The sequence below is a fragment of the Medicago truncatula genome, chromosome 2 (genome assembly GCF_003473485.1).
Source record: "Medicago truncatula cultivar Jemalong A17 chromosome 2, MtrunA17r5.0-ANR, whole genome shotgun sequence".
Taxonomy (NCBI): Eukaryota; Viridiplantae; Streptophyta; class Magnoliopsida; order Fabales; family Fabaceae; genus Medicago; species Medicago truncatula.
In genome coordinates, this window is record NC_053043.1 from 18,935,609 (window position 1) to 19,072,092 (window position 136,484).

At 33.7% G+C, this 136,484-nt stretch overlaps 6 protein-coding genes across 12 annotated transcripts; 1 reads left to right on the forward strand and 5 right to left on the reverse strand.

The window, feature by feature from the left end:
- Window positions 1-5,844: 5,844 nt before the first annotated feature.
- On the reverse strand, window positions 5,845-14,157 carry LOC25486537 (auxin response factor 19). Of its 4 annotated transcripts, XM_013608127.3 has the most exons (14): window positions 13,836-14,157; window positions 13,318-13,746; window positions 12,256-12,368; window positions 12,084-12,179; window positions 11,270-11,326; window positions 10,995-11,150; window positions 10,824-10,908; window positions 10,645-10,735; window positions 10,401-10,565; window positions 10,110-10,305; window positions 9,558-9,696; window positions 7,437-9,265; window positions 6,875-7,065; window positions 6,280-6,463 (listed from the first exon to the last, which is right to left on the reverse strand). In XM_013608127.3, exons 2-14 carry the CDS (start codon window positions 13,358-13,360, stop codon window positions 6,280-6,282), a joined length of 3,345 nt encoding a protein of 1,114 aa, XP_013463581.1. In that variant the 5' UTR covers window positions 13,361-13,746; window positions 13,836-14,157. The 4 variants fall into 4 exon arrangements, with proteins under 4 accessions (XP_039686437.1, XP_024633269.1, XP_024633270.1 ...); XM_039830503.1 differs by lacking the exon at window positions 13,836-14,157 and having other exon boundaries at window positions 5,845-6,463; window positions 13,318-13,360; XM_024777501.2 differs by lacking the exons at window positions 13,318-13,746; window positions 13,836-14,157 and having other exon boundaries at window positions 5,845-6,463; window positions 12,084-12,172.
- A 38,488-nt stretch (window positions 14,158-52,645) lies between these two features.
- LOC25486540 (DEAD-box ATP-dependent RNA helicase 17) lies at window positions 52,646-61,062 on the reverse strand. 2 transcript variants are annotated; one of them, XM_013608129.3, is made up of 10 exons: window positions 60,833-61,062; window positions 60,669-60,741; window positions 60,474-60,583; window positions 59,355-59,498; window positions 58,282-58,390; window positions 57,814-58,163; window positions 57,643-57,716; window positions 56,427-56,731; window positions 55,024-55,270; window positions 52,646-53,401 (listed from the first exon to the last, which is right to left on the reverse strand). In XM_013608129.3, exons 1-10 carry the CDS (start codon window positions 60,999-61,001, stop codon window positions 53,150-53,152), a joined length of 1,833 nt encoding a protein of 610 aa, XP_013463583.1. In that variant the 5' UTR covers window positions 61,002-61,062; the 3' UTR covers window positions 52,646-53,149. The 2 variants fall into 2 exon arrangements, with proteins under 2 accessions (XP_013463583.1, XP_024633332.1); XM_024777564.2 differs by lacking the exons at window positions 60,669-60,741; window positions 60,833-61,062 and having other exon boundaries at window positions 59,355-59,460.
- A 1,334-nt stretch (window positions 61,063-62,396) lies between these two features.
- LOC25486541 (uncharacterized) lies at window positions 62,397-66,643 on the forward strand. Of its 3 annotated transcripts, none has more exons than XR_005644103.1 (7): window positions 62,397-62,872; window positions 63,640-63,733; window positions 64,189-64,309; window positions 64,452-64,646; window positions 64,735-64,827; window positions 65,154-65,211; window positions 66,247-66,643. XR_005644103.1 is itself a non-coding variant. In XM_024776545.2 (7 exons), the coding sequence occupies exons 1-6, from the start codon at window positions 62,582-62,584 to the stop codon at window positions 65,208-65,210; spliced, it is 750 nt and encodes a 249-aa protein (XP_024632313.1). In that variant the 5' UTR covers window positions 62,401-62,581; the 3' UTR covers window position 65,211; window positions 66,247-66,643. The 3 variants fall into 3 exon arrangements, 1 of the variants encoding a protein (XP_024632313.1); XM_024776545.2 differs by having other exon boundaries at window positions 62,401-62,872; window positions 64,189-64,319; window positions 64,452-64,535; XR_005644102.1 differs by having other exon boundaries at window positions 62,406-62,872; window positions 63,635-63,733; window positions 64,452-64,535.
- Window positions 66,644-66,929: 286 nt separating this feature from the next.
- On the reverse strand, window positions 66,930-74,537 carry LOC25486542 (C-type lectin receptor-like tyrosine-protein kinase At1g52310). The gene is made up of 5 exons (XM_013608132.3): window positions 74,324-74,537; window positions 74,178-74,232; window positions 69,208-69,639; window positions 68,501-69,062; window positions 66,930-67,850 (listed from the first exon to the last, which is right to left on the reverse strand). Exons 1-5 carry the CDS (start codon window positions 74,402-74,404, stop codon window positions 67,325-67,327), a joined length of 1,656 nt encoding a protein of 551 aa, XP_013463586.2. The 5' UTR covers window positions 74,405-74,537; the 3' UTR covers window positions 66,930-67,324.
- A 4,687-nt stretch (window positions 74,538-79,224) lies between these two features.
- On the reverse strand, window positions 79,225-80,484 carry LOC120578310 (F-box/kelch-repeat protein At3g23880). The gene has a single exon (XM_039830981.1). It carries the CDS (start codon window positions 80,482-80,484, stop codon window positions 79,225-79,227), a length of 1,260 nt encoding a protein of 419 aa, XP_039686915.1.
- Window positions 80,485-84,144: 3,660 nt separating this feature from the next.
- On the reverse strand, window positions 84,145-85,230 carry LOC120578311 (F-box/kelch-repeat protein At3g23880). Its single transcript, XM_039830983.1, has one exon. It carries the CDS (start codon window positions 85,228-85,230, stop codon window positions 84,145-84,147), a length of 1,086 nt encoding a protein of 361 aa, XP_039686917.1.
- Window positions 85,231-136,484: the final 51,254 nt, after the last annotated feature.

A 136,484-nucleotide genomic window follows, 5' to 3' on the forward strand; every position in this document is an offset into this window, starting at 1 on the left:
AAAAAATTAGAATTTTTCGACTAGAGACGATTTTATTATGAATTTTTATTCTTCGTGGTTATGAATTTCTTAAACAATTCATAATTAATTCGTATATTGTTTAAAAACTTCTAAATTTCACGGTGAATGTTCTTATGATGTTCTAACTATGCCTACAAAATTAGAGAACGGAATTTGACCCGTGAGTATACACTTACTCGGAACAAAATTGCAATTTCGCACGTTTTCGTTGAAAAATTAAAATAAATCGAAACGTCTTTGAAATGCTGCGAAATTTTGCAGATCTTTTATATGTGTTTCTATAGATGTCTCTGCAGACAATCAACTTAAAATTCGATTTCTAGGTTGGGTTTTCGTTGTTTTATTTTTTGAGTTTTTGGCACTTTAAAATTTCATAATTAATCCTTAGTTGAAAAATTCTACTTTTTATGCGTAAAGTCATATTTTTAACGTCCTAAACATGTCTAAAAAAATCATAAAAAAATTTAACTTCTAAGTAGATTTTTTAGACTTCAACTATATTACTGAGTTAATAATAATAATAATAATAATAATAATAATAATAATAATAATAATAATAATAATAAGAATCTCAAATTACAGGGTTAGAATATGTGCTTTTTATTTTACAATGTCATTTTTCAGACTTTACATATATTACATGGTCAATTTCAATAATTAACCCTTTCAATTATTTAAATGTCTTTCTTCTTGTATTTTTTTTTTTTTTTGCAAAAAATTCATTCATAATCATTGTTCTCTAAAAATATATTTTCAATAAAATTAATCATAGCATGTTAAAAAAGAAATATATCTATATAGTACTACCCACTAAGTAAAAATAATAATTGTTAGTTGTTCCAAATAGTATTTGGTAGTTTCGAGGTATCGACGTGGTTGCAATGCCAAAGCTATATGTTGGTCTATATGACAAACAAGAAGGTGCGCTATAGGGGTGAATAACATTTTTCGATTTTCAAAAGGTTTCGTGAAAGCGTGGATTTGTAAACTTATGAATTATTAGATTTATGTGAAACGATGGTAACAAATTTAAGACAATTACCAATAACTAAGATTCAAAGCTCAATTGAGAGGTATTAAATCTTATTAAGCACATCAAATATCAATATTCAAGCATAAAAATTGCAAAACTAAACAAACTCAAACTAAACCTATTAGCAATAAATCACATAAACAACTAATGAACACAAGGTATATGAATCAATGGTTTGAGACTTAATTGAACCTTGATTGTGATAAAATTGAATTTGAAAGAATCTCAACTGAAGTAATTGAGATTAGGCTAAGTGTAATAAAAGTAATCACAATCAAATCATAAGGTTACAAACATAGAAATCATATACAATTAAGAATATGAAAATCTAAAAGGATGGGGAATAGAAGAACACCGAGATTAATAGTGGTTCCCCCTTTTGTCCTCGTTTTGGGGTACCTCCACTCTTCTTGATAGAAATCGTTCCTATCAAGGACTTCCACTATTCTTGAAAAATGTTTACAAACTGTTATGATTATAGAAGATTCCTTCGATAACCCTAATCTTCAATCCTAAGCAACTACAACACCACCAATCTTCAAGAACTCTTGAAATTGGAAATTCTCTAAGTTTTTGAAATTCAAGCTCCCTACAATCTTTGGAATTCCTTCACCTTAAATTCTTCTTTGCTATGTCTGAAGCTTGGATCCCCTTCAACTTGAAAAGTTAGAAAGACCCCCCCATAATTTCCCTTGGAGGTCCCTGTTTTCCTTTAGACCCTTGATCCTCAATCAAGTTCCTTGAAAGAAACCAATGTACAATTCCTATAGCACTCTAGCAATCTATGACTCAAAATCCACAATGAATCTTAGAAAAAATGTTAAATCTGAACAACAAGTGGAGAGAGAGAGAGAGGGCTTTGGAGACTCTAGAAAGTTATTTGCATCTGATTCAGTGAGTTGGAAGGTGTATAGGTATAGCTACATATAGGCAGGAGTGATAAGTGCAATATTTGTGCCAAAAACAACGACTTGATTCGAATCACGTTAAGTATGATTCGATTCAGACATGTGAAAAAGGATAAATCAAGAGCTATGAAGATTGATACGATTCAAGCAATATTTTAATCGAATTAAGTGGTTTCCAGATGAAGATTGATACGATTCAAAAGAAAAATGACATGAAAATGATTTGATTCAAATGATTCTAGATGAAGTTTGATATAAATCAAAGAAAAATGATATATTCATTTAGGCAAAACACAAGACTAGATAACTCAAATGATATGATTCAAGCGTTTGTGATTCGATTCAACAGTGATATGAATCATACCAACAATGATATGATTCATATTGACATGATCTCCAAAAACCAAATTCAAAGAGTTCAAATGATATGATTCAAACTATTGTGAATCAAATCAAAGACATAGAAAAAATTGGTTTGCCAAAAAAAAAAAAAAAACTTGACACACAAGACACATATGACACAATGTAAATCAAGGATTGTTAGTTGCTTTAACATATTCTAATCATAAACCAATATGACGATCCTAATAAAACTTCATCAAAACACAACAAACCTAATGCTAAGGGAAACTTCACTATCATGTGATGCTTTTACACTCTATCATTTGTTTTAAAAAAAATAAACAATGTTAATTTTTTTTTTTCAAAAATGTCAACTACATGTTCGAATTGTGTTATCCATCTAAATTTATTCTCGAATTTGATGTAAAAATTGTGTCTTTTTTTAAATAAAAAATTGCATATATGAAAAGTAAAAGAAACATCACAGTGTAGACTTGTCATTTCAACGCAAGTGAACAAAGAAAAAAAAGGAACAAAGTGATATGCTTTTCAGAAAGTAACATGTAAAAAAACGTAACACTAGATTCAATGAGAGCTACAGTTCAGAAAAATCCTGTAAAACCTTTATTTATTTATTTTTGACAAGTCCATTTCATTGCATTTTTTTTAGAAACTCATTTTACACGTTTTTTCTTCTTTAATGGAAAATCACTTTTAAAGATGAGAAATTAACGGTGCTTTTGTTTTAACTTCAAAAAATATTGATTTTCTGTACCAATATAAAAATAAAAATTGATTTTGGGTTAAAAAAAAAAATCTAGAAATTTCTTTTAGAGCTTTTTAAAAAAATCTGAAGTTATTTCTATTTATTTACTATCACAAAAATTATTTTTTTAAGATTTGAAGTACTTGCACTTGATTTCTTTGTTCTCACACTTGAGTTCTTTGTTGTTAGAAAAAAAAAAAAAGATTTTGGAAAAGCTACTAGGAATGTCTTTTCATTTTGAGTCTAGGGCATTTGTTTGGGATTTTTTTCACCAAAATATACTTTGTTTATTTTTGTAGTGTTTGTTTCAGATTTTTCAAAAATCCATTTTATTAAAAAAATCATTTTTAGCCTCAAAATGAAAAGCTATTCCTAATAGCTTTTTTAAAATCTATTTTTTTTTAAATCAAGAAACTCAAGTGTAAGAGCTTCAAATCTTAAAAAAAATAATTTTTATGATAGTAGACAAACATAAATAGCTTTAGATTTTTTAAAAAACTTTAAAAATTTAGATTATTTTAACCAAAATATTTTTTTTAAGTTGAAACGAACGCATCCTAAAAATGATTTTTTAAACAAAACGGTTTTTTTTAATTGAAACAAACACTACAAAAATAAAAAGTCATTTTTTGGTTAAAAAATAGATTTTTTTCGAAAAAAAAAAAAAAAAAAAAACTCAACAAACGAGCCCTAATGATTTTGAATAGAAGTGATTTTGCATTCAAGAGTTTATTCTACTTTGAAGCTAAAGTTTAAAGTTTTTGCCAGTAAAATGTTTTTCAACAAAATTATTGTTCAATTCATGTTTACGTGATTATGTCCAAAAAAAAATCTTTTGTGATTCAACTCATTTAAAATCAACTTTTATACAAAATTCAAATACACTAAATTATGTGTTCTTTAGCCAAGTATTATAAGTGGTGGTCCACAATTTGGTGTTAATTTTTTGGGCGCTACTTTTTTTATCTTTATGTCTATTTCAAATGGTATGTTTAATTCCGCTTCACAAAATCGCGACAACCCTTAAAACCTCGTCCCAATGTTATATTTGTCATGAATTTCAGAAGTCAGTATTCCTAATTTCTGCTAAACGTGTAAATGAAGTGCATTTGGTTGTGGTTCCAAACATAGCATAAAACATATAGGTTTTTTTAGTGGTAATGGAAAAAACAACAACTTTTTTTTGAAGGAGGAAAAAACAACAACTTAGTTTTAATTGTTTTAATGAATACATTATTAAAAAAGAAATTGTTTTAATTAATTAATAGAGATCAATAGATGGACCTATGTACAATAATGAGCCGTAGTTGGACGGTTGGGCTATCATAAAATAAAGAAGCACATGCTAGTAAGATGTTGAGAAATTGTTGTAATTATTGACCTAAAAATAGAGTTATATACTCAAAAAATTCCAAAAACTTCTTTCATGAGATTGGAACTTGGAACCATGTGTGGAACCATGTAAAAGAAGCACTTGCCAGCAAACCAAGAGAATTTTGCCACAAAGAGTTCAATAGAATTGTTATATTGTCAACTTAAAATACTCCCTCCGTCCTAATTTATAAGCAAAAAAATACAATTTCACACTTATTAAGAAAGCTAAAATATTGTAATTTGAGGTATAATTTTTTGTGTTATTCTTGGAATAAGTTTCATGGAAAGATGTAAAAACAATTATCATTGGTTAATTATTATGGAGAAAATAAAAAGGAGAACAAATTGAATGCAATTTGCATTTAATTTTACTTTAGAAAGATGATTTTTTTTTAAAAAAAACATAATAATAGAATAAAAGTTGATCTTTTTTGCTTATATTTTGGGACAAAGAAAATGTGATTTTTTTGCTTATAATATGGGACGGAGGAAGTATTTGTTTAACATATAACAATTTATGCAACTCAATTGGTGACCTATCGACTCAAAATCTCATCTGAGTCGATGATCAACTCTTTTTTTTTTTAAGGACTGACTCATAAAGGACCGACTCTTTTTTTTTTTTTTTTTTTTAATAAATGACTGACTCATAATTGATAATATTGATTCGAATTTAGATAATTTACGTAAATTATGCAATTCAATGGGTGGCCTACCAACTCAGAATCTCGTATAAGTCGATGATTGGCTCATATTCAATAATATTGATTCGAATTTAGATAATTTAGGTAAATTGAGTAAATTTGAAATCATTATTTGAATGTCATTGAAGTAGATCAAAATTAACATTTTAATGCTTTTAGTTGACATAGTTAATTTTGACTTATCTCATTGACATGTAATTACTCTCAAGCATGGATACTCCAAACATGGAGAAGTACCGGTACCCGGTACGCGTATGGTACTTGTAAAATAGTATCAAACCGTACCTATTTTTACTTAGTTGTTTCGTTGTAGTTGGTGCAGCAAAAACGTCCGGGCGGTGAAAAATTAACCAAAATTATTTTACTTTTCATTGTATTTTAATTCTCTCCCTTGCTTTTGATGAAAATAGTAGAGGTGATGCACAAAAAAAGTAAAACTCTCAAGCAACATGATGATAGAAGTGTAGTAATTCACTGGAAAAAACTTTTTTTGATGTTTTATATCAACGTACCCGTACATTAACATTTTAAAATTTGCCGTATTACGTACCACTACCCGAACCTATGCATCATAGCATGTAAAATAATTTAAGATATAGGTAAAGATTTCCAGAAATGATCTTATATCAAACTGTTGTTTCATCCAATTATCACTCAATTGCATAACTTTCTCATCTAAATATACGAACCACAAAATTTACAATGGTGTAAATAATATATATTCTTTTAGACTGATTGTTAATCATACATCTTAATAAATTATACACCAGCTGACTCATGCAGCTGAAACTTTCCAAAAAGAGGGAAAAAAAATGAGTAAAGGAAATCCTAATCAAGCACTAGCTGCTACAAGAAAGCATGTTCTAAAGTAGGAAGTAACATTTTGTAGTAAAGGAATCTGTTCTTGGAACATCTAAAGATCTAAGCTTTTTTCTCACCATTAAAAGCAGTGTGCGGACGCGAACCCGGATGCAGTTATGTATGAACTATGAACTGCATCTTTTGCAATGAATATTTCTAACTTCTATAGAAAGAAGCAAGAAGAAGAAATTTTCAAGGGTTAAGTTAGATTTAACCATCTCCCTAAATGTGTACAAGTTGAATGCCGAAGAATGTGAATACTCGATGCGCTTATCGATTAAATGAAGCTGCAGAGTTATCATCATACTGTGCTCTCCATGCATTGCCACTTTCTGATCCACTACAAGCTTGATTGGTGATTGGAATATTATAACCTAAGTCCCCTTCCAAGCTCATTTGTTGTACCTCAGCAGATGATAGTATCTTTATGCTTTGGACACAGTTTACAAATTCTCTGCAAGAAATTATGAGTTCATAAGATTAATATAAAGATAAAATAGAATGGCCGAAGCCAGTTTACTTTCTAAAAATATTCAGTTTTATTTTCTAAAATTTTCTGTTTTAAGTTAAATTGCTAACAAGGAGGTAGAAGACTCGTGTAGCGAACAATTGTGATAGAGATTAAGTGGAAGGTAAGTTAGGAAGAATGCATTTTCAGAAACAACGAACGGTGTTTTGTCATTTTCAAAATTTCTGAAAATGCAAGATCTGTTCCCAAAAATTGTAGGAGAAAATGATGATGAGAATAGTGGGTCTATATTATTTTATATTTATTAGTTGAAGTGAAAATAAAAACAGGAATCATGAAAAGTAAACGGCCTGTAGGGTGCAGTGATATGAACAAGAAATTGGATTAACTACTTACTCCCAAGGGTCGTCACCGACAAGAAGAATGTCGTTTTCGTGATCCACATACACTAGTTTCCAGTCAACCCTTACAGGATCTTCTAGCTGTCCTTCGATACCAAACATACGAGCCAAATCATTCCGGAGTTCTTCATACCCTTTGTAACGGGTGACATCAATACATCTTCCGACTGAGCCACATTTTTGAACCTTCAAAATATGTAAAGAAGCATTAGGCATTTGAATAAGAACTTAACCATGTAAATATACTATGATGACATGAGAATTTATCTACATGGATTGACTTGAGTTTATCTACTGACATTAGAACTTGTGAGACTATTCGGGAGAACTTATTTAATGTGCATAAACTATTTTCAGCTTATTTCCATAAAGCTCTCCAGAATAGATCATGAAAACAGCTTATAACTTCTAAAAAAAGAATTTGTTATTATCTTTGTTTATAGAAATAGCTTATGCATAAGCCCTTATATGCTTAAGGTAAACACCTAATCAAGTTGTTTATACAAACGTGACCTAAACTCATAGATCCATAAATTTATCAATGAGTAATGACAAACCTTAGTATATGTTCGCATTCGTTGATTTTGGTTAGACCATAGCCCATTATTCAAAACTCCGGTATCGGCAATAGGAATTTCATTTGAGCATCCTGGCTTGAAAGACATGTTTGGTACACCAAACGACTGTGAACTAATATCAGCAGTGGACAGCTCGGTTTCAATGTCTCTAGGAGCACCGCCATAATTAGATAACAAGTTTTGAAGATCTTTTTGAGAATCATACCCTCTTGAGAGCAAAGGATCAGGTGTTAATCCATCAAGGTTAGAAGCAAATGGTATATTACTTCTTGGTTGTTGCGAGTGTACATCACCATCCATGTAGAAGTTAGAAAGTGGGAAGTTCTGGTGGATGTTACCAGGATCAATACCATACGATGTTCCGGAAGAAGCTTCCATATGATCATTGATTGCACCTTTGTGCTTTTGCTTGTCGGGTCCTTTAACGCCGTGTAATTCATGTTTGCTCTGCATATCAGACTTACTTTGAAGCTCCTGCATCAGATTATTCGTGGTTTCAACCATTGAAGGCCCGCCAAATGTGTCTGGTTGATTTCTTTTCAGAGGGTTTGGAGGTGATGTCTGACAGTTATTAGTAGACGGCGAAGTTGAGCATGATGGGGCATCTCCATCTGTAAAAGCAGAAGGGGCTCTAGTGTTCGTTGGTGATTTTTGTGTATTCTGGAGATGGTTCACAGGGAGCTGCTGCGGATGCATGAGAGGTGAAGAAGAGTAATTGTTGTTGAGAAGCTTCTCCATTGAGAATGCATTGTTTCCGAGCTGTTGGGGCTGATGCTGGGACATAGGCTGCTGAGGCATTTGCTGGCTTTGTTGTGGCAGAAGCTGAGACTGCAAAAGTTGGGAAGATGTGGAAAGTGGTTGTTGCTGCTGTTGTTGTTGTTGCTGCTGTTGCAACTTCTGTAACAACTGCAACTGTTGCTGTTGGTCTGAGATGTTTTGCGGCACAGTTTGAGACATTTGTGGTTGTTGTGGTCCCCTTTGCAACATGCTTTGTTGCAATAACTGTAACGAAGATTGCTGCAACTGATTCTGTTGCTGCTGCCGCTGTAAGAGACCAGCTTGTTGTTGGTCTATTTGTTGCTGGAATTGCGAGTCTTGTGGTAAGGATGTCATCATCAATCCATTCTTGCCAGCTGATTGTAAATTTTGTTGGGATTGCATACTTCCTGAGAGTAACTGTTGCTGAAGCTGAGAGTAGGTTACTGGTTGCTGTACACACTGATTTGGAATCTGGTTAGAACCAATTGTGCCGTTATTCATAGTCGTATTTTGACACGGCTGTTGGTGTTGTTGCTGCTGTTGAGGCTGCTGCGGACTCTGTTGAGTTAGTTGAGGCTGTTGTTGCTGTGGCTGCGGCAGATTTTGTGATCCAGCCAGCTGCTGCTGCCTCTGCTGCTGCTGCTGCAGCTGGTTTAACGGCATTGGCAACAATGACTGCATCTTCTGCTGCTGTTGCTGTTGCTGAGACCACGAGGCCGGGGGCTGTTGCAATTGATTGACTTGGTTCGGTAAATTAGGTTTATTAAATTGAAGACTTGGAGCAGAGAGCGCAGCAGGGGATTGAAAGTTCAGTATCTTGGATGGGTCATCGGTGTTAAGGTTACCATGCATTGCATTTGACGAAAGCATGGATGGAGGTAAAAGCCCAGATTGAGCAGCGGAAAACTGATTATTATTCTGCTGCATACTCATCCATTGTACTAAACTCAAACCAGGGAAGACTGAACTTGAGGTATCCTTCATGCCGAGTTCATCTCCAAGCCATGGCATAGCTCTCTTGAATGCATTTTCAATTTCAGACTCATCTTCTGCAAAATCAATAGCAAAGATCGTTTGTTACTACCACTCAATCCACAACATCATCCAAGGGATATGAGGAGAGGCAAATAACAAGAATTTTCTAAATGCTACCCTTAAAAGAATGCAATTAGATATGAGATATAATTTCAATATATAGAAGCAAATTGTTGTCATTTCATAATGAGGAAATGGCTTATGAAGAATTATCTATATAAAGAAGGCAGACAATTGATAATCAATGGAAATCAATAAAAAATTCTGAGCAAAAATATGAACAAATTAAGGAGGAACTCTTGCTACCTGGCATTCCTGGTTGCTTCGGGAACTTTGGCCTAAAAAACGGAGGTGGACAAATGTAGAAAGGAGTCACAACTGGTTCAATGTCCCAAATTGAAACTCTACTTGGGCGCTCACCAGCTGTTGATTCGTCCCATCCAACCTATCAAAATTAAAAACATTACTTCCTCAAGAAGCTAGTAGATATGTATAGCATTAACTACAGTTACGCACATAGTACTGAGTGTACCTAGAATATGTCAGACACATACAAGGACACCGAATACAACACTGGCATGTAGACATCAATATTAATAAAATTTGAAAAATTCAACTGATTGAATGTTCAATCAGGTGTCGGACAAGTGTCAGACGCTCAGACACAGCTACAAGCTGAAGTGTCAGTCATATGTAACATGTCAATTACATTACAAGATAAGAACAACAACGCATGTTAGAAGTTTGTTAGTTTTATAGAACAAATTGCATATGTTAAGAACATAATTTTTTTTGCTTCATGCTTAGGTATACAAATAATGTACCTAGTTTTTGATGAAACTAACAACATAATAATACCTGAAGATTGCGCCATTGTGAATTTTTCCAGCGGACAGGATCCAAGTCACTGATCCCAGTGATTGTGCCCATATATCTGCGTACTCCTGAATCCTCTGTCTCAAACATCATTCTGAATCTCATTCCAAGGGAAACATGAGTGTACAGAGCTTTATTATACTTGGCCAATGGAATCACAAATTCACAGGGGCTAGTCCTGTTAAAATGACATATGTCGGTCTGTAAGAGGCTGTTACAAAAATTTATGTATTGCATTCCATGTTCTCATAGGAAATAGATGCCAAATAGTACCTTGGATTATAAAATATAGTAAATGGACTGTTATTCGAAGCAGCATGAGCCGCAGCAGCAAGAATCCCGATATGCATGCTGTCACTTGATATTACCGATGAAGATAGTGCTGGTTGCTGTCTACTGGATCTCTTTATACCTAAGAGAAGTTGCTGCTTTTCATCTCTAAAAATAACAACAACAAAATTACATCAACAACATGGAATTCATTTCCGATGATGCGTCGAGAAAAAACATTCCTTACCTGATAAAAAGAACAGAATCTCCAGCAAAGAGCCTTTTTGTGCTAACAAAGACGCTCCAACCAGTAGTCAATAGATGCCTCTTTGGTTGTCCTGTGACCAATGTTGATGCAATTTTATAAAACAAACGACGATATATTCGAGAACTAAGGAAAATTAAAATAGGTAAAAGTTGCAATACCGCGATAAATATGTCTAAATGTCCATGTAGTGTCATGCAAATCTTTGGCAACTATTTCCTGAGCTGGCGGTTGCATTGAGAAGTCCTATCAAAGACACTTCTGGTAAGCATAAAAATATCACATGAAACTTCAAATTCTTGCCATAGTAAATGAAAATGTTGCATACACACCAGAGGTGGGAATATTTTCTCAGCAGCTCTACGAGGCACTGAAAATCCACCGTGAGTGCTAGTGTCACTAGCAGTTAGAGTTTTGCAAAAGAATTCTGAGGGTTGTTGGTTTTGTTTGAGACCCATGTCTGAAGCCAGCATTGCTTCCTTGTCATACTGTAGGAGAAAGTACATCAAACAATCTTTAATAAGATATAAATTATTGGTTCGGGGAACATCAAATGAACGGTGTGAAATACATATCGACATGTTATTAGACTGAACGGCTGACCTACTTTATTTACAGGTTGAAGCGTCATCTGTGCATAGACCTCGTCGGTTTCAGGGTCAGCCTGATCCAAAATTAAATAAGAATATGAATATATGTACAATGTAAGTAGTAATCGCTTAATAAAAACAAAAGGATCATCATATCAAATGCTTGAGAAAATACTGCTCATATACTGATATTGTCTCTGCTAGGCCCCGTTCAGATAAATAACTTAATTAAGTGCATATTCATAAGCTATTTCTACAAGAAGATAAAATAAAGCCAAGCTATTTTAATATATTCTATAAGCTGGTTTTATAAGATGTCTTGGAGAGCTTATGGAAATAAGATGAAAACAACTTATTGACACAATCTCACAAGTGCTAATGCACTTAGATAAGCTAAAATAAATCAATTCAAATAAATCTCTCATCATTCAGGTTTATTGGTGAGGTGGCAACTATGAAGCACGGACACTCCTCGGATTAGGTGTGTCCCGGTGTCGGACATGTGTCGTGTCTGACACCGACACTTGTAATTACACTTAATTATGTAATTTTTTCAAATTATTAGTTGTGTCAGCGTGTCAGTGTCCATGTCGTGTCCGTATACGTGCTTCATAGGGTGGCAATCAATAGACACCAACAAGAAAAAATGAGTAAACAAACAAAAATCTAGCAAAGTATTCATATAGATGAAAAACACATATTTCATCCTACGACTAGCCAAGATCGAAAAAACTTCATAGAAGGAATAATATATGTTATGAAGCTTTAGAAATCTATTTAAAAAAATCATTTTTGCAGAACAGCCATGTCCCATGAGAAAAGTGGACCTACATGCAGGGCAACATTGTGAAGCATGCAGATCAACTTGGATGGAAGGTTAGGGTAACTTGGTATGATGTCTGCTTCCTTTTGCATAGATGCTGCAACCTAAAAGTTATTGTGGTTAGAAAATAAACACTTTCAGAAACCAAAACGAAGAAATACTATAGCATTGGAAACATACTTGTTCACTATGTCCTTGAGGAAAGTAAACAACAAGGCTTCCAACAGGCGGTATAGAAACCAATGGCCCGGCACAAGCATGCCATAACTCTGAATTGATGGCCTTCCTTTCACCTGGTACAGAAATCAAGTTAAATTGTAGAGAAAGATAAAAATATTAAACTGTAAAACTCGACTTTTTATAAGATTGGTGTTGTCAAACAGTGGTTATAGCATAACAGAATTTGAAAAAATCGTTGTTGTTCCGAAATACGCTATTACAAAGTGTTGTTAAACAACAGATATTGTGGCGTTGTAGCACCATGCCGTGGCGGAATTTGAACAAACCACTATTTTATGCAATCGAAAATTCACAACATTGGTTAAAATCTCGTATAGTACACAACATGTTTTAAGAGCTCAATGCAACAAAATTTACTATGACATAAAAACTTGTAAGATGATAGTTTTAGCTTGTAGGTTGTTTAGGATAGGACTATAAAGTAAACAAGGGAAGAAGTTTCTTCAAGCTTTCTGTTGAAAACACATTTAAAATTGTCAAAAAGTACATTTTAATGCCAGAAACAAAGGAATTGATCTTGCATATTGTTCTCATCATTCTTCTGACCTTGATTATAAATAGAAAAATTAAGTTAATCATTATGTGACACAAAGGTGAGAAGGTAATTAAATTAAGGTAAAAAATCTCTTGCATAAAACAATGTAAAAGTATAAAATGTCTTTCTTCTTGCATTTGATTTCCATAAATCTGTTACATATTTACACAAAGTACATTTGGAATTGACCTTCAAAACTACAACTTTTCTGAAACCATAAAAGAGTAAAAAGTGACAAAAAGAAGAGGGAAAAATTGCCCTTTATCATAATATATATAAGAACAACCACTTACTCATATTTATTGGATCTACAGTATTAATAAAATCAATTCAACAAGACAAAAGCATAAACATTTTCCTTGAAATCAATCATTCTCAGAATCACCAAAGCTTTTGTTAAGATTAATGAAACAGGAAAACACCATCTAGAACAAATGAAACTTCAAGTAAACCTTAAGAAAACACACCTTCACCAGAATTAGCCAAGTAACCATTAGAAGGAGCCTTCATTATAACCTCAAAAAAGGTTCAAAAATTGGTCTTTTTCTTAGCAACAAGATTTCACCTTGTTCCTCAAGTATTCCACAATATCAAAATCTTAAACTTCAACACATCCTCCAAAAATAGCAGCAGCAACAACACTTCCTCAAAAAATAACCCCTTTTGATTCTTACCACAAAGTCATCCAATAACATAACAACATAACCAAAAAGTTTCACTTTTTCCCCCAAAAAATGCCACTAATCAATTATTTTTTTGCTCCAAATTTCAACAACTAAAAAAAACCAGCTCAAGTTTCATCTCTGAATCTTCAATCTTCAAAACCTCAAAAAAGCTAAAAACCACAACTTTGCAACTAAAATAAGTGAAACCAAGGGTGCCCAACAAGCTAAAATCTGTAAAAACACAAACATTTCAACAAATAAGTCAAAAAAACAATGAAAAAAAACACAACCCAACATAAAAACAAGACAAAAGGAATCACCTTTAAGACAGAATATGAATGAACTTAAAAAAAAAAGCAGAAGCAGAAAATGGGGAAGTAGAAAAAAGCAGGTTTGAGAGGAATAAGGTAGGAGGGTGATGTCTGACTTGTCGCCGGGAAATCAGAAGAAAAGGAAGACAACTTTTGATTATTTTTATGTTTTTATTTCCTTTGCTTTATGTGAGAAGCCGACATTGAAATATGAGCTGAAGCAATCAATCAAAGAAACAAGACAAGCATGGTTTAAAACAACTCATTAAAGATGTAGAATGCTACTACTTTTATTATATAGTTTTGAAAATTATTAGTATTGTTTATAAAAGTTAAACAAGATTAACATGGCTTGATTATGTTTGTATCATTTTGTTTAAGATGGTTATATTCTTTTTCTCTTGTGATTTGAATTTTGGGACCCAATACCCACTCAATTTTTACTTGGTGGTGCTTTTCTTATGTTAATAATCACGCATGATCATGTTCAAGTCCTTTTTTTTTAATCCTTTAAAAAAAGTTCTTTTATTTAATAGAAAAAAATTGGTGAGTTTGGAATTTGGAGCTCATCGCAGTTTGGACAGGCTTCAAAGTTCAAAGAACATTTATAGAAGTACTTACATATTACTCATCAAAGAGGTTCTGACATTGATAACGACAGTTGAATTTAAGATTTAACATGAGTCAACTCCTTACCAAATGAGTATATGTTCACTAGTATCATATTCAAGATTATTGAATAAAATATTTATTTTACTCACGTAATAATGGAACTCTTTTAAAGTGACTAATTTACTTTTACTTTAAAAAGTAAAGTATATTCTAATGAATATTATTCGTTGTTGATCCTTACTATGATAATCTATTTATAGATAATCGATTCCAAGACCTAAAACAAAAAAGGATTGTATTGGACAGTTGACAATCAACTTAAAGTTTAGTCAGATTTTTATCCCTTATATCAAGTGTGGGTAAATTGTTAGGTCGTTGTTCGAAAACAACAAATTGTATAACTTGAATACAATGTCAAATGAGCAACAATTGTAACATTGCCACAGAGATGATTTTTTATATGATAAATGTTTATTTCATAAATCATAATGAAGTTCTTTTATTGAAATTCACCTATTTAAGTATATACACTAATTTCATAAACTTTAAAATAGAACTAACAAACATTATTTTTTTAGAAGTACTAACACATATAATTTCAAAATTAAGCATTTATTGTTATGAAATTAATTAAAAGTATAACAATATATTGAATTTTGGCATGATAGGTGGTTGGGAGATGTGCCGTTACGCACACGGTTTAGTCGCCTTTTTGATTTAACAAATAATAAATTGTGTACGGTGGCTGAAATGTTTTCTCTAAGGTGGGAAGAAGGGGGGGAGGCTTGGAGTTGGAGGAGGAGGTTGTGGGCGTGGGAGGAGGAGTTGGTGGAGGAGTGTAGGCATCTTCTTAATGATTTTGTTTTGTAGTCTGACATTTCTGACAGGTGGCAGTGGAACCTAGACATCCAAGGGGGTTACACTGTGAGTGGCGTTTATCAAATTCTGACTACTCCAAACGACCCTCCAGCGGGTGGAATGAATGATCTTGTCTGGCATAAGCTAGTTCCTTTGAAGGTATCCATTTTTGCGTGGCGGTTGCTGCGGGACAGGTTGCCAACCAGGACAAATCTTGTCAGAAAAGGTATGCTCAATGCCGAATTAGATGGGTGTGTAGCAGGTTGCGGTCACGACGAATCAGCGTCGCATATATTTCTTCTTTGTGATAGCTTCGACCCTTTGTGGAGGCAAATCCGGTCGTGGATTGGTGTTTCTAGTGTTGACTCTATTGATATATTTGACCATTTCCTTCAATTCATTCATTGTACAGGACACTCGAGGAAACGCAGATCCTTTCTTCAGCTGCTGTGGTTACTTTGTGTCTAGGTAGTTTGAAATGAACTCATCAATAGAATATTTAATAATATCCAAACTACCATTGATCAATTATTAGAAAAGATTAAATTCCATTCTTTATGGTAGCTGCAGACTAATAATGCCTTGTTTGTGCATGGTACTCAGATGTGATGGTCGGACCCTATGTTATGTCTAGGTATCGACTGACCGTACTTTTGTAAATATTGTTTGACTGTTCTTGTTTACGAGTGGCCCTTCAGTACATCTTGTACTGAAACGGTTTCACTGTCTGTGTTAATATATTCCATTTTGATGTCTTAAAAAAAATATTGAATATTACATAAAAATAGGGTGAAAGGGATAAAGAGAGAATAAGAAAGTATATTTTATAGTTCATAAGTGAATCTTTATATTGCAATATATGTACTATTTATATGACACGAACAAGTAAATGAATAATTACATTACAATTCACTTACTAACGAGAGTTACAAGTCTATGGAAGGTTAATAAATGAACATCCACTAATTGATATATTCATAACGGTTCCTATTGGATGTTCATCAATGATATGTCTCATTAACTGTTATGAATATATTAATTAGTGGATGTCCATTCATTAACCTTCCACATGCTTGTAACTCCCACTAGTAAGTGGATTGTAATGTGATTATTCATTTACTTATTTGTGTTTAATAATAGAATTTATATTATAATGTAAAGACATGCTTCTGAAATAATACATTATACTATCTTATTCTCTTTTTATCTTTTTCACTCTATTATTATGTAATATTTAATATATTGTTATACTTTTGATTAATTTCATATATATGATGATTAGGGAGGATTGGTCTATGCGGATAAACATATGTACTAGAATTGCCTTTACTGATGTCCTAATGTAGGGTGGGGAGTGAAATATAGAGAAACAAGTAAACAACTTCGTGTGTGTTGTGTGTTTGCTTGCTGGTTGCAACTATGCTCTTAATTTGTTGACAAAGACCGTTGGTCTAAATAAATGGATAAACCTATTTTGGTAAAAATGTTCATAGATAGCTACATCAATTGATAAGCTAGTTTTGGTAAAGTTTATTTCTTTCTTCAATTATTTAATTTTTGTGGCGTGGCCATCAACACCATGTTTGAACATTGAAATGAAATGAAATGAATGTGGAGATTATTACTTGGGTCATGCAATTATTTTATTAGTATTTTATTATTTTCTTTTTTTGACTTTCGCACCGGTTTTCGATCCATCAATGATGAGCGATTAATCTGGCTCGTACGTAAAGGCATGCGCACTGCCCAAGCGTTGTTTCCCCTGAAAATTGAATCAGATATTCCTCAAGTACGTCCTTGAAATGAACTCCTTACCACTGAAACCTAAACAACTTGGTTAGTATTTTATTAACTTTATAATGATGTATTTGCCATGTTTTGGGGATTCTTTGGTGAGGCTAGGACCCACAAGACCAGAAAAGCCATTTATGAAACATTATATCAATTATTTCTCTTGTTACTAATAATGCTTCTAAATTCTTTGTTCAAAATAATAATAATGCTTCTAAATTTTGATCATAATCATTCCTTCAAAAGAATTCTGATCATAATTATAGTATATTTTAAAGAGAAATGATATTTGAACAATCATTTTTTACTTTTGTGATAATTTTCTCTCTCACACTCACTTTATGTTTTTACTTTCTCTCTCTATTACTTTGATTTTTGTACCAATACATCATTTTTTTTGCAAAATTTTGATTGTCATAAAAATTGTCATCTAAATGGATGTTCAAATAACATAACTCTATTTTAAAACATGTTATATATATTGATAAATAATCTTTGTAAAAAAAAATTGATGACTTTTATTAGAGTTTTCTCCATCAACCATATCTTTTCATCTAGAAGATCAAAACTCAAAACTTTACTTAACTGATTCTAATCTAGTTCTACTTGAACTAACTAAATATTTCTAATCATGAACATGTAATATAGTATTAATTATCTATTTTTAATGATAATAATAGCTAATATGTGGAATTTAAAAAATTTATAATTAATTTAATAAAGCGAGTTTAAAAGAAGATTTTAAACTGACTTTTTCTCTTTCAATTATAAATTACATTGACCCTATTATAATTACAATTTTATCTTTTGTTTAATATTATTTAAATCTTTAACAAAAAAAAAAATCAGTTAAATTTAATGATATTAAGAATAATTCACTTCAGCAGTAACAATATAATTTTAAATTTTATTTGATCGTGATATACTCAAAAAAAAATTATAATCAGATACAATAAAATAAAAAATTGAGCATGTTACAACCTGTTTTGACACTAGTGTGTGTATATATAATATGTGAAATATGTTTTAATCATGTATATGAAAGCTAGAATATCCAATATACTTTTAGGCTTACTCTATTATATAGCTTTCCCTTTATATATTTATAATAACTCTTTTTTAAATAATATATAATAACTCATATTATAATATCATTCCTCCTCAAAATTAAGTAACAAATTGTTTCTTATCTTAACCAAAAGAACAACAGGTTCCACCTTTCATCATGTTATTATTAATAATTAGTATTTGATTCTTGAGATATAAAAAATTATCAAAAAGAAAAAGAAAGGAGAGTTTTTAAATACACGCTAGGACAGCCACTAGCCGCAAAAGCAGGAAATCTCACATGTCAAAGGTTTGGTTCTTCCCAAATATATCATTATACCGTAACTATGCTAAAACCTAATAAATATATGGTTCAACCCAAAAGAATTATACTATATTGCCTACTATTCCGATGGAACTCCGGTTCACAGTAGCGACGGTGGACCGACAAAGAAGGCTCCCTCCCTGCGGGCACTAGTGTCTAGTTTGATCTTATTTTTGGACTCGAAAGTAAGGAATGTACATGCAAACACTCTTACGCTCAAGTTAGTATATGTTTGAGGTGATGTTTAGGTTTAAAATGAAGAAACCATTTAGAGGCGGCGATGTAAGGCTTATGTATATCATAAAAGATGTATAATTTGGTTAGGGCCTGATCCATGGATTGAGTTTCATAGTAGGAGGATTAAAGCATTAAGATCCAAAATTGTACGTTTAACAGATGTCTTTGTGGACAAATGTAGATGGGTCATGATTTGTTCTCGATCGTATGGTTCTGACTTGGTCTTCTAGGGTGCCTTTAAGATAAGTTTATACAATGGTCCGCATATGAGCTAGTGACTCAGGGTGAACCAGTGCGTTGATGGATTGGACCTAGACCCAGTCTGAAAGAATTTCTCCTAATTGTTAGCTAGTGAATTAAGATGATGGCTTATTTTCGGTCCTAGTGGTTGGACCGAAAGTGTGTTGTACCTTTACAGCCTACAGAGTCATCTTCAGTGTTTTTGTGTAGTTAAGGGAGTCAAATGACGAATTGTTGTAGTATCAAGTCTCTAAAAGTAAAGCATGTTGTGCATTTGGCATGTGGGTCCAGTGCCCTTCATAGCAAGGAAATGGACTATCCTCGGCTTTCGGGGGGGAGGGGGGTCAAGTGATAAAAATTCGATTTTATTGTAGTAGGTCGATGATTTTGAGAGGGGCCACAAATATTCTTGATAAAGTTTCTTCTGATCCAAGGCGTTGACTTCTGGTTGACCTTTCTTCAGATCTTCTACCATAGTTTCTCAGCTTCTCTTGTGCTTTTGATGTTGTTATAGATGTTTAAAACTTGTTAAATTTTAATATATGGTTCTGTACACTTGAACATATATTATCATATCCAATTGTTCTTCAATACTTTGTTATCATAAAAACTCTAGAGAAATTGTACAAACCAATTTTGTTCCAACATTCTCCCCCTTTTTTATGATGACAAACACAAGTATTTGAAACAATTGTTATTGATTTAATTAACAAATTGACTTCCATGTCAGAGATTTGTAAGCTTCCCCTAAGTCTGATAGTCCATAAGGCGAGGTTTGTAAGCTCTTCCTAAATTTTATCCAGGTTAATTAAATTTATTTTGATCAAATAAAATTGCATTAGAGCATACTGGACTTAAAGACATATCAGAGCCTTTAATATCTTGTTACAGCTTATAAAGGTTGATGACAATTCAGAGTTTGATATAAATTTAACTTAGCACAAAAACTTAGATTAAAGGCAAGTAAATTCTAAGTTCCTTAGCTTTTTTAAATTGCATATTAGACTCAAAGGTCAAATACTTATCTTTCTCTACTCCCCCTTTTGTCATCAACAAAACAACTAAAAAACTTTAAGCAAGTAAACACATAATAGATTATGCAATCAAAATAAACAGATATATTATATGCATAAAAATAAAAGTACAATACAAGCTCTCAAAAGACAAGTGCATAAAAGAAACAAAGGGAGTTAAAAAAATCCCAAGGGTTAGAGCCCAACATCTGGATAATGGTCTTCAGACTTGCAGTCATTTCATCTTGCTTAGCTTCCATTTTAGCTTAACTTTGGACCATATAATTCATCTTTACTTGCATGTCTTCATGGTTGGCCGTAAGTTTGTCCATTTTGGATTCCAGAGCCTCTTGTTTAGCTTTCTGTTAAGCTAACTCAACCTTTAAAACTGCTAAAGTAGGGTGTTCATAATATTCCCTCTTAATGAAGAGTTCCCCATGCTTCAATTCAAACTTCTTGGCCAGAGGGGATAGTGAAAAGAACTTTGGTAAATCATCTATCAGAGGCTATCTTGAATGTTCCAGATGTCTGAAGACATTTTCCTAAGATCTACACGATCCATTAACTTTCTAACTTCTTCAAGCCATTTGAATAGATTCCTCTTCATATATCCAGAGGATAGTTGCTTCATAGCCTTTCACTGATATTCTAAGGTGATCCAATTTTTCATCAAACCCTTCAGAACCGACAGTTGTCAAGCTCTTAGAAAATAGTTCTCTAACCCTATCACAAATAATTTTAAACACATCTTCTAGTTCAGGATGATGAGGAGGATGTATAGGAAACATGGTTGGTTTGGAGAGGGATTTCCTATTAAGTGAGGGTAGCGGTGCAGGGATATAGAGTCTTTATGAATTATACTCATAATCAGAGTCAGACTCTACGTTTTCGACTAAGACAATGTCTGAGGTTTGTTGGTCAGATGGGATGATGGTTTGGGTGTTGTTTTTAGAGGTGGTTGGTTGAGGGGCTTCCACTGAAGTCTGAGGAGTTTCAGATGCAGGTTCAGCTGGTGTTTGGTTTTATGCGGGGAGTCTCAGGTTGAGTAGTCCGAGTAGCTGTCATTGCAGTGTTAGGTGCAATTTCAGCTACTTGGTTTTGGTTAAGGGTTTATGAGGGGATAAGAGAGGGTTGAGTTTCTAATGTAGTCAGAGTTTTAGCATTTACTGCTTGTTCTGATTCAGGAGAATGACTAGGAGATTTTTGTGTAATGGTAAACATAAATAGATCAGTGGGGTGAGCGATGACGTAGCGGTCAAAAGTTTCTTCTTCAGATGAGTTGAATAACTCAGCTGAATATCCTTCTAGAAAATGTTCCCTGAGTGGCTTCAGCATCAGACTTTGTGTTCTTCTCCATTACATCTTCATCTTTTTTAGTCACCTTTCCTAGTGCTTCTACTTCCTTTTCCACAACAACCAACAAATCTTTGGAGATAGACACAAAAGCTTCAACCTTTTCTTGTACAACAGGAGTTGTCACCTTTGTCTTCTTCAAAATCTTGTATCTATAGGCTAGCACCTTGTTGTCATCAGACTCAACTTACAACCTAACTTGGTGAGTTGCAGCTGTATGATCGTCTTGGTCTTCCGAGGAGCCTTACTTTTTGACTCCAGAGGGTGCATGGTAGCTTGAGTATCTCCCCTCCTTGTATTGGTCTCCTTGATCATTGTTCCTTCAGTGATCTCTTGCAATTCTTTCTGAACCTCTGCCTTCTTTTTCTTCTTCTTAGGAGGTTCATAGATTTTAACTTTGGATTTTGTAGGGGCATTGTTAGCAGCTAGTCTCTTTATTTTCTTGACAACATCATCCTCTAATGCATTAGGTATGTCAACTGGATTGAATTCTGCTCCAAGGCTCTTTCTCTTGTCAACAAATATGTCAACTCTTTAATGACGCGACATGTGGCTTTCAGCACGCGACGCGAGTTAGGCAGAGATTGATATTTCTACTTTTATTTATTTCTTGTCCCATTTTTCAACACCTAAACGTTAGTAACAACCATACCCCAAGAGTTAGTATGATAATACTTGTAATAAGCATAATACATTATGGAGTTTCCTGGTTTAAGTTATTTTAACATGTTTAAAGGTCTTTTTTCCATTTTTCTCTTCATGACTTTTGAACGAATTCTTTACAAAAGTATACTAAAATACAATAAAACCTGCTACTTTAACTCTAAAAAGACACTAAAAATCTTGTATGATTTCCTGTTATCAGCGATACTTGCATCCTTCTACGCATCGTGTCAATGGCAATAGCCGTCAATCTTGATTTTCATTGTGATTGCATGACGCGTTGCTCATAGCACACATCACACTTCTTCCATTAGCCGACACCTCTGCAATTCTTTATCCTTTGTCCCATTTTGCCTCACCAAAATGTTCGTAGTGACTATACCCCAAGAAATCACTTTGATAATCTTATAGAATGTATAGTATGACTACAAAGTTGTCTTGTTTGAGTGAATTGACATGTTTCTTGATCAATGTTCTTCAAATTTCACTCCCATGTGCATTTATCTGTTTATTTACAAATATTCAACTTAAACAAATGTTAATTGATAAAAAAAGACTCTAAAACGACTCCTTAATGATGCTAAGATCACTATATGACTGACTATCACACCGTCAATCAACTTTATGATTATTATCACAAAGTACTTAACTCCACATATAAGGTTCATTGTGATTTTCGGTCGAAGTGTGTTACACACCACCATCAGTATGAGAAAGACTTGTGACTTACATAACACTTAATGTAATATTCTTATAGCGAGTCAATCCAATATAAATATTACTCTTAATATTTATACATATTTGAAGACTTGATAACTCTTTATTCATGATCCGTGAGATGGGATCATTAGTCTACCGACATAATAGTCTATACAATTTAATGTTATCCTACTTCACAATAAAGTTGGACTACATATACTTTAAGAATAGTGTTTTATATGTTAACGCGGTTCATGATTAAGTCACACTTAACGTTTCATTACTCGAACTATCTATTATATGGACTTTATTAATCTTACAAAAAATATAATAAAGAATGCCTCGTATTATTTATTAATAAAAGTCATGATAGAAAACATAAGTTTAACTTAAAATTATTGGTTTTTATGGCTTACACCAACACCCAAAGACTTCAAGTTCTCCGCATCCAAACAATAAAACAATTCGAAAGCAGAAAATTAAAAGAGAAAAAAAAGGAAAAATAATTTTCTAAACCAAACAAAATTAAGAAGAAGAAAAAAACCTCAATTTTCAAGAAGTCCTCGCAAGTGCATGGTTTTATCTCCGTAATAAAATATCAATCCTACAAAAACTTGTGATCCTCAAGGTTAACCATTGCTCCTAAGTATGTAAACAAAAAGTGTTTTGGGTTTTTATAAGAATAATGATTTAGAAATGCTTGAAAAATATTTTACAAATATGCAATGATAGAAATGTCTTGAAATCATTGAAGTTGATGACTACAGTGAACTACCCAACTTCTATTCTTTTATGTTGCCTTCGGAATACAACCATAAGATGAGATTTCTCTTGTATATCAACATTCTATTTCTAACAATAAAGAAGTGCCTCGCCAACACGACATTCTATTCTCATCGGTTCCTTGTTGGTGTGACCCATTAAACCCGAATATCCATTAACATGCTAAAAGTTTTTAGGTCATTCTCATGCTTCGAATCCTTTGTCTAACCTTATAAGTCAAACAACTACCTTCGCCTTATGGCCCCTTGGTTGTTGCCTTAGATTTTAGTGAATTATGGTGTCTAACATCTTTCGTCCGTCTGTTAGAAACTTTAACTTTCATTACCTCGTTGGTAACATTGACTAATGATTGTTTGATCTTGTTTTACTTTATAAATCTCTCTTGACTCGCTAAGTTCTAACAATCATATTATAATCCGTTTCAAAAAGTAATAAGGTTGGATCCATCACTTTTACTCTATCCGTATCAAAATAATAGTCGTTTAAAATTTGTGCACGATCTTTAAGGAAATAATTAATTGTGTTGATTTCAATGATAATTAATTGTATCATTTACCAAAATACTCTTATTAGTTGTAGTTAGTAGAGTAATTAATTTGGATGAAATTCAATAAATAAGGATACATTAGTGAAAAAATAGTAACTATTACATTGATATTATAAACTAACAATATTTTGAGACAAAAAATATTAAAGAAACTATTATTTTAAGTCGGATGAGTACAAATTTTTACCGATTGCTTTTTTTAAGGAAGTTTTTAATGATCGTTGTCATTTCATATATTTATAAAAGGAGAATGTTAACTGATTGCTTTCTTCTCTCTGACCTATATTCACACTTCGATCCCAGCTGCCATGTTCGACTGGCAGGCTAAGATGTCTGTTCCGGCAGCACCCCCAAAGGCTGGGAGGGTTGTAACACCGCCCCCACTAGTTGCTTCTTTTGTGATTTCGTTTGCACAGGGTTTGACAGCTTAGACCAAAGTTGTTTCCAACAACAATTTACCTCAACCTTTGATTCGAGGTGAAAGAGTTAGCAGCAAGATTACACAGGATATCTATGAAAAAGGAATGGCTATTTGTAAGACAAATTTGCGAGGTAGGCTTGTTCTAAACAAAGGTGATAAGCCTTATGCGACTAAAGAAATTCAGTCGAAACTCCAAAAACTTTGGAAGACAACAGGAGCATGGAGTATGATGTCTTTAGGAAGAGGGTACTATTAATTTTTCTTTGCAACATAGATGGATATGAGTATGGTCTAGGCTACGGGCACGGTAAACTTGAAGCCGGGTGTCATTCGACTGTTTGAGTGGTCCAAAGATTTTAATATGCATACTCAGCACAACACAAATGCTCAAGTGTGGGTTCGATTTCTTGAATTGCCTCAGGAGTATTGGATGGAGCGGACACTCCGAGAGATTGCCAGTGCAATTGGTACACCTCTTTTGATTGACAATGCGACATCCAAGCACTTGTTCGGTCACTATGCACGTATTCAGGTTGATATGCATTTCTCTCGCAAGCTCTTTCATGAAATTGTTCGAAAGGGAAAGGTATTCCTTTCCAGTCGAAGTTGTAACGCCCACTTTCGTTTAATTATTTATTTAATCGAGTCTAGGCGATTATATTATATTTTTATAATATATGTGTGAGTTTTGTTGATTTAAGATGATTTAAGTTGTTTTGGATGTGTTTTGATGATTTGTTAAGATTATGAGACTTATTTTATTGTTAAATAAAATAAGATTTGATAAGAAAATAAAAATATGAAAAATATTTAGTTGAGGGCTGTTTTGAGATTTTAGATAGTTTTGGGGGAGAAAGTGAGATAAGATAAGATAAGATATTAGGAAGAAGTATATAAGAGATAGACCTAACTTTTAGAAAACAATTGCACGTACGATCAAAGTTTGGAAAAAGGGAGAAAAAGCCAAGAGAAGAGAGAACCACCTTAGAGTGCTGCGATTTTCTTCAAACAAGGTAAGGGTGATACTATTAATTAAGTATTGATAATTGATATAGTGCTGATGAATAATTGACAAAGTTAGGATTGATTTAGAGAAGTTTTGAAATTAGGTCAAATCCCTAAAATTGATGATCAAACGGTAAAACTGAGTTAAATTGATGTAGAAACCGTCTTATAACCTTAAAATATGTTTAGGATGAATTCTGGATGTGAAATTAGGCTTAGAGCCGAGAGATTGGACGATTTTAGGTGAAAACTGCACTACTGCTCGTAGCGACATTCATCGCTCGCCTCCCGAGCAATGATCATCGCCACGGCGAGTGATGAACTTCATCGCTCACCACGCGAGCCAAAGCCCCTCGCCTCGCGAGTTACTTATTGTAGCTCGCCACAGCGAGCGACCTTACTCGCCATAGCGAGCTTGACCAGAGAGCATGTCATTTTCTGAGATTTTGACTTTTGAGTTGAACCTTAGATGCCTTTAAGTACCTTTAGGTGCCTACTATTGATTAGAGAATGATTTAGAACAAGATTGAACCTAGAACAACCTTAGTTGGAATTCTGGCTTGTACTCGCCATGGCGAGCAGATGCTCTCGCCTCGTGAGCACTTCCAGAACTGAGTGCTTTTGAGGATTGTGAGACCTGAGCTGTTTGGATTGGTTAGGAAAGGAACTTTAGGTGCTAGTGAGACCTATTAGAGATAATGACTGAGAACTGTGAAGCTTTTATGATTTGTTAAGTGATTATGAAATGAAATATGAAGTGATTGCCTTTACTTGAATTATTGTTAATTGATCAAGAATTGTTGAGAATGATTTGTTATTAAGCTTGATGTGATTTGATTATGCTGCAAATGTTGTTTAACTAAGTTGCATGTTATGAATAAACTGATGATGAACTCCAAATTATTGGATGTATAAGTGATAAGTTGATTAAGATGTTTTGTTGTTAGAGTCCATGCATTAGCATTCATTGAGCTTTGTCCTCACCATGTTAGGAGCTTTGTCCTCCGCACGTTTAGGAGCTTTGTCTTCCGCACGATGAAAGTATATTAATACTTATGATGACGATTGGTACCACATGCATATAAGTGTCTAAGTTGCATTGTCGCATTGTCGAGTTTTAAAGATGTTTATGTTGTTGATGATGAATAAAGTTGTGATTATGTGATACATGTTTATCAAAGATGCAATGTTGATTAAGACTGATTATGATGTTAATTATGATTTGTATTATATTGATTAATAATATTGTGTTAAGAAATCTCACCCCTTCTGCTTGAAAATGTTGCTCTTCGTATAAGTAACTTGCAGGTGATCGTGCTTAAGTGTGCAGTTTGCTGTTGTGAGTGGCCTTCCTCACTGAGTCGTCTAGGTCGCTCTGATACGTAACGGGATGGGGTTATATGTCATGCATGCTTCATTCTTTTACGTGAACTATTACGATATGATATGTTATTGTTTAACTGTTGAGATATTTTGATGGAGCCTACGTGCCAAAAACGTTTTATGGATTATGAAATAATTTATGCTGCATTGTTAAGTAATTTGTTGAAAGTTAAATTGTTATTTAACTGATTTTGGATTATGTTATAATGTGATATCCCGTTATTGCTGTTTACTCTGATAAATATTTAGAAATTTTCATATTGGAAAAACGGGGTGTTACAGAAGTGGCCTATGAATGGTTACCGGATTTCTGTTCTCACTGTCAGAATATAGGTCATGATGTCACTGCTTGCAGACGGATTTATCCTAGGAAGGAAACTACGACACCTAAGGAGCAAATTGCGCAGTGGAAGAAGCAAGTCCTTACTAAGAAGGTTACTTGGGTACCAATAAAAGTAAATCCATCTGGAATTGGTTCCTTTGTAGCTTTTGGCTCCTCAAAAGAAAATGATTCAGAACCGATAAATGTAGATGAGGAAACGGAAGCAGTCCCACAACAACTTGAAGCCGCATCTTTGGAGGGTACCTTGGAGATAGATGCAGCGCCCCAATCCCAAGGGGACGATATTATTGACCACACCGATGACATCCCGGTTGTAACACCGACAATTATGCAACTCCTATTTCTCATAGCTCTGCTATTACTAATAATACTTTTAGCATACAACTTGAGAATGTATCTGATGAGATAGCTAGAAATGATTTGGAGGAGAACCAAGAGCATATTTTATCCCCAGTCAAGGAAAAAACATTAGATATCAGTAGTATTGTGGCGCCAGATGGTGCTCCTGTAGACCCGGTGCTGCAGAAAGACTTAGATTTTATGCAAACCAGGCTAGCAAAGGTTGTTGTTAATGAGGTGCCATTTAAAGAGGTAGTTTCAAAGTCTCTAGAAAAAAAATAAAAATTTGCAAAAGGCTTCATACAAAACCCGCTCTCAAGGTCCTCTTCCTCCGTTTAAATGAATATTAGTTTTTGGATATCCGGGGGATTGGTAATATTGACTCCAGGCTTGATACTATGTTGCCTTCTTCTTTGTTGACAGATTTTGCTAGGGACAGGAATGAGATGCCTAATTATAGATTTCCTTAGCTATTTCGGTCCCTTGTTTTTCCTATATATATTTATTTTCTTTTTGAGGGTTTTGACCTAGTCCCCCCTTATTGTAAATTTTTTCCCTTTCTTTAATAATATTACATATTGGAAAGGCGGTAGAGGATGTAGGCTTCTGTTGGGTGCCAACCTAGTTGTGATGCTTCAGATTCTCTCGGATGCCTAACCTTTCTCTTGGTCTTATTGAAAAAAACCAATGCAAAATATTGATTAAGCATTCAAAACAAGTAAATTTTCATGAAAATATCGTGTAATTATTACTTTATCAAAGATAACATATCATATTTTTAAGACAAACTTTTTATTTATAGTTTTCTTAATCATTGTCATGAGTACACTCGTTAGCAACCTTTATAAAAACTTTTCTCATAAAAAATAAAATAAAAATAAAGTCTAGGTAAATTGGAATGGAAGCACATGTGAGAAATGGTGTGAAAGTGGTAGCAGCTTTTGTCGGGTGAAACACATTCATCGCCGACCAGTATGTGGGGCTCTGCTTCTTTCTGCCTTTGCCTTGTGTATGCAATGCACACGTTACCTATTTCATTTCTCTTTCATTTTTGTGTTTGGTTATTGTGCATGGCCTCTGCTCTTCTGAACACACCAGTAATAAACGTAAGTAAGTACTCTTTTTCTTCTTATTTGTACGATCTATATTAGCATTTGCCAAATACACAAGATTCTATCTTAATTATAGTAATTTACAATTCGTTTGTTCTGTTTAATTATTAAGTATTAATTTCTAAGTCTTGCAATGAATACCAATGTATAACGAGTAGTCGCAATAGTCTTTTAATATATCGAAATTTTAAAATAGATTATGATTGTGTACACTGTTAGTCAAAATAATCATTGGCATTTCATCAATGTTTACGGTAACTCCTTTTTTATAAGACATAAGTAAGTATTTATAGGGATGAATGTGATATTAAATAAGTATATTGAGAGACTGAGATGACAACATTAACATAACATTTTAAAGTGAAAGACTATTTTGATTAGCGGAGTGCACAAGAATTATTTTGAAATTTTGATACAATAAAAAACTATGAAGTCTGAATACTTCAAAATGGAGGCGTACATGTATCGGATATCGATACTCCACGGATACTCGCGGGCAAACACTCACAAAGTATCAAAATTAATTATTTTAATTTAAAATATATATATTTTATCGGATACTTATAAGATACTTGGCAAAATTACACAGATACTTGTGAGATACTTCATATATGTATCCTGGAAAAATTTAAAGAGTAAAAAAGTGAATATGTGATGTGTAAATTCAATGAAGATGTATATGATTCAATTTATGATATGAATGAATATAATTGTTTTTCGATTAACCAATTAATAATTATGTTTTTGGTAGATGAAAGTAACGAGAGAGAAGAGATTCAATCAATCAGCATTAAACAAACTTTGTTTTAAATTCTTTTATTGATGCATTTGTTTTTTTTTTTTTGAAAAAAATAATAAAAATCAATGCTTATTTTGATCAAATATTTTACATGCAAGGCATGAAAACAAGGCGTTATAAGTCTCCCACATCTTGCACCGGTAGAAATATTTTTTTATATAAAGATTCTATACATTATAATTTCAATTCAACTTCCTCATCAAGTCGATCTAGGGTTTTAATATCATTTGTTGGAGAGATTAGGTGAGCAACACGAGAAATATTGGGTCAAAAGATCAACATCACTACCACATCTTCATTCAAAATATTACGACTCTTCGGAATAAATCATCTCTCTTATTTATCCAACTTTTTGTCAAATCACAATCAATGTGAGACTTGTATTTACTCATACTTAAACTCAACAACTATTAATAACAAAAATAAGGGTTAATATGTCTTAACCCTTCTGTAATTTGGGCGAGTTTCGGTTTATCCCCTGTAAAAAAAAATTTTAGATTACAACCCTATAATATTAAGATTCTCCACAAAACACCGCTGACGTGGCACACCATTGTGTAATTATTTTAATTTTATTTTTTTAAAAACCTGACACGTGTGTAATGGATGCTGACTGTATAATTAATTTTATTTTTTTAAAGGGTCCACGTGGCATTTGTGATTTAAAAAAAAAAAAAGATAAAAAACGAAAAAAATTAAATAAATTCTGGAAAAATTAATAAAAATGAAAAAAATTCTGAAAAATAAAAAATTAATTAAAATAAAATATATGATTAAAAAATTCTGGAAAAATTAATAAAAATGAAAGTTCTAGAAAATTTAAAAAATAATAAAAATATCTGGAAAAAGTTAAAAATATGAAAAAAAATTCATATATTTCAAAAAATTCAGGAACTTAATATATTTCGAAATTTATGAATATAAGGAACTTAAGGGCTTAAAATATTTGGTAATTTATGAATATAATAAGAAAATATATTTTAAATTTTTTAAAAAAAAATTTCAGATTTTTGATTCGAAATTAAAAAGTTTTTTTTTATGCAAAAAATAAAAATATTGGAAAATATTTCAATAATTAAAAAAACATAACATTAGATCATGAAGAATAGAATTAAGGGCTTGTTATTCAATAGTATAACATGACTTATATACCGGTGTCAATCAATATCCATTGTATCTTGTTATTCATCTAGATTATATTTTCGAATAAAATAAAATTCTAGAAATAAATTTTCAAAATCAAAATAATTATATAATATTTTATTTTCAATTTTTTTATATTTAATTCAGTATTTTTTTATATTTTTTGAAATTTTTGATACATATACATTTTAAATATTTTAATTAATTTTTTTAATAATTTTTCATTTTTATTAATTTTTACATAATTTATTTAATTTTTTATGATTTTTTTTATAAAAAAAAAATACAAATGCCACATGTACACTTTAAAAAAATAAAAAAATAAAAAAAAAAATTATACAATCAGCATGCCACATAATCAGATATGCACAGTCAACATGCCACATCAGCTCGCCACATCAGCTCGCCACGTCAGCAATTCTGCACAATCACATAGGTCAGGGGTTAAAATCAAAGAATCTTATTTTACAAGATTGGAATCTAAACGTTTTTTTTATAGGGAGTAAACCGAAATTCGCCCAAATTATTGGGGGTAAAGAAAAAAAGGAGTTAATTGAAAATTTACAAGTATACAAGACATGACACAACTAAACGCATAACCATATGGTCTTGCAACAAGATCTACAAATGGCAGTGACTTAGCTATTCTATTCTCCAATTTGAGGAACAAAATTTTGCTTATTCATCCCTCTAAATCAAAAAGGAAAAGGTTGTCTGCCGTTACTAGAATCACGCCCAAAGATATGCTTCATCAACACATTAATTAATTGTGACACAAATTAGAAATTTAATCAAAGCTTAGCCATTTCATCAAATTAAAACCTTTTAAAATTTATGAATGTAAGTAAGCAGAACAATTTAATCCCCCCCTATCATTTCCATTGCCTCTGCCACTAGACACGCCAATGGAACCATGTAATGTTAGGAATATATGCACATGGATGTACCCATAATACCCACATATAAAAAAAAAATCTAATTAAAGTATTTTTAGTTTGATATAGTTAATTGATTTTTAACAAGTACTAGTAAAATGTCACAAAATGTTAATTAACAAGGGTGCATTTTATGATTAATTAAGCTGGATAATCATGGGATGATTCCCCCACTAAACAAGTTTTGTCTTTTTGGTCATTTGCAAAACCTATGAAAATTATACACATAAGATGTTAGTATTTCTTTAGACAAAGACATAAAATGCATATCTACTTGATTGATATATTCACTAGCACCATTGAACATGTGTCTTTTGATGTCCCTACAGTGCTGAATTCAGCATCTAAAGAGAGAGATAAAGAACCAATTAGGGCACAAATCCTTACGAGTTTTTTCGTATTGTTTCTAAATTAGATGCTTAGGAGACAAATACAGTGATTCTTGGAGGTTTCCACGGGCACCAGGCTGGAATATTAGTCAGAAAAAACTTATACTTACTTGCAAGAATGAAACTCAATTAATGGCTGCAAAGTACGTATTAATTTTTGCTAAACATTGCGTGTCGAGATTCTAAAAATTAAAGTCCTAGTAGTAGTATTCAAATAAACCTCAACCATAACATTTTGAGTTTGACGGCATAGAATTAGAGGTTTATCAGGGTGTCAATTTAATTGAGATGTCGGTGTTATCTTTTGATGTCTGTCATTTCTTCTGGTTTATAAAAAACACCTCAACTAAGGGGCAAACTTAAGCTAAACAACCGAAAAATAATTTTTATTTTCAATTTTTTTAAACTTTCATACATATAATTTTTTTACATAAATATAAGTTGTTTTTATAAATTATAATATGAACATATTAAAATAATATAAAAATAACTAGTTCTTAATTTTTTTCCTCAGAAATAAACTAGTTCATTATTTCAATAAAAACAAATAAATGTTCGTTAATATGTCATAAACTACTTTTATTCATATTTTTTTGGCAAAACTATTAGTTGCAATTAGTAGCAAAACTATTTTTTATTCATGTTCATTCCAATTAGTTGCACTAGTATTAATGTCAAATATACGAACTTGTTATTGACCAAAAATAAAAGGGAAAACAGTTAGTAAGTGCCACTTTTTCGAAGTTTATTTCATAAATTTATTCTTATTATTTTTTAGGGGAAAGTTATTCTTATTTTCCTAATTCAAGTTACCGTAAATATAACATATATATTTTTTTTTTCTGTATATGATTTATTAATGAATTTTTTTGTAATGAATCTTGTAATTAAAAATTGACGAGAAAGAGAAAAATTTGTAAAAGGTTCATTAATTTTTTATAAGATGGAAAAGGTACACTAATAAAAGAGTTTTTTTTTTAGGGAACACTAATAAAAGAGTTAAAGGTCACATTAAGAAATCAAATAATATTTTTTTAATATAAATGGGAGAATCAATGAGCATTGAAATGAAGATATTAATTTTGTTTAATGCTTCTTTTCGTTACTACATGACATGTGCATCATATAGACGGAGAAAAGCAGTCCCCGTGAGCTTAGCTCGTAGGGATATTGCATAATATGTAGGGGCAGGGGTTCGAACCCCCGACACTCCACTTCTCCACATTTAAAATGTGTGAGCTCTAGCCACTAGGCTACTTGACAAAAAAAAGCTTAGAGAATCAAATTAAAGAAAGGGTGTGTTGGAAGTATGAAGATGGAGACACTAAGGTCACAATCCAGGTGATTCAATTCAAATATATCTTCAAGAAAGAATCCAAGTGCTTTGTTATATATTAACCACTTGGGAAAGAATATATAGCCAAAATGTTTTCTCATAGTGGACCCAATTTTTACAAGCACCATCAAAATGTGGGGTTTAATCAATCAACTTCTGTTCCCTTCCTACAACAACATTAAGATAAAGACTAGATTTGTATGTGATAAGTCTTAGGCAGGCAAGTAATTCTATGTGAATGTACTAGTGTGTGTGACAATGTGAGAGCAAGAAAGTTTTGCAATGTGACACCATATACGAGTATATCATAAAGCAAAGGCAGCCAATTAGATATAAGCAACAACCACATTATACTAGAAAATATCCATGTTGGTCGATATGACGATAGTAATATGAATTTAGATAGAGGGTGAATAGATTCTCTACAAAAATTTACGTGCGAAAACAATTTTGAAGAAACTTTGCAATGATTTGACTATTTGAATGGTAATGTGGATGTTAGGATGATCAACCTCAGTGACGTCCAAGTCATTATTTGCATGAGAGAGGGAAAAGTATGAAAAAGTGTAGTTTTAAGATTATGTGATTGTGTACTGGCGTGACAGAGGTGCCACACTTATATAGACGTTTTGGGCGATGGATGACCTTCAGACCATAATATCGTAGGTGATGTTGCTGTGTGACCTCGTTCAATGTTGTGATGAACCTAAATTGCTTAGTATGGGAGCCTATGGGAGACGTGGTTCTCGTTTGCTGGTCTTGAGTTAAAGGTTTTTATGATGTAAAGAGCTTGTGATAGATTTGAAAATTATTGGACGGCCTCTTTGTTGTGAAGATGTTGTCCTACTGGTCTTGTGTGACAAAGAAGGTTGGCGGATTTTGCCTGAGTAGCTGTTGAAGAGTTCTAAGTAAGGGTAGATGCAATTTTGATTAATGTCAGGTTGAAATTATCCTTTATGCCAGAATTCCGTGCCGCATGTCCCATGATTTCGTTGATTCAAGGGATGCATCTCATGGTGCTTTAATGTGGCTACCTTTTCGAGAATTGTTCCCTCCCATTGGACCGGTCCTTTCAAATTTTGGCAGTTATGGGACATTGATTTCCACTCTTCTTCAATTGTATATATAGTCCGAAGATTTAGGTTTTCAAGAGTTTTCAGATTCTATTTTCTTTATTAGGCTTTGTTTCATTCCACCTTTTCCCTCTTATCATTGCATAGTGCGTTTCTTCCACCATTTACTCATCTTTTTCAGTGAAGGGTTTTTCTGATTCCCTTAATATTGTTGGCTCTTCACACGCTAAAGCCCTTGATTCGATTGGGTCACGCGGTGAGCCAGGTGACAATGTTGAGATGACCCCTTTCCAAAGGGTGGTTCACCACGCTGCCATTGCGTCGCTTTTCTTCAGCAAGGTGCTTCTTCTAACAATGGTTCTTTTGTGCCCCCCTTTCATTTCCCAGTTTTAGGGAAAACTCTACCTTTCAAGAAGTAGGGAGGGGTTTAAAATCTCATTTCGGTCAGAATGTTGACTCTCACAAAGTTGTATGTTAGATCACCTTTTCTGGATCTCAAGGCAACACTGGGTTTTGTCGGCCTATAACTAATGTTCTTTGGTAGAAGAGTGGATCCGGTTTACCCCTTTTGTTTACAACACTCCGATTGAACAAAAGCCGACCTTTAGGCAAATGGGTACTTGGGAGGAAGATTGGGAGGTCAGGGTCCCTAGTAGAGATAAATGTATGTGTAGCCTCTACGAGGCATGATGTCTCCTAATGTACGAGGCCTTTTTCAGGGAACTAAAAGTGGGTATTTCCCTTTAGCCCGTTTAAAGCTACACTTTTGAAAGAATTGCAAGTTGCCCCGTCTCAATTACACCCTTCTAGCAGGCCATGGTGAAAGCCTTCCAATTTTGGTGTGAATATAAAAACAGTGTTGTGACTTTGCAATTATTTTCGCATTTGTTCCACATTTTTTGATGGTTTGTCTCATCTGAGAGAAAGGTCGTGGATTGATCAAGTTTCTCCAAGGTCGGAAGTTCTTCAAGCTTTATGTAGAGCTTGTGGACTTCTCTTTGGATAGGTATTTCCTAGTCTTTCCAATGAGTAACCCTGCCCATAAAAGTCTTTGTAACCTTTCTGAGCCTGGTGACGATGCTCTGGAAGCTTTAGTAGCATAAGTGATTAGATGGCCGCTGTGGGAGGAGGCTCATCTTCTACTGGTCTTCGGGTGTTGAGGATTTTTTATGAAGAATTGTTTCCCAAGTTCTGGGTGAAAAAGCATACTGGTTTTGAAAGCGAGACCTTTGTTTTAAAAGATATCGAATTGAGTGATGAGGAGTTGAGGGTGGGGAGTGCTCTTTGTGAGATTGTGGACGACTTCAAGCTCGATATGATCCGTAATCCTAAGGACCTTATCCAGTGCATTTTCCTCCTCGATATGTTGATACGAAGCTGCTTTTGGCCTTAGGAAAAACCAAAAAAGACTGATGGTCTATCTTTAGTGAGTCATTCATTCCCTCTTTTTTAGAATCCTTCTTTCCTTTTAAGATGATTTGAGGATATTGAATAAAGTGTGCACTCAATCGATTGTTATATGGAGGAACCAACTCCCGCTTTCGTTATCCAGGAGCCTGTTGTTGTTAATGACAGAGTATTAAGAAGGTCTTTTGGGAACATTGTTTTTAGGGATGCTGGTAGGGAAACTCGAGTTAGTCGTCCTCGTGTTGTGGTTCATTGTGTCGGTATAGAAGATTCATTTTCCATGTCCCTTGTCTATAGAAGCGACTTACATTTGGGACAAGATGAAGGTCATATTCCTTCACCCGGTCTACCTATGCCGGAACCCGGAAGTTGTATTTTTGTTCACTTTTCCTCATGTGCTTACTCCTAGCACCGTCGTGTTTTATGACAATTTATCTAGTCTTCTACAGAAGAAGATCAACATCGCTTTCCCAATCTTCATGTAGAGGAACGTCAATAGATTTTGGATTCTTCCTTGACTCATTTGCATAGTGTTACTGCCATTATCTCGACGACTTTTATATATGATCCTTGAGTGCATGCTGAAAGGAAACTCTTACGAGAGAAACTATAGAGTTTGAATGAGACTCGATGGGCTTTGAGGTTATCCATAGAGAAAACAAAGGCGGATACAACAACCTTGGTTGAAGCTAAAGTCAGGATGTTCCTATCAATTTCTTCAGCCTATAATGCGTCCGATGTGTTGAAGACCCGTGGTCGAGAAATTTAAGAGCAAGTGGCTTTACTTAAGAAGGATGTTTCGGATTTTTGAGCTCCTTGAGAATTGTTCGAGAGGATGTTGAGTTTGCATTCAATTATACGAGAGCGCAGTACCCAAATCAAGGCTCGAGAAGGTGAGCCGCTTGTTACCAAGTCGGTGTTGAAGGAAGCCAAATACCAGGTACCTCAACTTGAGAAGCTTTATAAATGGGTTGTCTTGGACGCCAACATTTCTATTTCTATTTCCTTTGAAGACGTGTTGGTTCAAGTTGAGTATTTTCATCCTCCTCTGAAGATTTTGTGGAGTTTCGTCCATCCTAGTTAAAAGATTCACAGTGGAAATCTTGGCCATATTAAAGATCTTCCTGATGAGTAGCTTAGTTTTTCTCTCTACTACCATTTATCGACCTTGTAAATATTTTTTTCTTTTGGAATTTAGTGAATGCTGATGACTTTGAGCAAGGTGTTTTCCTTGTGCCTTGGTCGTTTATAACATGCATATATGTTTAACCATAATTCATACTATTTTATTTTGAAATAGTCGTACCTTTTTAGGGCGTTATGGAAGTCCTAAAGGTGCAAGTTTGGGGAATTCTCTAGGAGGCCCCCTTGGCAGTTTGTCGCTCCCATATGGTTGACGTTGGTCATCCTTTGGACATCATTAGGAAGCATGAACGACCAAGGTTTAGCTTTCATCCCCCCTTGGGTTTAGACCCAAGATGGGGTAGACGTTTACCAGCGTGAATCCTCCACATCGGGGTGGCTAGCCGCACTAGGGGGTCAGCCGTTATCGTTTCATAACCATTATAGCCTAGTCGTTTGATACGGGATCGACTTAGGGGGTTTGATTCTTTGACCACTCCACTGTAGCCTAGCCATTTTAGGAACAAGATCGACTTAGGAGCCATTTTCGTTTTCTTTTTCCCTGTTTTTTATTAATATTTTATGGAGTGAGTGGCAGGAGGATAGGGGTTCTTGGTGATCTCAATTGAGTTGAGATGTCTAAGTCTCTCCTTGATGTTAACCTGCTCTTAGCTTATCATAAAAAAATAGGTTTGAAAATGTTTTTGATCTTAAAAAACAAATGAATTTTAACTTTGATCCCTATAAATTTTCTTTCATTTTTATCGGTCTAAATTATGAATACCAGGGACCAAATAAGGTTATCTATCAAGCTACATTTTCCAGCGTATATTCCTCTTCCAATATCTCAACAATTGGATCAAGACATATTTTCCTATAAACTTGGATCAAGACATATTTTCCTATAAACTTGGATCAAGAATCACATTTTTTAATGTCAACAACTGAAAATAAATAAGATTTGAAACAAGACATATATATATATATATATATATATATATATATATATATATATATATATATATATATATATATATATATATGGATCCGTTAATTCCAAGAGTAAGTATAAAAAGTTATTCCAAATCCTAATGATTAATTTTAATGTTAATTAATGATTCTGACTTAATCATCACTAATCCCTAGCATAAGGTTTTATTACTCCTTCCTCAATTCTTTTTTTTATTACTCCTTCTTCCTAAACAACCCACCTGAATACACTAGTGAAAACAATCCAAATAATGACTATTGCAATTTTGAAGTTTTGCTGTTAAATTAAATAAAAAGGTAAATCACCAGCCATTTTATTTAATATTAGAAGATTAAAGGGAAAAGATCTTATTCAACCGTGAACTTTTGCAATCATCGAAACTTTATATATATATATATATATATATATATATATATATATATATATTGATACTTTCATAAGTTTTGAAAATTTTATCATATCGACTTTATTATATTAGGATATAAAAAATTATTTTGGTAGATATAAGCACAAAACATCCGCAACGAGTGTGATGCAAACATTTTACTTTTTTTTTACATGCAAAATAAACAAATATTTACATAAACACTACATTAATGTGGGTATATTTTCCTTTGGGTATTTTGAAAATATTCACGAGTTTTCAAAATTTTATCATATCGACTTTGTGATATCAGGAAATTTGTTTATGCATATATAACCACATAAAATTCACAATTAGCGTGTTGCAAATGTTAAACAGTTTTTGGCCTATAAAATAACAAATATGTAACTGAAATACTATATTAATTTTGATATTATGAAAATACTCATGAGCTTTCAAAATTTTATCATATCAACTTTCTTATACATGGACATAAAATTTGTTTAAGAAAATATAAGCACATACAAATTAGCTTATATAAAAAATAATATATTTTATAAACCAAAAATATTTACTTGGACTACCAAAGTAACCTAGAAATTGTAAAGATGAACAACATTAATGCTCAAACACATTAGCTTGCCTTCAAAATGACTAATTTCATTCTTTGAATGGGTTCAAGTTTCACTTATTGTTAACATCTAAAATTATTCTAAGTTGTTGTTAGCTGAAAACGACCTACATTTGAGTTAAGGATGAATCCGTGTATAGATAGTCGGCTAAATAAGAGGTCAAAGAAAGAGATGAGCTAGCCGAATCTGTCTCAGCTCCGAAGACTCCCAAAAGGGTCGTGGTCATAAGAGCTCTCGTGTCCTTATTTTGTTTTATTTTTTTTTTATAAGTAATTTGGCCTTATTGCAAACATGGATAACAAATGCAACTAGAACCTAGGAAGCACAATTAGAGAAAGCATGATATGTTAATGAGGTACTAGTAAAGGCCACGAAAGACGGTGGCGGAGCCCCTCATGGGATGTGGTGGGTCATGTCCCACCCGAGAAAATTAAAAAATATAGGTCTATTTTGTGATATTTTAAACAACTTTGTGGCGGTTTTAGTTTTGGGCGCTTCCACAACCCTATAAAGTAAGTGCGAGATTTTTGTCACGCTTATACATGGTCGATTAGTGGAGGTTTACAAACCTTCAAATTTTTGGGCGTTTCAAACCTCCCTTATAGTATCCTATCAACTAAAAAAATTCCCCAATTAATAGTTGTACTATAGAAAAACAGTTAATAATTTATACAACTTAAATTGTGTCTATATATTTTAGTTTATTTTAGTGGTCCACCTGAATTTTTCTTCTTCTTCTTTTGGCTCCTCCATTGACGAGAGATGAGGAGTAATGGCAAACGTGGAATGCCACGTACATAAAACAACGATCAATTTTCATGCGCTACAAACGAATTTAGCCAAATGACAGCAATCATATATTTGAACCTTGATAAATATTAGGCTAAAGTGTACTTTTCCACCCCTAACTTTCAAAAACTTGCAATTTTGGCCTCCTAAATACAAAAACTACAATTTTGATCCCTAAGATTAGCTCATTTACATCTTTGGTCTTTTTTTAATTTATTTAATTTAAAAATTGATTTTTTGGTTTTTAATTTTTTTTAATTAATTAATTACACACGTGGCCTGCCACATAGGCGTTGAATAAGTCAAAATTGATCAAAAAGACCAAAGATGCAAAATGGGCTAAATCTTAGGGGATAAAAATTGTAGTTTTTGTACTTAGAAGGCCAAAATTGCCAAATTTTTGAAAGTTAGAGGTGAAAAATGTAACGCCCTCCTTGAATTATTTGATTATTTAATTATTTTTATTGAGTTAGGATATATTTATATAATTTATGTGATTTTAAATAATATTGGTTGATTATGTGGTGTGTATTATTTTATTATATAGTTTATTTTAATATTAGTTAGAATAATGTGAGAATTAATATTATTTTGGAGGTTGGGGAGTTAATTAGGAATTAATAGAATTAAGGGGAGTTTAATGAAATAAAGGAGGAGTTATATTTTGGGAGTTAGGAAAAGAAAAGGTTAGAAGCAGTTTTACGTGAAACAAGTTTTGGGAGAGAAAACCAAGCCAAGGGGAGAACAAGAGCAAGAGGGGATCGATTTTGCTGTAGCTTTGTTTGTGCAATTGAATTCAGGTAAGGGTGAGACTATCTCTCAATGATAATGGTTATATAATTCTGATTTTGATTTAGCATAGTTCTAGTTGAAATTGGGAATTGGGGGTTAGGTTTTTGGAGTATGATTCTTGGATTGAAAAGTGTAGAAATCATGACAATTATGTTAAGAATCGATGTTCAGATTGTAGAATAAACATAGGTTAAGTTTCCTATCAAATTTGGGGTTTGGGTGGATGAAAAATTGGGTTTTTGGCTGAAAACTGGTCTGTTCCCGTAGGGTTGTTCGTCGCAACTCGCCACAGCGAGTAAACTTACTCGCCGCGCGAGCTGCACAGAGACAGCATCACCTGTTTTGCGTTCTTGCATCTTTTTCACATGTTTCTGTTTTGAATTGGTCTTTGGTGTAAACATGAAAGTTGTAGATAATTTTGTTAGCTTTCCAATGGCTTTAGTTTGACTCGAAAATGATTTTTGGTTTATGAGATATGATGAAAATACTCCAAGGAGGTCTTAGTGAACTTTTATGAATTTCAGCACAACTTTGTCAGAATTTGAAATGAAAACTGGTATTGATTGATACAGAATTGGTCTTAGGTGTAAGCACGAAAGTTGTAGGTATGGATGTTAGCTTTCTAATGACGTTGGTGTGACTTCAAAAGGATTTATAGAACTTGAGCTATGGTCAAATTACTGCACGTAGGTCACAGTGAAGAATTGTTTATGATTGATGAATTAATATATGTATGTATATATTTGTGAATACGATATTGTCAATGATTGATGAAGGGTTATATGTATATATGATGTTTTAAGATGTTAATTACCATTTGATGTTGTTATATCTTGAGATTGTTTGTGTACTGCCATGCTGCTGTTTATTATTGATTAAGATGCATCTGTTGGTTAATGTTGTGGGAAATGTTGGTTAATATTTGATTAAAGTTAGGTTTTGTTGATTAATGGGTTCTGAGTGTAGGAATCGTTGAATTGGGGTTAGAAATGGGTTCTGAGTGCATAAAAACTTTCATTGCATATCTGTAAACTAATTTGGGGAGTGAATTGAAGGAAAATGGAATTTTTTGGAAAAACCTGCATTCTGCCCGTACAGAAGTTCATCGCTCGCCTCGCGAGTAGCCTATGCTCGCCATATCTGTAAACTAATTTGGGGAGTGAATTGAAGGAAAATGGGATTTTTTGGAAAAACCTGCATTCTGCCCGTACAGAAGTTCATCGCTCGCCTCGCGAGTAGCCTATGCTCGCCATAGCGAGTGAACAACTTCATGGCTCGCCTCGCGAGTGATACAACTCGCCATGGCGAGTAGCCTTGTGAAAATCTGGATTTTTAAAATGTTGTTACAAGCCGTATTTTGGGTAGTTTCATGTGCCTAGATGATTTTTAAGAGGACTGGAGCAAGTTTTAGGTTTAAAAAGATAACTAGGGAACTTAGAATGGTTGATTTAGTGAGAAAAATATCATTTTCCCCGAGAGCACCATATTTCTGTTCGCCTCGAGTTCGCCTCGAACTCGCCATGGCGAGTACCTGATTTCCGGAGCTCGCCATAGCAAGCAGATGTGCTCGCGAGGCGAGCTGCCCAGAATTTTGTTGGTTTGACTTCTGTTGTTGATGGTTGATTTATCTTGTTGATTAAGCATGGCTTGTATGTTGATGTATTTCTCTGGATGTTCTAATTTGGTTGTGATTGACGAATGGATGCTGGCTGGATGTATGCTTTTATTTAATTAAGTTTTACATGAATATTGTAAATTGGAGTGGTGAGTCATATATACATATATGCTTAGGTGGGATTGTATGTAGATATACTCAAGTGGGTCAGTTGCATGAGCATAACAGTGGGAGAGCTTCGGCTCTGGAACGCCTTGTCGTTCAAAGTGGTGGAGCACTAGTTGCTCAAAGTGGTGTTAGTGGTGAGGACTTATGTCCTGATGAGAATGCTTTAACCATTCGACAGCGGTGTGGGTCACGGCCCTGATTTTGGTACCACATGCATAGTTGCATTTGTTGAGGAGTCTTAGTGGAGTTGTCATGTCTTGCATGAGTCTTAGCGGTGGTGTCGAGTTGTTGCATGAGTCGTTGTTGTTGGTTGTAATTATCATTTGGTTGATGTTGTTAATGATGATATACTTATATATTGATGAATTATTATTATGACAGGGTGATAGATTTAATTGATGAGTTAGATATTTATTATTGACGATATTGTTGATTATGAAATATATACATATATTGGATAATTGCAGTTATCGTCGTTGTTAGTTGAATTAGTAAGTGTTACTAAAGTTAAAGAAGTAAGAACATTATTGTTGAATATATGTAGTTGTTTATATTGTTATGATGTGATGATTATGTCGTGTCGTTTATATTATTATGAGAAGATGTTTATGATATTGATTACGATGTTATGATGACTGTTTATGGTGTTGAATATGAGATTGTTATGAATGTTGTGATGATGATTATGAGATGTTATCTATGAGTTGTTAAATGTACTTGATGATGGTTATGTTAAGTTGATAAGTTGTCTTTTATTCATGAATTGCTAATGGAATGTTTAATGAATAATTATTATTATGAAATGATGATGTTACGTATAGTTGCTAAGTTGTCCTCTATTCATGAGTTGTTAATAAGGTGCTAGGTGGAGAATGTAATATGAATTAATGATGTTGTTATGTTGTATATGAACTATGAATATGATGTTGTTACGTTGTTTAGGTCATTGATTATGAAGTTGTCATGTTATATACGAATTATGAGTATGATGTTATATGATTATGATTAAGATGTTAATTATGAAGTTAAATGATGCTGTTATGATGTTGTTTATGATATCGAGTTATGACTGTAGATATGATGAGTATATGATATGGTTTAGGAGTCGTTAAAAGAATTACTATTACTAATTGATGAAGTTTAAGTTGTTAGATGCATTTGATGAATTATATATTATTATTATTGATTGTGAATCTCACCCCTTCTGCTTGAAAATGTTGCCCTTCGTATGGGTAACTTGCAGGTAATAAAGATTAGTAGGAGTGGTGGCTCGAGTGTCTTAGGGCTCTGATACGTAACGGGATGAGAAATTGTTGCTATGTTTATCATTCCTTTATGTGTCAATTTTGGAACATGTTGTTGAAGCTTTTATTGTCGTTGAATTAATTCCGCTGCGAAGTTTTAATTATTACGTTGTTGAGATTTGAAGGAAAATTATTTAATTATTCAATTTGTATTTTTTTAAGAAAAGAAGTGTAACATTCCGTTTAAGGTGTTTTACTCTGATTAATTATGAAATTTTTATGTTGGGAAAAATGGGGTGTTACAAAAAAGTGCACTTTAACCTTAAATACTATTTGTACATTTCATTTTAGACACTTCAATCAATCAGCTTATTTTACTCGCATTTTATCTATGTTTTCTTGATTTCATTATTTTCTAAAAAATTCTTATATTTACTTTGGAGTTGTTGTCATTGTAATTGTTTGAAGTAAATGAGAATTCTTGTGAGTTATTAGCTGAATTATCGGCCAACTTTACTTTCAAGTTGAACATCATGTTTCCATTAACTCATTTTGATTATAATTTTTTTTTTCAAAATACATATTTTCAATTAAATTGAATGACAACCCGCCTTTAATTATAAAGCCAATAGATTATTTTCATGAGTTGATAGGGACAATGCATAATATATATAAAGTTCAGAGTTTAAACCGCGACAAAAATAAAAAGAGCCAATACATTAATATTTGAGCCCAATTCATTCGTAATTATTACCTATAATGCAAAGGCCACCAATTAACAAAAACCAGAAACTCTATTAAAAAAATAAAAAAAACCTACCAGAAGAACATGCTCATTGCTCAATGGAGCCAGACAATACAATGCCAATTTCGACAAACCAATATAAAAATGAAGACATAAAATATAAAACTACACCCAAATTGTATATACATGCAAGTTCCCAATTTGGTACAACGAACTTGGAGTACAAAATCATCCATGGAGCCCTCACAAGCAAGCAAGAAGCAAAATTCAAGGCACAAATAACTGTTTAGCGGGGAACCTTCCCTACAAAGTGTCCCTAGTTTATAAATTTATATAATATTCTTTTTTTCTTCTTTCGCATCGGTTTCTGACACATCAAAAATGAGCAACTAATACAAATCATACGTAGAAGCATGTACATTGGCCAGGTGTTGTTCTCATTGGATATCGAATCTGGTATTCCTCAGGTACGTCCGTGGAAGGAGCTTCTCCTTGCGGAGTCCAAGCAACTTGGTTAGATTATATAATATTTTTTGGTAATGTAAATTTTATATAAATTTAATGAAGCCTTAGATGGCCGTAATGTATCTTCTATTTATGTCTTGTTTATTAGATACACTCCACGCATCCCTTGTTCAATTATTAATTTTCAGCAGCTAGCACATGCAAAATAAAACAATAAAAGGTTAAAAATAAATTGTTAAACAATTATTTCTCTTTTTCTAAGGAAAAAAGACAGAGAAGTTAGGCTTGCAAAAATGGATTAGTTGATTTGTCAACACCGACAAAGTACGGAAGAAGAATAATGTAGATTGTAGCCACCTTGCTTTTTCTTAGCTCTGCTCTAGAATTAATAAACTATTGTCTTGCACTCTTGCCATTATTGACTTGCATGAGGTAGTGATGATTGTTTTTTTTATTTTTTATTTTTTTTAAAGATGGTTGTGATGATTGTTGAGTTTTTATTCTGATTATTTTTTGGAGAATGTTAAATCAGTGTTGACCCAATGATAAGGCTATGTTTAAGATTGAGTTAAGACCCATTTTCTTAAGGGATTGAGTCACTATAAGTCGTTAGTTATTATACGGATCATTACATGGACTTGCCCTGATTCCATTGGACCAAGACCGACAAGCTAATATGGACTGTTCATAGTGGATTCAAGGCTAGCTTATCTGGATATAAGGGTTGAATGACTCAAAAAGACAAAACCTCACTAAAAAGGATAACTCATGACCTCTTTCAAGGTGCCCACTTTTAAATCATAAAAACCTCACATATTTGGCGCATTCTTACTTGATTATTAGAGTGTTTTCATCTACACCACTCCGTCCTACGAAGAAGAAATATATTGATCAAATTCCGACAACCAAGACTAGTCTCCTCCATTACAAGGCCAAAAAATATGGCCCTTAAAGATCATTTGGTGACTTCACTAGGGATCGAACCTAGAAAAGAAACCTTCGCAAAATGAGGTTCAATGGTCAACACTCAATTTCGGTATGTAGCCATCACCACTTACGTTTAGCCTCGTACACGAGATGGATCTAGTTCGTTTTCTCCTCCTAGCCCGAATCAGAACAATTCTTGCGATGGAACCATGATAGATCATCCTCCAACACGCCTGATCCAAGTTGTCGCAGCTCACAACTTGGTGATCCATATACAAAGATATATAATCACAATTCACAACCCAAGGTGAGCACATTACACGTGTGGAAAATGCATAGATCCAAGTTCCCTACCGAGAAGGTCAGTGGGTGAATGCTAACGTCAGGCGCGATGCAGTCCTCCAACTTGAAGAAACAATGTTTATGCCCCATTTAGATTCAGAAACAAGTCCCAATGCCACCATCATAATGGAGGTTACAGTTCAAAACCATAACCCATACGTTCTACGGTATAATCTCAAGGAAGAAGAGGTCGTGGAGAATTTCATTCAGCGTTTAGAAGTCACGGGGTCATAGCTACGATTCTATATCCCCTTCATGGTATCATAACCATAGATCCTGGTCCTTTGAGTGTAGCTAGTATGAAAACGAGATGCCATACCAAAACACTTTCACGATTAGAATAAATGATTATCTCATGCCTATATCGCACCAAAAGTTGTTACAATTGCAGTCATACGATGACATTGTCGACCTGGAAGACCACGCAGAGACGGTGGAAATATTGTTGTCATTTTGCAATGCATGAAGAACAATCAAGTGAAAACTGTTCATATTGACCATATGTGAAAGCACAATGGCATGGTTCAAAGGTTTGCATTCTAGAACAATTGAGTCATAGGCCGAGCTATACAAGTGCTTCACAGGCCATTTTACTACTTCAAGGAGAGAAACCAAGTCAATGGGTAGTTTTCGAGCTATACGGTAGAAGATGGAGAAACGTTGAGGGCCTATATAACAACCTTAACATCTTTAAGTATTGCGACTGTCCCCACAAACCAACACGTGTCTTTACAGTGTGTTTTGTCCTCACTCGCACGATTTTCAAGAAACTTTTCAGAAGATCACCCATCCCAAAATTGCTCAAAATCAAGCACGCTAAGTTGTTGAGTTTTTATGGAATGGGTCCCGCCACTTAGCCAGAAGGGTAAAACTAACATAACCACTATGGGGGTCTATAAATAGAGTGTTCCTCATCGGAATAAGGTGTACCCCCTTATTCCAAGGAATATTCTCAAAACACATTAAAACCTCACTTACTCGAGTGTTCAAGTATCTTAGCAGGTGCGCCTTAAGTATTGTGAATAGGGACTGACTGATATTTCATTTCTTCGACGAGAACAATTTTCACGATTCTTTTATAAATATGAATAATATTAAATTCTATTTCATATTAAATTTATTTTTGGTCTTGAGCACATCTCTAGTTCCAAGAGAAACACAAAGGTCAAGTATATGAAGGAAAGGTCACCATTCAAAAATATAAAATAAAATGGGTTTGAAACTGTCCACAAGGGCTCTCCTCTCCAACAGGGGCTATGTAATATAATGGGTCTACAGTTTTCATTTTGTTTTCATTGATGTTTGACAAAAAAATAAAAAATAGTTTCCCATTCCCATGCATGGAGTTTTGCTATAGCCTATGCATTATTACGCTCAATGTTTGGATATACACAACAATGGTGGGTCATGCAATTGGGATTTATACTGCTTCTATAACTAGTAGAGAAGTGTACTTTAGATTAATTTATACAGTTTAAAATTAAGCCATAAGATATCAGCCAAGTCACAAGAGCTTCTCTCTATAATTTACTTTAACGAATATAATTTTCCCTTGGCCAGTTAAAAAAATGTTCTCTAAAAGCATACTTTTAGATGTGTTCAGGGTTTGGTTTTATAGACAAAAACTGAACCAAATCGTTAAGAGGAGTGATATTTGAACAATTAATTTAGTTGACAACTTGTGTGACAACCATAATTTATAAAGAAAAAGTAGGTATTTGCACGGAAACCAAAGCAATAGAGAGATAAAGTAAAAAAATTATGTGAATATGAGAGAGAAAGTTGTCACAAAAATTATTACCAAATAGATGTTCAAATATCATTTCTCAATCGTTAAACATCATTCCTGTTCCACGTTTCATTAAGTTTGAACCAAACTATCAAGCATGCATTGCGAATTGAACTGAACTATTATAACGCTGAAATGATTGGTTCTATAGTTTTGAACATAACCATAACTAATGTTTAAGAAAAATATTTTTCTGACCCGAATCAAGGTTTTTCAATTTAAATTACCATTGTTTTTTGAAGAAGATTTAAATTACCATTGTTATTGCTATTATTATCATCTTATAATTAATAGCGTTAAAGAAAAGTACAAAAAAGCAAACCAAATCTAACAGCACGACTAAAACCAAATATTAAACTGAATCATTCAACTAAATCGAATGACTTTTATAAATTATGAACTGAAACTAAAACGAAATGGTTGAGTTCAGTTCATGAATTTTTCACAATTCAGTTTATTTTGATACGATTCGACCAGAGAACATTATCACGAAAATATTTTCAAAATTACTAGAATCTCTTCGTTTAGGTTAAAAAAAGTAAAAAAATACTTCTTTTTTTCCATTATAAAGTATTTAGTTAAAATTGGATTACGTTATAGAATTTACTCTGAGAAGTTCGTGAGGGATGGTGATTGAGCTATAGGTAGGCCCTTTAGATTGTTTAATCTCTGAAACAAGTCAATCGAAAGTTACGATTCGATAAAAAAAATGATTTGGTCAAAAAAAATTGTGCGACCGGTGTCACGATCCAATAAATCTTAGGGGCTGTAAAGCAATTACATAGAGAAATTGCATTTGGACTCAGAGGGTATGTTAAAGTTCAAATCTTGAAAGCTTGGCTAAATTTGGACACAAAATATAGAAGAAAGAAAGAAAGAAGAATTATGCTCTTCTACCAACATGTTTTGCTCATTCCCAACTGAAATTCAAAATTATCCCTGCGTGAGTTAACTTACGCTAGTGTTAAATCTGTGTGACTTAACTCACGCTGTGTGCTGTTTTAAAGGCAGACATAACCTCATTTCATCATTTCCCATCTAAAATCTCTAAAATTTCTCTCAAATCACCCAAATCCAAAACTCCTTCAAGTTCAATAAGAAAACACTCCAATCACAAGTAAGTTTTCATAATCAAACACCATTAACTTTTTTATGTTTATATGTTAGCTTTTTCCTCTTAAATTAGATTTTTTTTAGTTTTAGGGTTTTGTTTAAATTTTGACTTTCTTTGCAAGAAATGATACAATGTTACATGTAAATGACTTATATTGCTTAATTGTTTATATGTTTGTATGTTTATGTTGTAGTTATGAGTTTTAAGGTTTATGTATAATTTGCACTCCAAGTGTTCGATGAAATGTTTGAATGAGTTTTTCATTGATTATTTAATTTTAAATGATGTAGATTTGAAACAATGACCGATTTGTTCAAGGTTTGCATACGTCAACGGTGAAAATCCTCAGATGTTCAAGGTTCGGTAAATTAATGTCACGTTAAAAGGTCTTAAGGATCAACTAGATGAAATCAACCAAGGACTCAACCCCGGAGACACAAGGAGGGGGGAATACATTTGGTATGAACGTCCAACGTTGGACGACAGGAGAATAACGTTCAGTCGACTAGAATTAACGAACGACGACGACGTGAGGAGCATGTTCTTGATTTTTTGGCTGCACCTGTGGATCAATATGTTTGTCACGTTGCTGAGATCGCCTGAAGATATTCTCAACAATTTGATTCCGACAGAAGATTATCATTAGGTAGCATCATTATTATGTACTGTTTGTATTTTGTTGAAATTTAAGTTTAATTCTTGTTAGTTTGCTGAAGATGTTGGTATTGAAGTGTCTTATACTGAATGTAGTGATTTGCAAGCCTCTTTAAAAAGTCAAAATATTAAGAGAACACAACATGTATTCTGCAGAATCTGCTATATAGGTTTTCACATCGAATTCCTTCATATATGATGAGTGTCACGGATGGGAATGCACCTATAGGAGGTTTTTTTGAGCTTGATCGTGCTCCTCTGTCAATTGAAACTTGTCAGTTGGCAAGGCCGTAAGATTAAGTTCAAAGCAACCTCTTGGAATGCATTCTTTTTTGTGATGACAGGAATGCACCTTTAAGAGGTTCCATTGAGCTTAATCATGCTCCTATGTCAATTGAAACATGTCAGTTGGCAGGGCAGTAAGATTAAGTTCAACGCGGAATGCATTTCTTTCTGTGATGACTCATCGTATATGAGGTAATTCGATGTGAGAATTTATATAGTTGATTTTGTAGAATACATGTGCTGTGTTCTCTTCATTCTTTTGACTTTTCAATGGGGCTGCAAATCACTACGCTAAGTATAAGACACTTCAATACCAACATTTTGAGCAAACTTTCAATAACTTAATTTAAACCCAACATCATGATGATACCACATATATTTAAGGAGAATGTAATGTAATGTAGATGAAATTAAAACTAAATAAAATTGTGTATTTTTTTAATTGATTTTGTGTAATTGTGTCACTTTATTCGAATTTATTTATTCAATACCCAATTTTTATTCGAATTCACGCTGGTTTTAATTAGTTTTTATTCACTTTATTCGAATGTATTTATTCAATACACAATTTTTATTCGAATTCACGCTATGTTTAATATGTCTTTATTCGAATTTATTTATTCAATACACAATTTTTATTCGAATTCACGCTGGATTTAATTAGTCTTTATTCGAATTTATTTATTTAATACGCAACTTTTATTCGAATTCACTTTATTCGAATTTATTTATTCAATACACAATTATAAAATAAATGCAAATATAAACAAAAATAAAGAAACAAAAATAATAGACATAAAATCTCATTTTATTAATATAATTGATACATTTACAATAATGTATGTTTCTTGTCTAGGGAAGGGGGATTTGGGTAAAATTAAATCTGGGGTAAAAAGAAAACCACAAGAAAACCAACCTTCTTGGGGTAAAAAGAAATTAACCTAAAAAGAAACCCTATTGGGGTAAGGTATTTTTCTTGTCTTATGTGAAAAAAACCTTCGATGTCAACCTTCTTTGCAATGTGTTGCCATCTCTATTGACCGTTCATACAACCCTGCTCATACAACCCCTGCAATTTTCAAAGATGTCTCTTTCTATGAAAGACCAAGGATGAAAAAACATTGTTGTTGTAGAAGGAAGAGGAGGAGGAGAGAATGTGGGATGATGGTGTGAGAAATGATGAATGTTGGAAGGGTATTTATAGGGGGATTGTAAAACATGAGTTTTAACTACACTTAATGTAGTCAAAAAACATATAAAATCTTGTAAAAACGTGTAAAATCAATTAAAAAAGCTTGACCACCGTCCAAAAAACATGCTATTTGTTCATGAACTACCGGCCAACCTGCTTGAGTTAACTCACGCAGAGGCATTATAATCACTTCAGTTGGAAATGAACATTTTTGGTTGGGTAAAGAGCAGAATTTTTTTTTGTTTTTTTAAGCTAAAGAGCAGAATTCAAGAAAGAAAGAGAGAAAGAAAACTTGGCTAAATATAGAGCCATTATGTTTGGCAAGAAATTGGTAGGGATTAGATGAAGACAGTTAGATGAATGGAGGTCATCGAAGCTTTGAAGATAGTTTTCGTATCGAACATACAAATGGTTCAGTGAAAGCTTCATTGTGCTAGTGGAATCTAGAAAAGAAATTTCTTTAATGGATTTTATTCAATTAAAATTTGGACATGTTACACCAACATTTGAGCAAATTGTTAAAAGAAAGAGCTTGGCACTAATTGGGTAGTTTTGGTTAAATGGGAGATAAATGAGAACCGTTGAAAGATTGTTACAGTTTTAAACCTAGACTAATCAATGGTTAATCACTTAATTGCTTACGGTTTTAACCCTAGATTAAAGTTAAACGAATTACCATTATATATTGAATCTACTGAAGAGGCTAAACTCTCACAAAGTCGCGAACCAATGTTTGAATGATAACTGAAAAAGATACAAATGTGTTCAACACGGATTACCGTATGGAGAAACATGAAAAACTAATTTTTATTTATTTTTTACTTGAGAATAATAAAAAAAATTGCAAATCTGGGGTTGTATATTATATCCTTAATTTCATTTGCAAGTTCCCTACTTCTATTTTTTGCACAACCATGCAAGAAAACATGTTTGGTGCCATTCCTTTTTTTTATAGTGGCCAGAGTTTAAACCCTAGATCTTGCATATTTTATGCATTATCCCAACCAACTGAGCTAAACTTACGAGGACTGATGTCATCCCTTTATTCCTACGAAAGAAGAGCAAGAACTAAAAATGTAGGTAGGGCTGCGAATCTAAGGAACCAGCTAACCATATTGCATTCAAAATTAAATTTATGAATAAAATTGAGCTCTAGATTGCTGACATTGTATTATATCTGTTGCTCCACCGAATTTATTGTTTCTCCACTGCACATGATAGTGGGGACTGGGGGCCAACATTTTATGTTACCCTTATTCATGGCATGTCAAATAGGTGGTGGGGTTTTTTCCTATACAATTATTAATATTTCAAACAAGTGTATATATGTTTTTTTAGAGGATTCAAACAAGTACACTCATTGATCTGAATCCTAATCAAATGATACTTTGCATAACTAAAAGAGACAAACTAAATCAATTATTAAGGCTACTTTGGTGTGCATGATAGGATACAGACAAAATATGATAAAGAATCGGATATTGATATGATACGATAGTGACAAGACAAACACTTATCACATCCCATGTTTGGATAATACATGATAAGAAAGAAGATAACACTATTTTTAATCCTATCATGTGTTTGGTGTACACTTGATATTAACATATTATCTTTACTGTTGGTGCACCAAACATCAAATTTAATTAGGATATGATAGTTTTATCATATCTTATCTCTTTAACATGCGCACCAAACGGACCTTAACGTATTTTAAGACAAAGCAACAACAATGGTATTTTTAAGATGAAAATAACTAGATCCAAAATCCTAACATGTTTGTAGAGAACTGTTTCGCCCTATCTGATCTTTAGCCACTCATGTTTGATGGTTATATTAATACTTGGCAAAACAAAACAAAATTCCAAGTAACATGAGGTATCCAAATCCTACAAAACCGTATACCAAAACCAGAACTAAATAAAATTAGAATCAAATACATCCGCATGCCATTCTTGTGTTAAGATAAGTTGTCAACACGACGAGGCACACTTTCAGAAATCCGTTTTTTTTAAGAATCTCTTCCATTGAAACCACCATGTTTTTAAGGACTCCTGAAGAAACAAACATGCTGTATGTTAGTGTCATTCTTGTCTATCGATGAATTTGAAGGCCTTTGGTGCTATGCTATTACTCGATCTGGGTGATTAAAGAGACAACTTTGTTGACACAATGACGTAGATTCTGGTAGTCACAATTTGACACCTTTTGATTCATAAAACTTACATTCAGGGTTGGCATTATGTCACACGTCGTGCAACTTTTCTCTTATTTGACGACCCATTTTTCTTCTCGAATCTTTTCCTCTTCTTAGTTTGGTTTTGGAAAGTCTTTCCAACTAAGGAGGGTATTTGTTTCAATCCAAAGCTTTTTGCTACGTGCCCTAAGTGAAGTTTCTTAACCATAAATATTCTTTTCAGCTCCCCACGATGCGCTGTGTATGCTCGGACCCAAGAGCAAAATGCTCTCTTGGCAAGTTCTTCCATTTTGGGCTGAAAATGACAAGGCAATAATTGGTTAGTGAATACAAAGAAGAAACAAAAAGCCATTATAGGATCAGATTATTTACCAATTTGGATAAACAGCTTAATTATGAGCGTATTAGCAGCATAGACACCTATCATCTAAATTCTTATTAATAAGCTAACTCTATAACAAAAGATGAAATAAGGTTCACTATTTCTACATACGCTATAAGTTGTTTTTCGTAAGCTATTTTTGAGAGCTTGTGGAAATAAGACGAAACAGCTAATGAACATATAAGCAGTTTCCTAAACAGTTTCACAAGAACTCATAACAGTAGACGAGCTCAAATAATCCAATCCAAACAGTATGAAAAACATTAATGTTTAGTGAAAAATCATAAGGAATAAACAAGCCACCAAAACTGTAGATAGAAGAATTGAAAACATTGATCTGCAGATCAGAATGATCATATCCTTCAATTTGAGTGTATCCTTGATTGATATATATATATATATATATGAGGCAAGATCCATTTGACACCAGGTGTAAGTCATTTGAATTACACCAAAATATGTGGCCCTTTTCCTCTTTTACAATTTGTTGGAGTTTAAGTGTCATATGCTACATTATATCTCTTGGATCGGCAGCATCCACTATTCAGAATCTCAACCATTTATGGGAGGATTAACTTATCATCAAGCTTTTTCATATACTAGATGACGCCATAGTAATTATTATGCATTGATTGTGAGCCTTGTTTTTGTAAGCACATAAATCAACCAAATTTGGTGGATGAATAAAAAAGAAATCAAGAGACTTTCAATTAAAAGAATTGATAAATTCAAATAACAGGAATTAGAATATAAAATTGAAGTTTTAGATTAAGAACGTGAATTCAAACAACTATGGAACTGTAAATGGTATCAAAAGTGAAATTGAAAATTGAGAAATTGTTTTGGATTTCCTAGAATTGAATTAAGATAATGAATTAATAGATAAACAGATATGGAATTATGAGATTTATCAGAAACTAAGAGCATGTGCCGTGTACTGAACTATTGAAGATTGAGAGATGTGAAGGTAGGAGCTTCCCGTTGAGTGAGATCTTTCGCCAGTGACAATACCGATCTTGTGACATCCGGTGCACAGAAAGAAAATGTTTGTATTTGTTTGTTTAATAGGAAACGTATGATTTAATAACTTTAATGGTTGAGATTTGGTGCAAGTCAAATGACTTACACCTGGTGTCAACGGATCTTGCCTCTCTCTCTCTCTCTCTCTCTCTCTCTATATATATATATATATATATATATATATATATATATATATATATTATATTTAGAATAAGGAATACCCCTCTCCCTTTCTTCACTAACTTTCCATTTCCCTCCACTCAAGAACTTCCAAACACAGAAGAAATGGGCAAATTAGGCATTTTTATTTTGATCTAACACTCGTTTGTAAATCAAATGCTTTAGCCGATGCAATAAACCAGCATGAAATGTTTCATAGTTTTCAAAAGTTATAAACTCCACACAATTGCAATGACAATTCCAAATTTTACATGTTGTCCAACTAAAAGGGGATGAAAAAAGTAGTATACAATTTCACATATGTAGAATTCAATAAGATTAGCAATGAGAATCACCTTGGATGAGATACAGGATTCAAGTGCCTTCTGGAGACACATGATCCATGGATGCATGTCTATGAAAACAGATTTCTTTGTGTTGTTCTTCTGCGCAGACAGTGGGAAACTATCCAACACTTTGAGGAGAGGATACTCTGCTAGCGAGACACCATGTTTCTCCAAGTCTTGTAAATACTCTATTTCAGATGGTTGCAGAAATAACAACGACTCTCCTCTTTCACCAAGTCGAGCAGTTCTTCCAACTCTGCACCAAAATTTAATGATAAATCATAGATAGTCTTCAAATCATATTAGAAGATTATTAATTTTTTTAAACAGGGATATCTGAGGACTCTTTTGAATCTACTAGATGAGATATCTAGTGAAACAAGCCTCACTTACTCCTGTTTGTTAAAATCACACTGAGAAGAGTAAAACCTTTACACTTCTAGAAATATAACATGTTTGGATAAACAGCTTAATCAAGCACTTATAGCATTAGTTTTTATCATATAAGTGCTCATGTATAAGTTATTTCTATAAAAAAAATATAAAATAAAATCAAACTGTTTTCATATACACTAAGTTTTCTTGGTGAACTTATGGAAATAATCTGAAAACAGCTAATGGAAATGTCATAAGCTGTTTCTATAAGCTCTCCCAAACAGCCTTACAAGTTCTTATGTCAATAGATACGCTCGAATAAGTCGATCCAAACAGGCCATAACTCTTTGACTTTTATCATGGAACTATTAGACAACAAAGTACGCTAAATATTGCTTTAAAGCAATAGAAGTGGGAATTACATTTATAATTTCATTTTTTTAAAAGGATTCTTTCTAGGCTCTTTCTCATAGTAAACTAAAAATTAACACCACTAATGAGCATCATTTAAATATTCAAAAAAGAAATTAAATTTGTAATACAAAAGGAATGGAAGATAAGATAAGTATCCAAAGGAGAAGATTAGGCACTATGAAGTGGAAGAAAATAGAATGACATGAAGTCAACCAACGATGCTAATGTTTAACATTTACTTTTTAGCCATTACTTGATACAATTTACTTTATATTAGCACCACATGTTGATATTCTAGCCAATATAAATTATAAACTAGAGTAATTAATTTGTAAAAGTCTAACTTCTATTAAATTATTGACTTGGATGTGTAATCTAGAGTTTAAATCATGTACAAATATTTCAACATGTGAAAATGAATACTTGAAAGGAATACTTTAATATTATATGTGAATTTTCTAGTCCTATTTAATTTACGGTAAATGATTTTTTTTTTTTTTTTTAAGATTATATAAACCGGTCATAGCATGTGTATTTGGATTACAATATGAAGAACAGAAAACATCAATAATTAATTGGAACATACACCCCAACCAAAGAAAAACAAAAGATGAATTAGGTACCTGTGCACATATTCAGTAGCTTCTCCGGGAGAATCGTATTGTATTATGCATCTAACATTTGGAAAATCTAAGCCTCTGGCAGAAACATCAGTAGACAAAAGAAGGGCAGATTTCTCAGTTTTGAAGGCCTGAAAACTGGTTGTCCTGTCCTCTTGTTCCATATTACCATGTAGCCGAAGAGTTTTACATCCAAGAAACATTGGTCTGTTCCCTTCTTCGGTTTGCGGAAACGCTGAGAAAAGGAATTCGGTTAACAATGAATAGTGAAAGTCCACCGCATCACATGTTGAAAAGAATAGCACAATCTGTGAAGTCAATAGATGAATGATGTGATTTATAAAGCATACTATTTTGAAATAAATGTGATTAATGGAAAATGTCAGTTCATGGAAAGAAGCTAAAAATCTGCCATAAAAATATAGTGGATTGCATTGAACCTACGACAGAAGCATGATGGCTATAATAATAAAATAAAGTAAAAACTACAATTAATTTAAAATTTCAAACATTTCCATCATTTTTTTTTTTTGGTCAAATTAGTTCTTTATCTTTAAAAATGTTCACACCCTTGAACCAACTTTCACAATTTCACTTTTAGTTCACTTTTGTTACAAATTTGTGTACATGATCATTGAATTGAATGATACATTATAGAGAATGTTTCACCACTCAGCACCACAGTTCGACTTTCATTGACAATAACAAGATCACAATTTTCAATAAAGTTAATTTTGATGAATTTTTTTGGGGGATTGATGGATTAGATACTGTAACAGTCATTACATCGTAATTTAGATGTATCTTGATGAATTGAAGATGTAATTTACCTTTTTAAACAGTTTCTTTTAGCAAGCCTTACCTTTCTGAACAGTTAAGTACAAATTTTGGTAACATACATAGATGAAAAAAGAATTTCGGTGCAACATTGTTCATGTTTTTAAACATTAAGGGCTAACTTAACTTGAAACGAATAAAAGATAAAGCACATGTTTGAAACTTCAAATTATTATTTTAAAGGATCTCAGGAGTAGTTTTGCCTAAAATAAGAATAATAAGCATGATTCTTGTCATAGCTCTGACAAAATCAAACCTGAAATATATCATGATTTGTGCTATTTTCTTCATATACCAATTGACACGCAATAATTTAAGCATTGAAATAATTGAAGAATGTACAGAGTGCAAAATCTACTGATTTCAAGCACCAAAGTCTTACCTTCTGTGAAGGTTCCCTTTCAAAAAGATGCTTTAAAATAGAAAGAAGTATAGCAAGCCGTGATCCACAAGGCACTGCATAATAAACCAATTAGGTATGCATGATCTTAAAACATTATACGAAATTAGAAATCTTGTCGAAGAAATTTATACTTATCAGTTTATCACATACCCTTCATGTATCTCTGAATCAACTGTTCGGGCACTTTATAAGCTCCAACTGCTGGTATTTTACTGGAATACGTGCCTTCATTGTCTTCATCACAATCTGAATTATCAAATCTAATTTTTGACGTTGGTTCCAGTACTTTATCATCAATACCAATCATCACTGGATCCTCTAAGCTAATTTTGGCAAGGTGGTTTACTTTCTCATTTAAAGTCGCAGATAAAAGCAGGTTTTGTCTTTGAAATTTAGTGGGTCTTGGAACTCCATTCCCTTGGTCATCGTGCCCTGTCTTCATTGAACCTAAAAGATTTAGTATTTCTTGTATCTCTTTACCAAATCCTAATTCCAAAATACTGCAAAAAGAAAAGAAAGAAAATGTAAGGCAAAGAAAATAATGCACCGAGAAAATGTATCACAGTTACAATGCATAGATAATGTAATTTCTATTGCAGCAATAGGTCAAAACCATACCGATCAGCTTCGTCAAAAATTATCCAGCGCAAATTTGTGTACACAAATGATGATGTGTTCTTCAAGTGATCTAAAAGGCGCCCGGGAGTTGCAATAAGAATTGATATACCTAAATAGGAATCACAGAGGTTAAAGACTCATCAATGTTTGTAGGATAATTTATACAATGTTGGTCGACATGACATTTCCTTACTGTGACAGATAAATTTTCTTTTAAACATACAAATAGATGTAAATGTTTAATCGGAGATCCTACATACAACTGGTAAGCGTACTAAAAATCATAAACCGTAGAATCATAACAAGGATTATAAGATCCTAAAAAGACATATATATGCATACATTCAGAAATAGCCTTTAAATTAAAGCATTAAAAATCATAAACCGTAGAATCATAACAAGGATTGTAAGATCCTAAATAAATTTAAAATCCATAAAATTGCAAATTAACAGCTTAAGTCAAAGTTTAAACAACTTGACAACTCTAAAAACAGAAGAAGAAGTTTATGGCAACTGACGAGACATAAACCAAACAGCTCCCACAGCCATATGATGAAATTCCACATTCACCACAACCAAACTCCTAGAGAACCAACACCCAGCAACAGACACAATCAATGTCGGTTTGTGAAAAGCAGAGACAGAAACCACTTGTGCAATGAACTAAAATAACCACAAAGACGATAAAACCAAAGAGTTTACAGTTCCAGAAGCAGGATTCAGTATAGTCACACAATCCAGACCAACTCAAAAAGTGTCCGCAGATGTCCCACACAATTTTACTAGATTATGTTACGGCACAACACAAGGATAACTGACAAACTCAAACCATAAAATGTTCTAGTACAGCATTGGGATCCCTGATGCACCCAAAAATCATAAAAATGAACCAACTTACAAGATCACAATTTTAACTACCTTGAAGAATACCATAAAACTAATTTTTCCTATTATAAGTTCATGTCTGGTTTTCCACGACAGTCCTGATTTAAGTTTTGAACAACTAATAAAGAACAGTTTCCAAAGATGAAGTCAAAACTAGAGTATTGATGATGAATAAAGATGATTTCTACCTTTGCGCAGCCTGGCTTTCTCCTTTGATCTACTTTCACCACCCATGATGTATCCTGGAACAATCCAATGAAACCGGTGCAATAACTTCTGAAGAATTTCATGAACCTGCAAACATAACTCGCGCGTTGGTACAAGAACCAACGCTATCACCAATAAATTAATTAAATCTGGGAAAATAATAAATATTTTTAGACACTATAAACAGTGAAACTGACAGGTTTAAAAGATGACACTTTATAATAATATGTTTTTTATGTTAATTATATTCAATGTTAGGGTACAAAATAATAATGTGTTGTCACTTTTCCCTTGACAGTTTAAGCTTTCAAATTTTTTTATACTTACATCTATCATAGCCGGCATTACTTGAATTTAATCAAATATAAAGCAAGTTTAACGTCTATAAGATCTCAGCTCAGCGGTAAGCTTGACCTTGTAACTCAACGGATGATATTCAAATCCCCTATTGCAAAATGGTCTGGCGTGCCTCTTTGATTAATAATAACTTCTCCCTACCCCAATTTCATTCAAAGAAGCATGTTCAACGTTATCCATACTTCAACAACAAAGAGATTTCCCATGAGGGGACTGAGTTACTGTGTTCATACAGCTTATACTTTTGCTTATACTTGGGTTTTTGTGAGAAATAGTCATTGACATTCAAACTTCTTACATCCTTTTTTTCTAAACTAGTAGCATCAAGTGAAAAGAAAAATACAGCCTAACATGATATTCAATAAAGTAAATTAAGTATATAAAAATGAATAAATTTTATTTTATTATTTGTAATTTAAAGAACTGTTTTCATTATCTTATCATCAGTAATAATCACTATATCGAAAGTAGCCTAAACAATTATCGGTCACAAACTATGAAGCAGAGACACTACTTGGGTTAGGTGTGTCCGGGTGTCGGACATGCGTCGGTGTCCGACACAAACAAGACACCGACACATATGATTACACTGAATTATGTGATTTTCTCAATTTATTAGCGGCGTCGCGTGTCCGTGTCGTGTCTGGTGTTCGTGCGTACAAACAATAGAAGTGAATAAAAGCAATGACACAATGGTACTTAAGTATAAAATAATAGTATTGAAAAGAACAATAACAACACACCAAATGTTCCATCGGAGCGCTGAATTCTCTTATCATAACTCTGCAAGTGATGAATTATTGGAGCCAGGTATGCAATAGTCTTCCCCGTGCCAGTAGCAGCATTAACCAGTCTAAATTTTCTCATTAAAGAACCCAATTCAAAAACAAAAATCAACAACAACTACAACAATGAAAAGTTTATAAGAGAAAGGATACGCATGACGACCAGAGAGAACAACAGGAATAGCTTGAGCTTGAACTAACGTTGGACCTTCAAAACCCATTCTTTCTGTTCAAAAAGATACAAAATTTGGATAATTTAAGCTTGCTAATAATTTAGAACACGAAATAAAGAGATAAGAAGGAAAAAGAAAAGTTACCACGAAGTTGGTCACATAAGGTTTGGTGAAGACCAAGGCTAGAGAAGGAACAAGAAGCAAAAACATTGCTGGTGTTGTTGTTGTTATTGTCTCCTTTGTTGGTAGTTTTTTCTTTCTGTTTGTCTTTGTTTTTCACCACTTGGGTTTTGGTTTTAATCGTCGTCCCCATTCTACTCTTTGATCAAGGAAAACCACCCACTGCGGCTGCGTGTTTCTCAGTCATTATAAGAGAAGAAGGTTGTGGTCAAAACGACCCACCGGTTCACCTCACTGCTTCCCGGTCTGCCCGGTCCAGGTTTTGTTAATTCAAGTTCTAACCTTTTTATCGGACCGACCGGGTTTTTTCAGTTAAATTAGATTTATGCATTGAGTTTTTTTGTTTTTGTTTGAGAATCGTAGTAATTAAAATGGACAATATATTATTTATATAGGGGTGTTCGTGGGTGAGTTTGGGTTGAGTTTGGCCAAATCCAAAATCAAACCAAAGATGGTACTTCAGTTTGGGTGAGGTAAAATAACCACCCGTTATACTATTTGGTGGATTTGGACAAACCCATTAATTTTTCGGTTGGGTTGGATTGAGTAATGGGTTACTCAACTTATTTTTCTATTTTTTTTTAATATTAAATGACTAAATGACAAGTCCTCATTATTTTGTTTTAAAATAGTACTCAACTTTTAAATTTTCTAAAAAAAATGTTTAACTTATTTTACTATAATTTTATGCATCATAAAATATGAAATAATAAACTTCATCATAAAATACTTGCAACAAACTAAAGTTGTATGACATAAAATTGCATCAGTATCAAAATAATCAAAAAGTGCAACATATTAATTAGTAACTCTAGTATGTTTTGATTTTTAATATATACGGTACAATGTGTATTTTTGGAAATATAACTTTCTTCTGGCCTATGAAAATAAAGATAAAAAATATTAACATTATTAGGTAAGTGGGTTTTTTGGGTTTGAGTCTGGTTTTACCCGAGACCCATTTACTTTTATGGATTTTTCATTTTTAAAAACCATACCCACCCAATTACCCAACCCAACCCATTTTTTTGGGTTTTTTAGGTGGATTTGATCGGGTTTTTTGGATTGACCCAACCCATGAACACCCCTATATTTATATATGCCAGGGTTTAAATTTGACTCTGAACTTCTACTTATTTATCTTAAAAAGTAATTTATAGCTGTTACTTGACAAAAAATAATAATCAAAACTTTTCTTTTTTGAGTAAACCATAATTAAATTTTTAAAAACTTCACTTTTTAGAATTACATTTATATTCTATTTCAACATAGAAAAATGGTAACAACAATATTCAACCGAATGAGTCTAAAGATAAACTAAAATTAGTTGGCTCAAGAAAAGAAGAACTAAGCAGTTAAACGACATTTCGAGAAGTGCAAGTGTTAGAAATATCATAAAAAGTGAGAGCTTAAAGCTCTTTATAAAAGGAATCTCAGTAACATGTAAATCAAAGGAGTCTAAAGATAAACATAAATTAGTTGGCCGATATATTTCCTTCACCGTCATGTATGGTTGATTTGAACCTGCCAATTCATTCTTTTTTTAGAGGAATTATCATACAAAAGATATGCGGTGTATTTAAGTAAAGATAGAGTGTGAAAAGAAATTCAGAAGCCCAACATAACACAGCCGATGGAGTTATTTTCATCTTTGACTTTTCATTTGTTTATAGTTGAAATTCATTTGAATGGTAGCTACTAGCAAATTATTTTATGAAAACAACAATGGATGAAGTAGTGGAAATAGATACCTTAGAGAAGAATTTATTGGAAGAAAATGAAGGAAACGAAGAAGAAGTGTTATATGCAGCATCTTTTCAAGAAATGGAGAAGAATTTCATTAAGTACCAAACAGTACAATGGATACTTTACTCACTGTTATTGATATTAGCTTGGGGAATTGGGTTACTAATGTTGCTTTATGTACCAGTTAGAAGGTTTATACTTAGAAAAGATATTCGTTCTAGAAGTCTTTACCTTACTTCAAATGCTATTGTTTATAAGGTAATATTTTCTTTACTTTCCTACTATCTGTTTCAATTTATATTTTTTAGTTTTTTACTGTTGGGAATACTATTGGTATGAATTTGAGGATCTGTTAGTATAAGTTATACGAATTTTTGTTGTTGGAATTGGAAACTTGTTGTGATTATGATTAAATACATTAATATGTATAATAGGATTTGTTTTGTCTTCTGGGCGGTCTATTGAAGAGGATCGGTTTTGTCATCCAGAAAGGATTAGCGGTGCAGCTTGTTGCCCGTTTGTCTTCCATTTCTTGATAAATTGTATATAAAAAAATTAAGCTCATAAAAAAAATATATGTATAATAAACTATGAATTTGTTATTGGAGCTGGGAGTTTGAACTTTTGGTTGAATGAGTTGAGAAGTTAAAAGATACTAATATACTAACATTTGGTGTTCGTGATAGAACCAACCGCTATATTATTACTGAAAATTGGGAAAAATCTCCTTTGATTACAAACAATGGCAGCATTTCGAGGGTCTGCCTACCAAGTGGCATTAAAACTTTTACGGGAGTTTTGTTGCTCATGTGATTCTATCTGGTTAGAGTGATTAGTCTTTGTATTTGCGCGCAAAATACCTGGTCCATACCCAAAAAGTAACCGCCTTTTATGATACGTCGTTCACTTTAGACATGATTTTGGGTGGTTTTAGCGTTGTACTGATTTTGACAACTTATGAATGTATTATATTTGCATGTATGGATCTCTTGACATGTAATAAGGTTGTGTTTTATCTAGCTTAGGTCACAAGGCCTGTACCATTTCCTTGTTTGGGAGTGCTGCATAAAGAGAAGCATGTTTTATTGCATTCTGTGGCTGATGTCGTGGTTGAACAAGGTGCACTATTTGCTGTTTTATTGCTAGTTTCATGCTATAAGATTTGGTAGATTTTATGCCTTACTTTTAGTCTCCCAGCCTCGTGTAATTATTTTTATGGCAATGTGATTTTAATTCCTAGTATATGATCAATTATATCTGTTCATACACTACGTTTGGGGATTTAATTTCTAGCATTGTTTAAACTGCGACTGTGGTTGCGGTTACGTTGTGAACATTTATATTGCTGCAAGAGGTAGGAAAATGAAATCCTTGCGGTCTAAATTGTGGTTTCAATGGCATCGCGGAAAAATCAATATCCTTTCCATTGTGGCTGCAATCGGGGTTGCAAACCCCAATTTAAGACCATGATTTGTAGTATCTTATTAATTGTACCTGTTCATAGGGTACTTGCACAGTTGAACCGGTTTTGTGGTTTAATTTCTAGTATCTGATTATTAACAATCTGCTCATAGGGTACTTGCAATCCCTTTTCGGTGTATATTCTCTTAGAATTGAAAATGTTGGAGTTAGAAGGCCACCCAGTGACAATGTTAAAATCTTGGGAATTGCAAATCCTAATGCTTTTTCAAGAAGGTATTTAATTGTGCCTGATCAAATTGTGATTTTCTTTCTGTATTTCTTCTTTCACTTTTGAATTCATGATATATGTTTTTTTTTTTGAGGGAATTGATGATATATGTTAAACTTCTTTTTTCTTTTCCTGGTTTCTTTTTAGGCTGTTATGATGCAACTATCAAACATGAGAAATGAGATTGTTTCAAGACAGGTGTCTACATTAGAAGACGGTTCGCATTTGATGGTAAATCATTCGCCAATCCGAGAAGTATTCAATTTTCGCTCTATATTTTGGTCTCTTTTGCTTCTAAGTGGCCGATAATTAAAGTCGTTTACATATCCCCAGAAACCTCAAGTTAAGGGTGTTATTTTTAACAGCTATTGTTCATGTTGGTTACTTATAATCTTTATCTTCTCACTTACATTATTTTCTGTCATTGTAGATGTCTCCATCCAAGTCATTGAGATACGATTCTACTCATTCTGAGGATCTGCTACTCTTGCAGAAGCTGGAGGAAGTTGGAAGCTCTGTCAAGGTAGAAAATAAATGCTGCATATCGGTTACATTTTATTCACTGTTATTACTTTGTTTTCTGTAGAGAACATTGAAAACATCTTTTTATAGTTTTCTCTACTATTTGATATACAATTTTAAAAATAGAAAAGAAAAGTTAATTAAAAATGAAAACAAGATATAAAAGCCCAAAACGTTTTATGAAACTAAACAACCAGCAAAGATTCTGAAGACAGAATTGAATAAAAAGAACGACGTTCTAGGAGTAAAGGAAAAAGGGCTAGTTCTATATTTCTGTAATTGGATATATTCATTTGGCTAAGCATCACGCTTTGATGTTTATTGCAGAGAATACAGACTTTATTTGAAGCGCAACAATCTCCAACAACGGAAACTATAGATTGAGGTTAGTGAATTTGACATAAAAAAGAAAATTCTTGTGACCTCATTTTTCTGCAGTGTTTTTAAGTCCATTTTTTTTAATCAAGTTGTAGTTTGCTTATTTATTACTACCTCCGACCTTAAATATAGGTCCTTGTTGACTAAAGAATAGACATGAAGTTGTTAGTAGCAGTGTTATAGTATACATTGGAAATAAAAACTCAACAATTAGCTGTGACTGACCACCACTCAAAAACAAACAAAATTAGCTGTGATTGACCAGTGAGAGAGTGAAAAATGACTGAAGGAGTGAGACGGGGAGAAAGGAAAAGCTTAAATGTTGTTTCAAATCTTTTGATGTTTTTTAATTGCAAAAAATTTAAAATACTTCAAGCAAAAAGCATTTACCTTCAACTTTTGAGGGACTTTTAAAAACACTTGAAGTCATTATGAGGTGCCATGCTAATAGCAGTCCTGACATCTGCAATGGTCCCTACACTAAACTGCTCCGCTAGTGCATGTCATATAGCTGCCAAGGGCCGCTTCGCTACACTGTTATTGCACGCTATTGACAACACTAGTTATTAGTATTAATTTATCTTTTCTATCATAATAGTTACTGGTTATGAAAAAAAGGTTAAAATAATCAGAAATAATTTGGTAAAGAAATAATTTATGTCGTTGGAAATTTGAATGTGGTTCTTTAAAAAGGGACAGCAAATTTTTGTAAGAGGGTCGTATATGTAGAGATAGAGGTAGTATTTATTTGCGTTTACTCATGAATGAAACAATTTGTTAACACCATTTTATAATGGTTTCACTCTTGCATTTTTCATGCTCTTGGCATTTGATATTCTCTGGGATCCATGAGGCTTGTTTACTTGTGTATAAGAGAATATCAAAGCGACTCATGTAGCTAAAAGAAACCTGATAACTTAGATGTGAGATTAATTTTCATGCTAAAAGAAGATTTTTATTTTTTTCCTGATCATAGTGTGCTCCTGTTGCCTGTATTTTTTTTATAAGTATTATAATCTGTGTTTTTCAACACATGATGCAGAGAGTGGTGGAATATGGTCATTACAGCCATTATATCTATGTTAGATGAACTCTGAGGATCCAACAGATATTAGTGCTACTATTACTTTATTGGCAGCAGCCCTGGAATGCAAGTTGATAACCTCATGCAATAAACCTAGCTATTCATTGTTAGTTTGTAACATAGCGTTCAAGTACACCTTACATTTTTTATTGTTTTAAGAAAAAAATTGATTTTATGGATGCAGTATTGAGGCATTTGTTGGGGGATACAAGTGTAATCATCATCCCTAAAAAAATATAGGTGTAAATCATTGTTGTTTTCTGGAGGTCCTTAGCCATCATATAATCATGTAGTACGATTTGGTGACTTGTCTTGAGACCAATTTGGTATTGTCTAGTCGGATTTTATCGATTTAGGTTCTGTGTCTAAAAAACTAAATTTGTCTAATGTTAGGGTTTCGATGGGAGACGCACAACCCAGCCTCACCTGTCCTTGGTACACCCCAAGCACAAAGAATGGTATGCATAGATGTTAGCAGCCTATGAGGTTTATGAAGAAATTGATTCTTTGAAGTTTGAATTGTTACTTTTTCAAATCCATTTCGGCCAATAACCTTCAATTGCATACAAAGAAAAAACATTACCTCTTGTTCCCCTTTTCCTTATGTCCTTTTTATAATTTTGCCAAGAATGACAAAAGGGTCACACACAATTCTAGTAAAAATTCCACCTCAGCACAATTACAATACATGTATGTTCATCAGAATTTTCCCAATCTAATCCTAGCTATTGCCACTTAATAATTAAGCAAATCTAATTTCAACCCTAATGAAGGGCATGTTAAAGTATATGTTTATCTATTACATTAAGAACAAACTTTGTCAACTATGAAGTTAGGGATACAAAAACTTGAATTCTAGACCAAGGTTCTAAATTAAACTCTACGGACCACAAAGTCGAGATTTGAAGACATGTACGAACTACAATTGCAGCATTATCAGCCAAACTTGTCTACAATCTTTTAATCTCGAGGATTGTGAGATAACCACAACGGCGACTGCAATTTTAAAACTTCAGTCATGACAACTAAATTAGCTTTATTTTGAAGGTGGCTGGGTAAACTGTTGCAGCTGATGAACAACGTGTGACATTCTAGGGCGCATAGAAGGGACATGCTGCGTGCATGAATAGACAAGGTCAACCACCTTCTGGATAGTACTAGTCTCTGGTATGATACTAGTAGATGAAGAAGATATATAAGGATCCAAGAGTTCAGGGTAGCGATGAGCTTGAACAAGAGGTGTAGCCCATTCAAATATACTCTGCCAACCCACAGAATCAACTGCTTGTGCTGGTCTACGTCCACTAACTATTTCAAGTAGTAGGACACCAAAACTATAAACGTCACTCTTTGTTGTAAGCTCGTTTCTGTACACAAACTCTGGAGCAAGATATCCATAAGTTCCCCCTGCCATCACAGTCCTCTCATGCATCGCTTCATATGGCACAAATTTGGACAAGCCAACACCCATAAGGTGCGCTCCAAACTCCTCGTCCAGCAGCACATTACTAGCTCGAATATCTCGATGAACAACTTGTGGCTTAACTTTGTCATGCAGAAACCTGTTGAAATGGGAGAAAAAATAAATAAATTGTGATTAATATATCCACCGAGTTTAAAATGCTATGGACTATATAATCATTTTTTCTTGTTAGTAAATTAGACTCGTAAAGGTTGACCAAAAAAAAAAAAAACCAGACTCGTAAAGATTTCAATAAATTATAAGAAATACTTTTGTTTGAAGGGATGAAAACTATAATCCATAACTAAGTGAAACCCAACAAACATATGTGGTGCCCTGGAAATGGGTATCAAGTTTCTTCATGATAATCTTGAAAACATACAAGGCAGTGCTAGATTTGTATAAGAGATGTGCTATCAACATATTTATTACATAATACGGTGCTAGATTTCATAAGAATGCTTCTATTAATGGAGTGAAAACATGTATAATTATGAGAGAATATTTCTAAATGGACATGTAGAAAGGGCCAAGTCTATGGCACACAAGTGGAACGAGTCTTGCATCATGCACAAGCTTGTTTCCACCATTAAATCAGAAAGTCTTAGCATTGGATCAAATGTGATATGATGCGATTTATCAATCCAATGGAAAAAAACAAACTTGCTCATGGTGCAAGACTTATTTACTCGTGCACATTAGACAAAGCCTGTAGAAAGTTATCAAAGAATAAGTATATTTTGAACTTACGCTATTCCTTGAGCAAGCGTCGTTGCAATTTTCATCCTCATAGCCCAATCTAAGCTGCGACCTCCCCTTGGTATGTGATGTAGCCATTTATCCAAGGGCCCATTAGCTACAAACTCATAAACAATGTAGCGGTCACCATGGTCATAGCAGCATCCCATCACAACCACCAGATTTGGATGTCGAAGCCTTGCAACCCTACCAATTTCAGAATAGAACTCCTTTTTCCTCTTAAAGCTTGCCCTTTTTAATCTCTTAACAGCAACTTTTGAGCCATCTGGTTGGACCCCACTGTACGTACCACCAGTCTTGGCATCTCCAACAAGACGGTTTCCTTCACTGAAATTTTTCGTGATTGACCTGAGTTCCTCTTTTGTAAAGATTTTCCATGATGGAAGTGTAGCGGCAGGATCAGTTAGTTTTCTAGATCGTCTTCTCTTCTTGCCCTGTTTATATACAAGAAGCCAGACAACTACTGCTAATGTTGTCAAGAGTATCAATCCACTTACCACTGCAAGGATGATAAGGTATTCCCTATGGCAGTGCATATGATTACATTTTGTATCTGAAAAAATGGCACACCCAAGAATAAAAATGAAAAAGACAAACCTTTTGGAAGAATGAATTAAATAAATAATTGATAAATATACATACTGAATTTATAATGAATGTAAAATGAGAATCCGCGGGTAATATAAACAAGAGCATACCTAAGTCAAGTATACATAGAGAGGCATGAGGATTATCACATCTCTCGCTTAAGAGAGATTTTGAATTATTAGACATTACTGCACATAAATACTCTGTAATGTTCCTAAGACAGGATTGTCCAGTTCCAGTACAATTAAGTGGAACATTAGCCAAAGGAAATAAGGACTTATTCCATTGTGAATCATCAGACCATGTCCACTGAAAACCCGATATAGTGTTGTTGAGTCTTCTTCCACCAATCCAGCAACTATTTATGGATTCACCACATAGACTTTGAGCAAAATGTAACTCCTGAAGTGATGCCAATGATGCTAAATGCCCACCATATTTATTACAACATGTCTCTGAGTCATTCCATGATTGAGGCCTCCCAACATGGAGAAAGCACTTGGTCTTATTAGGGTCCATAACCCAACCATTTGGGCATGGTGCTGCACAAGAAGTGGAAAAAATGTATATATATAATATATGGATACTAAAACATGAATATGCAGATAAAGATAATCAAAATGTGATAGAAACTTCTAAACAGAATAGAGACACAGGGTTTATTTGCCCGTATAGTTTTATTTATAACAAAGGAAAAGATACACAAAAGATTCGAATCCCCTCCACCAGAGCATTCTCCAGTTTACACTAACTTAAACAAATGAATTCCTACCTACAAAAGGAGGGGTTTGATCCTATTTATAATAAGATCAGATTGCAACAGAAATATCAAAACACACACTAACCTTCAACCAAAGTTTTGCAACTCGAGAGTTTACCTCAACTCGTTTTACCTAGGTAAACTCGACTCGTAAACTCGAATCGTAAACTCGTACGAGTTTACTTAAAATTGAAATTTTATACAATTTATTATATGCATACATATGTAAACTAATATAATACTGTAAAAAGATCAATAGTGAAAAATATAGACTTACTTATAAATGCAAAGTATACCAAACCACCATAAAAAAGTGGTATGCTTAACTTAGTATCAAAATAGAAAAATTAACACACAAAAACATAGGTTTCATAAGTCTCTAAAGTCTACCCATCCCAAAAAGAAAGTTTCACAAGTTTCTAAACTTGAGAATAAAACTATCCAAAAAACAAACTAGGTAATTTCTTCGAAAGGTCAATCTTCTAAAGTTCCATAACATCATTCTCATCTATATCTTCATCTTCGGAAACCTAATGTTTCATTCGCTCCCCTGTTCTTGAAAACTTAAAGAAAATGATATGAAATGTTTCACTTCAGTAAGCTGAAACCGTGTTGTAATGCTAGTAAGCTTAAACGTGTTGTAAAGCTAGAAAGTAAATATGTTTCATTTGGGCTTGAAAAAAATGGGCCAAAAACAATGGGCCATTTTTGAAGAAAAAAAAATACTGGAGTAAACTCGCAAAAACGGTAAACTCGCCCGATTTCACACGAGTTTACTGAGTGTTAACTCGGTCAAACTCGTCAAACTTTCCGATTTTACTAGAAATCGAGTTTACCTCCGAGTTAACACGTTTTTAGCACCTAAACACGTAAACTCGGTAAACTCGCCGAGTTGACACGCGATTTGTGGAACATTGCCTTCAACTAACTAACAAACAACCAGTTACACAACTAGAAGTTAAGTAACCATTTTCCCCTTTTTTCTATAATAAAATTGAAGTATTTTATCCTTGGGATCAGAATTATTGTGGAACCTAACAAAATGTGACTTCAAGCACCTTAAGATAAAGTGCATTATAATTAAGATAGAATACATGTAACTATAGAAATATTAAAAAACAAAGAAGCATTTGTATTATGAGGTTGTTAGACACTTCATTTGGATGTGAGCATGAGCATACATCTGGTCTGAAAAGTGGAAACAAATTCATCAGAAGAACGAGCCTGGCGGCAGAAATAATTAGATGAGTCTCTAGTGATTTGTTTATTATTTGGCTTCCTAATTTTATTTGGTTGGTCACTGCGTAGTCAACTGCGGATAGCAGAGCATAATGCAGCGGCAGTCCCCCCAACACGTTTTGGCAATATAGCGGGCAGCAAATGACCGCTGCGTTGAAGTATAGAGAAACAATTCTAGAAATTTATGCCATAGAAGGGACATACCTCAAAAATAGAAGAATAAAAAAAAGATAGAGAAATGCTAAGGACACACTCTCAAACACACTCTTTTAACACTCTCCAATGACATGAGGCCACATCACCTCCATTTTTTATTCTTTTACCTGTTAACCTGTTCTACAGGTTGAGAAATAACAACGCTTTTTATTTTATTTTTTCTTTAACTTAGACTCTGACTTCATCTTCTCCGAGACTCCCTTGCTCTCTACAGAGGAAAAATCTACAATTCTTACAAAGGTGGATCTGCCATGGGTATTCTGTTCATGATTTTTATAAGCATCGGATTCATACAAACAATTTTTTTACTTTGGATCGAAAACCTGATACGAGGGAGAGAGATTGTGGTTTGTATTGAACCTATAAACAAAGGTACCCAAATCTGGCCTGTTTAATGGGAACCCTGTTATGAAGTTTAATTAGAAAGATTCAGGCTTTGATGTTTGAATTGAAGAAAGATTGTGGGGATTGAAATTTGATGAAAAAAGATTGTGGAAATTGAAGTTTGAAACATGAATTTTATCCAAAGTGAAAAAATTGTTTGTATGGATCATGTTTTCTATGGTGATGTTTTTAGGTTCCATTGTTTAATCCTGAACTTGAAGAGTCTGTTCTGGATGGGAGGTTGAAGCGCAGGAAGATGAAAATCTTTAATTACTATTTATTAGTTAAATCCAAATAATAATAAATATAATGAAGGATGGTGGAAACCGGTTGCAAGTCATGGTGTTAAAAAACTGGATGACATGGCAAATTGTGAGTGGAGTGTGTTAGAGGGTGTGACCCTAGCATTCCTCAAAAAGATATAGTCATAACTAATAATCAAAGTTCATTGTTGCCGATATTAAAAATTAATAGTAGTATAAAGCAGTTAAATTTTAGCCTCCAATGCTGAAAATAACTCATCTAAGCATTTAAAATAAATAACAATTATTCCCTAAATGGAATCACTAATCTCCAAGCTCTTCTTCATTATCATGTTCACTCACTTCACTACTAGACCGCATTTGTTCCCCATCCTCCTCCTCTTCTGCCTATATGTTTGTGTCTATAGTAGTAGCTTGGTTCCTCGTTCTTTTTTGCTGCCAAGAACCAGGAGGGGAGACAAAGCCGTTCAGGGTTTAGGAAGTGAAATGAAGCCATTTCGGAGGAGAAGAAATGAGAAGACAGGTGAGCCCTATTTCGTTGTCAATCAAAAGTTTAGGGGTCTGTGAAATGACCAAAACTCCAGAAAAAAAGAGGAAACTGTTGAAATTTGGGGCCTATCTCATTCTTACAAAACAGGCTTGTAAGGTGAAGAGTGCCTCCTCTTTATAAACTCTTTTCAAGAGTCTTATCTATCCGATGTGGGACTAAATCCACCCCCTCAAAGCCAACACAATGAAGGTGTTGGAGGCTGCAATGAAGGCTAACCAAAGATCGCAATTTAGGCGACTAGGGGCGGACCACAATTAAGGCGGAATCCAACAAAAACAGATATAAGTTTAAAACATTTTCAGATTTTTACATGAGTTTCACTGTATAGGCCACTGTTACCACTATCTGGCTGTCCGTGGAGGTGCTACAGAGGCTACCCAAAACCACATGAAATGCCGTTTTGCATAGTGCCTAGAGTCTGCTATGCCACTACATCCGCTATTGATTACATAGGGTAGTCAATAAAAGATTACTTATAAATCTTGTTACTTATTCAGTTAGTAACTACTAATTTCATGTGGGACAAGATTGTATGTGGCCAAGTATATACCAGCTAACAACTATACAAGTTTCCTCCAGTATAATCTCAGATATAGATTAGTTTTCATCTTCCATCACATTTCTATGAATACTATCCCTCCATTTCAAAAGATCAATCAACTATTATTTAAGGTAATTGCATATAGACTAAGAGAGCTTTTAATTACAATTTTTTTTTTTTGTTGCTTTCGCACCGGTTTCCGACCCACCAAAGGTGGGCGACTAATCTGGCTCGTGCGTAGAGACACGCGCACTGGTCAAGCGTTGTTCCCCGTGGGAATCGAACCCGGTATTCCCCGAGTACGTCCTTGGAAGGAGCTCCTTGCCACTGGAGCCCAAGCAACTTGGTTGCTTTTAATTACATTTTATTAAAGCACTCAAAACAGTATCACCAAATAACATTTATTAGAAATACTCCCTAATTGCAGCATCAGTTGTATTTATCCTCAATGTAACCAGTACCCACAATTGCAATTAAAACATTGTTTCAAAATGTCTGTCACATTAGAAAATCATTAAAGCACTATATTTATTCCACCCAAGTCCATCCCTCACCTCTTGGTACCTCCATAAGTAGAATAAGAAAAAATATGTGCAAATAGTCATTTTCGTCCCTGAATGTGTAATGATTAGCCACGATAGTCTTTCAATGTACCGAAATTCTAAAATAGTACTGATTGTGTGCTGTGTTGGTCAAAATAGTCCCTGATTCTAAAATAATCCCTCAATGCTGACAGTAACTATTTTCTTATACGGACTGATACGAAAGTAAGTATATCGAGGGACTGATATGACAGTGTTAACAGAGCATTTTAACATTAAAGACCATTTTGATTAACATAGTGCACAATCAGAAACTATTTTAGAATTTCGATACATTGAATGACTATTGTGACTACTCGTTACACACATTCAAGGACGAAAAAGACCATTTGCCCAAATAATATTAATAGAGATAAAGGATTATTAGCATCAATTGTAGTTAAACTCTAACACCGACATTTTGGATTGAAGACATGTCTGAGTGTCCAACACACACAGTGACACCGACACTTGTAATTACACACAATCACTTCTATTTTCTCAAATTGACCAGATTTGAAGTTATGAGTAAGAAATAATACATACCTTTAGTATCTCTATTGAATGAACCATCAAAGTAACCACAAGTCTCATTAAGTGTCTACAACCAAAAACAAAAAATAAAAACAATTATTTAATTAAATTTCCAAACAAACATGTCCTAAGAAAAAGAATATAGAAAAGTGACTCACCGCATTGGAAGTGATTCCAGGAACAGCGAACAAAGGTAAGAGAAGGAGAAAGAATTGCAAAAGCATGGGATTGATTTCCATAGCGAAAAGCTTAAAATATCGCGTGACGAGAAGGTGCGAGAAAAAAGAGACAGTGAGAATTTAATTGCTTCTTCATTTCTCAACTTATACGGTGGTGTGTTGCTGCAACTGAATTTATTGTTCAAATTGTACAACTCTAATATTGTCAACAAAAAAAAAAAAAGGAAAATTGTACAAGTCTTCCAACTATAGTCAACATGTGGAAATGTAATACTAACTCTCTTCCCATTTTATTGTCACATTTTGACTTTTTACACAAACGTCACTAATATATTAAATTATTTTTTATACAATAACTTATGTTTTGTCCATAATATCCTTAATTATTTAATATCATATTTTATATATTTCTCTCTCTGCAATAAATTACTAAGGGTTTTATAACATTTAATGTTACATTGAACTTTGAAAGTGACAGTTAATTAGAAACAAAAATTTTCTATAAAAGTGACGGTTATAAACGGAGGGAGTAAAAAAAAAGTGCAAATTTCAACCATTTGTGTTGTCTCTTGCTAGTTGTTAACAAGTGCCCTTAAGACATTAGTTAATTTTTTACAAGTTGACTTAACTACTTTTTATCATTTTCCAACACAAAATTTCTATTTTTTTTCCCTTATTCAATGATCCAATGACACTCTTTAACATTTCCCTTCTAATAGTAAAAATTAGGCTAAAGTGCACTTTTCCCCCCTTAACTTTCAAAAACGTGCAATTTTGGCCCCTTAAGTACAAAAACTACAATTTTGGTTCCCTAAGAATTAGCCCCTTTACATCTTTGGTCCTTTTGGCCAATTTTAACTTAGTCAAAGCTGAGTGGCATGCCACGCGTGTACTAACTAATTAAAAAAAAAGAAAAAAAAATCCACTTGTGTATTTATTGCTAAAATAAAAAAAAAATTAGGCTTAATTACTCTTTTGGTCCCTTAACTTATTTTTTTGTTTCGTTTTGGTCCCTTAACTATTAAAAGTTTTGTTTTGGTCCCTTAACTTACTTTTTGGTTTCGTTTTGGTCCCTTAACTTACTTTTTGGTTTCGTTTTGGTCCCTTAACTTATTTTTTGGTTTCGTTTTGGTCCCTTAACTCTTCCTCCGTCAACCACTTTGGTCCTTTATGTTAGGATGAATGTATTAGAGTTAAGGACCAAAACGAAATCAAAAAATAAGTTAAGTGACCAAAACGAAACCAAAAAATAAGTTAAGGGACCAAAACGAAACTTTTAATAGTTAAGGGATCAAAACAAAACCAAAAAATAAGTTAAGGGACCAAAACGAAACTTTTAATAATTAAGGGATCAAAACGAAACCAAAAAATAAGTTAAGGGACCAAAAGAGTAATTAAGCCTTAAAAAAATTAAGAAAAAGGAAAAAGAAATTGGAAGGAGCACGTGAAAAATTCCAATTGACATCGCATAACATAACAACAAAGCACAAAAATTTCAATTGATTTTTTTTCCCTTCTGCATCATCATTTTGTTGAAGTAGAAACAAGATCATCCTTATCTCCTCTTTTTCTCTCTTCTTATTTCTCCTCTCTCGCCCATACAGATTTGATTCAAAATATGGATTGAAGAAATTTTATGCGTGAACCTTCATCAAGAACTGAATCTTCATCAAACTCCATCATTTCGAATCTGAATTAGATCCGAATCTGGATATGCCATAGCTCTCTCGGACCCAGCGCTCCAAGAATCCTTGTATGCAGTAGCGATTTTCGGAATCCTCCTTTGAGATTTTCGGATTTTATTACTTTGTCAACAACAATATTTTGATTCTTACAGGGGCCGAGTGGCGTTGGGGCGTTTTTGACAGTTTCTTTGGAAGGACCTCTATGCTGCTAGTTTAAACTGTTGGGGCGTTTCTGATTTTTGCAGCAGCTGTGTTGCGCTTGTTTTGAGTAGCAGCTGTTGTCAGGGAGTTTTTTTCCCTGTCATATAGCGCCTGTATTTTGGTGTTTTAGTTTGGAATAGATTGCCTTGTCTAATTTCTTGTCTTTTGCACTACAATTTGATTCTTGTTTTTATAATATCATTATCAATGATGAATGTATGAAGAAGAAGATGAAGATATGAAGAAAATGGTGAGGTTTAAAAAAATCTGGGTTTTTTAATTTTTTTTAAAAATCTTCTTTTTAATTTTCTTTCATTTATTTAATTTAAAAATTAAATTTTTAGTTTTTTAATTTTTTTTAATTAATTAATTACACACGTGGTCTGCCACGTAGGCGTTGAATAAGTCAAAATTGATCAAAAAGACCAAAGATGCAAATGAGCTAAATCTTAGGGGCTAAAATTGTAGTTTTTGTACTTAGGGGGCTAAAATTGCAAGTTTTTGAAAGTTAGAAGGGGAAAAGTGCACTTTAGCCTAAAAACTAATTACTCGTAGAATCGTAATGAACAACAAAGTTTCTTTTAAAAAGATTTAACATTGTTGTATTTGATAAGAAAATGTAATATTTTATCATTCACATACAAAGTAGCTTTTTCTAAAATTAGGTTTGTTTTTCTTTAAAAAAGACATTACATTGTGTTTTCTCTTTCGTTTGTTTTGATTTTTATGTTAATATTTATATTTCTTTTATATATTTTGGTTGTAATTATCTTAAAAAAATGGTTGTTCAAATAACATATCTCTTTTAAAATTATTCTTATAGATTTACAGGACATGCACCTTCTCCTACTTATACTTATTGTGGGTTTCTTTGATATATTACCTTTGTGAAGGCTTGTACTAACTATACTTGGTGTACTTTCTTAAGAGTAAATAAGTTTTTTTCTTCCATTGAAACAATTTCATTCTCTTGTTAAAACTCAATTTCTGCAAATAAATTTTTGAACGTAAACATAGGCAAATTGTTGACATGGTTCTAAAGCTTTGTTGGTTCTTTCGTCTAAAAATTTAGGACCATAAATCTACATACTCTTTAAATCTTCACTTTTTTTTTTTTTTGGAACAAAATCTACACTTTCTTAGTTTTCTTCTTTGCAGAAATATTCGGTTGATCACAACCTAGAAGCAAAAGTATTTTTTTTTGGTTACAAGCAAAAGTATTTGAACACATATACATGAATGACAAAATTTAAAAGATAAATAATTTAACTACATCATTTAATATCAATTCTCTTTTAAATTTTATCATTCATGTGTATGTCCAAATAAATGCATATGCAAGAGTTGCTCTCCTCCTCATATAATGTTATGGCTTAAATATGTCTTTAGTCCCTGCACTTTCATCAGATTTTGGCATTGGTCCCTACACTTTATTTTGTTTGGAATTGGTCCCTACACTTTGTAAAAATATTGGTATTGGTCCCTCTGTTAACTTTCTGTTAAAAAAAAAACACAAAACTATTGGTATTGGTCCCTGCACTTTGTAAAATTATTGGTATTGGTCCCTGCACTTTGTAAAACTATTGGTATTGGTGCCACGTGGCATGAGATGATTAGGCCACGTGGCACTCCGTTAGTTTTGTGTTTTTTTTTAACAGAAAGTTAACAGAGGGACCAATACCAATATTTTTACAAAGTGCAGGAACCAATGCCAAACAAAAAAAAGTGCAGGGACCAATATCAAAATCTGATAAAAGTGCAGAGACCAATGACACATTTAAACCTAATGCTATTTATAAATCCATTTCCGACTAATTTTTCCAACAGAATCTTTGATTGTGCATGTTTCCCTTCTCTAGGGTCATACACTAAACACAGTTCAATATGTCTACTTAGGTTCTTCCCAACAAAAAGAAGAAATTGTCTTTGTGCTGATGGAAGATTGTACATCTCTGCAGTGATGTAGGATCCAGTTAAATCTTAACCTATAAAAAATAATTAATGCTTAAAAATATAAATGTTGAAAACTTAAAATTAAGAAAGATAATACATTTAATGGTATAGATTCAACACTATAGAAAATCGGAGAAAAACACACAGGAGAGAATCCATCCATTCCCTCTCAAAAGATGTTATTTGTAATGAAATTTGTTTTTCCAATATTAAATTGTTTTTTGAAGTGCAAAAACACAAGAAAGTGGACGTTTAGTTTGTGTTAGATTAAAATAAAAAAAAAATAAAAAATTCAAAACACAGTTTTAAAACCTTTCTGTTTGAGAAATGCATTGAAATAATGTTAGCTAATACCGATTAGTTGGTGTAAACAATAGTAAATAAAACTAGCAAAAAAAATTCTTGCATACATATTTAGCAAGATTATATACTTGTCTGTGTTAAGCTAAAAAAATGTGTGATTGAATCACTTAGCAAAGAGTTGGAGACTTCCACTGGTGCTTACAAAAGTATAAGAAGAGTTGCAAAAACAACACAAATATTGTGGTAAATTTCTAAAAACACTTTCAAAGTACAAAAAAAAGGATCAAGAGGGTTGTAAACGTCTTATACAAAATGAGTACTAAAACTGAAGAAAATGTAGCTCCAATAAGACTCTTTTCCCATTTCTTCCTTCCTGCTATCATGCATCGACCATCAATAACGCCAGATGTGCTTGAAGTTTAGGTTGTGGTCCTACGATTCAAGAAAGACCTATCTTGAACATGAGTGAGACAAATTAAAATTCAAAATGTAGAACAAAAACACAGATAAAATCAATAGATAATTCTCAAAAGTGCAAGTTAAAGATATTTTTGTAACCAAACCGTTGACATGTTTCTTGCTTTAACATTTCACTTTACTACTTTTTAAGACTTTTTTCCTCCAATATTGAGAACAACTTAATAATTTAGTTTTTGTTACAAAGGTCATTGAGTTCAGAGATCTTAAAACACTTCAAAATCAATTAGAACAATTAAATCATCGAAGAAAAACTTACTTTCAAGAGGTTGAAACCAAGCTTTCAACATAATCATTGGTATTAAACCATGATATTTGTTTGCTAGTTGCAATTTGTTCAACTTTATTATCTCTCCAATTATAAAGAATTGCATGTCGGCGGTGATAGCCATGAATGAGGCCTCGTTGATTGCTTGCCATTACCAGTGTGTTGCTACTCTCAGAAACACATAATGGTAACAAGAACAATTGAGCATAATATGCAAGGCTATCACCAATGCCATAATCAATATGAAGATTTTGAAAACTAATTTTGAGGAATTGAGTCCAAGACTCTTGAACTCCAAATTCCATCATCTTCCATATAACAAAATGGGTTTCTCTAAAACGGTGAGAAAAACATAGACAATCCATCAACACACTAACAGACGGTTCAACAGGTGGTACTTCAACAAAACCGCTAGGTGGCAGCAATTGCCGATATGTCTCTGTAGCCAAATCAAGCGAGACTATCACAAATTGTTTGATAGTAATATCATTCCATTCATATTCAGTCTTATCTCGAATAGCCAACCAGTTAATAGAACCACTCACATACACACCGTTATCCACCAATCGACGACAATGGATACGATGAATGTCAAACGGAACAATAGGAAAACTTGGAATATCTCTCCAAACATTATCCCTCAAACTGAAAACTTTCACTGTGTTAGCAGAGAATGCCACCACCTTATAAATGTCATTTATAATATCATAGCCGAATGTTAACCTGAAATAGTTGGTTAAGTTACCTAATTTTTCAGATAATGTGTTCGTGACTGGGTTCCATAAACGGAACCAATGCTTAGGCCAGCTCCTAGAACCTCCACCCAAGCAGATCAATCCATTACAAGAACCAACAATGTGATTGCAATCCATATTACGCAATATGTAACAAGGATCATTGGGAATATCGAAATACCTCAGTCGGTAGGAGTAAGGTTCGTAGTATTCAAACGGACTTTCGAGCCAACGACTTACAGGAATGGGTACGACCATAATATGAATGCCGGCAGCATCGTACCAGATTGGTGATAGTAAGACATGGGTGTTCCGTGGTGATCGGTGAAGGTGCAATTTGGCGAAGAAAGGATGAGAAATTAGGGTTTTCAATGATTTGCAAACGCATTTCATTTGCATCAGAGTTTTGACAGGAAGTCGTGAAAGGATTTCTGCGATGAGTTCGTCAAGAAGGATTAACAGCGATGTTGAAACAACGCCGCTGTTTGAATGCGGAGACTTTCCAGGAGGGAAAATCATGAGAGTGATAGCGACAGTGTTGTTGTAAATTGAAATTGCAGTAGAAAGTGTTAAACCCTAATTAATACCCATTTGGGATTTCTGTCAGAGTTTTAAGTCTCTATTCGGTCTTTGTAATATAGAATATTCTAAAACTAAATTTGTTTAATTATTATTAAATTATTAAATTTTTGAATGATTTTTTGAAGACACTTATAAAACATTATAAAAGTTTATTTACTAAAATTTAGATTTTTTTCAATATGATTATTATAAAGACCAATTTAATATTAAATGATTTTATAAGGATTAAAACAAAAATCAAAACAAAAGTTTATATATTTGCAAGGCCTAAAACTAAAAACTATTTTGACATGGACTAAAACTAAAATGTCAGATTTGCCTAGACTATTTGTATAATTAAGACAAAATATTATGGTTTGATTATATTTTTTATCTCTCTAAATATTTTAAATTTTTATTTTAGTTGCCTAAAAAATTTCTTCGGTTTTTCGTCCTTAGCAATTTTCTACCATTATCTTTAGGTTCTATTTTAAGTCAACAAATGTGTATCATTCAAAAAAAAAATTGGGTTAAATATATTTTTTGTCCCTATAAATATGCCAACTTTTCTTTCTACTCCCTCTAAAATTTTCCTTCAACTTTTAGTCTTTATAAAATTTTCAATCATTACTTTTGGTCCTTATTTTCAAGTTAATTTTTGTATTTTTTTTTTGTGGTGTCCAGGGTTCGAACCCTAGGCCTTGCATATATTATGCGTTGTCCTTACCAACTGAGATAAGCTCACGGGGACAATTTTATTTTTTAATAAAATGTGTAAAATATTGTAAAAACAATTCCAAAAAAAATTAGAATTTTTTAACAAAACATAAATTGAATATGAATTTTTAACGGTCAGAAATAAAAAGAAAAATCATAAATTAATGTTTAGTTAAAAAATTATAATTTTTTTTGGGAGAGCTTCTTATAATATTATGAATTATCTACAAATTTTTATTCAAAAATATGAATACTAGATATAAAATGAGGGGCCAAAAGTGAAGATGGAAAATTTGTTAAGGACTAAAAGTTGAAGAAATTTTTTAGAGTGACTAAAACGAAAAGTTTGCATATTTATTGGAACTAAAATCAAGTACAATAAGTACAGATTTCATATTATATTAGAAAAATTAGAAAAATCCACCACAATCAAGTGTTCCTGCATGAATCATATTAAAAAATTGTATATAAACTTTACTCACTATCAATTCATACCATCAAGATTCAAGACAAACATGCTTTACAACATTTCTGTTTGAGAAATGCATTGAAATAATGTAGCTAAATACAGAGTAGTACCGATTAATTAGTGTTAGACAATTGTAAAAAAAAAACAAAAAGCAAAAATAATTGCATAAAAAAAACTAGCAAAAATAATTCTAGCATACATATTTAGCTAGATTATATACTTGATTAAGTTGATACTTTGTTAATCTTCATTGTTGGGTATGATCAGAAAAAATAATATTGACGCAGCTGTTAAAAAAAGGTCTTTTTTATTGTTCTCTTAACAAAAATATTTACTTGAACAAGTTTTAGAGAAATTCACAATCCATCAATTTCATTTCCTTAGATTATTAATGGTGTTGTGTTTACGTGTTGTCAGAGTACAGCGTCCGATTTTCGTATGTGCTTTGACGACCCTCCATGTTCAGCATACATCTTTTCTACAGCTTTTTCAATTCGCTCCCAACTCACCACGGACCAAAGGGCGATAAGCTCATGAATCTCAGTAACCAACCTCTCGTTCAATCTGTCACTAAATCTGGGTGTGCAAATAAACTACAATATCAATGCAGTATTTATAGATCGATAATATTAAAGCAATCATCCTAAGTTGATGTTATTTTGATGGATCGATGAGGTAATTTAACTTCTTGAATAGTCAAGAAAGATTTTGGTACTTGATTGAAACTGATGTTTAGTCCAAAGTTGTTGACATTTTCATACCTCAGTTAAAACACATAAAAGTAGTTGCTGAGGACCCTGTACTTGTACATGCACCTTGACCTATACCTGCATGCTCTACCATGGCTTCACTCCCGGATAAAATAGAGTTCGACCGGGTGAAAATAGTTGATAACAAGAGCAATTTAAATCCATGGAAAAATTCACATAAAATGTCAAAGAAAGATCATCCAACCATGATATTCACAAAAAATATAAGAGTACATTTGTGAAACAACACAAATATTTTGTGGTAAATTTCTACACAGTTTCAAAGAAGTTCAAAAGAAAGCATCAAGAGGGTCGTAAACGTCTTATACAAAATGAGTACTAGAACCGAAGAAAATGTAGCTCCAATAAGACTCGTTTCCCCTTTCTTCTTGCCATTGTGCACCGACCATCCATAATGCCAGATGTGCTTGAAGTTGAGGTTGTGGTCCTATGATTCAAGAAAGAGCCATATTGCACAGGAGTAAGAAACATCAAAATGCAAAACGTAGAACAAAAACACAGAAAATGAATTCAAAAAGTGCAGCCTTGTTCCTTCGTGAAAATAATAATAGAGAAATTAGCTTCAACCTCGATGCCTAAAAGCCAATGCCACAGGTGACACCACGGTTATGATATTATAGTTTAGATTCTACTACAATAGAAAGTACAAAAATTAAATAAGCATTGCTTTCAAAACTAGTTTGGAAATATTTGAAGTGGTAATCAAAGATAAACAAAGAATAATATCAAATATATACAATTATTTGCAAAAGCTTTTTCATGCTTACAAAACATGGTAATAGGATAACTCGTTTTTTTTTAGTTTCAGATAGGTTCCACTCTACTGGAGGTAATGCTATTCGAGGTGCGTCAGACACTAAAATGTGAATACCTTTCCGAACTGAGATCGAACCTTGGTTAGTCTAGCCTCTTTCACTAAACCTAAACCTTGTTGGTTAACACAATTTATTCTGTAAGAAAATAGTTGGTACTCATTCCAAACCTCTGATCACAAACATACACTTAGCCAATTTGAATGTGTATACAGTACAAAGTGCAAGTACAACACACTCATTATCTATAACAAAGTTTTGAAGCAAATGAAATTAATATCAGAGAAAATGATGTTTTCCTTTTCTGATCTATGTATAGATCCATAACAGATAATAAATTTGTCCAAGTCAAATATATTTGTAACCAAACCATTGACATGTTTCTCGCTTTAACATTCACTCTTTTTATTTTGTAAGACTTTTTTCCCTGCATTTCAATTTTAAAATAATGTACTGTTCTCCCAAATTGAGAAAAACTTCATACTTTAGTTTTGTATAAAATGTTCTGAATACCAACTAAACAAAATCATTCAAGGGTAATTGAATTTCCTTTTGGGAGGATTATTCTTAAGTTATAATAATATATTAAAACAACCAAAAACAAACTCATTCACTTCAGAGATTATAAAACACTTATAATTAAGTAGAACAATTAAATCATTGAAGAGAAACTTACTTTCAAGAGGTTGATACCAAGCTTTCAACATAATTCTTGGTATGAAACCACAATATGTTATTGTTAGTTGCAATTTGCTCAACTTTATTATCTCTCCAATTATAGAGAATTGCATGTTGGCGGTGATAGCCATGAATGAGGCCTCGTTGATTGCTTGCCATTATCAGTGTGTTGCTACGTCTCAGAAACACATAATGGTAACAAGAACAATTGAGCATAATATGCAAGGCTATCACTAATGCCATAATCAATATGAAGATTTTGAAAACTAATTTTGAGGAATTGAGTCCAAGACTCTTGAACTCCAAATTCCATCATCTTCCATATAACAAAATGGGTTCCCCTGAAACGGTGAGAAAAACATAGACAATCCATCAACACACTAACAGACGGTTCAACGGGTGGTGCTTCAACAAAACCGCTAGGTGGCAACAACTGTTGGTATGTCTCTGTAGCCAAATCAAGCGAGACTATCACAAATTGTTCAATGGTAATATCATTCCATTTATAATTGGTCATATCTCGAATAGCCAACCAGTTAATTGTTCCACTCACATACACACCGTTATCCATCATCAGGCGGGAATAGATACGAAGGTTAAACGGGACAATAGGAAAACTTGGAATATCCTTCCATACATTATCACCTAGACTGAAAACTTTCACGGTGATAGCAGAGAATCCTACCACCTTATAAGTGTCGTTTAAAACATCATAGCCGAATGTTAACCTTAAACGGTTCTCGGAAAACCCTAAATTTTCAGATAATGAATTTGTGGCTGGGTTCCATAAACGGAACCAATAGTTATCATGCTTAGCGGTTCCACGCAAACAAATCAATCCATTGCAGGAACCAACTATTTGATAACAATCCATATTACTCAAAAGGTAATAAGGATCATTGTGAATGGCGAATTCCCTCAATCGTAAGTAGTGAGGTACGTAGTGATCCATGAGTAACGGACTTTCGAGCAAGTAACTTATAGGAATGGGAACAACACTCAAATCAATGCCGGCAGGACTGGCCCAGTCAGGTAATAGTAAAATGGTGGTGTTTCGTGGTGATCGATGAAGGTGCAATTTGACGAAGGAAGGATGAGAAATTAGGGTTTTCAATGATTTGCAAACGCATTTCATTTGCATCAGAGTTTTGACAGGAAGTCGAGAAAGGATTTCTGCAATAAGTTCATCAAGAAGGATTAACAGCGACGTTGGAACGCAGTTGTTTGAATGCGGAGACTTTGCTATAGGGGAATTCATGAGTAGTTAGTGATGTTTTTGTTGTAAATTGTAATTGAAGTATAAAATGTTGAACCCTACTACACGTTTGGGGATTTCTGAGTCCTCAAGTCTCTTTTCTACGGGAAAGGTAAGCTTTAGAATTTTAATGAGAAATGATATCCACGCAAGAATTCCTCTTATTAGATTAACGTATGATGCAAATATAATGCGTTTTGATAATCTATATATAAATGCTTTTTTATTTTTATTTTTTCTTATCAAGTAACATAATGACTAAAATAAGTGGATTTTCATGTTTCGAACTCCAATCCTGCATATAATAATAGATGTCCCTGTCAACTATGCTCATGGGACGATGCTTTTTGATTTCAATCCTTATAGATTTCTAACTTTTTTTTTTATCTTTGTTGTTTTGCTTTCGTCGTTGTGTTTCTAACTGGCCCAATCCGTCTGAATTTGAGTCTGAACCGAGCATCAAGAGCAGACGACATTATACGATGGACTCACACTAAATTCAATTGGACTATGGCCTGGACCAAGAGTTCTTCATCTTATAGATCTGGTAATAAGTTTGTTGGCTCATTCGCTAAAACTTCACTTCAGTGGATCATACAATCAACATACTCCTTAAATCTCCTCGGAGAAACACTTACTTGATCGCAATCCTAAATCAAAAGTATTTGAGTACACATAATAAATGATAAAATTTAAAAGAAAATTAATTTTATCGGATGTCCCCGAAGGGACATGTGGACTACAGAAAAAAAAAATTAGTCACATCACTTAATATCATTTCTCTTTCAAATTTTTTATTAAAGAATTCACTTTTAAATTTTATCATTCAAGTGTGTGTCCAAATAATTTTTATTTGAGATTGTGCATATTATTTTATAAATCCAATCCCAGCTAATCTTTCCAACAAAACCTTTGAAATGAGAAATGATATTTATGACAATTTTTAAAACAACTTTCTCTCTTTATCATATATTTACTCTCTTCATTGCTTTGGTTATTATGTCAACATCTACGTTTCTTTGTATATTTTAGTTATATTTGTCTCAAAAAATATTTGTTCAAATAATATATCTCTTTTAAAAGTATTCTTACATATTTATGGGATATCCACCTTCTCCTACTTATTGTGAATGCTTGTACCAACTATACTTGGATTTACTTTCTTTGAGAGTAAATAAGTTTTTTTTTTTCCTTTTTCCATTGAAACGATTTCATTCTGTTCATTAAGACTCAATTCTCTACTTAGATTCAGGGCCGTCCCTATAAAATAGGAGGCTCGGCTCTCTATTTAAAATAGGGCCCCAATAAAATAAAAATGCAATTTTTTTTTTTGTGCAGTTAAGCTTTATTAAAAAAATAGAATCAGAAGAGCTTCTAAACATGAAACGAAATACAAAAAAATTAAGTGAAAGAGAGGTAGAATTTACTAACGGCGTCGTTTCGATTTTATCACTTATCCGTTGTGGGAAAGGGAAAAACAAATAGTTTATGTGAAAAAGAAATGATTGCTGTGATTCTTTCAGTGAAATAGCTTTTCAAATTGATTGATTAAGTGATTATACAAATTGGGGATGGTTTGATAGTACCAGATTTATGTCCAGATTGAAGAACTAAAGTCTAGAAAAACCTCAAACGTGTAAAAAAGTAACATATATATTTTTTATTTAAGTGGGGGTGGGTATTAGAGTTAATTTTTTTTTAGGCCCATAGCTATTGGAGGCCCGACTTGATTGAGCACCTTGCACTTCCTCAAGGACGGGCCTGCTTAGATTAATGTTGTTCAATCTGATTGTGGGAAGCAAATGAATATAGACCTTTCACCAATTTTTGAATATAAACAAAGACAAATTGTTGAGATAAGAAAAGCAAAATTAGGCAGGGAAATTACTGACGGAAAAATAAAATCCCTCACAAATTTTTTGATCGCAAAATTTAGTGACTGAATTAGAGAGGGATTTCATGTTTTCCCTCCCTAAATTTCTCTCACTAATTTTTGTTTTTTTAGTCCATATGGTTCTAAGCTTTGTTGGTACCATAGTTTTAAAAACATTAACAATATGTTATAATTTAAAATAGGCAAAATTACACAATTAGTCCCTTAACTTTATTTTAGGTAACACTTTCGTCCTTTATCTTTTTTTTGTCACGATTTAGTCCTTTATGTTATAAAATGACAATATCTTATCATTTTTTATGAGATTTTTTTCAAAGAAATTTGATTTTATATGCGTGTATGATGAAGATTTACGTTTGCCTATGAGTTTGATGATTTTTTTTTGGAGTTTTTGATTATTTTTTTCATAAAAAAGGATAACTATGTTGTTATTTTATAACATAAAGGACTAAATCGTGACAAAAAAAAGATAAAGGACGAAAGTGTTACCTAAAATAAAGTTAAGGGACTAATTATGTAATTTTGCCTTTAAAATAAGTGTTATAATTAACTTTTTTTTATATAACACTTAAATTAACAACTTGAATCTTGTGAGCAATGGCATAGGGGTAGTTTTTTCATGGTGGAACAGTTAAATTAATATAATAGATAAAAAGTAAAATTCCTTTAAATATTTAAAAATATTTTTTGTCCTTATAAAATTGAGACTTTTAAGTTTAGTCCCTGCTTAATTTTAATAGTTCATTTAGTCCCTACAAAAAATTTATGCATCGGCGTTAGTTCCTACTCAATTCAAATTTGTTTAATTTATACTTAAACTTTAATTCTCAATATTTTTTTTTGCAGACGTGTTAAGAACATTACTAAAAATTGATTTTTACGTTCAGATTTTGTTTCTATAACCTTTAAATTTTCTCATTTAAAAAAAATCATATTTAATTTGTTTCATGTTAAAAAAAAAATTAGCAAATGAACCTTTCATAGTGTTCTAAATATGTCTCAAAAAAATCATTCGAAAATTTAAGAATTTAAAGATAATTAAACAAACTTTGTTTTAGCAGAGACTAAACTTACAAGTAAATTATTTTTATAGGGACTAAACCTTTGATAATTCAGAATGATTGTTGTATATATAAATTAAACGTAACACATGACTTTAATCAAGCAATTCACATAACGTGTTGGTAAAAAGGTTTTGCTCACGTGAAAGCTACCCAAATCCCACAGATCATCAAGGATCCAACCTCGACCAAGGTGGTGCGCCTTCAGAGCTAATCCTCCGAGGGACTCTGTCCAATGAAAAGAGAGAAAAAAGAAGTTGTCACATAAATTGTCTCATTTTGTTGTTCAAATAACACTACTCATAGAAATTTGGGGGATGTTGAGAGAAATTAATGTGTTGAATATGTTATATCAATCTTCTGATATATTTGTCATTAGATGCTTTACAACAACTGCAATTAAAATGTAAAAGATATATACACTTGATGTGATGGTGCCACCACTAGTAAAAAAGGAGCAACAGCAAAGAAAGCAAGGAAAATGTGCCAAAAATTACAATGTGCCACTTCAAATTCAATGCATTGAAATAATGTAGGTGTTATACAAAAGTAAACAAAACTAGCAAAAATAATTCTAGCAAGATTATATACTTGTTTCTGTTAAGGTAAAAATATAAACCTCAAGTAAACAAAGTATTTTGATTAACTTGATATTTGCAAGATTTAACGTCGAACCCAAAGTAGGAGGTTACGGTTCTTTGCACATGAACTTCTAATATGTTCAAGTTTAGTTACCCTTCCTTTTGTGTACCCTTAAAAAGCTTAAAAAGTTACGAAATACATTTTCTTTTGAACATTTTGGACATTTTTATTCTATTTCTTATGAATATTCAAGACTGCAAATCAAGAGTCCCACTTCTCTTTAGTAGAAAACTAAAGAATTGGAGAATTTTTCTGGTGTGAGCACCTGCACTTTTTTCATTTAAGACATCTACTTCATTGTCATGTTTTACTGACTTGCTGTTACATATTTCTTAGGCCATTTTTTAGCTTTCGGTATGGTTTTGTTGCCATTTCAACTTTCATTTTTCTGGTGTAACAAAATAAAATTTCCGCGCCTGTTTTGGTCTGATGTAGCTAGAGTTTTTTTGTTAGTAAAAATTTTGGTGTGTGTATTGGTGAATAATTATTTGGTATGTATTTTTTTTAGTAATATCTTGATCAAGGCTCATATAGTTCAATGAGAAATAAATCATACTGATACATCAATAACAAGAAAGATTTTGACCGTTTTAGTGGAATCGTCGTTGAGAATTCGAGGTAATTTATATGCTAATGCAATCTATATTTTGGCATGTGGATTGGACTAATGTTGTGCAGCAGAGGTGTTTCAGATTATAGCTGCTACATATCACATCTATTTAGCTTCATAAGATTTGGACCATTGTCTGAATCTATAATTTATGGTGCAGTTTGAATTAAATTGGTGGACAATTCAAAATTTAGTACCAAGCTATATAGTTTCATAATTTTGCTGATGAAACTGGCCATTTTATTTACTCTGGAAGTGATGTTGTCTTAGTACATGAAGTGTTATTTAGGTGGTCTTTGTTCAGCTCATTTCATTAAGTAGTGTCATACAATCTTTTTCATTTAGTAGTGTAATAAAATCTTTTTCACTCAAAAATTATAGTTAAATTTCACAATTCCAAATCTCAGCGCTTCTGAGACAATTATTACAAGCTTAATCTTTTGTGAATTGTTTTAATCTTTTTTTATATGTAGATGAGAATGCAAGCACAACTTAAAACTCAGAACACATTTGCAAGATCCAAGATGAGCTAGGCTTACGAATCCCTTTAAATAACCAGGATTTATATGTTTATATAAATAAATTTTCAAATGGCAAAAAAGTATCATACAAAATGTGTGATTGAATCACTTAATGAGTTATAGACTTCCCCACTGGCCCTTACACAAATACGAGTACAGTTGCAAAACAACACAAATATTTTATGGTAAACGTCTTATACAAAATGAGTACTAAAACTGAAGAAAATGTAGCTCCAATAAGACTCTTTTCCCCTTTCTTCCTACCATCCAGCATCGACCATCAATAACACCAGATGTGCTTGAAGTTGAGGTTGCGGTCCTATAATTCTAGAAAGACCTATATTGTGAGAAAGATTAAAATACAAAATGTAGAACAAAACAAGAAAAATGAATGCATAATTGTCAAAAGTGCAGTCATGTTCCTTTGTAAGAAAATAATAGAGAAGTTAGCTTCAACCTTGACGCCTAAAAGCCAGTACCACAAGTGAAAGTGACATGATGGTTATGGTTATGATAACTCTTTTTTGTTTCCGATAGGTTCCCTCTACTGGAGGTAATCATATTTGAGGTGTGTCAGACACTAAAATGTGGATACCTTTCCCAGCTAAGATTTGAACCTTGGTTCTCCACGTTGCGTGAGTCTAGCCTCTTCTGCTAGACCCAAACCTTGTTGGTTAACTCAATTCATTATATTAGAAAATAGTTGATATGCATTCCAAACCTCTGTTCACCGACAAGTAACAAAGGAGGTGGGTACACAAACATATGCGCGCTTAGCCAATTTGAGTGTGTATACAATACAAAGTACAAGTACAACACACTCATTATCTACAACAGTACGTTTTTAAGTAAATGAAATTAATATCAGTTTGAAGAGAAAATGATGTTTCCCTTTTCTCATCTATGTATAGATCAATAATAGACAATAAATTTGTCCAAGTCTAAGGATATTTGTAACCAACCCATTGACATGATTCTCTCCTAACATTCTACTTTAATTTGAAATAATTTACTATTCTCCAAAATTAAGAACAACTTCATACTTTCAGTTTTGCATACAATGTTTTGATTACAAACCAAATAAAGATCATGCAAGACTCGTTGAATTTCCTTTTGGGAGGATTATCTTCAAGTTATATAAAAACAACCAAAACAAAACTCATTAAGTTCAGATATCATAAAACACATAAAAATTAATTAGAATAACTAAATCATTGAAGATAAACTTACATGGTGAAATCAAGCTTTCAACATAATTCTTTGTATGAAACCACATTATTTGATTGTAAGTTGCAATTTGCTCAACTTTATTTTCTCTCCAATTATAGAGAATTGCATGTTGGCGGTAATAGCCATGAATGAGGCCTCGTTGATTGCTTGCCATTATCAGTGTGTTGCTACGTCTCAGAAACACATAATGGTAACAAGAACAATTGAGCATAATATGCAAGGCTATCACCAATGCCATAATCAATATGAAGATTTTGAAAACTAATTTTGAGGAATTGAGTCCAAGACTCTTGAACTCCAAATTCCATCATCTTCCATATAACAAAATGGGTTTCTCTAAAACGGTGAGAAAAACATATACAATCCATCAACACACTAACAGACGGTTCAACAGGTGGTACTTCAACAAAACCGCTAGGTGGCAGCAATTGCCGATATGTCTCTGTAACCAAATCAAGCGAGACTATCACAAATTGTTTGATAGTAATATCATTCCATTCATATTCAGTCTTATCTCGAACCGTTATCCATATATGGATGAAAATAGAGACGTGTAACATGAATGGAAAACGGAACAATAGGAAAACTTTGAATATCCCTCCAAACATTATCACTCAAACTGAAAACTTTCACCGTGTTAGCAGAGAAGTCCACCACCTTATAAGTTTCGTTTGAAATATCATAGCCAAATGTTAATCTAGAATAGTTGGTTAAATAACCTAATTTATCAGATAATGCATTCGTGGCTGGGTTCCAGATTCGAAACCAAGTGCTTTAGGCTTAGTATCCCTCGTATCTCCACGCAAACAAATCAATCCATTGCAGGAACCAATGACATGATCGCAATCCATATTACTCAAAAGGTAATAAGGATATTTGTATCCGATAGCCAACGGACTTTCGAGCAAATGACTTACAGGAATTGGTACAGCACTCAAATCCATCTCGTCAGGATTGGCGCAGTCTGGTAATAGTAAGACGTGGGTGTTCCGCGGCGATCGATGAAGGTGCATTTTGACGAAGGAAGGATGAGAAATTAGGGTTTTCAATGATTTGCAAACGCATTTCATTTGCATCAGAGTTTTTACTGGAAGACGTGAAAGGATTTCTGCGATGAGCTCATCAAGAAGGATTAACAGCGACGCTGGAACAACGCCGCTGTTTCTATGTGGAGACTTTGCTGGAGGGGAATTCATGAGAGGCATCAGTAGATCTAAATTGAAATTGAAGTTAGACAGTGTTGAACCCTAAAACACACATTTGGTTATACACCGCTCTTTTTATTACGTTAACATGTATATTTTATCGTGTTTGTTTGTATAATCTTGATTATAATTAAATTTTTAAATATTAATAAAAATTATGTATACATTGATTTATCTATAAATTATTATCAAAACATATAACAAAATTATTTATCAACCCGACGTATTTTGATTTTTCAGTATATAAAATAACAATTATTTAGGTTTATTTTAATAATAATTAGTAAAATGATAACATAAATGTATAGATAACTTGTTATGTAAGGGAAAAATCTTATGATCGTGATTAAAGAATATCTTTAAAAGTTACATTTTTTTTGTAAAGTCTCCATCTTCTCCTTATATATATTTTTTTTATGAAAACTTTTGTTAAATTTTGAGAAACTTCTCTTGATAAATCTAAATATAATTGACCATGGCTGAAAACATGTCGTGGAAGATAGATCCCAACATTATGAATTGTATGCTCTTGTCACGTATTTATGATAATAACAAAACTTAGTCTAATAGAAAACTAATATCTACTAAACACAAAAGGAAGTCTTGAACTCACATTTGTTATTAATTTAATAATTGACAAGGATGCTCTTTTTACAGTGTTGTTTCCTAATATGATTTACACATCCAACATATTCATAAATAACTCACAACATAAAAATTGTGTCACATTAAATATGTCATATTTAGGATATATGTTTCGCAACAACATTAAAATTAGGTCCCATTATACGGCTAATGTTATTTCACTTGATGGGGTCTTTTGTGTCCAGCTAGGTCTTATGAGTTTGATGATTTTCACGGATTCTGATGATCACTCAGCTTCTGAGAGGCATCATTTTTTTTCTGATCTAATGTGTTGATTTCTGGTTGACCTTTCTTCAGATCATCTACCAACGTCTTTGAGTTTCTCTTGTGCTTTTGATACTTTAATACATGTTCAATACTTGATGAATATATTCTATGATCTTGCACACTCGAACAAATATTAGTATGTCCAATACCTTAGAGCAATTGAACAAGACCCTTCTTGTTCCAACAACTATGCTGATTTAATTCATGAAGTCACTATGTTTCCATATTTAATGTGGTTCGTTATCTTAATTATTTCCTGATTCCGGTAGGTTTGCACCAATATTAGGTATGCCACCTTCCTAAGTACTGTTATCGCAGGGTGCTTTGCTTCAGAGAAGACAAATCCTACGTTGTAGTAAAATTAAATAGGATTCATAAAATAACTGAATAAAAAACTTAAATTAAATAATTTAACAAATAAAATAGAGGTTCATCTTAGAACCCCACTAGTTACTCATGAAAACTAAAGACAAATTATAAAAGAAATAAAACATGCCATAGAGACATAGAGTGAGGAGAGAGACTCCTCCCTTGCAACTCGTATTACCTGCCTTCATAGGAGAAAGGAGAACAATGAAGAAGACGAAACACCCATTAAATAGGCAAGGGAAACCCATCCAAATCCCGGAGATATCATTGGTTTGGAAAGGGAAAAAGCGAATGAAAACCATCTAATTGGTAAGATGCCCTAATCGGAAAAAAAAAAAAAAACAGTGGAAACACACACCATCAACAAATCCATCATTACACCTTTAGGAGGAAATGTAACGATACGACCTGATTTGGTGACGTGAAAGGGGCATAATGACATGCCCTGAAGGGGTCAGTAAAACGTCACATCCATAATGACAAGACCTTCACCTCCATTTACAGTTGGAGAACTCCAAAAGAGATCTATATGCCCAAAAGAGAAAGAAAGCGTGTGAAATATGAAACCAAGAACATGGGTCCCTATGAGTTACCTCGAAGGCGATAAAATCTCAAAGGATTCTATTAGATTCGGGGGACACACATCCACGACGAGAGAGAACTTAAACTATATCACCTCCCGATGAAGGAGGACAGACATGCATAATCATCCTCGAACAAGGAGGACCAAAGACATGCATAATCATCCATGAAGAAGGACAAACTCAAGGAAGTTCCCACTAGCAACCTACCTACATAGAGAGGGTAACGACACCACTCTCGTTGGACCCCTTATTCGCTGAGACGAAGAGGTGGAACCTCAAGTAGAGCCGCCAAAGAAGCAATCAACAAAGGCGTAAGAGAGTCAACAAACAGCTAATTATGATGGGTCATTTGCCCAAAAAGGGAACAATATCATTCATAGAGGATCGCAAGCCCTATGGAATGAGAGAACTGAAAGCCTCCATTAAAATCACTTGTACGCACCTACAAAGGTTAAAAAATAGTACCGTCCACAACAGATCAAGAGGCTCATGGAACGAAGAAACTGGAAACCTCAAAAGGTTATCTTAGATGCGGTCGGTGAAATCAACAAAACCCAAGCTTTTGAAACACAAAGAAGTCCCCCATTTAAAGGTCGAGGCTCCAAAAAGCTTATTTCAAGCAACAATCTAACTCACTTATCCTAAAACTTAAGGGGTGTCTGTTCGAGACTGACCAATGCCCATTTTAGTTAGACCTGCGTCTAATCCAGAACCCAAAGACAAATGAGTCTATACAATGGGTGCGCCCTAAATCCCATTGGGTAACGGCTCTCAGTCCAACATATCATGATCGTCCGATCCGGATCCAATGTCAACCAAATGGTCACATTTGTCCCTTAGAGACAATTGTCCAGGTGAAAGCTTGACAACCAAAAAGCTTACTTATATATATATATATATATATATATATATATATATATATATATATATATAGGGTTTTGCTAGAAGCCACCCATGAAGGTGTCTTTTAGCAACCCATACCTCAAGGTGTGATTTCCACTTTTTAGTTATAACTTTGCTAAAGGACACCTTCATAAAAATTAGTTGGTGTCTTTTAACAAATGTTCATAGAATAACTTGCTAAAAGACACCTTCATAAAAGGTGTCTTCTAGCAAAACTCATATATATATAGAGAGAGAGAGAGTGTGTGTGTGTGTGTGTTAGGATTCCTTGACACCAGGGATTCGTTGACACTAAATTCTAACCATTTATTTTATTTAATCAAAGGCTAATTATAGTGCCACGTTTGTATTTATTGTGAATCCTTTCTCTCAATCATACACTATTATTGTTTGAATTTTTCTAGTCTCACCCTATATAGTTCTAGTTACACCCAATTTTTTTACAATAATACTGAAATTGCCCTCTCAATGTAAATTTCTTAAAACCGTTTCATTATCACTTTTAACCTTTATCCTTTTTCACCCAGAAACCACTATAGATATGCAATCAATATCTACTAAAATCGCCAATTGAATAACATATTTTCCATTGATATGTACTCTATTCATACAAATAAGTGAATTTCATAAATTTCTTCGAGTTTTTATTTATCGTTTGCTCTATGATTTAATCGATGTTGTTAATTTCACCATTGTCGATGTTGTTAATTTCACCATGGATGTTTGTCGATGTCGTTTTGTTTTTATCATGGTATAACGTGATTTAAGTTTACTTGGACAAGGTAGCGTAATTTAAGTTTACATAGGTCACAAGTGAATTTAATTTACATACATATTTTATAAAGGAGTAACGTTAGTTAACTTAACTTATGTAAACTAAGTTTACAGAGTGTATGTAAACTCAGTTTACATAAACTACGTAAAATGAATTTACGTTAGTTTACTTAACTTATGTAAACTATGTTTTTTTTTTGTTATGCGGGATAAACAGGCTACCTGTGACCAATACAGACTAGCCCATATGGGAAGCGACATTTTTTGGGCAGGGATAAAAAACTCTATAAAAACCTAGGCTAAATATTTAAGTTTCAATCTATACAATTTACCGAGCTTGGCGGGTCGGACCATACGGACTACCCGATTTAGACAACTCCAATCTTAAGAATTGGGTATTGGCCCGGTCCAACACAAAAATGATTTTTAAAGTCTATAAAATATCAATTCACCGGTAACAACTTGACTTTGTGATTTCAAGGAACAAATATCACATCCCTTCTAGAAAGTTTTAAAATGACTTTTGTTGTACTTTAAATTAAATTAATAATAACGACAAAAATTAAAATAGTTTTGTAGTAAATAATAAAATACAAATATTTTCTTGACCAAAAAATAAATACAAATATTTTTTCATTTAGAATGTATCGATAAAAATAATCAATATCAAAAATATTTTCCCTTTTTATTTTGTACCCTAACACCTTTATATTGAAATTCATTTGACTAAAATTGCACTAATTCTGATATTCATAATTGTCAAAAAAAAAAACATAATTGACTAAAATTCATATTGTCAAAAAAAAAAAAATGGCATTCATGATAGTCAAAAAAGATTATATTCATGAAAAAAAATATTAAATTATATTAAGTAAGTATAAAATATAAAGTAGTTTAACCATTTTTTTAATGTTTTGAGAAAATAAAAATATTTCTTTAGTCTATTTTCTTTAATATTATAAAAATTGTAATTTCAAAACATATTTTCTTTAAAATTATAAAAATATATATTCAACTTTAATAAATTTGAATGGTTGACTAAATCGTGTTCATACTGGAAAAAAAGTTCAAATAATATTTTATTTACTCTGCTAGTATTGATTTTTTTGATATTGGGTGTTGTTATATAAACCAGTGGTTTCGCTTTGAACAACAATAAATCTTATTACTGCAATTGATATTGAAGCTATTCGAAATGGCTAAGTTTTCCTTCATACCTGTTCTCGTCCTTGTCTTTATTTTTTCTGGTATATTAATTTTTTACATCATATTTCGTAGCACCTATATTTTTTTGTTGGTAGTGTTAATTTGGTTAGGTATATATAATCATACGAAATGACCACATTATTTAACGTTGAGTTCTATAGAAACCTCCAATTTCTTGGGTACAATAATAGTTCAATGTCTCTTACTTTTGTCTAATTATTTAACATTTTTTTTTTTGTCACAGTTATAGCAATGACTTGTTGTGCAGACAACACATGTATCACAAGAAAAGAAGGTTACTGCGATCTTTTTGCGTGCAGAAATTGGTGCGTTCAAGATTTTAATAGTCAAGCTGCAAGCTGCCAACCCGATAACCCTGTTCATCCTACTAAATATGCATGTATTTGTGTACATAAATGTTCCATCTAGAACAAAATTATTACAGTTTCAATAAGTACCAAAATAAATTTAATAAATTCATGGTTCTTACCTTGACAAAAGTGTTGTAATAGTTTCATATATTCATTGCAATCAAAAATGGTATTGAAAAAACTATTTGGACCAAACTGCGATTGAAAACATGAAATCTAAAACATTTTTTGACCGAAATGAAATCTAAAACTTAAAGTGATTTTTTATAGTGTAATTTCTATTACAGTATGATAAGATTCCATTCATTTAAAATGCAGGAGAATTTTTTATTTTTTTTGACAAAAACAATTTCATTTAAATGTGAACCAAATCGGTTGCGACAACAAAAGTAATACAAGAAGGAATTTCCTTAATCCAAACAAAATCAGTCGAATCTAAGGCAAACTTAGCTAAAGCATGAGCAATAGAGTTACCACCTCTTCGCACATGAGAAACTAAAAAAGAAGAAAACAAACAACTAAGACTCTTACAATCATTAATCACCAAACCAAAATAAGAATTGTCATTGCTATGTGCCTTCAAAGCCTTGACCACAATAAGAGAATCACCTTCCACGATAATGTTTCTAAAACCCATATCATAGGAAAATTGAATTGCCAACCTAAATCTAAGAGCTTCAACAATGGTAGCATCAGGAAGTGCCTCAAAGTTCCATGAAGCAGCCACTAAACTAAAACCTTCCGAGTCTCGAACTAAATCTTCATCTTCTGATTTCCATCGGGGATAGAAAGGTTCAAACAACATACACTTTTGAATAATTTTGACCACAATGGAGATGGATTATTATGCATAGATACCTGTGGATTATCATAATCTTCCCATTGCTTGATAGATTGATGAGCAATTTTCACTTAAAAGTACCTCCTTAATTTTATGGGGACCCTAAGTCAATTGGTCCATCTGAGGGGATAAAGGAAGAGGTAACTGTGATATTTGGATTGCCTCAAAAGGTAAAAAAAATATCATTTATAAGATGCATATTCCAACCACCTGAGCTCGGAAGAATTAGTTGTGACACTTGTGATAAATTAGATTGGATTGGTTGTTGAGTCCATACCTTGTAGCTATTTTGTAAAGGAAGCCAGTTGTCCTCCCAAATTGTAATGAAGTGACAGGTACCCACTCACCACAAACAACCGTTCTTGGTCACCCATAGAGCCTCATGAATACTCCTCCATGTGAAACTCAGTTGATAACCAATCTGAGAATAAAGAAGATCATGATGTAACATCCTAAACCCTTAAAGTGATAAATCACGGAAATAATAGAAAACATACAAAGGATTTAGATGCTACTTCTTCTATAAGTCCAAACCATGAATAATTAATTTTTCTCAAAACATCGCAGCGGAATAATATCATACAACTCATCAGCAGATAATAAAAATCTCCAAAATAGCCATGTCACATAGTCATAATACATCACCATAAATAATCTCCAATCTCAACATACTGAGTGAATAAAATCTCAACAAATCATAAAATGTAAATAACAAACATACACCCATAATCAGAGCCCGACACACTAAGACTCTGAAAGCAAAAGACGAGGCTAGCCTCCAGCATAATCACCAAGCAAAGAAACAACTAATCATGCACGTCATCTACCCATCTATACGAATAAAGTAGGCGGTCAACCAACAACAATTGGGAGTTTGATAACAATTCACAATTAAAGCATAATCAAATAAAATAAAAACTTCATAATTAATTTCAAATGATTAACAACACTTAATTGAATCATTCATAACAACTCAACATCATTAATAATCATCAAGCATACAAGTATAATAATACACAAATAGATTTTCACATATTCACCAAATTTCACCAAGTATATAACTCACCAAGTTTCACCAACGCAAGTATTCACCAAGCACACAAGCAAGTATGACACATTTAACCAATTATCAAATGTATGATATGCGCCTAAACACGATTCTATATGCATGTGGTACCGTTCATCACCAAGGTCGTCACCTCAAGATACAACTGTATCATAAACACCTTCATTAAATACAAAGTATTATAATCATCGTCGTTGGATATAAATATTCTACTTATGAATGCATAAACATATGACTCAATAATGCATACGTTCAAACAACAAATCACCAACATAAACACCGTCATTTTTCATACATGCACACACCATTAAATCAACGTCGTTTTGCATGTAAGAATTCACCATCAATAATAAACCACTGTTTAGCGATGTTTTTGGTAAACAATACGGGCTGGTTTTGATTATTACGAGCAGGACCAAACCAGAGATCCTAGGACATGTTGTGCATTTGTTTTTGTGCGTTCATCGAGTTCGTAGGTTGCTTAACGAACAGGACGATACCCTGTGGCGTATTTCGACATAAAAAGGTTTTAAAAGCAAAGTAAAGGCATTAAGTTTAAATTGCAGAAACTTAAAGGAAAGGTAAAATACAATGCATTAAAAATAAAGGTGGTTCGATAAATCTTTTACATACATTCTTTATGACTATCTTCTCTCACGCCGGTACTTCGAGTGTTTTAGAATTCTATATAGGTGATTTGCAACCCATTTTCCCTTTGGAAAACTACTATTTATGCATAGAAAATAACTTGGAAAGAAACTAATCCCACGATCAACACTCCTTCCATGTAGACAACCGCTTGTCTCCCACGTTCTCCTTTGAGGAAACCACTTCACTTTTGAAATTCGAATCTTCCCGGTTCAAAGGCAGTTGCTTGACTTCAATTGTTTTGCTTCTTGACTCGTATCTTGTCGAACTTTAAGGATTCGAGACTTTTTCATGCTAAGTCCAAAATCTTGTCGAAACTCCTTTAATTGAGGAAAATACTTCAATTCCTGCAAGAGTAAAAGTCAACTAATGTTCACCACATTAAATGAGGTTGGTGAAAATACCAGCTAACAAATTTCCCCTCAAAAATGTCATTTTCGACTGAATATATTCAAAGGAGAGAATTGACATTTTTGAGAAAACTCTAAGTATTTCAAAGCATGATTTCATGCTAATCATGAATTTCAAGAGTAGTCATTTCAGGCTTTCTTTCTCCCTACGATTTCGAGATTTTATGGGCCACCACTTCTGTAGTTGAAAAGTTAATGGAGACTTTCAATTTGCCCCGAAATGCCACGTGTCTCTCGATGTCTTCTCATCTTCACTTTCTCACGTTTCCCACTTTTTGCATCATTATGCCGCCTCCTTCTTGTTGATTGGTTCCTCTCGAGATTATGGGAAACGTGTGGCAATCGTTGAACCATAAAAAAGGGCTTGTCACTTCTACTCCTTTAACCACTTTAATCTTCTATAAAAGGCCCCCTTATCCTTTCTCTTTTAACCATCTTCCAATCTATGGAAATCTGCATTTTGCAGAAATGGATAACCTACCAGATGATATCCTCCTTCCCATTGTCAAGAAGGTTGCCGCTTCCAGTACAAAGAACCTCTTCAGATTTCGGGCAACCTCTATCCGTCACCGACAACTCGCTAGAAACCATGAAGTGATTCGAACCTTGCCAAGGAGATGTATGTTTTATCTCTCTAATCGCCATCCTTGTGCGGGGAAACATATCTTAATGCAACAACTTTCTAACAATAGACATTCAACATTCTGCATCATGTTGGCTTCTCAACTTTTCGAACAAAGGGATCCTGATGTGGAAGCAGTCAAATGGATCCTTCGTAAAGCAGCCGACCACGACTCATGTAACACCCGAATTTTCACAAAATTTTATATTTGAATATATTTATATATAAGCGTGTTCATCTTATAAGTCAATAGTGGTTGTTTTAAATGATTTTACGTCCATATGTGTAATAGTGAGTATTGTGATTAATTTCATTGTATGTGTGCTTGTCATGTTGTCATTCTTTTAGACCTGTGTATCATCTAGTGGCTAATTTTGAATTGGTGATATTATATTTATTTATTTTATCATTTTATTAATTATGAAAAGTGATAGAATTTTAGTATTTTGAATTAAGGATAATATAATTATGTTTGTAAAAATAAAATAACGAGTGGGCTAAACAAGTTAATTATTTAATATTATAAAAGGAGTTAAATCTGCTAGCAAACCCTAGCAAAACCCTAAACCAACCTTCCCATTTTTACTGAAAACGCTTCTTATGCTCCAAAACCCTACCTTTTCAAAATGATAAAATGACAATTTAACCATTCATCTAATAAACTTTGAGCAGCACACAGGAAGTAGAAAGCAGTTTTGCAGCTTTTTCTCCCTTTCTAAATTGGTCCTCTCTCTTTTCTTCCAATGGACTACTTATTTCACACTTCCTTTATTTTTCACGTCTCCTTCTTCTTCCTTTCTTTTTCCTGTATCCCTCTTTTTCTTTTAAATTGCACATCTTCATAACTCCTTCATGTGGAGGAAAAGGGGGAAATAATGGCAAGTCGGTTTCTAAATGTACCAACAACATACTGCGCAATCTCGTCCCCTCGCCGATACTCTCTTTCACTTAAGTCAAACAACAACAAAACAAAGAATCAAACTACAAAATCAAAATTGATATCAGATAATTTTCCAATGTATCATTCATGTGAATATCCGTGCAAAAATCCAACTAAGGAAGAAGATCCGAGCGAAGCAGAAGATTTTGAAGAATTCTCATATGAAGCTGATTCCAAGGAAAAGACGAACATGTCCAATGAAGGAAGCTTTCAACAACTAGTGCAGCTGCTAACTAAGCTAAAAGTGGAAATGCCAATAGTAGAACTGCTTGAGCACAACCCATGTTGCCTCAAATTGTTACAAACTCTAGTGAAGATCAAGGAGCAGTCAACCAATGTGGAGTGGGTATCTCTAACTAGAGATTGTAACGCCATTACTAAAGCAGAGACACCAGTGAAACTCGAAGACCCAGGATGTTTCAACATTTTGGTATCCATCATTAATGAAACTTTGTGTGACTTAGGAGCAAGCATCAACTTAATGTCTTTAGCAACCTTAAAGAAGATCAAAGGTCTAAGGATGGAGCCAACTAAATCAATGATAGGCATATCTGGTGGGACGATGACAGAACCTGAAAGAGTTATGAAGAATGTGCAAGTACATGTGGAAAAGTTCATTGGAAGGCCAAAAAATCAACAATCAACAATCCCCGACACGAATTTGACTCCATCGTGTGGCCAAAACTTATTTTTCTGAATAAATAATAAAAGACGATAATAAAATAAAATAAACGAAAATAAAATTGAAAATAAAAACAGACACGAATAAAGAATTTAAATTGCTTAGACAAAAATATCAACAATCCCCGACAACAACGCCAAAAACTTGATGGTCGAATATAAGCTAGTGTACCAAACCGTTTACCTAGTAATACAATGTAAGTAGGGTATCACATCCACTTCGGTTGTTGTTCCAACTAGACAATTCATGTTACTTATTTAGGAACAATAAACAATAAAATAAAAACAATAAATAAAAGATAAAAGGGGGGGGGGGGGGGGGGGGGGGTTGCAATTTAGTCTGTTTGCAGCAAAACAAGAGTTTAGGAGTTAACCTGTTTTTTATTGCAGAATGTTAGTGGTAGTTAGGTTCGAATCTCCTTTATTCATTTGTTGGAATTAATTAATGTTCAAGCATTATTCAGTTTCTTATGTCTTCTCTCTAAGGGATGAGTTCGTGGGGTTTTACTGCCTACCAGCTGTAAAGCTGCACATACTGATCACATGGGTTTGTAGGTGTGGGGTCTTACTCTCTCAAAGGTTTGGGTTCATTGCCCTATAGCTGTCAGTTGCAACCTTACACTATAGTTTCTATACAGTTCAGTGTTTAGGGTCGTCAATCTTGTAGGGAGATACACTTTCACGTGTAAAGGTACATGTATGTTCTTACTTTCTCAGAGGTATTTGACTCAATAACAAATATTAGGTTCCTAAATTCTCAGTATCCTAAAGGCACCCTTGTCTATTGAATCTTTGAAGGACATGAACATATTCTCCTTCTCGGTAGTTCTACAAACGGGCTGCCATATCTCATCTACCTTACCAAGGATGTAAGAAGAATAAAGTTACTATGCCAATTTAATTCATGAAGTCATTGTGTTTCTCTAATTACCATGGACCATTATCTTAGTTACTTCCTGATTCGAGTAGATTTTCACCAATATTATATATGTCACCTTCCTAAGTATTGTTATCTCAGGGTGGTTCACTTCTGAGGAGACAAATCTTACGCTATAATAAAGTTAAATAGGATTCATAAAATATCTTAGTAAAGAACTTAAATTAAACAATCCAACAAACAAAATAGAGGTTCATCTTAGAACCCTACCCTAATAGGCTTTAGTTACCCATGGTAACTAAAGACAAACTACTAAAATATATATATATATATATATATATATATATATATATATATACCATAGAGAATTAGAGCAAGGAGAGAGACTTTTCCCTTGAAGCTCCTAGTGCTAGCTTTCATAGGAGAGAGGAGAACAATCAAGAAGACGAGAATACATTATAAGTAGTATGTCGAGAAACTAATGACAACATAAGAATTTCCCAAAGATTGAAAATATGAAATGGGATACGAAACACCCATTAAATAGACAAGGGAAACCCATCCAAATCCCGAAGAAACCATTGGTTGGGAAAGGGAAGAGGCAAAAGAAAACCATCTAATGGGTAAGATACCCCCATCGAACAAAAACATTGGAATGACGCACACCATCAACAAAGCCATCATTACACCTTTAGGGGGCATAATGACACACGTTGAACGGGTCAATGAAATATAACATCCATAATGACAAGATCTTCACCTCCATTAACAGCTGGAGAACTCCAAAAGAGATATATACGCACAAAAGGTAAAGAAAGTGTGTGAAATCCGCATCCAAACACACAAGTCCCTACGAGTCCCCTCGAAGGCGATAAAACCTTAAAGGGTTCCATTAGATCCTGGGGAAGACACATACACGACGAGGGAGAGCTGGGACTTTATCACCTCCCTCCATAGGCAAACCTAAAACATGCATAATCATCCTCGAACAAGCACGAAGTACCTCCATGAAAAAGGACAAAGTCAAGGAACTTCCCTCCAGCAACCTACCTACATAGGGAGGGTAACGACACCACTCTCGCTGGACCCCTTATTCGATGGGACGAAGAGGCGGAACCTCAAATAGAGCCGTAAAGAAGCAATCAACAAAGACGTAAGAGAGTCAACAGACATCTCTTTATGATAGGTCATTTGCCCCAAAAAGAAACAATATCATCCATAACAAATCGCAAGCCCCGTGAAATGAGAGAACTGAAACCCTCCCTCCATTAAAATCACTCGTACCCATCTACAAAGGTTCAAAAATAGTACCGTTCACAATAGGTCTCGAGGCTCATGGAACGAAAAAATTGGAAACCTCAAAAGGTCGTCTTAGATACAATCAGTGAAATTAAAAAAACCCAAGCTTTTGAAACACAAAGAAGTCCCTGTTTTAAAGGTCGAGGCTCTTAAAAGCTTCTTTAAAGCTATAGTCTAACTCCCTTATCCTAAAACTTATAGGGTCTTTGTTCCATATTGACCAATGCCCATTTCAGTTAGACCCAAGTCTGATCAAAAACCTAAAGATAGGCGAGTCCATTCAATTAGTGCGCCCTAAGTTCCATTGGATAATGGCTCGATCCAACATATCATGATTGTCCAATCTGGATCCAATGTCAAAGGTCAACCCAAATGGTCACACCTGTCCCTTAGAGACAATTGTCCAGGTGAAAGCTTGAAAGCCAAAAACCTTACTTATTCCCTGTATATACACACACTAATGCATAACATTGGCACACTTCTTACCATATGTTAGTCGCACTCTCTCTAAAAAACTTCACTTACTTGAGTATTGGAGCAGTGCACGTACACCAACCCCTTCGATGGAGAAGGACTCGCGACTGCCCGAGGTGGAGGAACCCGAGCTCAATCCCTCTACACAGTGGATCTCAGTCCAACAAACCAGCTTTCTAGGTCCAGAACGATCAAGAAATAAACACTACATATAAAAAAATTGTAAACATTTTCGTTCGAACGTCGCACACTAAAACAAGGAAAACAATTTTAGATTATTTATGTATGCTATGTTTATAGATACTTATACGGTCGATCATAAAAATGAGAAGCAACGAAACGAGTAAATACAATTTTCTACTTTAATAAGCATCAAGGAAGGAATTATTTAAAATATATATAATTTTGAGGATATTTTTTTGTTATGCGGGATAAACGGGCTACCCGTGACCAATACAGGCTAGCCCATATTGGAAGCGACCTTTTTTGGGCAGGGATAAAAAGCCCTATAAAAACCCAGGCTAAATATTTAAGGCTCAATCGCTAAAATTTATCGAGTTTGACGGGCCAAATGATATAGACTACCCAATTTTGACAACTCCAATCCTAAGGATTGGGTATTGGCCCGGTCCATAACAAAAATGATTTAAAGTCTTTAAGATATCAATTCATTAGTAACAACTTGACTTTGTAACTTCAAGTAACAAATATCACATCCATTTTAGATAATTTTAAAATGACTTGTGTTGTACTTTAAATAATAATAATAATGATAATAATAAAAATATAACAAAAATTAAAATAGTTCTATAATATATAATAAAATACATATATTTTTCATTTAGAATGTATCGATAAAAATACTCAATATCAAAAGTATTTTCCCTTTTAATTTTGTATGTCAATGCCTCTATATTAAAATTCATTTGACTAAAATTGCACTAATTATGATATTCATAATTGACTAAAATTTATTTGACTAAAATTCATATTGTCAAAAAAGTTGTATTCATAAATTTTGTCAAAAAAGATTATATTCATGAGATAAAGTATTAAATTATATTATGTAAGTATAAAATATAAAGTAGTTTAAATTTTGTTAATGTTTTGAGAAAATAAAAATATTTCTTTAGTATTATAAAAGTTGTAATTGCAAAACATATTTTCTTAAATTTTATAAAAATATGTATTCAACTTTAATTTATTAAAAAAAAATGTATTCAACTTCAATTAATTTTAATGGTTGACTAAATCCTGTTCATACAGGAAAGAAGAAAAAAAAACTTAAATAACATTTTATTTACTCTGCTAGTATTAACTTTTTGTTATTGGATGTTTTTATATAAACTAGTGGTTTTGCTTTTAACAACAATAAGTCTTATCACTACACCTTAAAAAAAAAAAAAAAAAAAAAAGTCTTATTTCTGCAATTGATATTGAAGCTATTCGAAATGGCTAAGTTTTCCTTCATGCCCATTCTCGTCCTTGCCTTTTTTTTTTCAGGTATATTAGTTTTTTACATCATATTTCGTAGCACCATTATTTAACATTGAGTTCTATAGAAACCTCCAATTCTCTTTGGTTAAGATACATTAACATCAATTATTGTTTCAGTCAAGTATTAACTTTCATTTTAATCAAATAATTTTTTTTTGTTTTTTGTAGTGGTCAGGGTTCGAACCCCAAATCTTGCATATATTATGCTTTTGTCTCTACCAACTGAATTAAGCTCACGAGATCTTTTTTTTTTTTGTCACAGCTATAGCAATGACTTGTTGCGCAGACGACTCATGTGTCTTAAAATACTTAGGTGACTGCGATCCTACTGTGTGCCAAAATTGGTGCAGGTCAATATTTGCTGACGGTACAGGAACTTGCCTACCCGATGGAAACCTTCGTCATCCTAGAAATATATGTAATTGTGTTCATAAATGTTCCATCTAGAACAGAAATATCACAGTTTCTATACTTAAAATGTAAGAGCGTATCAAAATAAATTTAATAAATTCATGGTTCTTACCTTGACAAAAGTATTGTAATCGTTTCATATATTTGTTGCAATCTAAAATATTACTTTAACAAAAATGGTATTGAAAAAACATTTTGGAACAAACCTTCGAGTAATTTAAATTAATGGGGCTCAAAGTCTATAAATACTATACATCTACTCCCCCTTTTGTCATCAATAAAAAGTATAAAAACTAAAGTAAAGTGAAAGAGATAGGAAAAGATAGTGAGAAAAATTTGTAAACATATAATTATATCAGAGCATAAGATAAATTCATAAATTAAAGCGATTAAAGCATAAACATGGATCAGAAGCGCAAAAACTTGAATTCAGAAGCAAAATTTGTTAAGAAGCGACAAAAATGAAGTCAGAAGCACAATAACTTTCAGAAGATGCTAAACAAAATACTTAAGACAAAAAGCTAAACAAGCAAAAACAATGTGTGCAACTAAGGGTTGGCTTGTTTGCTAAACATCTTCATCATTTGTTTCAGCATCTTGTTAGTTTCTTCTTGTTGTTGTTTCATTTCCTTCTCGAAGTCCTCATTACTTCTGATCATATTCACTTCACTTACTCTTGCTTCTTCCAGCTTTGCTTCAGTAGAAGACTTGTATTCCAGCAGGAGTAGCTTTTGTTCCATTAGCTCTTTCTTCAGCTTCTTATTCTCTTTCTCCAAATCAGCATTTCTTTGTATCAGATCCAAGCTAGTAGATGCTGATTTGAAGTTTATCTTGCTCAAGAAGGATAACTCTAAGTCTTTGGTATGCACAACAGTAGGAATGAAGTCAGTAGGATTCTTTCCTCTTAAGCTTGGAGGATTTTGCACCCAAGTCCTTTGATGATGTTGCATCAACACTAGCTTTTAGTTATGTTTTGTCATTTTTAGGACATTAAGAGAGTCAACTATTTGTAAATCATGGTGAAATCAGATCAAAACAGGAACAGGAGCTCAAAAGACGGAACTGAGAAAAAGATGGAAAATTCCTAAGAATATAGAATCGTGCCACGATGAAGCTGGTTCGTGGCACGATAAGTGAACGTGGGACAAAGGTTCAGCTCTGGAAATTTCGTGGCACGAAGCAAATCGCAACGTGCCATGATGCTAGGTTTTGTCTGCTGCCACGTAGGATTAATGATGCTATCGTGCCACGATTGGATCGTATCGTGGCACGATGATGGGCTTTCTAGAACTCGTAAAATCTTTCTATATAAGGCTAGATGCGGCCACGGATTAGGGTTCGCTTGGGAAGTACGATTTTGAGCATAGAGGACATCAGAAGACCGAAGGACAAGCCCTGAATCTCATACCAACTCATAGTTGGTCCTGATTATGTATGTTCACTGTCAATTATGTTATTAATCGTAAAACCATGAGTAGCTAAACTCTCGGTATGATTGAGCCATGATGAACCGTTGTAATATATGAATTAGTAGTTGATACTCTCTTATTTAATAATATTATTCAGTTCTTATTCAGAATTATTTGTGTTCATTGCTTTTCATATAATTGCTCGGATGACTATTAACCCTAGCTTCTTGAATTATATGAATTGATATTAGGAATTGAATGACTCTTAACCCTAGCTTTTAATCCTGAATTAGTAATTCTGTTTGATTCAACATAGGAACCTAGAGATAGGAAATTGAGAATCATGACATATGAATTAACGTTATTTATCGCTTCCGCAGTTATTCAATCGGTTTAAGAGATTAAAAGGTTATAACTTAGGAAAGGGTTTTGATTCAAGAGATTGATCAAAACCAATTTGTTAATTCGTCGTAAAGAATGAATAGTAATAAGTAAATAAGGGAGGTAATTACTCATATAGAACAGTAGGGGATTCATCGGCTTAATCATTCTTCTCAATCATCTTTGCAAACAATCTTTATTTGCTTTTTGTATACGAAAAATCATCTGCCTAGGGCAATCAATATGACTTTTACATATCCTAAATTAATAACGTACCTGCTATAATTGGAATTAATACAGTCCTTGTGGAACGATATTTATTACTACTTCGATAGTTATTGGTACGCTTGCCAATTATCTATCAAGTTTTTGGCGCCGCTGCCGGGGACTGTTGATTTATTTCAACAAGGCAATTGCGTTTTTTTCATTAGGATTTCTGCAATTTATTTTCTGTTAAAAATTTTTATCTCTTGTTTCAGTATTCATTAATTATTTTGTATTGTGCAGTGCTACTGAGGTATTTTGCTGTTTATGCGAGGTAGACGTAATTCCGAAGACCTCGAGTACGATCCTGAAATTGAAAAGACTGCACGAGCTAACCGGAAAGCTGTCCGGGTGTCAAAGTCAGTTCCACCGGGTACACGCACACCTATACCAGATCCGACACTTATTGAAACTGAAACAACCACCCCTCCTCCGGTAATCACAATGGAAGAGGGAGACCCACCACCAGCAAGGCCTAAGTTGGGAGATTACGGGTTAGCAAATCACCGTGGTCGCCTAACTCATGTGTTCAGACCGGCTAATCCTGTTGCTTTTGAAATCAAGGCATCCGTTCAGAATGGATTGAAGGAAAGACAGTTCGATGGTACTGGGACCATCAGCCCTCATGAACATCTAAGCCACTTTGCTGAAACTTGTGAGTTTTGTGTTCCTCCAGCAAATTTTAATGAAGACCAAAAGAAACTCAGGCTTTTCCCGTTCACTTTAATTGGTAAAGCTAAAGACTGGTTATTGACTTTGCCTAATGGGACTATTCAAACATGGGAGGAATTAGAGCTTAAGTTTCTAGAGAAGTATTTCCCTATGTCCAAGTACTTGGATAAGAAGCAAGAAATAGCAAGCTTCCGGCAAGGTGAAGGTGAATCACTTTATGATGCTTGGGAAAGGTTCAATTTGCTTCTGAAGAGATGTCCAGGACATGAGTTTTCTGAGAAACAGTACCTCCAATTCTTCACTGAAGGATTAACTCATAGCAACAGAATGTTTCTAGATGCCTCGGCTGGAGGTAGTTTAAGGGTAAAAACTGATCACGAAGTTCAAATTCTGATTGAAAACATGGCCAGCAATGAGTACCGTGCTGAAACGAAAAAGAAAGAAAGAGGTGTTTTTGGGGTGAGTGACACTACTTCCATACTAGCTAACCAAGCAGCCATGAATAAGGAAATCGAAATTTTAACTAAGGAGGTACATGCTTATCAATTGTCCAACAAACAACAAGCAGCTGCAATACGGTGTGATTTATGTGGTGAAGGCCATCCTAATGGTGAGTGTGTGCCAGAGGGAGCTAGTGAAGAAGCCAACTATGTGAACTATCAAAGGCAAAACCCTTACTCCATGAATAAGCACCCTAACTTGAGTTACTCCAACAACAACACCTTAAATCCCATGTTTCCTAATCCACAACAACAACAACAACCAAGGAAGCCTCCAGGTATTGAGGAAACAATGATGAATTTCATGAAAATGACTCAAAGTAACTTTGAAGAAATGAAGAAGAGTCAAGACCTTGAAAGGAAGAACAATGAAGCCTCACGGAAAATGCTTGAAACACAACTTGGGCAATTAGCTAAGCAGTTGGCTGAACAGAACAAAGGGGGATTCTCGGGAAATACTCAAGAGAACCCTAAAAATGAAACTTGCAATGTTATTGAGTTGAGGAGTAAAAAGGTTTTGGCACCTTTAGTTCCAAAGGTTCCCAATAAAGTTGATGAAAGTGTTGTGGAGGTAGATGAAAATATTGAAGATGAGGAAGTAGTTGAAAAAGAGAGTGATCAAGGTGTAGTTGAAAATGAAAAGAAGAAAAAAACAGAGGGAGAAAAAAGTGAGAGGTTAATAGATGAAGACTCGATCTTAAGAAAGTCTAAGAGCCAAATTTTGAAGGATGGGGATGAACCACAAATTATCCCATCTTATGTGAAGCTCCCCTACCCTCATCTAGCCAAAAAGAAGAAGAAGGAGGAAGGACAATTCAAGAAATTCATGCAACTCTTCTCACAACTTCAGGTGAATATTCCTTTTGGTGACGCTCTTGATCAAATGCCGGTGTATGCTAAATTCATGAAAGAAATGTTAACGGGGAGAAGAAAACCAAAAGATGATGAGAACATCTCTCTTTCCGAGAATTGTAGTGCCATTCTCCAAAGGAAACTTCCTCCTAAGCTTAAAGATCCTGGTGCTTTCACTATTCCTTGCTCCATTGGGCCGGTAGACATTGGAAGAGCTTTATGTGATTTAGGGGCAAGCATCAATTTGATGCCCCTTTCAATGATGAAGAAGCTTGGAGGTGGGGAGCCAAAACCTACAAGAATGACTCTCACTTTAGCTGATCGGTCAATCTCCTATCCGTTTGGTGTGCTTGAAGACGTGCTAGTTAAAGTGAACGATCTAATATTTCCTGCTGACTTTGTAATCTTGGATATGGCTGAAGATGAAGATATGCCTCTTATTCTAGGAAGACCATTCCTTGCAACAGGCCGTGCTTTGATTGATGTTGAAATGGGGCAGCTAATGTTGAGATTCCATAATGAACAAGTGGTTTTTAACATTTTTGAAGCAATGAAACACCGAGCTGAAAATCCTAAGTGCTACAGGATTGATGTGATTGATGAAATAGTTGAAGACAATTCTCGTGAACACAAACCAACACACCCTTTGGAAGAGACAATTGTTAATTCTATAGAGAATTGTGAACTTGTCGAAGATCTTGAGGTGCAAGAATGTGTTAAGCAACTTGAAGCAAATGAGCAGCTGCTTAAACCCACCAAACTCGAAGAAATGAGTAATGAAGGGAAGTTGGGGGCGAAATCATTGAGCAATGAGGAAGAAAAAATTCCAGAATTAAAAGAACTTCCTTCTCACTTAAAATATGTCTTTCTTGGCAAGGATGTTTCAAAACCTGCAATCATCAGCAGCACCTTGACACCTTTGGAGGAAGAAAAATTGATGAGGGTGCTAAGAGAAAATGAAGGAGCTTTAGGTTGGAAGATTTCTGATTTGAAGGGTATTAGTCCAGCTTATTGTATGCATAGAATTCACATGGAGGCTGAATACAAACCAGTTGTTCAACCTCAAAGAAGACTGAACCCAACCATGAAAGAAGTGGTCAAAAAGGAAGTGCTAAAATTACTGGATGCAGGTATGATTTACCCTATCTCTGATAGCTCATGGGTGAGTCCTGTTCATGTTGTACCAAAAAAAGGTGGAATGACGGTGGTGGTAAATGAAAAAAATGAGTTAATACCCACCCGTACTGTCACTGGTTGGAGAATGTGCATAGACTACCGGAGGTTGAACACCGCAACAAGAAAAGATCACTTTCCATTACCATTCATGGATCAAATGATTGAAAGGTTGGCTGGCCAAGCCTTTTACTGTTTCTTGGATGGGTATTCGGGGTATAATCAGATAGCGGTGGCCCCAGAAGATCAAGAGAAGACTGCCTTTACTTGTCCATTCGGTGTGTTTGCTTATAGGAGAATGCCCTTCGGGTTATGTGGTGCACCGGCAACCTTTCAACGGTGCATGCTCTCCATCTTCTCTGACATGATAGAGAAGAACATTGAGGTATTTATGGACGATTTCTCTGTATTTGGTAAGTCGTTTGATCAATGCTTGTTTCATCTCAATGATGTCCTTAAAAGATGTACCGAAACTAACCTTATTTTAAATTGGGAAAAATGTCATTTTATGGTAACTGAAGGTATAGTTTTGGGTCATAAAATAAGTTCTAAAGGCATAGAGGTGGATCAAGCTAAGATAGAGGTTATAGAAAAACTTCCTCCACCTATGAATGTTAAGGGGGTAAGGAGTTTTTTGGGGCATGCCGGGTTTTATCGGCGGTTTATAAAGGATTTTTCAAAAATAGCCAAGCCCCTCTGTAACCTTTTAGTTAAAGAAACTGAGTTTGATTTTGATGTTGAATGTTTAAATGCTTTTTCTTTGATTAAAAACAAGTTGGTGACTGCACCAATAATCATTGCACCAAATTGGGATTTACACTTTGAACTTATGTGTGATGCAAGTGATTATGCTGTTGGTGTAGTCCTAGGCCAACGCAAGAACAAATTTTTCCATGCAATTTACTATGCAAGCAAGGTTTTAAATGAAAGTCAAGTAAACTATTCAACAACTGAAAAAGAGTTGCTTGCGGTAATATTTGCATTGGAAAAATTTCGTTCTTATTTAATAGGCTCCAAAGTCATTGTTTTTACAGATCATGCAGCTCTTAAGTATCTCCTGACAAAAGGGGATTCCAAACCTCGACTTTTGAGGTGGGTCCTTTTGTTGCAAGAATTTGATCTTGAGATTCGTGACAAGAAGGGAGTAGAAAATGTGGTGGCTGACCACCTCTCAAGGCTTGAAAACAACGAGGTGACAAAGAAAGAAGGGGCCATCATGGCTGAATTTCCGGATGAGCAGCTTTTTGCAATAAGAGAAAGACCGTGGTTTGCCGACATGGCAAATTTCAAGGCCGGGAACATAATTCCGGATGACATGGAGCAGCATCAAAGGAAAAAGTTTTTCAAGGATGCAAACCACTATTTGTGGGATGATCCTTATCTGTTCAAGGTAAGCACTGACGGTTTGATTAGACGTTGTGTTGCAGGTGAAGAGATCAAAAACATTGTGTGGCATTGCCATAGCTCAGCTTATGGGGGCCACCATAGCGGCGAACGAACCGCTGCGAAAGTCTTGCAAAGCGGGTTCTGGTGGCCTACTCTTTTCAAGGATTGCCATGATTTTGTGAGGCGGTGTGACAATTGCCAAAGAACAGGTAGTATTTCTAAGAGGAATGAGATGCCCTTAACGGGAATCATTGAAGTTGAACCATTTGACTGTTGGGGCATTGATTTTATGGGACCCTTCCCTCCCTCTTCCTCTTATCTCCATATACTTGTGTGTGTTGACTACGTCACCAAATGGGTTGAAGCAATACCATGTGTTGCTAATGATTCCAAGACAGTTGTCAATTTTTTAAGGAAAAATATTTTCACTAGGTTTGGAACACCTAGAGTCTTGATCAGTGATGGGGGGAAGCACTTTTGTAACAACTTTCTTGAAACGGTGCTTAAAAAGTACAACATTAAACATAAAGTTGCAACTCCCTACCACCCTCAAACTAGTGGTCAAGTAGAGGTGTCCAACCGTCAATTGAAACAAATTTTGGAGAAAACTGTAGCGTCTTCTAGAAAAGATTGGTCTAGGAAGTTAGACGACGCTCTTTGGGCTTATAGGACTGCGTTTAAAACGCATCTTGGGTTGTCACCTTATCAATTGGTCTTTGGCAAGGCGTGTCATCTGCCAGTAGAGTTAGAGCACAAAGCTTATTGGGCCATCAAAGCCCTTAATTTCGATCAAACTCTAGCTGGTAAGAAAAGACTCTTGAAACTCAATGAGTTAGAAGAAATGAGACTTGGTGCGTATGAGAACGCCGTCATTTACAAAGAGAGAACTAAGAGGTATCATGACAAGGGTCTGGTGAGGAGAGAGTTTTATGTTGGACAACTTGTTTTGCTGTTTAATTCCAGGTTGAAGCTATTTCCCGGGAAATTAAAATCCAAGTGGTCTGGACCATTTATGATCGAGAGTATATCTCCTTATGGAGCTGTGGAGCTGAGTAAACCTGGAGAACCAGGGACATTTAAGGTTAATGCTCAGAGGATAAAACCATACCTCGGAGGTGAACTCCCTACAAACAAAGGGGGAGTGGTGCTGAATGATCCTTAGGGTCGTCATAAGTCAAGCTAGTGACGATAAAGAAGCGCTTTATGGGAGGCAACCCATCGGACTTAGATCCGCGCAGGTAGTTCTTTCTATTTACTTTTGTATTTAATTACGGCAATTTCTTTTATAAAAAAAAAAAAGAAAAAAAAAAAAAAAAAAAAAAAATTATTTTTTTAGAAGTTGAAAAGAATTTTTTTCTCTAAGTCAAGCCCATCGTGGCACGATAGTCTTCATCGTGGCACGATTTGAGAACTTCCCAAAAGAGGAGAGCCACTGGAAATATCGTGGCACGAAATTTCTCAAATCGTGGCACGTTTGCTGGAAGAACTAAGATCGTGGTACGAAGGGTATATGATCGTGGCACGGAACTGGGAATTTCAAACATTTTTGACCGTTACAGAAGGTATCGTGGCACGATGGCTGGCCTCTATAAATTCATTCCACGAAATTTCTCATTCAAACCAATCTCCCCTACCAAAACTCTGCCAAAATTTTCAATTTTCCTCACAAATTTCGCCCCATCACCAATTCCTCACCTTAACTTCATTACCAACCTTATATAACCTATCAATTTCACAAACAATTCATCTTTCACCATAAATCAAGCCAAACCCTAACTCCACAAATCCATAAATTCATCCACCAATTTTCCTCAAACCTACCCAAACCCCACAAATGGCTTCCAACAAACGCACCAGAGGATCCCGCAACACCCAATCAACCCAACCAACACAGCAACCCGGCTATGAGAAATTTTCTGATCCACAATGCGAAGAACGGTTTGAAAAAATTAAGGGGTACAAGTTTGCAGGCGAAAGGAAGTTTGATTTTATCAATTTGCAAAGGTATCCTCAGTTTGAAACGAAGTTTACTGCTTTAGGGTGGAAAGGGTTCAACAGGATGGTGGTCAAAGAAAGCAACCGTACAATAGCACTTGAATTCTTTGCTAATGCTTACGGTAAGGAAGATGATAAGGCTGTTGTTAGAGGTAAAAGGGTTGATTACAGTCCTGAAGTAATCAATGAATTGTTGGGTTTAAGGGAGCCAGCAGAGTGTCATGTCGAATGGAGGAGATCCAGAAGCAGTAGGAATTTTCCTACTGATGACGAGTTGGCTCAAATTTTGGCTGAAATTGGGAAACAAGGGGTTGATTATGTGCGTTCACGAGCAACAGGTTTTCCAACTAGGATGAATGTGGTGGATCTGAAACCGGAGTACAAGGCATGGGCTTCTTTCATTCATTCTACCTTAGAAAGTGTATCTGCTACATCTGAGTTACCCATGGAGAGATTGTATATCTTGGAAGCTATCATTTTTGGCCATGGAATCAATGTGGGGCGTCTGCTTAACATGAGTATTCAACAAATGGCTAACTGTGGCTCTTCTGTGACTTTGGGTCATTGCTGCCTAATTAATGCATTGTGTCAAGCTAAGGAGGTTCCGGTGGAACGAGGGGACATAATGTTTAATTCTAAAGGAGACATTGATGATACAGCTATGACAAAGTTTGAGAGGGAGTTAGCTAGGCAAGGTCGTCGTGAACCTCAGCAGGTTCAGCCCATGCAAGAGGATGCACCACAACACCCACCACTACACCCAATGTTGCACGATTACATATGTGGTATGGCTAACTGGGCACAAGACACTTCATCCGAGCTTTATGTGAACGGGCCTTATTTTGGAGCGGAACTTTCTCTTGCTGCTGATCAGCACCGTCAGATGCCTCTCCAAGGAAATGCATTTGAGAGATTTAGTACCGAAGAGGCCATGGAGACCTATTTTGTTGATCAAAGAGGACGAGCTCAAGCTAGGGAGCAGCGTGTCAGAGCTGACTACGCACGAGGGAAGGCAGCAAGTGAGCAGAGGGCTAGTCAATTCTATGCTGACATTGAAGGAAACTCTGAGGATGAGCAGTGATGGGTTTTGGAGTTTATGATTGCCTTTTCAGCTTTCTTTTTTTTTTTTTTTTTTTTCTTTATTTCTATGAACTTTTTAATTTTTGCAGACATTGGGTGGATGCATCACTTGTTTAATCCTTAAGCTTGTATGTTTTTCTTTGTTTATTATTAATGAATCTGTTTGTTTTTGGAAACTTATCAGTCTCATAACAGTGCTGTACCAATGATATCTCAAAAGTTCAAAGGAGGATGATGCCTAATATGTCAAAGGGAAGTGTACGGCAAGGAATTAGGTAGCCACAACTTCCAGATACCTCAACTTGTAAGGTTCATGGCCACATTTTTATTTTTTTCAATTTTACATATATGAGTGTTCCATGCAACTGCTGTTTCTAGAACTTGCGATATTGCTCTATGTGTTGATTGGTCATTGTTTTGTACACACTAAGGCAAGTGCTTGGTACCTCGAGCCTTTTTGAGCCTACCTTGATATAATTGTTCAAATACCCTTTGTTAAGCCAATTTGAGCCTTTAGGTATAGATCTTTTTTTTCTTTTCGGTGACGAGCCATGTTACAAACCTAGAAGCCTTAGGAAGAATGTCCCAAGATTTTCTTTGAAGTTAAGCTTTTAGGTTGTGTGAAATGTGCAAGTTTGGGGTTGCTTCTGGTATTAGCAACTTATTAAGTTTGGGGTAGGGGATACTAGAGAACAAAGATAAAACCATATTTTTAAAAAAAAAAAAAAAAAAAAAAAAAGAGAGAAAATAGCAAGGCACTTGTTACATGTGCAGAAAAAAAAAAGAAGGAAATTGTTCAGAGACCAAAAAGATCTATATGTCTCGAAAAAATAGAAAAGTTCTCTAGTATTCTCTTGTTTTAAAGTTGTAAAGGAGATTAGTGTAGTGTGTTCTCTGTAACACCCCGCTTTCCCAACATAAAAATTTCGCATAAATAATCAGAGTTTTTCAACATAAACGGAATGTCACATTCTTTTCTTAAAATCATAAACTGATAAATAACTATTTATCCTTTAAAATTCAAATACAAGATCTTTAATACTTCGCAGCGGAATTTATTTCAATAACTAAAACAGTCTTTGGCACGAAGGCCTCTTCATAAATGTCTCATAAAAATCCAATCTAAAAACATAGTCATAAATCTTCAAAAACAATACGTAAGGAATAGAAAAGCAATAACAAAGTTCTCATCCCGTTACGTATCAGAGCACCTAAGACACACGAGAAGGAAAGCTTACACGACATCAACTATTCTTGGTTACCTGTTAGTTACCCATGGTGGGCAAACAGAAGGGGTGAGATTTCACAAACAATAATATTAAGCATATAATTCATCAATTACATTTAACAACATAAGCATCATCAATCATATTTAACAACTCATAGACAACATCATGTAATCATCATAATATTCATCATAGATAATAATATATCATAATTCACTTCTTTAATAGTTCATATAAAGAATCACAGCTTTAAACAATTTCATGATTTAACAACTTAACAACTCGACAACTTGACAACTTGACAACTTAACCTCTTGACTATGCAACTTAATCTTCTAATCATGCATGTGGTACCAATCTTTGAGCGTAAATAGGCTCCCAGGGCATCAAGCCCTCAACTTTATTTGAGCGTAAAAAGGCTCCCAGAGCATCAAGCCCTCAACTTAATTGAGCAAAGGCTCCAGGGCATCAAGCCCCCAACAATGAAATGCTAATGCATGGACTCGACCTCGTAATATCTTAAATCGACAACCTCTTATATAATCCAATAATTTGGAACTTCATCATCTTAATCAACTTAGACCGACTCATGCAGCTTAGTTAAATAACAACAGCAACACAACAGTATACAAAAACAGCATGACATAATAATATCAAATGCAAGTCAACAACGTCTCAATTATTCACATATAATTCAAGTAATGCATATACAATTATATCACAATATAACAACATCAAATAATAATCAAAATCTTAAAACATCATATATACATATAACACTTCATCAATCATGGACAATATCGTATTCACAAACATATACATACATATACTATTTCATCAATCATAATCAATTATTCACTGTGACCTACGTTCAGTAATTTGACCATAACTCAAATTCTATAAATCCTTTTGAAGTCAAACCAACGGCATTAGAAAGCTAACATTTATACCTACAACTTTTGTGTTTACACCTAAGACCAATTCTGTACCAATCAATACCAGTTTTCATTTCAAATTCGGACAAAGTTGTGCTGAAATTCATAAAAATTCACGGTGACCTATGTGCAGTAATTTGACCTTAACTCATAAACCAAAATTCATTTTCAAGTCAAACCGACGACACTGGAAAGCTAACACAATTATCTACAACTTTCATGTTTACACCAAAGGCTAATTCAAAACAGAAACGTGTGAAAAAGACGCAAGAACATGAAACAAAGACATGCTGTCACAGAGCAACTCGGGAAAAACACACTTTTCACCCCAAAATTCCAATTTTGACTTCCGTATGCCAATATTTGATCCCAAAGTTTGTCTAAACATTTATATACATCAAAAGAGACTCAAAACCATATAAAACTTGACCCAAAATATTATTTTAGAAAATCATCAAATAATCACTTTTGACCCTAATTCCCAAATTCTCAAAAACTAAAACCTACAACATGTTAAATCCAATTTTCAGAATCAATGACTTAAGATTATTGAATGTTAGTCTCACCCTTACCTTATAGATGAAATCGCAGCACTCCTAGGTCTTCCCCCTCCTCTCGGCTTTTTCTCCCTTTTCTCCAAAATTGATCGTACGTTATGTTTTTTCTAAACTAGGTTTCTCCTATTTATAACCCTTTTTTTCTATTTTATCTTATTTCTCTTTCTCCCCCAAAACTCTCTAAAATCTCATAACAAACTCTCAACTCAATCTTATTTCTATTTTCAAATCTTAATCTATTAAATAACAACATAAGCCACTTAATAAATCACATAATCAAATAAATATATTTTAAACTCTTCTTAATAAATTTTAGACTCAATTAAATAATTAAATAAATCTAATAATTCAAAGAGGACGTTACATTCTCAGTGATCCAAGTAGGATGAGCTTAACTTCATTGTTGTCAAACTACTTTCCAAAATAAATCCACCTTCCACCTAAGCCCCGTTATAACCCCGAAAAGACCTTTAAAGTGTGTACTTAATTTTGACTTTGATTGACAGTTTAGAAATGTTTCAAGCTTATGGTAATACAGCGGACCTGCATGATGATTGAGAGTACCTATTCAAACATTTGCGTGGAGTTGTGGAAATTGTGGTATGAGCTAGGCATCCGGTATATCATTACACCGGAAAGGCGTGAACTTTTGAACATGTCATTGGTTGGTAATCTGTTATATTACTGCAATTTTTCCATTTGCAAGTTGATTCCTTGAGGACAAAGAATAGTTTAAGTTTGGGGTTGTGATGATGTTGCATCAACACTAGAAAATGTATTCAACTTCAATTAATTTTAATGGTTGACTAAATCCTGTTCATACAGGAAAGAAGAAAAAAAAACTTAAATAACATTTTATTTACTCTGCTAGTATTAACTTTTTGTTATTGGATGTTTTTATATAAACTAGTGGTTTTGCTTTTAACAACAATAAGTCTTATCACTACACCTTAAAAAAAAAAAAAAAAAAAAAAAAAAAGTCTTATTTCTGCAATTGATATTGAAGCTATTCGAAATGGCTAAGTTTTCCTTCATGCCCATTCTCGTCCTTGCCTTTTTTTTTTCAGGTATATTAGTTTTTTACATCATATTTCGTAGCACCATTATTTAACATTGAGTTCTATAGAAACCTCCAATTCTCTTTGGTTAAGATACATTAACATCAATTATTGTTTCAGTCAAGTATTAACTTTCATTTTAATCAAATAATTTTTTTGTTTTTTGTAGTGGTTAGGGTTCGAACCCCAAATCTTGCATATATTATGCTTTTGTCTCTACCAACTGAATTAAGCTCACGAGATCTTTTTTTTTTTTTTGTCACAGCTATAGCAATGACTTGTTGCGCAGACGACTCATGTGTCTTAAAATACTTAGGTGACTGCGATCCTACTGTGTGCCAAAATTGGTGCAGGTCAATATTTGCTGACGGTACAGGAACTTGCCTACCCGATGGAAACCTTCGTCATCCTAGAAATATATGTAATTGTGTTCATAAATGTTCCATCTAGAACAGAAATATCACAGTTTCTATACTTAAAATGTAAGAGCGTATCAAAATAAATTTAATAAATTCATGGTTCTTACCTTGACAAAAGTATTGTAATCGTTTCATATATTTGTTGCAATCTAAAATATTACTTTAACAAAAATGGTATTGAAAAAACATTTTGGAACAAACCTTCGAGTAATTTAAATTAATGGGGCTCAAAGTCTATAAATACTATACATCTACTCCCCCTTTTGTCATCAACAAAAAGTATAAAAACTAAAGTAAAGTGAAAGAGATAGGAAAAGATAGTGAGAAAAATTTGTAAACATATAATTATATCAGAGCATAAGATAAATTCATAAATTAAAGCGATTAAAGCATAAACATGGATCAGAAGCGCAAAAACTTGAATTCAGAAGCAAAATTTGTTAAGAAGCGACAAAAATGAAGTCAGAAGCACAATAACTTTCAGAAGATGCTAAACAAAATACTTAAGACAAAAAGCTAAACAAGCAAAAACAATGTGTGCAACTAAGGGTTGGCTTGTTTGCTAAACATCTTCATCATTTGTTTCAGCATCTTGTTAGTTTCTTCTTGTTGTTGTTTCATTTCCTTCTCGAAGTCCTCATTACTTCTGATCATATTCACTTCACTTACTCTTGCTTCTTCCAGCTTTGCTTCAGTAGAAGACTTGTATTCCAGCAGGAGTAGCTTTTGTTCCATTAGCTCTTTCTTCAGCTTCTTATTCTCTTTCTCCAAATCAGCATTTCTTTGTATCAGATCCAAGCTAGTAGATGCTGATTTGAAGTTTATCTTGCTCAAGAAGGATAACTCTAAGTCTTTGGTATGCACAACAGTAGGAATGAAGTCAGTAGGATTCTTTCCTCTTAAGCTTGGAGGATTTTGCACCCAAGTCCTTTGATGATGTTGCATCAACACTAGCTTTTAGTTATGTTTTGTCATTTTTAGGACATTAAGAGAGTCAACTATTTGTAAATCATGGTGAAATCAGATCAAAACAGGAACAGGAGCTCAAAAGACGGAACTGAGAAAAAGATGGAAAATTCCTAAGAATATAGAATCGTGCCACGATGAAGCTGGTTCGTGGCACGATAAGTGAACGTGGGACAAAGGTTCAGCTCTGGAAATTTCGTGGCACGAAGCAAATCGCAACGTGCCACGATGCTAGGTTTTGTCTGCTGCCACGTAGGATTAATGATGCTATCGTGCCACGATTGGATCGTATCGTGGCACGATGATGGGCTTTCTGGAACTCGTAAAATCTTTCTATATAAGGCTAGATGCGGCCACGGATTAGGGTTCGCTTGGGAAGTACGATTTTGAGCATAGAGGACATCAGAAGACCGAAGGACAAGCCCTGAATCTCATACCAACTCATAGTTGGTCCTGATTATGTATGTTCACTGTCAATTATGTTATTAATCGTAAAACCATGAGTAGCTAAACTCTCGGTATGATTGAGCCATGATGAACCGTTGTAATATATGAATTAGTAGTTGATACTCTCTTATTTAATAATATTATTCAGTTCTTATTCAGAATTATTTGTGTTCATTGCTTTTCATATAATTGCTCGGATGACTATTAACCCTAGCTTCTTGAATTATATGAATTGATATTAGGAATTGAATGACTCTTAACCCTAGCTTTTAATCCTGAATTAGTAATTCTGTTTGATTCAACATAGGAACCTAGAGATAGGAAATTGAGAATCATGACATATGAATTAACGTTATTTATCGCTTCCGCAGTTATTCAATCGGTTTAAGAGATTAAAAGGTTATAACTTAGGAAAGGGTTTTGATTCAAGAGATTGATCAAAACCAATTTGTTAATTCGTCGTAAAGAATGAATAGTAATAAGTAAATAAGGGAGGTAATTACTCATATAGAACAGTAGGGGATTCATCGGCTTAATCATTCTTCTCAATCATCTTTGCAAACAATCTTTATTTGCTTTTTGTATACGAAAAATCATCTGCCTAGGGCAATCAATATGACTTTTACATATCCTAAATTAATAACGTACCTGCTATAATTGGAATTAATACAGTCCTTGTGGAACGATATTTATTACTACTTCGATAGTTATTGGTACACTTGCCAATTATCTATCATCCTTAGAATCTTAACTTGTTGAAGATTACTATCAACTCCCTTCAGCCACTCTTGCAACTTTTGCTGAGCTGAGTCTTGGGCATCTATGCAAGTCCTTTCAAGCTCATTCATGACAAAATCAACTCTCTCCTTCAGCCTATTCCAGAGCTTCTCATAGATGTCCTTGTGAATATAGTCATTCCTTGCTTGGATAAGACTGATTAGCTCCTGAGCAATATTCTCACACACGTCTGCTAGAATAGTAGAATCCATAAACATTGTGGGTGGAGAAGGGATGTTTGATTTGGTAGGAGCTACAGGTTGGATAACTAGGCTTGATGATGAAGGTTGGCTATTTGTGGGGGTTGGAGTTTGATTGTTGGTTAATGATGGTTGATTAGAAACAAACTCTACAATCACATTAGAGGAAGAGTTTAATTGCTCAACCTCAACATCAGAAGCTTCTGATGTGATCATAAAGTCAGGTTCACTGACAGTTTCAGGAATGGAAGGGGATGCAGTTTGTTCATAAGCATGTTGTTCAGCAACAGAAGATTCTGAAACAACATGTTCAGGGACAGTGGTTATTGGGGCCATTTGTGTGTTTGGTGTTTGTTGTTGGGGGCTTTCTAAAGCAACTTCATCTGAAGCTACTTCAGAGGATTTTTGTAAGTTACATGTTTCAGACTCTTGGTTGGTTGAAGTTGGGTGTGATGATGTTGATTCTGGATTGACTTCAGCAGGGATAAAGTTAAGGGGTTGAATCATTGGTGGTTGGAAAGGATGGTTAGGGGGCAGTCTTTCACAAACTTTGATTCTCATTTCTGACATGTTCCCTATCCTTTCATCATCACTACAATTCATTGGCTCATATGGAATGTTTTGAGTAGGCTTTTTGTTGAGTTTGGTGGATGGTGAAAGGCCTTTATTTATGGTTGAGTATATTTGACATAGGGGTATATCATCTAAATCTGAGGAAGATGTAGATGAGATGGATTGTGAGGATATAGAGGGGCTTGAATCTGATCTTACTATTATAACATTAGATGCATATGGAGAATCAGGATTACCTTTATCAGCTTCTGGAGCAGCAGCTTCATCCTCCTGAACTCCTTCAGCAGCTTTTTCACCAGCAATCATCAGTAAACTCTCAGCTTCTGAAGTCACTAGATCTTGTACTTCTTCAGCAGCTAGAATAACTTGTTGTGCAACAGTACCAGCATCTTCCCTTGCTATGCTAGATGTAGGAACTTCAATACCCTTTGCAAGTTCTCTGATCTTGGAAAGTGCAACAACATCATCCATTTTCTTTTTCATCACTTCTCTTGTAACTAACTCGGTAGCAACCATAATCTGCTCTTCTTCTTCTTCTTCTTCTTCAACATATGCTGCCAATTTCAGCTTCCTAACAGCTTGCTTTCTTTTCTTCTTTGGTATTGAAGGTTGATCAGGTGCAGTTTGTGAGGTAACAGCATCTTTACCACTTCTGGTCCTCTTGTTCAAAACTGTATCAGTATCCAATTGCTGAGCTTCTTCTTGAATGGTTGGTGCACCAGAACTACCAACATTCACCTTAACAGAGGCCTTTTCTTTCTTTGCCTTCTTGGCCCTTTTCAGGTTGTTCAGAAGCATCTTCCAAATACTCTTCTCTAGTGATTGCTTTTCTTTTTGACTTCCTGCTCTTTGCTACTGGCAAAGCTCCTCCATACATGTTCTCAGGAACATCTTCAAGCCTGATGACCTTACCAATTGTTGCAAAGTGATCTTTGATGTAATTCATCTGAACATCAAGAGGATCATTCTTGCAGATAGGGGGAAAGTCTTGCATCAAATTTGACAAAGCACCAAATTCACTTAAGTCTGTGTCGAACTTTGTAAAGGCCTCAATCAGCTTCATTTTCTTGAGTGTTCTTCCATTGATGACCTTATCAGTTCCAGTATCCAGTTGCTCATCAATGAAGAAGTTGACATTGCTGAGAGCTTTCAGGATCCCTCCTTGATGAAGAATCTCTTAGTAAAGCCTCCCATAGGGAACCCATCACCTTCTGTTCTCCTGGCTTTTCCCTAAGCTCTTTAATCATGTGCTTGAATATGTACTTGGGCACATTGGCTTTTTCTTTTATGATGAAGAAGTGAAGAAAAATCTTGTGCTCCAATGAAGGTTGATCACTGCTACCACCTTTTGGTAGCAGGTTTTCATTTTGGATTTTCAAAAGCACTTTCTTTTCCATGCTCAAATCACTGTAAACATCTTTCTTTGTGTTGTTGAACATGGATTGATTAACTATTTCGTTCCATGGGCTGATCTTGGGGTTGGTTATCCCACCTTTGAAACTTCCTGTTGCATCTCTTCTGAGAACAAACACAATAATTTCTTCTGAAATGAAAACAGGGATGCCCCATGATGCTTGACCTGATTTCAGTGCATCTGAATGGTTTCAGACCCATTTCTTCCCTAGATTTTCCTTGTAGAGCATGATCACTCAATATCTTCTCAGTTTCTTCCAGCTTGGCTGCATTCCTGTCATAGACATGCGTTCTTACCCATAAGTGCTTGATCAAGGTCTTGTATGTTGGCCCATACAACAAATTGAAGTACTCCAAAAGACCTAGTACTTCGTAGTAGCTTCTGATGTCACATCCATGATGTGCCAGAGAAATGAAGTCCACCGGATTCTCTGTTTGAATCTTAAGATCTCATTCTTCCAAATATATGGTTCTTCCTTTAATCTCATATGCAGGAGCTTGTTGCATGCTTGATGATGTTTCTTGAACTGAACTAGAGGATGCCATTGATGTTGAAGAATGTTTTTAGGGTTCTAGGGTTTTTACTTGAAGAGAGTGCGCTTACTTCGTAGAGAACAGAATGAAAAGATGAAAGTGTAGGTTGTGAAGTGAGTAGTGTGTGATTTGTCTAAGTGTTTTTAGTAAAATGATTGCAATTCAGAAGGGGACAAACAAACACAGCATTAATGATAGTTGAGGGTGCGAGATAGTACATTCAAAGCTAAAAAATCATCATTGCCCACTTAAGTCATACACCAATACACTTAGGCCACGTCAGAATTTCTCAGAGTAATGATGGGATAAAACCGCAAGTGCACGGTCTTACCGAAGTAGTAAAATAAGAGTATCGTTCCGACAGGGAGTTATGAATTCAATTATCTTTTAACAATGATTAGAATTAAAGTATAGAAAGTAGAAAGTTGTATTTTTATATATTTAAAAGAAAATAATAATAAAAGATAAAAGCCTTGGGATTATTGGTTCATCCTAACGACAAGTCCTTCTCAAACCAAACTATTAAACTTATAACTTTATGTTAGACCTAATTTCTCAAGACAGTTTCTCTTTTGTTCCTCTAGCAACCAAGCCTATTTCGCTGACTTGATTACTATTAGATTTTGGTTCCTCTAACAACCAAGCCTATTTCGCTGACTTGATCATTATTAGTTCCCTTGAAGATCGAAACTATATGTCTCAAAGATTGCAAAGACTATTTCGCTGCCTTTGCAATCCTTGTCTAAATTCACTTGTTCCAATATCAAAGCTTCACTTTCGTTTTATGAATTGATATTTGAGATGATGGATAAACAATTATCAAACCCTCCACTTTCGTTTCCACAGTTTGATAATGGTTGATCCATGTTAAAGCGGTGAATTTAGATAAGGAATTAGGGTTACATAAGATTAAGGTTTAAAGCTTGGTTTGATTAGGATTATGTCATTAGACTTATCCAACAATCCCAAGACAAGAGAAGTCTACTCACTGACGTTCATCGTAGACAAGGAGAAGAAGAGACAAAACATAAAGATAAATAACAAGAAAGTAAAATGAACTTTTATTAGAAAGACAATTGTCACATATTGTATTCCAAGAAAAGATGAATATTTGTGATGGATGGCTACTCTATTTATAGCATTTATTCGACTTAAAATCTAAGCTATTACATTCGGGCTAAAAATAGAGTAGCTTAAAATCTAAGCAAAAGCAGCAAAAGCAACTCTGGAGGGTGGCACGGCCGTGCCAATGCTAGCACGGGCCGTGCCAAGCTTCTGACTTTAGGGGAGACATATTTTGTCTTCCAATCTTTGTATTTTCGTACCGAATCAGCTCCAAGTCCCTTTCTTTTGCTCCAAGACTCAATCCATCCAATATTCATTCCTGAAATATAATAAAATGCAATTTGTTGTAAACTATCTTAAAAGGGAAATAATATTAATATAAAATAAAATAAAATCTAATTAAAACTAAACTAAATAACATATAAAAACATATAATAAATGACTCATCAAGTAACTACCAAGTTAGTGGGATTGGTATCATCAAAAAGTAACTTCCAACGTTTCCACTAACTCTGCTATTAAGGAGCATAAAACCCAGCTTCTGGAGTTCAGATGCTGATGTCATCTTCATAAGAACATTTTCCTCAGAGCCTCAATTAAGATCTTCTGATGGATCATAGCTTCTGAACGACTTCAGGAGCAAGCAAATTTAATCAGACACAAAATGCATGTTCAAATTTTTCTTTATAAAATCAAATATTTCCACTATTAAAGGCTTAGTAAATATATCAGCCTATTGATGTTCAGTATCAATGAATTGTATATCTAAAATTCATTTTTGAACATAATCTCTAATAAAGTGGTGTTTGATTTCAATATGTTTGGCTTTTGAATGTAGAATTGGATTCTTTGACAAACAAATAGCAGCAGTATTATCACAATAAATGAGAATACTGTTAGCATTTATTTGATAGTCTTTCAACTGATGTTTCATCCATAGTAGTTGTGTACAACAACTTGCAACTGAGATGTATTTTGCTTCTGTTGTGGACATAGCAATAGTTGCTTGTCTTATTCTAGCCCAAGATATCAGATTCTCTCCCAGGAATTGACAATTATCACTGGTTGATTTTCTTTCAATCCTGTCACCAGCATAATCAACATCACAAAATCCAACCAACTGATAATCCAGGGATTTCCTATAGAGAAGTCCAAGATTAATTGTTCCTTTCAAATATCTGAAGATTCTCTTAACAATAGTTAAATGAGATTCTCTATGATCTGATTGGAATCTTGCACACAAGCATACACTGAATAAAATATCTGACCTAGATGCAGTGAGGTATAACAAAGAACCAATCATATCTCTATACAGCTTCTGGTCTACCTTTGTTCCAGTATCTTCTTTGCTTAAGGTGCAGGTTGGATGCATTGGAGTGTTCATCACTTTACAATCTTTCAGCTTGAACTTCTTCAAAAGCTCCTTTGTATATTTTGCTTGATGAACATATACTCCATCTTTGCTTTGATTGATTTGAATTCCAAGGAAGAACTTCAACTCTCTCATCATGCTCATTTCAAATTCATCCTGCATTAACTTAGAAAATTCCTTGCAAAGAGATGCATTAGTAGAACCAAATATTATATCATCAACATATATCTGCACAACAAGAATGTCTTTCTTAAGAGTTCTTCTGAAGACTGTTGTGTCAACTTGATCTCTTTTAAAATCATTTTTAATCAAGAAATTACTTAGTCTATCATATCAAGCTCTAGGAGCTTGTTTCAAGCCATATAGTGATTTCTTTAGTTTATAAACATGGTCAGAATGTTTAAGATCCTCAAAATCAGGAGGTTGTTTGACAAACATTTCTTCTTCAATGACTTCATTGAGAAATGCACTATTGACATTCATTTGATATAATATTATGTTATGATTAACTGCATTGCATAGAAGTAGCCTATTAAAATTAAAATTACAAAAACAAACCTTTGTTTTTATTAATCATTTTGATTTTTAGATGTGTCTTTAGTTAGTTAAGTTAATCTTTATATATATTTTTCACTAATCAAGTTGGTCTATACAATCAATAACAAATGAAACATTTAAAGATGTGCTTATAGTTTTGATAAAATTCAAATATGTTAATGATAACACATAACATATTTAAAAACCAAAATAACTATGATCTATGTCTAAATTGGTATTGGCCTCTAAATTAGTGTTATACATCAACATTTAAACTGTTTAAGATCCAAATTATTTAAGACGATGACTCTGCTACAAAATTATATATATAGCGCTCCCATTATTCAAAGTTTCTGGCCAGGCCACTGCTACTACAGAAGACATCATGAGTATTTGGAACTATGCAGACATTATTAAGGTAAGTGTGGAAGCATTTATGATCAAAGGTGATCCACCAAGAATCCCAGTTCATCAATACAAAAAGAACTCAAAACGAATGCTTCCACCTCTTCCAAAAAAAGGCAATAATAATAATAAAATAATCATGCAACAGAAGGTGCATCAAGTTCCCCAAAATGAGACATTGGAAATTGTTAAGAGTATATCTTCTGTAAACACGACTCTTCACATGTCAAGCGCTTACATTTCAAACAATGGAATGGGATCCAGGTGGTCTCTTGTTCATTGCAGGAGTTAACATGAATGAGAAACTCTTAATCAGAATGAGAATTCGGGATCGAGTTTTTCAGAGAAGACTTATGTAGGAGAATTTTCTTAGTAATTTAGTAGTATTTTATTATTTCAACCTAATTTTATTATTTGTTTGTTTTATTTTTAGTTTGTTATTTTTAGGCCCATTAAAATTTGTTAATTCCCTATTTAAGCTTAACAGTTTTAGCCTAAGAGGCAAAAATAATTTTGTTCATTCAATAATATTTTAGAGAATTTTATTAATTTCTGGTGAATTCCGGAACTCTGTTCTCACAAGTTTGTCGCTTGCAAATTTATTTCTTCTCAATCTACGTTTAGCGCTTGCTAACCTAGTATTGCATCAAATCTTGTCCGAAATAATAGGTGCATATTTGCATTTGCACACTAAAAAAATATGACTTTCTATCCATTATTTTAGCATAACTTCTATGAAACCAATTGCCTTTTTTTTTTCTTTTTCTTTGACGCACCTATGACAGTTTTGATGTCATGGTCAATGCAATTGTATTTTATACATATTTAATTTACAAATTATAAAATAAGATAGCAAATTCATGTCACTTGCTAGACACTCAACATATATATCAGATAACCAAACTAACGAAAAATAACAAAACAGATCAATTAATAGGTCCAACAATGTTAGCAAGCTAGATCAATTGAATATTTAAAACATTTATATGAAGCAGTCTTATTGACAGAATATACCGAATATCCACTCTTAACATTCAACCAACAAATCTATAGCTTGAATTAAAAAAATATATATATAATAAAATAAATGATATGGACTTTTATCTGGTAGTATATTGCTTGGCAGCACTCTACCTCCCAGATCAGTGTAAACTTTTGGCTAGACCTAAGCCTTATAAAGAGGATAAGTTTGGTGTGGTCATTTGCAATAGTTTTTTTTAATCTAATTAAAAAAATATTTTAACATATTTCTCTCTTTGCTTCTTAAAAAAAAAGATTTTTTTTTTTTGAAAGGTTCTTAAAAAAAAAGATGTCGAGCAAAATATGTTATAAAAAAAGAAAAAAAGATGTCGAGCGAAATCTGTAAGAGATGCATATGCTAACAGATTTAGATAAATATATGGTACGATAAATAAGAAGAAGAAAAGATATGGTATAGAAAATTCATATAAAAAATAAATTGGAAAAGTGAGAATTTTTTATTGAAAAGTTGTATTAATGACTATTTTACAACCTTATTAAGGGAATTTGAATTATGTATCTTAAAGTTACAATGTTAGGTGTAAATGATATGATATAGACACAACAAAATTTTATCTTAGGTTTGTTATATTTATAAATATTTTTTTTAGAAAAATGGAAAACCCATGTGGAAGAGAAAAAAAATGTGCTCTGGATAAGATTTGTTTTTTTACCATTCACCAAATTCCTTTCTTCAAGGTAATCTCGCCTAACTTATGCCACCACCGCAAATCACCCTCCAGCCAACTTCCTCAACCGGTAGAAAAAGAGACAGATTAGCAATAACAATACATGAGGTGAATATATTGTTGGAATGAATGCATCAAGCTGAATTTATATGGAAGAATCGTTTGACCAAAGGAGCTTCTATGATGCAGTCAGAAAACTGACTTTTTCAGAAAAATTATTTTGTTTAGTCGATAGTATAACGGCCAATATCATGCTAGCTAGTGTCCTGCTGGTGTACCACTCTAAAACTAAACTTTACCTTATTACAAATCAGTCCTCATACAAAATATTAAGGGGAATTTCAATCTTAATGCACAAATGAGAATCTATGTTTACTTTTGATTTAATCAGGGACACAATTGCTATAATGACACATCTTATGGATGAATGTACAATACACCATATAATCTGACGTGACATGGATTAAATACACAAATGTTCAATGATTGACCATTTAACTTCACCAGAAAAGTTATTTTCATGACTTCACCATAGAATTATCTTTGACGAAAAGTATCGACACAACTTACGGTGGTTGTTTTGAGGAACAAACTTTCTCTTATGTGTAAAGACCTTGGAAGATGGGGAGTAACATCGCTTGTAAAAAGTTTTTATAAGTTTGCATTCTCCTATACTGAAGATGTTAGGAGGGTGAGAACGAATGTTTCATGGAGTTTGAACCCTAGTGTACTAAAATTGTTTGCTTGGACTAAAGATTTTAACCCAAAGGTGCAACAACATGCTTTTGCACAAGTTTGGGGTAAGGATTTATGGTTTGGCTTAAGAATATTAGTGTCCAAATATTTTATTTGCCAATGCTAGTAGTATAGGTTCACCTATATGTACTGATGTAGTAACAACAAACAAAGACAATTTTTTAGAGAAATTTTGGACAATTTGTCTTGAGTTCTGGTGGATATGGGTTTGACACAACCTTTAACATACAAAGTAATGGTAGACTAGGTAAGGATATTTGCAACCAACAATTATTGGATATGTGCTATGCTATTTCGTGTGATATCTTATCAAAAATGATTCTGACCACCTCTTATTTTGGAGTTTCAAAAAAATGAGAATAAGTTTGCTACTCATGAGGAATATTGTAAGCATCTAATTTCTGGAAATGTAAGAGAATTTGTCTGTTTGACCTCATAAGCAGTCAACCTTTTGCAAAATAGAGCTTTTGGGGGTAGCTTAACATTGAATATTGATATCTCTAAAACATTTGACACTTTAGAATGAAGTTTCCTGTTTAGAATTTCTTTTGAGACAAATTCTTTCATTCATAAAATTTGCTAGATAAATATCATACACAAAACAAATTGTGAGTGATAAAATTAAACTATCATTCACGAAATAGGTTCCAATCAATAAATTTTTTTAAATAAATTGTCACCCAAATTTTATATATACTATTCAAATTTAAAAATTATTGTTGTTGCGATGGTTTGGAACCATGTTTTGCGATGGGTTGGTGTTGTTGCGGCCTTACCTCTTGAGGCAACAAGTCACATTAACCTTTTTAGCTTTTTAGGTGACGCTACTAAGTCAAAGCGTTCTATTTTACAGGTTATTTAGTTTGCAACGGTATGGGAAATATGGAAAGAAAGAAATAATAGAACTTTTAATGCGAAAGAATGCTCAATTATGCAGGTTGTGGACAAAATTAAGTCGGTAACTTACAGGTGGTTGAGGGTGAAATGTTCATCTCTTGCCTTCAATTATCACGGTTGGTGGCTTAATCCGTTCACCGTTACAGGTGTTGGCTAACTTCTGGAGCTTGCTGGGTTGGTCTTTTGGGGTCAAGCAATTTCATTGTAATTCTTGTAATTATGTTTTTTACCTTGTATTGACTCAGGTGTTTCTTCTTCGACGCATCTTGCGTTGAGAAAGCCTTTTTGTGGTATATAATTCATTTTAGTTTCTTCAAAAAAAAAAAAATATATATATATATATATATATATATTGTTTTTGACCAATAAAAAGAAAGAAAAAGAAGTTGTCACAAAAGTTGTTATGAAATAGTTGTACAAATATTATTATTTGAGAAGTGCTAGGAACACTCTCTTTTCAACACTTTCTCCAACACTCAATTTCTAATTGGCTTAAATCATGGTGGGTCTCACACTTTAAAAATGGGTTCCACTTAAAGTGATGGATCATACATTGGTTTTATCCAATAAAAAAATAATTATTGAAGAGAATGTTGAAAAGAGAGTGTCTCTAACATTCCTCTTATTATTTTTAGGGGTCCATGATAATGCAATGGATTAAAAGTAGGATATGAATGCTTAGCCAACTTTCACATAATTGAATGATGTATTATTTATAAAACCAAACCAATTGTTAGGCTAGACATATCAATTCTATCCTAATCAAACATTATATAGGATATGGATGTATATCAAAACCTTCCTCATTGGATTAATAAAGGGTTTATGCATTTAGAGAGTGATGGATAATCCGCACATGCAAAAACATTTACTCATAGGTACATAGAGATTTTTTATTTTTTTTGTCAAGTAGTCTAGTGGCTAGAGAAATTCACATTAAAATGAATAAGTTGGGTGTTCAGGGTTCGAACCCCGACCCCTGCACATATAATGCATTATCCGTTATCAAATGAGTTAAGCTCATGGGAACGGTGCATGGAGATATTTTATTTAAAAAAAAAGCACGGAAATTCTCTGTATCTCAAACAAAAAATAAGCATCATCTCAAAAAGAATAGAACAATAACAACCCAAAATAACAAGTATATTAGTAGGTGGCATTTCACATGGGAAAAGTTAATCTTTTCTCACCATGGGAAAGTGACTTTTTGACCATAGATTTAATAATAAAAAAATTGAATGGTTGAGATTTTAGACTTGCTACCCTTCGTAAACTTTTTATTTTTGCAACACCCACAAAAATTTAGACCCCACACATTCTTAATTTTAATAAAATTATTAAATTATATTCTTAATATATATATTATTGACTTATTATTTTTATGTTATAGTTATATTTTAAATTTATTCCATTTCAGTTTTTATACTTTACAAAAAATTAAAGCATAAAATGTCTTTGAAAACAAAATTTAAAGTATAAGTTTTTGATGTAATATCATAAATGCTACAAGTAAAAAAAAATCTTATTATGAAAGAAAAAGATAATTGTACTTACACAGTAAAAAAGTTCGTATGATCATCCACGTATTATGTACATATTATAAAAGTAAATGGATTTAATATATGATAAACAAACCAAAATAAATGAACAGTTTTTACATGGGAGGTGTAATATCAAAGCTCAATTTAATATTCCATTCAATTTTGTTTGTATAAACCAACAAATCAAAAAAAATCTCTTGTAACCTTTTTGATCCCATTTGGAGGTAAAACTTCACCTTTCCCATGGTGGGAAAGGATTAACCTTTTCCATATGAAATGCCACCATATTAGTATATTACCCTTTATACTTTTACTCTGAAAAAAATGATAGATACTTACATCTTACACATCAACTGTGGACCACTGACATGTCCTCTATCGGTATCTAAAATTATCTAGTCCTCTATGCGCCTGAAATCTTTACGGAGGGAAACAAAAAGGCTTAAATGTGCTTTTGACACTTAACTATTTATTTGGTATCGCTTTGGTCCCTTAACTAAAAAAAGATTGTTTGAGTACTTTATCTTTATCTATGTTACCTGTTTTGGTCCCTTCTGTTTAAAAAAATTCAAAAAACCGTTAGGGTTTATATTATTCATCTTCTTTTTTATCCTTCCATCATCTTCTTCATGATCTTTATCATCAACAACACAACAACCCAGGAAAAAATAGTTTTCATCATCTTCTTCATGACCATGGTTGGGAGAATTTGAAGAAAATTAGGACGCGGGCTGGTTTGGTGAATGGGATGTTGTTAGATGACTATTTCTCGGTAGGTTGGGAGTGGGATGGATACTTTATTTTGAAGGGACCCGTGGCTTGATGTGGTTCTGTTAGAGGTTAGTTTTCGTAGACTTTTTCAGTTGGTGGAAAATAAATTAGTTACTGTTGTGGATGCGAAGGTGATGGGTTGGGGTGAGTCCGGGGAGACTTAGAGGCGACGTAGGCGGCTGTTTGCGTGGGAGGAGGAGTTGTTGAGGGAGTGTGTGGATAGGTTGTCTAATATTATTTTGCAGGTGGAGATGGAGGACCAATGGGTGTTGAATCTTCATTCGTCCAAATTGTACACCATTAAAAGTGCTTACGAGAAATTGGCTTCTGCAGATGTTGATTTTAGCGTCGGTTCTAAACACGTGTTGTGGCTTAAAATGATTCCGCTTAAATTCAATATTTTTTTTGGAGATTGATGCTAAATAGGTTATCTCTTAAAGATCTCTTGGTTAGATGTCATATTTTAGCATTATATGATAATATTTTCTCTGCTCATTGTGGTTATGCAGAAAATAGAGACCATCTCTTTATAAACTGCAATGTTTTTTGTTCTCTTTGGTTATTGATCTTAGGTTGGCTAGATATTTCAACAACTTTACATGGAAACATTCAGAATAATCTTTTACAGTTTGGCAGCTTAAACGGGTTTTCTAAAAATTCTCGCCTCTTTTTCAATACTATTTAGATTGTAGTTCTTTGGGTCATTTGGAAGGAAAGAAACATACGGATTTTTCAACAAAAGAGTAATGTTATTCAGGCTTTGAGTGAAAAGGTTAAACTTTAGATTTATTAGTGGTTAAATCATTTTCTGTATCATTCCATTTTGATTATCTGTTTTGGAGGCAGAATCCGTTGTTTTTCTTAAAAGCTCTATTGTAATTTTCATTTTGTCATTGTGACTTCGGTTTCTTGTAATGTAACATGTTTGCATTGCTAAGCTGTTATGATACACCTTGTGCTAGATGTTTGCATTTTGAGTATGGTGTTTGTGGTGTAGTTTGAATCGATTTTAAGACAAAGAATCATTTGATTAAAAATAAAAATCACATACAATTCAGATGACTATTATTTCTATTCATCGTGTTTTTTTAAGCAGTTATTTTGTTAAGCTGTTATGACATAGCATTGAAGAATCATTCGATTAAAAATAAAAATCATATTCGATTGTTAAGCTATTATGACACACCTTGTAATTTTTTTAATAGTCATCATGATTTTTTTTACCAAGGTCCTGAGTTCGAATCCAACTTTAGGCATGCAGCAACATTAAAACTCTTAAGAAAGTTTGTCGCATATTTATGTCCCATAATATTCGAAGGATTAATCTTCACATTGCTTG

Bases quoted from the DNA above. Each gene is read 5' to 3' on its own strand.
- LOC25486537 (XM_039830503.1), bottom strand. From the start codon at position 13,360: ATGAAGGCTCCTTCTAATGGTTACTTGGCTAATTCTGGTGAAG. The intron at 11,151-11,269 runs GTAGGTCAGCCG...TTTCTCCTACAG, and splicing joins CGCTTCAACCTGTAAATAAA to TATGACAAGGAAGCAATGCT. The intron at 6,464-6,874 runs GTAAGTAGTTAA...AATTTCTTGCAG, and splicing joins GTCGGTGACGACCCTTGGGA to AGAATTTGTAAACTGTGTCC.
- LOC25486540 (XM_013608129.3), bottom strand. From the start codon at position 61,001: ATGGGGACGACGATTAAAACCAAAACCCAAGTGGTGAAAAACAAAGAC. The intron at 58,391-59,354 runs GTAGAAATCATC...ATTCCTATTTAG, and splicing joins GAAAGCCAGGCTGCGCAAAG to GTATATCAATTCTTATTGCA. The intron at 57,717-57,813 runs GTATGTGATAAA...TTTATTATGCAG, and splicing joins GATTCAGAGATACATGAAGG to TGCCTTGTGGATCACGGCTT.
- LOC25486541 (XM_024776545.2), top strand. From the start codon at position 62,582: ATGAAAACAACAATGGATGAAGTAGTGGAAATAGATACCTTAGAGAAG. The intron at 62,873-63,639 runs GTAATATTTTCT...TATCTAGCTTAG, and splicing joins CAAATGCTATTGTTTATAAG to GTCACAAGGCCTGTACCATT. The intron at 63,734-64,188 runs GTGCACTATTTG...ATCTGCTCATAG, and splicing joins TGATGTCGTGGTTGAACAAG to GGTACTTGCAATCCCTTTTC.
- LOC25486542 (XM_013608132.3), bottom strand. From the start codon at position 74,404: ATGGAAATCAATCCCATGCTTTTGCAATTCTTTCTCCTTCTCTTACCT. The intron at 74,233-74,323 runs GTGAGTCACTTT...TTTTGGTTGTAG, and splicing joins CTGGAATCACTTCCAATGCG to ACACTTAATGAGACTTGTGG. The intron at 69,640-74,177 runs GTATGTATTATT...CTTCTTGTGCAG, and splicing joins ATTCAATAGAGATACTAAAG to CACCATGCCCAAATGGTTGG.
- LOC120578310 (XM_039830981.1), bottom strand. From the start codon at position 80,484: ATGATTTTCCCTCCTGGAAAGTCTCCGCATTCAAACAGCGGCGTTGTT.
- LOC120578311 (XM_039830983.1), bottom strand. From the start codon at position 85,230: ATGAATTCCCCTATAGCAAAGTCTCCGCATTCAAACAACTGCGTTCCA.